At 40.4% G+C, this 137676-nt stretch overlaps 21 protein-coding genes, 2 long non-coding RNA genes and 5 other non-coding genes across 36 annotated transcripts; 10 read left to right on the top strand and 18 right to left on the bottom strand.

Annotated features, from left to right (window-relative positions):
* Positions 1 to 21342: 21342 nt before the first annotated feature.
* On the top strand, positions 21343 to 22706 carry LOC128257597 (fumarylacetoacetate hydrolase domain-containing protein 2). The gene has a single exon (XM_052988670.1). It carries the CDS (start codon positions 21531 to 21533, stop codon positions 22560 to 22562), a length of 1032 nt encoding a protein of 343 aa, XP_052844630.1. The 5' UTR covers positions 21343 to 21530; the 3' UTR covers positions 22563 to 22706.
* A 1821-nt stretch (positions 22707 to 24527) lies between these two features.
* LOC128257610 (ATP synthase subunit b, mitochondrial) lies at positions 24528 to 25054 on the top strand. Its single transcript, XM_052988686.1, has 2 exons — positions 24528 to 24645; positions 24731 to 25054. The coding sequence occupies exons 1-2, from the start codon at positions 24630 to 24632 to the stop codon at positions 24973 to 24975; spliced, it is 261 nt and encodes an 86-aa protein (XP_052844646.1). The 5' UTR covers positions 24528 to 24629; the 3' UTR covers positions 24976 to 25054.
* A 6024-nt stretch (positions 25055 to 31078) lies between these two features.
* Positions 31079 to 101232, bottom strand: LOC128257598 (protein-S-isoprenylcysteine O-methyltransferase). 2 transcript variants are annotated; one of them, XR_008267883.1, is made up of 4 exons: positions 100769 to 101231; positions 100336 to 100707; positions 99732 to 100090; positions 31079 to 31090 (listed from the first exon to the last, which is right to left on the bottom strand). XR_008267883.1 is itself a non-coding variant. In XM_052988671.1 (3 exons), exons 1-3 carry the CDS (start codon positions 101012 to 101014, stop codon positions 99803 to 99805), a joined length of 906 nt encoding a protein of 301 aa, XP_052844631.1. In that variant the 5' UTR covers positions 101015 to 101232; the 3' UTR covers positions 99611 to 99802. The 2 variants fall into 2 exon arrangements, 1 of the variants encoding a protein (XP_052844631.1); XM_052988671.1 differs by lacking the exon at positions 31079 to 31090 and having other exon boundaries at positions 99611 to 100090; positions 100769 to 101232.
* On the top strand, positions 31741 to 34172 carry LOC128257613 (uncharacterized). The gene is made up of 3 exons (XR_008267886.1): positions 31741 to 32802; positions 32863 to 33097; positions 33366 to 34172. It is a non-coding gene; the product is annotated as an uncharacterized LOC128257613 (long non-coding RNA).
* On the bottom strand, positions 48006 to 51725 carry LOC128257603 (uncharacterized). 2 transcript variants are annotated; one of them, XR_008267884.1, is made up of 4 exons: positions 51296 to 51725; positions 50831 to 51234; positions 49834 to 50774; positions 48006 to 49794 (listed from the first exon to the last, which is right to left on the bottom strand). XR_008267884.1 is itself a non-coding variant. In XM_052988676.1 (3 exons), exons 1-3 carry the CDS (start codon positions 51458 to 51460, stop codon positions 50594 to 50596), a joined length of 750 nt encoding a protein of 249 aa, XP_052844636.1. In that variant the 5' UTR covers positions 51461 to 51725; the 3' UTR covers positions 49821 to 50593. The 2 variants fall into 2 exon arrangements, 1 of the variants encoding a protein (XP_052844636.1); XM_052988676.1 differs by lacking the exon at positions 48006 to 49794 and having other exon boundaries at positions 49821 to 50774.
* On the bottom strand, positions 51758 to 65060 carry LOC128257604 (uncharacterized). Its single transcript, XM_052988678.1, has 6 exons — positions 64310 to 65060; positions 63254 to 63907; positions 62202 to 62688; positions 52517 to 53184; positions 52030 to 52454; positions 51758 to 51961 (listed from the first exon to the last, which is right to left on the bottom strand). The coding sequence occupies exons 4-6, from the start codon at positions 52661 to 52663 to the stop codon at positions 51790 to 51792; spliced, it is 744 nt and encodes a 247-aa protein (XP_052844638.1). The 5' UTR covers positions 52664 to 53184; positions 62202 to 62688; positions 63254 to 63907; positions 64310 to 65060; the 3' UTR covers positions 51758 to 51789.
* On the top strand, positions 53078 to 54408 carry LOC128257605 (uncharacterized). 2 transcript variants are annotated; one of them, XM_052988679.1, is made up of 4 exons: positions 53078 to 53191; positions 53243 to 53362; positions 53599 to 53888; positions 53984 to 54408. In XM_052988679.1, exons 1-4 carry the CDS (start codon positions 53090 to 53092, stop codon positions 54129 to 54131), a joined length of 660 nt encoding a protein of 219 aa, XP_052844639.1. In that variant the 5' UTR covers positions 53078 to 53089; the 3' UTR covers positions 54132 to 54408. The 2 variants fall into 2 exon arrangements, with proteins under 2 accessions (XP_052844639.1, XP_052844640.1); XM_052988680.1 differs by having other exon boundaries at positions 53940 to 54071.
* Positions 68685 to 69226, bottom strand: LOC128257609 (uncharacterized). The gene is made up of 2 exons (XM_052988685.1): positions 69041 to 69226; positions 68685 to 68981 (listed from the first exon to the last, which is right to left on the bottom strand). Exons 1-2 carry the CDS (start codon positions 69129 to 69131, stop codon positions 68764 to 68766), a joined length of 309 nt encoding a protein of 102 aa, XP_052844645.1. The 5' UTR covers positions 69132 to 69226; the 3' UTR covers positions 68685 to 68763.
* LOC128257599 (syntaxin-12) lies at positions 69316 to 71578 on the bottom strand. Of its 2 annotated transcripts, none has more exons than XM_052988672.1 (3): positions 71431 to 71578; positions 70438 to 71136; positions 69316 to 69977 (listed from the first exon to the last, which is right to left on the bottom strand). In XM_052988672.1, the coding sequence occupies exons 2-3, from the start codon at positions 71132 to 71134 to the stop codon at positions 69799 to 69801; spliced, it is 876 nt and encodes a 291-aa protein (XP_052844632.1). In that variant the 5' UTR covers positions 71135 to 71136; positions 71431 to 71578; the 3' UTR covers positions 69316 to 69798. The 2 variants fall into 2 exon arrangements, with proteins under 2 accessions (XP_052844632.1, XP_052844633.1); XM_052988673.1 differs by having other exon boundaries at positions 71420 to 71538.
* LOC128257601 (40S ribosomal protein S4) lies at positions 72428 to 74715 on the bottom strand. Its single transcript, XM_052988674.1, has 6 exons — positions 74599 to 74715; positions 74355 to 74387; positions 73974 to 74232; positions 73812 to 73909; positions 72996 to 73167; positions 72428 to 72761 (listed from the first exon to the last, which is right to left on the bottom strand). The coding sequence occupies exons 2-6, from the start codon at positions 74355 to 74357 to the stop codon at positions 72508 to 72510; spliced, it is 786 nt and encodes a 261-aa protein (XP_052844634.1). The 5' UTR covers positions 74358 to 74387; positions 74599 to 74715; the 3' UTR covers positions 72428 to 72507.
* On the bottom strand, positions 72815 to 72960 carry LOC128258028 (small nucleolar RNA psi28S-3327). Its single transcript, XR_008267933.1, has one exon. It is a non-coding gene; the product is annotated as a small nucleolar RNA psi28S-3327 (small nucleolar RNA).
* On the bottom strand, positions 73228 to 73369 carry LOC128258027 (small nucleolar RNA psi28S-3327). Its single transcript, XR_008267932.1, has one exon. It is a non-coding gene; the product is annotated as a small nucleolar RNA psi28S-3327 (small nucleolar RNA).
* Positions 73425 to 73567, bottom strand: LOC128258026 (small nucleolar RNA psi28S-3327). Its single transcript, XR_008267931.1, has one exon. It is a non-coding gene; the product is annotated as a small nucleolar RNA psi28S-3327 (small nucleolar RNA).
* On the bottom strand, positions 75709 to 79841 carry LOC128257593 (serine/arginine repetitive matrix protein 1). Its single transcript, XM_052988664.1, has 4 exons — positions 79402 to 79841; positions 78032 to 79266; positions 77355 to 77968; positions 75709 to 77281 (listed from the first exon to the last, which is right to left on the bottom strand). Exons 1-4 carry the CDS (start codon positions 79411 to 79413, stop codon positions 76251 to 76253), a joined length of 2892 nt encoding a protein of 963 aa, XP_052844624.1. The 5' UTR covers positions 79414 to 79841; the 3' UTR covers positions 75709 to 76250.
* Positions 80405 to 89189, bottom strand: LOC128257602 (uncharacterized). The gene is made up of 5 exons (XM_052988675.1): positions 88816 to 89189; positions 81983 to 82170; positions 81737 to 81894; positions 81446 to 81629; positions 80405 to 81015 (listed from the first exon to the last, which is right to left on the bottom strand). The coding sequence occupies exons 1-5, from the start codon at positions 88849 to 88851 to the stop codon at positions 80832 to 80834; spliced, it is 750 nt and encodes a 249-aa protein (XP_052844635.1). The 5' UTR covers positions 88852 to 89189; the 3' UTR covers positions 80405 to 80831.
* On the top strand, positions 88949 to 89797 carry LOC128257612 (uncharacterized). The gene is made up of 2 exons (XR_008267885.1): positions 88949 to 89084; positions 89144 to 89797. It is a non-coding gene; the product is annotated as an uncharacterized LOC128257612 (long non-coding RNA).
* On the top strand, positions 91712 to 93501 carry LOC128257595 (zinc finger MYND domain-containing protein 10 homolog). The gene is given in 5 exon segments (XM_052988667.1): positions 91712 to 92558; positions 92618 to 92807; positions 92864 to 93163; positions 93165 to 93307; positions 93364 to 93501. Coding segments are annotated over 5 exon segments (1356 nt in total). The 5' UTR covers positions 91712 to 91887; the 3' UTR covers positions 93416 to 93501.
* On the bottom strand, positions 93477 to 94954 carry LOC128257607 (40S ribosomal protein S12). The gene is given in 4 exon segments (XM_052988682.1): positions 93477 to 93800; positions 93802 to 93874; positions 94473 to 94607; positions 94815 to 94954. Coding segments are annotated over 4 exon segments (420 nt in total). The 5' UTR covers positions 94832 to 94954; the 3' UTR covers positions 93477 to 93605.
* LOC128258029 (small nucleolar RNA U18) lies at positions 93952 to 94023 on the bottom strand. The gene has a single exon (XR_008267934.1). It is a non-coding gene; the product is annotated as a small nucleolar RNA U18 (small nucleolar RNA).
* LOC128258025 (small nucleolar RNA U18) lies at positions 94689 to 94759 on the bottom strand. Its single transcript, XR_008267930.1, has one exon. It is a non-coding gene; the product is annotated as a small nucleolar RNA U18 (small nucleolar RNA).
* Positions 95612 to 99006, top strand: LOC128257596 (uncharacterized). 2 transcript variants are annotated; one of them, XM_052988669.1, is made up of 3 exons: positions 95612 to 95861; positions 97146 to 97629; positions 98096 to 99006. In XM_052988669.1, the coding sequence occupies exons 1-3, from the start codon at positions 95845 to 95847 to the stop codon at positions 98630 to 98632; spliced, it is 1038 nt and encodes a 345-aa protein (XP_052844629.1). In that variant the 5' UTR covers positions 95612 to 95844; the 3' UTR covers positions 98633 to 99006. The 2 variants fall into 2 exon arrangements, with proteins under 2 accessions (XP_052844629.1, XP_052844628.1); XM_052988668.1 differs by lacking the exon at positions 95612 to 95861 and adding an exon at positions 96897 to 97068.
* A 213-nt stretch (positions 101233 to 101445) lies between the features above and the next one.
* On the top strand, positions 101446 to 102193 carry LOC128257606 (39S ribosomal protein L20, mitochondrial). The gene is made up of 3 exons (XM_052988681.1): positions 101446 to 101657; positions 101721 to 101929; positions 101985 to 102193. Exons 1-3 carry the CDS (start codon positions 101571 to 101573, stop codon positions 102139 to 102141), a joined length of 453 nt encoding a protein of 150 aa, XP_052844641.1. The 5' UTR covers positions 101446 to 101570; the 3' UTR covers positions 102142 to 102193.
* A 383-nt stretch (positions 102194 to 102576) lies between these two features.
* LOC128257608 (10 kDa heat shock protein, mitochondrial) lies at positions 102577 to 103478 on the bottom strand. The gene is made up of 3 exons (XM_052988683.1): positions 103321 to 103478; positions 102969 to 103130; positions 102577 to 102898 (listed from the first exon to the last, which is right to left on the bottom strand). The coding sequence occupies exons 1-3, from the start codon at positions 103321 to 103323 to the stop codon at positions 102752 to 102754; spliced, it is 312 nt and encodes a 103-aa protein (XP_052844643.1). The 5' UTR covers positions 103324 to 103478; the 3' UTR covers positions 102577 to 102751.
* A 513-nt stretch (positions 103479 to 103991) lies between these two features.
* On the top strand, positions 103992 to 107409 carry LOC128257498 (MICAL-like protein 1). Its single transcript, XM_052988535.1, is given in 4 exon segments — positions 103992 to 104257; positions 104322 to 106359; positions 106361 to 107176; positions 107178 to 107409. Coding segments are annotated over 4 exon segments (3009 nt in total). The 5' UTR covers positions 103992 to 104210; the 3' UTR covers positions 107286 to 107409.
* Positions 107410 to 107754: 345 nt separating this feature from the next.
* On the top strand, positions 107755 to 110226 carry LOC128257360 (cullin homolog 1). Its single transcript, XM_052988346.1, has 3 exons — positions 107755 to 107948; positions 108031 to 109666; positions 109715 to 110226. The coding sequence occupies exons 2-3, from the start codon at positions 108038 to 108040 to the stop codon at positions 110087 to 110089; spliced, it is 2004 nt and encodes a 667-aa protein (XP_052844306.1). The 5' UTR covers positions 107755 to 107948; positions 108031 to 108037; the 3' UTR covers positions 110090 to 110226.
* On the bottom strand, positions 110215 to 113174 carry LOC128257361 (protein Exd1 homolog). Of its 4 annotated transcripts, none has more exons than XM_052988351.1 (3): positions 112158 to 112298; positions 110943 to 111187; positions 110215 to 110663 (listed from the first exon to the last, which is right to left on the bottom strand). In XM_052988351.1, exons 1-3 carry the CDS (start codon positions 112158 to 112160, stop codon positions 110279 to 110281), a joined length of 633 nt encoding a protein of 210 aa, XP_052844311.1. In that variant the 5' UTR covers positions 112161 to 112298; the 3' UTR covers positions 110215 to 110278. The 4 variants fall into 4 exon arrangements, with proteins under 4 accessions (XP_052844311.1, XP_052844308.1, XP_052844307.1 ...); XM_052988348.1 differs by lacking the exon at positions 112158 to 112298 and adding an exon at positions 111245 to 111530 and having other exon boundaries at positions 110222 to 110663; XM_052988347.1 differs by lacking the exon at positions 110215 to 110663 and adding an exon at positions 113127 to 113174 and having other exon boundaries at positions 111051 to 111187; positions 112158 to 113052.
* An 11170-nt stretch (positions 113175 to 124344) lies between these two features.
* On the bottom strand, positions 124345 to 126715 carry LOC128257359 (P protein). The gene is given in 2 exon segments (XM_052988345.1): positions 124345 to 124669; positions 124671 to 126715. Coding segments are annotated over 2 exon segments (2097 nt in total). The 5' UTR covers positions 126672 to 126715; the 3' UTR covers positions 124345 to 124573.
* Positions 126716 to 134319: 7604 nt separating this feature from the next.
* LOC128257348 (adenosine 3'-phospho 5'-phosphosulfate transporter 2-like) lies at positions 134320 to 135670 on the bottom strand. The gene is given in 2 exon segments (XM_052988326.1): positions 134320 to 135352; positions 135354 to 135670. Coding segments are annotated over 2 exon segments (1209 nt in total). The 5' UTR covers positions 135662 to 135670; the 3' UTR covers positions 134320 to 134451.
* Positions 135671 to 137676: the final 2006 nt, after the last annotated feature.

Raw genomic sequence — 137676 nt, 5'->3', positions numbered from 1 at the left:
CGTCTTGTGGCAAATCTATGAGATACGCATATCGCATTCGACTTATCTAGCGGGAGCAACCCGATATGGCTGCCATCTCGCCATCCAGTGGACAGTGGACAATGGACAGGAGACAGAAGCCGGTGGATAGTGACCAGGGTCTTGAGTCCAGAGTCTAGAGTCCAGGGCGTGGATCGCTGCCCCATGCGTGATAAATGCCTCAGATAAATGCGTGTCGCAGTTGGGCACAGACAACCAGACAACGCGGAGACACATGTTGCATGCGCCTATTTTGCATGCCAGCCAAGCAAACACTGAGAGAAACTGAACAACAAATTTGTGGAAAATACTTTCCCATCAGACAGTGAAAGAAAAATAAAGAACAAAGGTTGTTTTAAATAATGTTTTCTAACTGTTTACAAAAAAAAAAGGTTCTGCTAAAAACTTGACAATTACTGAAAATTGAAGATACATTTTTATGTGCATATTAACGATAGGCAGTTAATTCATTTTGGAATTTAAGCTTTAACTTCAAATAGCTTATTTTGATGAATAACACAGATTGGATAGTCTATTTTGTTTGGAATAATAGCTTTAATTACATTTTGTATGATAACGCCTTTTTAAAATTGCTTTAAAACTTGGATCAAAACTTATTTATATATCTTAAACTATTCTATATTATATTTTCAGTGCACCGATCACCGCGCAAATTCATCTTGCTGCAGGAGCAACAGCCACTGCCACTGCCACAGACTGGACATGGACATGGACACATGTTAGTGGAGAGTTCACAGCTACTAACCAATGCCAAGATCCATTGCGTGATCACTCCCTGTCCGGGGAAAAAGCAGAGACATAGACTCACTCGAGCCGAGTGCAGCTCGTTTTAAATTACCAAAGCTTTGTGCGTCTATCATTTTGGTCGTGGCATGCCACATTCGTTGTCTGGGCAAAATCCATCTCCAAGATTGATTATAATCGGTAGTCAAAGTGTCCAAGACTGCTGGTGGCTATTTATGGCCCAGGCAAATTATAATTTATGAAGTCTGGACTGTCGGTTGGCTTGCACTTCGGCATGTCTCCATAGACTTGTGAGATACATAAGATACACATGCTGGCCGGTGCACAGATCATCGGGCATTTCACATTTGTATTTTGACAGCATGTTAACGTCATTTATTAATTGAAAGCCAGCCCTTGAGGTAATTATTTGGGCCAGCCGCTCTCCTGCGGTCAAAGATTTCGTTCGAAAATCCATGTTCAACTGGCGCCTCACATTTTCATTTCACTGGAATTGCCCCAAAAGGTTTCCCCAATAAACCTCGAAACCCCCAGCAAGTTTACCTAATCGTTTTGGAAATCTAAGTTGCCTCATCTCCCTGTGTCTCTGATTCTTGTGAGTCACAGTTCGGGGGAAATCTTAAGTGTGGGCTATGGATGCACAGATGGAGATTTTGAACGATTCGATATGGGCGGAACTTTGCTGGAAAGAAAGTGAGTTCTTCAACCTGTCAGAGATGAGTTAACCATCCAGATCTTATGCAAAGTGGTTAGCATTAAAGATCATCTATCTGTATTTACCAGGGTTTCAATTACAAATCGAATGAGTTTGGGCAGAATTTATGGAGGTGAATCTTAAAATGGAGGAAATAGACCACTGTTGATATATGAAACTTTCTGTGAAATCAATTTGTAGGGAAATTAGGAAAAGAGGTAAATTGGAAGAGGTTACAAATTAATGCTGATATAACTTAATTTTTAAATTGTGTTTAAACATTTTTGGTGGAAAGGAAAATTAGTTTAATTTAATACATATTTGTAAAGATTTTGTGATTTTAAAAATTGATTCAATTAGTTTCCTTAATTTAAGCGTCTGCCATAGGCAAAAAGCTAATTTTATGCAAATAAATCGTTACCCCAAATGTAATTATTAATTATGTATGTGGCAAGATAATCAATAGTCAAATTACATGTGAATTGAATTCATGGAATGGTTTCTTCAGATATATTTGTCAGATTTCAATGAAATAACTTGCCAAAGTTCTTGCAGAAAATGATGATTTAATAAATCAAGCTATTCAGATTTCCTTCCTCATTTTGAAGCTTAGCTTTAACCCCTTGACCGCCTTTTCGTCCCTTCAAACGGGTGTCAAGTGGCATTAGGCAAGTCAAGCCTGGTTCCAGTCGTAAGAGCGAACCCTTTTGGTTAATCAGCTACGCAGCGGTGCAAAAATACCCAAAGCCCAAACCAGATTCAGATTCATATTCGGACAGAGATGCGGACTAGGGACCCAGTGAACAACATCCTCGGCAGAAGTAGCAACAGCGCCAGCGATGCGTGTGCAAACACCCAGAACCAGAACCCCGGGGGCAACAGCAGCATAAAAGTATCTTCAAGGTACACATACTGCGACTGAGGGGGGACGTTGCAGGGAAAGGGCATTCGGGCAGGTGTGTTTCTCACGCAGCCAACGGGGCAGGCAACGTTTTTAGTCCAGGTTTTGGTTTCGGTTTCGAAGTGTGGCAGTGTGTGGCAGTATTTTCCCTTTTCTACCGACCTCCCGCCGAACAACTCCTCTTGACCAGCGCCACACATTCGCTTGGCTGGCTTTAACATTTAGAAGTGGCAACGTGAGTTGATCGTGATTGGGCACAAATACGTAAGTCTACGTTGTAGTTCATGTTTATGAATTTTTAAAAATATTTTATATTAATTATATATATATATTTTTTTATAAATATTTGTATTTTCTCTGATACAAAAAACCTACAAACTTTTAAAAAATATGAAATTTTATTTAATTCTTACTAAATTAACGTTAAACATTCAAATGGCCAAAAACACGTTTAGAAATCACACTTATTTTAAGAAAGAGTTGACATTTATGGGCCTTTAAATTTGCCTTCAAGACTGTGGCTCATTATATCGAGAATAAAAGTATAAGTAAAATATTGATAAATATGTAAATCTTAACTTAACCTTGCAATCAGATAGCCACACAAAACAAAGTCTCTCACGACAATTATAGATAGTCATCGAGGGGTTTATAAAACCATCTCTAATCAGAACCGCAGCTTCATCTAGGACTGCCCCACTCTGGTAGTCGTTTCCACTTATTTCGCTGTAGCTGTTGCTGTTGCCAGTGATTCGGAAATGCGTTCTCTGCGGATTCTGCCATTATTTGTTCCCCCGGGAGCCCTTCCTCTTTAGCATCGGCTGTCCAACATTTGATAGCATAAATCAAATGGACGAGAGGTACAGAGAAAGGGAGATTGAAAATAATTATGGGTGCTGGGGTTAAAAATTTGCACGTGGTATTAATTTGGGGGCCTCCTCGGCCTTGTGTCTGTGTTTTAAATCGTAGCAAAAATGGTTTGCAACTTGCAATTATTTGCCGACTCTCCGCATTGCAACTTTGTCTGCGGTCTGGTTGTTGTGGCCTCCTCAACCTTTTGTGGCCTTATCATTTAATACGCATCTGGAAAGCGTTTCTTCTGCAGCGCCTTTTCGCACACAATTTCCAGGCACTTCTTTAATTGCAGTTCTCGGCTATCAACTAAACAGGATACAAATGGCTCCCGCTCCGGCTTTGAGTGACTCTGATTATGGCCTCGCATTTGTATCTCTCCTTTTGTCTGCCTAAAACGTATCTTTAAGTTCATTTTTCTGCAACGAGGGGCTGGTCTAGGTGGAAATTGTTTTCGCTGTGTGTTTTAAGGCTGTGAAGAAGATAAATTTTGTGGGTTTGTTTGTTTGGCAAAAGTGGTGGTAGAACTTAACTTACAGGCGTTGCATAAATTTCTATTCAGATCGCTCGATTGGTAGCTGTTGACTATTAATTGCAGTCGGATAATCTACTCACCCCTTCAGCGAATCAAAAACGCATTTAAATTAAGCCTGCATTCCGCAACGAATCCATTTTAACCGCAAAACTCATTTGCGCCTTAATTAAATAATAATGAGTGAATCGCATCACAGTCGCTCAACAATAAATAAATCAATCCATGACTTGCAGCAACTCCTCCACTCTCCAAAAATTTTGATCGATCAAAACCAAACACTTCGTTTCCCTGAAACGGGTTGGGCCTAAGGGAAAAAACAAAAAATGTCCCCCAAAATAAATTACAACTTATTTTGATTTTTATTATAATCAATGACAATGCGAAGGGAGAAGAAAAGAACCATGGAACCGAAAGGTACAACCCAGTTGGGTTTCCTTAGAACAGAAAGCCATCCAAGGCAAGTGAAAATTTATGTGGCCCAAGAAGGAAAACCAGAGAAACCCAAAATCAAACTATCTCGAGAGCATTTATCTTTCATTAGAAAATTAAAATCTCAGTGTGTGCGCACACAATCAATGACCACAAATCTTTACTTGGTTCTGTTCGGATTTCAATGGACCAGTCACTAGTGTGTTTGGAGGTATAGTTTCGAGGGGAGATTTCAGCTGCATCCCAGGGACATAAAACCCAATTTTATGTTCTCCCGAGAATCGGAGGCTGGTCGCGGACACTGTCCTGCCATCCTTGCTGTAGGTCGGCCTGGTAAATTAAAATGTTATCATCACAACTTAATCGTCACCATAAAAGCTGACTGCTGCACTGACCAGCTCGTAAGCAACTCGATTCGCTGGCCCTTCTTATCTCAGTTGAAATTTGTTAATTGCCGCGCACTTCAAGTACTTAGTGTATCTTTTTGGGTCCTCAGTCTCATCTGGCTTTCGGCCGTTTCTCGTCTCTTTTTTCTGGCTTAATGTCCGTTGTAAATTACTTTTAAATGTTTTAGGTGTAATAAAGTTGTTCGCCTGCCATTGCGTAATGAGTTATTCTAAAGTAGTTTGTGTTTTATTTTTCTTCTTTTTTTTGGTGTGTGGCACATTTTTTCCTCGTGTTTGTTGGTGCCCCCCACCATTTGTAATCTCTGGCCAGGCATCGTTCTTGGGACAGAAGTTTTAATTAATTTTTGAGCTGCTTCTTCTGGGCCGCAATTTAGAAAGGCTAATGGGTACCAAAGTGCCAAGATCATGATGAGACAATTTGCTTGGGGACACGATGGTGAAATTGTTGCCTAATTGGTTGGGGAAGACAGCTTCATGAGGTATTGAAATAAAATTAGGTTGAATAGCCTTGTAATTAAAAGAAAGTTAAAAGGAAGAAAAAAAATGATAAAAATATTTAGCAAATTTTTTGTGTTAATTCTTAAAATTAAAATTGTCTCACCTCACATTCTAAATTTAAACTAAACAAAAGTTATTGTGTATCTTTATTTCTTACTATATTGAAAAATCTAAATGCAATAATTCGACTTATGTTTAGACACTATCTAGTCTGTTTAAGCAATCTTTATATTCCAAATGGACTTTCGACTGACAACTCAATCCAAAAAGGCCCATCAAATAAGTCCGATATGGAAGCACCCGAAGGCCAACTAATCAGCCATAATAACAAAATAAATCATAAGCCCATGATGGGGACCAAGAACAGGAGAAAAAGCTGTCAGAAGTGGTAGGAAAAAACATTCAGGAAAGTTCAAAGCGCCGAGACGACAATCAGAGCCAGGATATGCATAGATAATAAATGTATCATGCACATGTTTGCAGCCATATAGTAGTAAACTAGCAGCTAGCTGGGAAGTGCTGACAGTTGGGCGACGGAATAAGGGACGTGTGGGGTGGAAAATCCAGTGAGGCAGAGGCAAGTCCCTGTCGAAGCACTAAATTATGACTAGGTAAGCAGGCGCTGACAATTCAATGCAAGGAAATATTACGCTGCCTGGCACACATGCATCTATATCTAGATCTTCTGTAGCCGTAACTGCAGAGCCATGTAAAATTTATGCAGCAAAACTGAAAACGAAACGAAACCGAATGCACCGGGGTATAATCCTGGAGACGCAACGACAAGGGCGACAGGAAAAGATGATGTCATAATAAATTGTTATTTATGAGAGGAGTGCTGACAGTTGAAGCTCGCTGGCTTAAGCTCGAAAATACCGGGTCCGCGATTAATTATATCAATGCTGTAAAAATACCTGAACGATCTGTCATCTGTTTTAGTTTTCGTATCTGTTTTTTTTTTTTTTTTCGGGGGCCCTTGACTTGCTTCCTGTCGAGTTTTATGCTTGAATGCCTGGGAATAGACAGTCGGACAGCAGAATGGCTGGAATAGTTGGGATGGTTAGTCAGCCTGTCTTAACGACCTGACAAATAGATAAAATGCAGTCACAGTTTTGTTCTTGACAGATCGGTTGGCTGTTCTTAGCTGACAATCGAATTATTTATAAAGAAATTCCAAGGGGGTTCCATCTTAATTAATATATACATTTTGATACAACACAACCAGTGACTTTTTTTTTTTGAGATTCCCAAAGGGAAATGTCTCAATCAGCAGTTTTACTCTTGACAACCAAACAGGAAATTGAACAATTTCATGGCCCATGCCTCCTGTAAGTTCTATTCAATGAAACAATAAATTTTAAGTGGGTTTAATTAAAAATTACATTTTAATTCAACAAAACGGCAGCCAAACCTTTTCCTCTTTGAGGGAAATTATGAAAGTTTCTTTCGACTAGCCCTCATTGAAGCATGACAAGCATTTGACAATGGCAGAAAGTATCTGTCAGATACTCAACGGCGCATGCTGCAGCTCATTAACGCCTGGGTCTCGGCGACGAAGCGCAACGGGCAGAACTGCACCGGAAATCAATTTGGAACCCCCCTCTATATATAGAAAGTACCACTTTAATTTTGTCAAAAATTATGAGTTTTATTTTGGGAGCTCAAACAAAGAGGTAAAGAGTTGGTGGGAGGTGGGGCATTCAAGACTGCGTGCTTTGACAATTATTTATGGGTTCAAAAATAGGAATTAAAGTGGAATTGAAATTGCTTTAGAAATGCAATCAAATTAAATTAAAATCAAGTGATGGGAAGTAAATGGTACAAAATAAGGGGGACAAGGACCTACCGCAGAATGTTTAAGAGGACATTGAAAAAGGTCAAGATGATGAGGATAAAGGCACTTCGATTTAGTTGTCTCCCTGGAATTGTACCCCTTATAAAGAAGGTTTATATGTTAAAAAAAAAACGATAAGAAAACATCATAAAATAGTTGCTATACTTATTTGTAAATTGCTGTTTCGCTCTAGGGAAACAATTCTGAATAAAAATAATGATTTATGTTTTTTCTTAAAGTTGGTTAATATGAGATTAAATTATGAATGCATGTTGAATCACACATATAATTTCATTTAATTTTATATTATTTTATTAATATATTAACAAAATTCAAATAAAGACAATAATAGGTATCCTTCAGTCCAAACCACCCTAGTTTCAGCTTGTTTCACGTATTGTTTGCTTTAGAGAACAAAAGCTAAAATTGAAAATTGTTAAGATATCGAGAGAGAACGAAGGAGATTGAGCCACTTTCTTTCTATACCATTCGGTGGCCTTTTTTCCTGGTTTACTTTCCTTTTCTTGGCCTCGTTTCTCCCCCCCCGCAGCAAACAATGGTCGAAACTGGACAGGACGCCAATAAATAAGCGCAGGAGGTTTGCCGGACAATGGGAATGCGACTTTTTCCCATTCGCCAGGCATTTGTTTGCTTGCTTGAAAATGGTTTTAATTGTTGTTCCCCCTGTATATATTTTTATTTTCATTGTACTTTTTCGTGGCTCCTTATTGTTGGCCAAATATAATAAGATAGCAGTGCGTCATTCGCTTCTGTTTGTCTGTTTGCGTTTGTTTTGGTTTTCGGTTTTTGGCTAAAAGTAAATTAAGTGCCAATGTTAATGGCAGTTATGGCCTGGCATCTGGCTTTGGGATCTGCCAACAAAAGCCTGGCCATTTGGGTGTCTTAATGTTGCAGTAATAATGGCTAAAAGTGTGTGTGCATTGAGATAGTAGCTTGAGATTTATAGCTGCTCAGCTCCGCTTTCTTTTCCTTCAGTTTTTGTGCTCCCATTTTTGGCAACCAGAGTGAAATGTGTGGTCCAAGAATGGTCTCCAGGGCCATACAAATGTACTCAGTTATCCTGGCATGAGGGAGCTACTAAATGGACCACTGGTAAGAGACATTTTTGAGGAATTACTGGGAAAGCAATGACAAAACAATTAGTTGATGTTTTGGAGAAATTTATAATGGATTTAAAAACAATTAAGTATTAAAATGGTAAAGCCTATTAAATAAGCTCCAATTACAAATCTTGATTACCCATAAAGATGTGTGATTTGGCCATTCAATTTTAAAGCTCTTTCTGTTTTTTAAACAGACAGATTTTAATTGTTATTGCTGTTTGAGAAAAGTCATTTAATCACTCAAATGTATCCTAAATATAAACTTTACACAAACGCCATTATCTTAATCGCCCGGCCATAGCTATAGTTTATTTATAGCTAAACAGTAAAAGAAGCAGGAAAAACCATTTAATAAGTGATTTAAGTAAGAAATCATAAACATTAACTGCATGTCTTTAAGCCACTACAAAACAGGCCATAAAAGGGCAAGCAGACCAGAGACCAAAAGATACTCTTGCCAGCAGCCGGCAAGCCAGCAATCCAGCAAACCAGCAAACACCGACGCCAGACGAATTCGATTAAAGTTAAGCCATAACAAGCCGGAGACGAGCTGAGGCGACTCCCAGGGTTCCCAAGCTCAGCCAGCCACAAATAATATAACAATTTAAATAACAAGCCATGGCCAAGACTCCTAGTCAGCCGGGCAGCAAACACCAGGCGCGTTAGTTAGATAGATTGATCTACATGTACACGACAACACAGAGTTGGGAGTCTATAGTTTTGGGTTTGGAGTCTGGGGTCTGAACTCCGGAACGACTCCTTACTGACTTTGTGGACTATGGTGCCATTCTATCCTGGACGAAACAAAACGATACGATACGAAACGAAACGAAACGAAGCGAACCTGGCTGCTGGTTACATGGCACACCAAGCTGGCTTTGGCCAAGAGCATGTCAAAACAAAATAACATCTTTAGCGCGCAAACATGACAAAACATCAGAATTCCAGCAGATTAACGTCAATTTTAATTGCATTCACTTAGAGCAGGCTCAAGTCTATGAGAAGCACAGCCAAGCAGCTGGAAATATGCATACAAGAAAAAAGAAAAGAAAACAAACATGGGATTAAGTCTGGTTAGCTGAGCCATGGAATACCCTGACTACAGAATAACTAACATGTTACATATGCAACAGAAAGCATATGGATTTTATTAACAAAATTCTCTCAAACAAAAAAAAATATCCTAATTTTTTCAGTTAATGTTCGAAAACTCCCACAAAATATGAAAAAAAAATGTATTTTTAAATAAGAAATTTTCACACAACCAGATGGCAAATATACGTGGTATTTTGCTTAGACTATTTTTTAAATAAGAGTAATAGCCTAAATCTTTGTAAAGCTATAAAAACTATTTTATTTTTTTTTATTATTATTAATTGTAGAAAATTCCAATGTTAATATTGTACTTAAAGCATTTATTTTTATTCAATTTAATTAGGTTTCTAAGCATTAAAGGGTTAACTAAATATGTTCGCTGTAGAGAAAATTGTTAAAAATGTCCAGTGCAAATAAGTAGAGTTTACAATTTTAAGGAATTTAATAAGGAAATGGGAATTTTAAGGAGTGGACTTTCCAATCAAGTAACAGCATTAAACTTATTTTAATCTTCACTTAAACTCCGATGAATACATAGTACCCCGTGGCAAAAGTGTAGCCATAAATACACAAGGAGCATTCCGCACACAACAAAAAGGGCTCCTCCAGGTGGCAGGGAGCCGGCAGCCGGGAAGGTAAACAAAGTTCCACAAGGTTGTGATTAACATGCGATAAAAAATGACCGGGCTGAGCGAAGACTCCAGACCTGGTCGACCTGGTCAGCTTTGGCTTACGTGTTTGCATTAGGCCAGAACTCAGAACTCAGGAACCGAGAACAGGGAACCGAGAAGCGAAAACTCAAACCCAATCCCCAGCAGCAGCAGCAGAAGCTCTCGAGCACTTTTGAGCCATTTGGAGAGCAGAAAAGTTAAGTGTCTGGCTGTCACATGCGATTTGCACCTGCCGGATGAGCAATGGCGCAGGTGGGGGAGCGCGAGGGATTTGCGTGGATTATTTATCATCTGAGCCACATCAGAGGAGGACCGTACCAGGCTACGTTTTAAGCAGGTTCCACTGCCGATGCTCGTACTCCGCCTTCATGCGAAGCATCGAGATGCACGTTGCAAGATTCGCTTTTCATTCGTTTTTTTTTTTCGTCTTTTCCTTTTTTTTAGGGGTGTAATCAGGGCCTGGCAAACATTTGCCCAGAGACGTTCATAAATTTTAATATTTTAATTTGACTTAAGCAGATGAACACATAAAGGTGGCCATTAAGCGCTGCATTTTGTATGCCTTGGCCAAACATGGCCAAAGGGCCAAAGACCGAAATGCAATTTCTTGAAAAGCGTCGTTCCAGTTTCCAGCATGTCGTCGTGTTTTCGAGTTACCACAAAACGGTTTACATTTCCTGTGCATTTTCTGCTTTGATTTTAGGAAAATTAACAACAGCTCAAACAGAGCCCAGCGACCGACCCATCCAAGTAACCAGCAACTCGCAAACCAACAACTAGCCAGCCAGGCGAGTCAACAACATGGCCCAAAACGAATCGGCGTCATCATCGCCGGCATACTCGAACAGCAGAAGCCGCAGCCGTAGTTAAAGCAGCAACACCAGCGAGAACAAGGTATGCTGAGGTAGGGAATGTGGCACCTCAAATACCCTAACTTGTTTGTATTATTTGGCTTCAGTTCAAAATTTAATTTAAAATTCTCGACATTCGATTTTTTTATATTTTTGAATTAATTTTTTTAAAAAATATAGTTAGTGCAATATTACATATAATACCAAAATATAAAATAACATGCATGATTGTATTGGTAAACATTTCCTTTAAAATAATTCTTAAGAATTATATAAACCAAGCAGTTATTTAAAATACAGCTTGAGTTAGCATCATATACATATAACACTTTGTATACCTTAATTAAACCTTCGAAAATTTGGTGTTCTTTTTATTACACTTAAATAGAACGTTTCTCTGAAATTCTAACCACAGGTTTAAACTTACATTAGTATACAAAAAAAATAGATAAAATAATTTGATAAATTTCAGCTATTTCAGCCATATAAAATATATAGATCAAATTACAATTGTAAGTGGTCAGAACAGTTAGAACTGCTCTCCGTGTGATTTTGCTCGCTTACCCGAGGGAAAGGGCATTGACAAACAGCGTGCAGTCATTTGGATTGCAGCATGGCATGTTGTTTGCTTCGCTGGTCTCATTTGGTCCTCTCTTAGCCCCAGGTAGCCCCCCCTAAGCCCCACTAATCCCCCATTAACCAGGCCCACCCCCTTTTTGCCAACTTTCGGCTATGATGCGACCAACTGGCATGGCACGCTGACTTGGCTTTGGCCACGCTTGTTTGGTTTGGTTTGGCTGGGCTCTCGGCTTGGACGCTGCTGCTAAACAGGTTAAAATGTCGTTCAAAATGTCAAGTCAACACTTTGATGTTGTCCGTGTGTCCGTGTCACTGTCCGTTGCTTGGCATGGTGGTTCTACTGTATTGCTACGGTTGCCGCAATGCTGCTGCAATGTTGCTTGCTGCTTTGTTTGCGTGTGATCTGCGCTTTATTTATGCAACATTCAGCACACGACGAAACATGCAACCGAAGCCGAAAATGTTAAGTGCTTAGATGAGATGGAGCAAGTAGGCTCTGCCTAGAAACCGACAATCGGAGAATCGAAGGGAACGGCGAGACGTCGTGGTTTAGCTGGCCATGTTGTCGACGTCGTTGTCGTCCATCGATTGTTGTTCTAATGCAGGAAGAGAAGAAGGTTTTTGGTAATGAAACGGTAGCGGTTAATGTGGGAATGGGGTCGACAATACGGGAAGGCCACGATTACGGAATTGGGAAAGGAAGTTGGGCACAACCACTTCAGGCGATTCCCAGCATTTGCAAAATGAGCCCTCTGAGGTTTAGTGTGCATTAAAAAGGCAATTATAAAAATTTATGATCTCATTCAGAAATTTAACATAAAGAACTATGAATAAATACTTAATTCAAAACCTTTATATGTTACAATTCCATAAGATTCTGATTGAGTTGTAAAACATCTTTTAATACCAAGCTCACCAAAGTCATATGTAAAGAATATTCCTTTTTTTATTGCTAAAAATATACTTTTAATATTCCATAATTTGTTATTTATCCTAGCACTAAAAACATTGTTTGCCGTTCCCCACGTTGTGCGCCAAATGTTGAAACGCTCCTGTTGCCGTCCAAATTTTTGCCAAAAGGCTGTTGCTAAAGCCGGAGCTAAAGTTGTTGCAATTCTGAGAATATTTTACGCTTGTTGAGGCTGACGACACAACATTGAAGCCACCGCCAACGAAGACGACTACGACGACGACGACGACAACCGACTGACTCTGGACTGGGATGGCGATGGCGATGGCGATGGCGATGACTCTGTGTCGGCGAGTATCTGTGAGTGCCTGATGCTCCCACTTCTTCTTACAGATGCTGAAGCTCCGGGCACAAGTCCAAGAAGACTACTAGGGTTTCGTGTTTTGTTTTCTTTGCACTCGAGTTGTATCACATCAATGGCCATTGTGTACGTCAACTTTGATGTTTCGGCTAAAGTTTTGAAGTGTGAGGTTTTAGACGTTCTTATTGCACTTCCCGACTCGGAGTCGCATTTGTGGAGGGATTCAGAGCCGGAGTCCGAGAGCGTCCAACTACCGCCTCACCTTGACAGGTGAAGAATGCCAAAAAGAGGGAAAGAAACAACATTTCAAGTGCCACAGTTGCCGGGCCACTTGAAAATCAACTCAAGCCTTTTAGGAGGAAAAATCGACATGGCAGGAGTCGGCCGCAGAGTCAAAGTCAGAGTTGCAGTCGAAATTATGGGCAGAATCGTGGCCGACGGACCTGCCTACATTCGCCCGATTTCGTATTTATTTTTGTTGGCACACAACACACACATTTCCATTGAAATTTCTGTTCTAATTGAGTAAGAAGTGTGTGCGGTGAGGTTGCAGTTTTCCCTTCAACAACTGTTGCGGCCCGGTTTGCCTGACGGCTTTAATTGGATTTTCATACCTGCTCCAAGCGGCCCCTCTGCGCCCCTATTCACCCATCTATGTTTGATTGGTGTTTGTATAATGAACTTGCAATATTCTGGATATCTTGGATCGGTTTGGTTTCAGCTTCGGGTTCGGGTTCGGGGCACCCAGCAGCTGGTTATTTTGTAATTGTGTTGGACTTGTTGGGATGCTTTAAATGTAACGCGTGAAATTTAACACACAACGTCATCGCCATCGATTCCCCATTTCATCTTTGAGAAAATAAAAGTTCTCTCTTTTCCTCGATCCCATCCGTTGTTTATTTAATTTATGTTATTATTACCTGATTAAGTATGAAATTCTATGGGGGAGTGTTGGTTTTTCGTCTGTTATGTCTTCAAAAATTGATTAGGACCAGAAAAAATAACAACTGATTGAACTCTCGCACACTCCCCCTGACAATGTAATTACGTGTGGAATTTTCAGCTCAGCAACAAAGTTTATTTCCATAGCGATAATAATGGGTTAGGTTGGGAAAAGGGTTGGTAGTAGGAGGCAGTTCGAGTTGTTATAGTTATGTCAACAGGAAAGATGAGTTAATGGAATGTAATTATTAAATGGGTTCGAATCCAATTTATCCAGGAAGGGGAGGTCTATGTGGAAATTTTAAAATTTAAATTAAGGGGGAACATTGGAAGATATTTAAAAAGACTTAAATTACCCTTTTCTCGTCATATCAAAAATAACAACATTTAACAAGTGATTCAAAAATGTAAATCAATCTGAAGCTATTTCAGGCGCAGACCAAACTTTTAGAAAGCATTTTAGGCTTCTAATTAACACAATAGGAGAAAAAAAACTTCCTTCATATAATTGCTATAAAAAACTGTTAGGCAAAGTAATAAAGAGTGGTTGGCCCTCCATCTCTGTTGCCATTTTTCACGAGTCTAATAAACAGAAAACAAAATTAATCATATCTAGAGCATGGAATGCCTGGAACTGCTCCTAATGAGCAAGTCGGGTGAGGAAAGTGCAACAGTTTTTAATGGTTCTTCTAGCTCGTAAAATGTGCCAAGTGGCCGAGGCATTTATGAGCCGCAGGAAAAACAAACGTTCGTAGAAAAAAAAAAACACGAACTTATGTACGTACTACGTACACTGACGGAAATTAAATTGTGGCAATAATTAAAACACCTGTTTTAATTAGATAGAAATGCACGGGGGGGACCAGAGTTTAGTTCTCTGGGAATGGAATGGAGAAGAACTGAGCTCATAGGTGCGACCCTGACCAGCGGCGACAACAAGTTGTTGAAAGTTCTCTCCTTCCATCTGGAAATTAATGACTTCGCGGCAGCGGCTTCTTCAAAAGTTCTTTGAGAATAGCGAACAACTTTATCACAGCCGTGGAAAACAGCTGGAAGCCGGAAAATGTTAAGGTCCCGCTATCTGAGGTTTTCCACCGAATGCTCTGGCCATTGTTCTTCGTTTGGCTAACCTTTGACTGCCAGTCACCAGATATGACAAAACATCATAAGGATCATGCATAGGGGCACACACCCCTAAGCCCCTTAATCCTTTTCTCTCCTTTTTTCACTTGAACGATCAATATCGTGAGGAACAAAAGAGTGTTTCTATCTAAGGTGATCTATCTGAAGATGTAAAATATGATTTTGATGTCTTTCTTAGACTCTCAAAAGATGTGGGTAAGTCTTTGCCTTTCTGAAGATGGGTGGTTTTTAGTTAAAGATCTAAGATCTTAGGATATTTCCCTAAATGACGACTAGCTCTTGAAGTTCACACAAACCGGGATAATTTTTAGATTGATGCTGAAACTTAGATGTATCATATTAAATCTATTAGATTGGCATGAATCATTGCTAAAATCATAATTTATTTGACACCAAGATTGATGGTCTTATCACCGAAAATGTTGATAAGTAAAGTATATCCTTCAAAATGATTCTGATAAATATTAAGATGTAAATGTTATTTTTTTAGAATTTCATAAAATCCATACAACCTAAGAAACTGTAAATTGTCAACGTTTGCTTGTAAATCCAACCACTTCCTACTGTCTTGGCTTTGTGAATCCACCTTAAATTCCAAAGCCACAGACCTTTCGCCAGAACTTCACTCCCTGAGGAGGAGATAATACCAGTACCAGTACCCTTTGAGTCTAAGCCACAGATATGCCAAAACATGATCATCGAAGATGGATGCGAGGAATCAACTGCAGCACACACCCCTCGTTCTAATCCTTTTGGGCTTGACTTGGGCGCTGCCCTCGCTGTACGCTCCTGGGATATCCTGGTATATCCTGTGTTATCCTGGCACTGACTAACAATGAGAGCTGCATTCCTTTTCTTCTACTTCAAATGAAGTGCATTCATCCGGTAGCAATCCTTTTTTTGTCCTCTCTCTTCTATTTCCTCATCGTTTTCGCATTGCTGCCACTGTCTTGTGCATCATTTCACTTGAATTTGCGTTGACATCCTGTCAGACAGACAGACCGACCGACAGACAGACAGACAGCTCGTCTATATAATAACGAGCGGTTGTCTGACATATCCTTTAACCGTGATTAAAAACGCAAAGTAAATGAAAATGTTTGGTGCTTACGCCTCCTTAGCACACCTTGAAAACGGCTAAACAAAGCAAGGTATAAAGCAAAAAAGAATACGGATCGTCCCCAGACAACACGAACTTGAAACCTGGGAGTTGTCGCAGGACAATAGAGCAAAGTCTTTCTATGCCCCACGACTCCATGCCCCAGCCATATATGCAGCACTTAAAAAATCCAAGAGATTTTCCCACTTAGTGATAAAGTTCCTGCCGTTTGCTGAATGGCTTTTGTCCTAGGACCTAGGACATTCCCTTCATTTCGTTTTTTTTTTTTGTTTTTTTTTTTCTTTTTGTAGCTCCCCATTTAAAACACTCGTCTCAAAATAAGCCTACGGCGGCAATCGGGGAGCACATCATGTACTCCTCCAGTACATCCTTGCAATTTCATGCTCAAACGGAGTCGTTAAATCATTTTCTGAAATTGAGTCGAGAATTTGTTGCCGTTGTTTGTGGCAATGACATTGGAGAGCCACACACATGTTGTGTGCTGTGTGGCACGTCTAGCTGTAAACGGAAGTACTTACTGGGTCTCTAGCTAACATTAAATTAAAATATGTTCGCTACACATTTCATTCTTATTCCTTCCTATTCTTTAATTAAAACCAAAATGTTTTTTCCCCCAGTCACTTTACTTTGTTTTTTTTTTCCTTTTGATGTGGGGCGTTAAATGCACTTTGTATGTGATTTCACGGTTTTATGGCTGGCTTCTTCTGCGTTTCTCCTTGAAGGGAACTGAACTAATGGCGGCATGGAGCACATGGGAGATGTGTACCCCAGGTACCCTTGACATTGGCCCAGCCTACTTGGAGGTCATCGCAGGCAATCTGAAACGTGGGCAGCCGCAGGACTCGCGACTGAAGGAAGGAAATCGAGATTGGCTATGCCTGGGCAGGTGCTGGATTTTCTAACATGCTAGATAAGTCTAAGCACATTGTAAATCCAACAAAAATTATAGTTGTTACAGAGCGATCAATTATCATATTTTTTTTAAAGACTTATTTCCTACAAATTATTGTTATTATTATGTGAACTGGTTACAATTAAAGCAATTTTAAATAAAGTAAAAATTAACTAACATAAAATCAAACTAAATTCGAATTAGATTAATTATGAGGTCTTTAAATTCTAGTTAAATTTTGTTTTATTTTTTTAATGATTGAAAATATAAAAAACTTCAAAGAATGCAATAATAAAAATGTTAAATCATTTATAAAGAAATTATGATAAGCAAAGAAATATGTACATATAATATATGTATTTCCCATATGTCAAAATTATTTTTCCAAGAACACCTTATAATGTGCGCCAAGCTTTCAACACTTTACAGCCTACATCGCTATCTGGAAATTCTGAGAGCTGCCTTTGGGATAAGAATACTCAAAATATGGGTCACCACATCGCAAACACACTTTAATGTCCTGCCAGCCAAATTTTCAACTTTAAGCATCACATAAAGCACTTTCGGACAAACAACAAAAAGCCGTAAAAAGGGAAAATAACATGCAGAACAAGGTCAGCAGAGGAGCTGAGACTCGAATTTGGGAACCCAGGGCCAAAAACCCAAGCACCAGTATAAGCCAAACCCGTGGACCGATGGCCAATATATCACATACCGCCTACAATTTAAACTGCCAAAAAAATGAAATGCAAACTGGGCGAACGAAGAGAAATGGCAAACATTTATATAAATAACACCATCGACTCCAATTAAAGCAGTTTGCTGGACGATCTGAGTGGTGAGGGTAAATGTACTTTGTACGGATTGTGAGGGGACTGTGGAAGCTGCTGCGTTGTCTGTGCGTGATAAAAACCACAAAAACGAATTTTTGTTTATGTGTGAGCCAGTGTCTGTGCAATAAAAATGCAAAACAAAAGCGTTCAAATATGTTTGTGTTTTATTTTCTTTTTTTTGTTTTTTTGCGACTGCCAAGGGCTGCCTGCGTGGGCGTGGCACTTGCAGTGCTAAGAGGGGCGGGGGGTTGTAAGGACGCAGGATCTGGGACAACCAAACCACTTCCAAATGTCATTTGCAGGCGAAGCAATGACGTACCGATGAGAAAACGCAGAGCGGGGACTACAGGAACAGTGAATCGGACAGAGCTAAAGTTCTTTAAAGATTACTGTCCGAAGTGGAGTTACACTCTAATGGAATTTTTGAATAATTAACATAAATCAATTAGAACTTTTTTAGTTGCGCTCATTAGAAGAAGAGAAAATAAAGACATTAAATCCAAATTTTAAAAAGACAACAAAATTGCCGTTGATGGTTTCTTATTTTGCTTAATTTTGGTATTTTATTAATTCTTTGCAGTTCTTAATTGCACTCCAAAAGTTAAAGTCTAAAATTCTTAACAATGGAAGGAACCCTATTTTGCATCAAGTTTTCCCCCAACGATTTCATTATCTTTTCACTACAATCACATACTCCACATACCCAACTTCCTTGCAGGGCTATATGCAAAACGCTGAACACAGCCATAGCGGCCAACAAGAAATGTTGCAGCAACATTTGGCAGCAAGTGGCGGGCGAGTCGAGGAAATAATAATTTATGCATGCGTTGTGGTGGCTCGATGGTGATGTTGGTAGGGGGTGATGGGGTGAGGGGTTTTGAGGGGCTATGAGGGGCTATGAGGGGCAGCGGGGACTGCACCCCAGAAACCGCAAAATGTTTCTCCTGGTTGTTGCAGTTGTTGGCGGCGCGCAAAAAGTGAATCTGAGCTGCAGGCGCTGATGCTTTTGCTGCAACCGGAAAACGGAAATTGTGGCCAGTTTCCCCTTGCCCCCCTGCGAATCCATCCTCCATCCAGATAACCACACAGCTCCCACCGCTCTCCAGCGCTCAAGGATTTATGATCGGGCCGCCGTTTAAGTCGCGCCAATCTGCCGACACTTCCTTCATTTTAATACACTCCTTCGCTGGCGGTTTTTGTCGCATACGAAAATCGACCCACAAAAATGAAACCAATTTGCAATTAAATGCTTTCTATTTGCAAATTAACCAGGCCTTTGTTGCCAAAAAAAAACACCGTCAACTACGCCCAACTGATGCCAACCACTGTTCTATTGAAAATAAAGTGAATGCGGGTTTGCAGAATGCATAATGCGGTTCTAAACCTGAGGAGTTTTGAAGATTTAAAGTATTTCAAATAATTAATATATATTTATATATATTAATATATATAAATTTAGATATAAGTTTCTTACTAATAAGCAAAGCTTATACATTGTGTTTTTTTATTTAATAAAATTTTTAGTGACAAGTACAAAAAATTAATGAACTAATTTTTAATTCTGTAGCAGATATAAAAAGAAACAAATTAATTAAAACAATTTAAGACTGACAAAATGACATTTGTAGGAGACAGTTGTTTCAAAAAATATTGTCTAATCTGCCAATCAATGACTTATGTTTTACGCAAATCGAAGTCACTGCCAACAAACAAATATATCTGGAAGCAGTCCACAGCCCTATTATTTTTTTTAAGAATACTCATGCAACACACACTTTTTGACAACCGGAAAAACTGTACCCCCATATTCGAAAATTTAGGGCCCGCACAAAGCCGTCGCCAAAAAAGAAAACCCTTCGAAAATTACAGAAAAATTGGAAACGAAAATCAAGCATATGAATTTAATTGCCTAAACAATTCTAATCAAGCTGTGCGGCCATCACAGGCCATCAAAAGGACACAAAAGGACGAAAATTGCTGATTGCATTTAATAAAAATATAATGTTGCCGCAATCGAACTGAACGTTGAACCACGAATATCCACCACCGATCTGTCCGAACAAAAAAAAAAATTGAGACTATGTATGGGAGGAAATGGCAATCGAATGGGCATCAAAATGGAATCAAATCGAGGCACAAAAGAATGCGAAACGCAAAATTCACGACGACAATGCGAACTAAATTTCTGTCATAGAAAGCATGAAAAGGAGCAGCAGCAGTCAGAGTGGCAGGAAAATTGACATATTGACAGCCAGACAAAAGGTCCACCCCAAAAAGATGGGTGGTGTGTTGGGTGGTGGGGGGAGGTGGAGATCGGTGGAAGGCCGTGTGATGCCGCACTGCAGTTTGATGGCGGCGTCGAAAATAAACAAACATTGCGACAGCAATAAAATATCAAAACAAGCCAATAGCAATGGGATTGGTGGTGGAGGCGGGGGCGGGGCGGTACGACTGCGGCTTAATTGAGGCAACAGAAGGCCGTAGAAAAATCCAATCAAAACGCAATGAAAACAAGGATCGTGGAGGGGGCACAACCTCCCATTGTCCCAGGCAGCTGTAAGCCTCAACTCGGTGTGTTGATGTTATCCTGGCAAATAATCAAACTGGCATACAGACACAAAAACACACCAAACAAGCCAACAAGGACCTTGTCAAGTAGACATGTAAGCGATACAGATGGAGATAGTGGCCTCGATATAGACCAGGACAATTGCGGCACACGAATCCTGGCGGAATCCTCTTAAGGCTGATGTTCCCAGTTGCAGTTGCATTTGCCATCCAGTCAACTAAATTCAGTGGAGCGTGCGGCAGCCACCCCTGATGAAAGTGCCCCTGACCTAATCCAATTTCAGGCACAACAGATAAGTCCTGTTTTTGTTTTCGCTTACCACTGCGCCGAAGTGCTGGCATTATTAAAACCGAGAAAAGAAAACACAAACACCCGATAAGTATTTATTTAAATTGAATTTTCCACTTAGGACTAGTAGTTGACGATCTAGATGAAAGATTATTGCAAAAGTTAACCATTGCATTGTTTTATCTTATGATATTCCCTTACATTTAAAACTCAATCATTTTTAATATTTAGGCAATATAACAAGACTTTGGTTGACTGAGTTTTAGGTCATGGTTTGTTTTCCACCTTTAAACTCCATTTCTGGCGCCATGAAAACCACTAAGCCCCCGTCAAAGCCCCTAAGCTATTAATAAAGACATCTACCCCCTTTCCATATCCAAGAATAATGCCTTCCTCCTCTCAACTAATTTTATGGTTCGCCCATCAAAGCAGGGCCATGAACACCCCAGCACTGAACTACAACAGGCCAATCAAACCTCATGACCTCCGCCTCTCATAAAAGCCGCCAAATGTTTGGCGTATAAAAACAAATAAGACAAAGCACACATAAACCACGCCCCCAACGCCCCCAAGATGATCAACACAGAGAAATTTGTTAGCGTGTTATGTAAATTGCACACAAGAGGAAAAATAGGCCTGGATGGATACATTATGTAAATAAAAGAAATAATAAGCTCACACGGATACAGAAGCAAAGGCCAAAACGAATTGTGAGCATGTAATGTTTATTATTTTCATGATGCGTTGATGACATTTGAAGTTGGAGTCCTGTTTCTTTAAGGATGTGTCGATAGAAACTGACATCTTGGTCGCTTTAAATTTTATTTTGTAATAAACATTTGTCATTTAAAGTTACATTGCTTACTATTTAATTTTAATAAGTTGTGAACAGTTATAAAATAAGGTTTTATTATTAACAAAAGTAAACCTTAAAAGTCAAACTTAATATTGTTCGCTGTTTAATTTATTGTGAACAAATTATAAGAAAATTACAGATACAAATATCAGTAGGCTGCACCCAGAATTTAATAAAACTTCAAATACTGGCGAATATTCAGGGCACCAGTTAACACTTATATGTTTTGTACAAAGATCTCATAACATACATAGGTATTTTATATTTAAGTGGCCAAAAGCTCAAAATTACTAAATAGAAGTTTCTACCTAAATTTTTACCAATAACTTGAATAAATCCATTTAATCAAGTTATTATCAGAAAATGAGAATTTCGATGCACATCCCACGCACCTTTTTTCCCAAGTGGTGTATTCCACGTGCAGATCGTCGGCCGCAGAAGAGCGTGCAGCTCCATATTTTCCGGCAGCTACAGACGAACCACCCAACCACCGCCCTGGTGGCCATCAAGCCAACAGTTGAACAGGTGCTTCCGAAATGCAGATTTATGCAGTATCGCCGAGGCAATGAGCACCTGAAGCGATTGGGCATGGTTTCCGAGGACGGCGGCAAGATGGTTGAGTTGTCCAGCATCACCTGTGCCGCGCCCAACATGATGGACTTCATCCATCAGCGGTACTGCATGGACAATCTGCTGGACAGTGTGCAGTTCATGACGATCGAGGATGTGGAAGCCGTGGATCTTCGCCTGCTGCCACCCATTGATTCGCCCGGCAAGATCATCGGCATCGACTGCAACTATGTGGACAACTGTGACGAGCAGCACATCTCCATACCCAGGGAGCCCCGCTTCCATGTCATGTTCGCCACCTCGATCACCGGAGCTCTGGACAACATCAAGGCGCACAGTTTGGCCAGGCACATCGACTACGGCTGCCAGTTGGCCGTGGTCATGGGCAAAAAGTGCCGGGAAGTGGCGCCCAAGGAGGCACTGAATCATGTCTTTGGGTTCATGGTGGTTCAGAACATAGTGGCACGGGACCGGAACGCCCTCTTTGGGGGTCACTCGATGGACACCTTCCTACCCTTGGGTCCAACGATTGTGCACCGGTGTCATGTGCCTGACGTAAACAACCTGTGGATCAAAACGCTCGTCAACGGGGAGGAACGCCAGACGGGCAACACCCGGAACATGATATTCAAGGTCGACTTCCTCATTCACCGCCTATCCCAGTACCTAACCCTCTGTCCGGGCGACATCATCCTGACGGGCACACCCGCCGGATCAGGTGCCTATCGCCAGCCGTTGTGCTTTCTCAAGCCCGGCGATCTCATCGAGAGCGAAATTCAAAATTTAGGCAGAATGTGCAATAAAGTCGTAAGTCCGTATTCCTAAAACCACGTTTTTTATGGGTGAACGTATAAGTCCGGAAAAATACTTATGAATGTTAAATCGCACATTCAATTTTTTGCCTACATGCTTATGAAGGTATACATCCACATCTTAAGGAACGTTGTTGTTATAAATACTGCTCATGAACACCAAATAGTAAGGGTGCACTGATAATAAATGGAATGGAATTTCAATTTTTTCATTTATTTTTATTTAAATCAAATATAAAATCATAATGTTAATTACAATGCATATTAAATAGAATTATTAAATATTCAAAAATTTAAGCCAAATCAAAAAACAACAAATATTTCCTAAGCTGAGATAAATATTTTAGAAACATGAGAAATTAAATCGCTTATTAAAGAAAAATCTATTGGAATAGTTTTGTTTTCTTTTATTCAGCATCGAACCAAATTGTAATTTTTTGATTTGCAAATAAAATGTCATTACTCTGCATACAAAATGTTCTCAACGAGAGAAATCATTTAAAATCTTATAAAAATCACACATGGCCCCGAACTTGCCAGAAATTCCGACATCCCCATTATTGGCCAATAAATTTGTGATGATGCCAAGCCAAGCAAGAAGGCAGATAACCATGTCACAAGGCAGAGAAGCTTCTGCCGGAATCCTAATATGCAACGCGGTAGTGATGGGAGTAAGAGAATCATTTTGTAATATAATTTGTTTTGCCACAAAGATTGGGGGTGTTGGCTACACTTTTATGATACGCCCTAGCATAATCAACATTATCCTCAGAGAGTCACAAGCCGCAAACAGGGCGCCTACAAAAGGCTACAGAGGCTGGAGTCTGGAGGCTGGAGACTGGAGGCTGGAGGACTTCCCGCTGCGAAAGCCACGGCGCATTATCATCTCATTGCACAGGACTTAATCCTGCGGCAAGTTATTAAAGCGTAACGCGTTTCGCTCTTGTCCTTTTGCCAAAGTCCCGCTTCTGCGCCTGGGATCCTTGGATCCGGGGCTCCCCTTTTATTGTTCGCGCTGCGCTTAACTTGTTTCGCATTGAAACAGGACTAAGGGGAAAGGAGTCCTGGCTGGCGACTGGGTCGGTGGGCGATGCCGCCTTAATGCTAAATGATCCAATATCCTGTTTCCTGCATTTGTGCTTGGCAGCAGCGTTAAAAGGTCCTTTGTGGCCTCCGCTCAGCCTCCGTTCGCCATTATTTGCCTTGGCCAACTTAAAGATGTTTTTTCTCCCTAAGCGCCAACTTCTCCTCTCAGTTATTTGCTTAGCCAAAAGGAAGATTTCCATCTTTCCATCGGCGGAAAAGGTGACGGGGAAGGGGGCCACATAATTTTGTATCTTTTCTTTGCGCACGGCAACTTAAATAGCTGAATGTAAAGTTTTTAATTATGCAACTCAACGCTGACGATGTCGCATTGTGTGCCAAGTGCGCCTTCCCCCCTCTCTTCCCGTTTATGCCAACTAGTGAGCTGGCCAAAAACTTAAAATACACATAATTAGCCATAGTACTGAGTTTAGTTTTATTTTCTGACCGTTTGTTCAGCGACAAAAATTCGCCACCCTCTCGCTCATTGTGTGCAATGTGTATCTTTGGGATATCTTTTGGGCTTAGTTCGCTTTCTCTTCATTTTTGGTCCAAAAACTAGGCCAGTTTCCTTCCGAAAGTTTTTGTTTAGTTTGGCATGGATGACGTTAACAAAGGACTGGACTAATTAAAGGAAAATATTAATTGTTGTATAGCAGCTAAATTGGGAAAGAAATTATATATTTTTAAATATTCTTGCAAGCCATTCAACATTAAAACATTTTTATCGAAACATTTTTATTCTAGTTTATAAATTTTTGTTAATTTTATTTTATGGTAGCATTATTACAGCCAAATCAAATTATTAATTTATTTTTTCTTTGTTATTCTTAGCTTTATTGCACTTACTCAAAAATGTACTTTATAAAGGTTTTAGTAGATCTGGTAATCATTTCCTTAGGTATCATTTGTATACCCATAATTCTACTATTGACACATTACTTACTAGCAATTTCAAAGCAGCTTACTAAAAAAATTCGTTTAAAATTTTTGGAAAATGTTCACGAGATCAGGTAATCGAGTAGTCAAAAGATACTACAAGTAAAAAACATTAAAAATAAATAACTATAAATTTAACTGAGGATCTTCCATTTACAGCCCTGCGTCCTTTGACCATTGCCACTTTCCGTTCGATTTCCACTCATTCCGCCAGAGGAGGTATCAAACTTCAAGGGTATGGACATCATGGCAAGGCTCCTCTGAGCCTCCTGTCCGAGGAGTGGGTCAGAGGACCCCTTGGCGTCGGCATGTTGACCTATTTGTGCTCCGAGGACTTCTGCGCCATGAGGTTCGAGCACAGCGGCAAAGAGGATAAAGCCAATGGAAGCAAGAAGTCCAACTAATCAATTACATTTTTGTGTATTTTACTTAATGGGGAAACAGAAATGATACTTTGTTTAATAAAATTTCAAAATGTCGCTGTGTAAACAGCTTTTTTTTTGTTTGACTGCAAATTGAAATAAAAAAAAATTTTGAATATAACATCGAGAGAAAGTTAATCGACTTCTTTTTTGCAAGGATTTAGCTAACAAATATTTTATAATTAAATTATTTGCTGGATTGATTAATTATAGTTGAAAAGTATAAAATAGAGTACCAACTTTACGTTTTATTATTTAAAATCAAAATTTTTCCATCCCAAAAAATAGAGTACAATGGCAAAACTAAATTTGTACCTTAGTTTCTTAACTATTACCAATGTCTTGCTTTTCTGTCACATTCCTCAAAGAGTTTGTGCTCAAGTTGTCATACCCCGAAAATAACACCGCCTTCGGGTTTCACAAAAAATTGGGAGAAGTAGATCGTCTTGCATGCCCGCCACATTTTATCCCAGGCTTGATATCGCCGTCCGAAGCCCACTTTTTAGATGAAAGCTTGGCGCGGGATGGGGGGGGACATGCACATAAAATGTTACATGTCGTAATATTCACCACAAGCAACGCCAATGCCAACGACAGAAAAGAAACAACCCGAAGTCAAAACATGCCAGGGAACATGACATTGAAAGCTGTTGCCAAACAAAATAAACAAAATAAGGGAACCGACCAGGCAGAGGCGGCAACAATGAACAAATGCCAATGAGAGCAAAAAGAAAACAAATTTTCCTCTCGCTTTTCGTCTGGCACGACATAATCTTTTTAACCATTTTGTATGGGGGCTGAAGGGCACTGTGTGGATATGACACATATCCCGGCTGAAGTCAGTGCCGAAGTATGCAGAAATTTGTTTTGTTTTTCGACTCCTTTTTTTGCTGCTTTGTTATACATAATCCTTGAGAGGTGTGACATTTGTATGTATAAGTTTCAACTTTGATCCGCAAAGGATAACCCTCGGGTGGCCAAAGCCAATTGCCAGGCTCGAAATCTAAATAAACACACACACACACACACACAGGAACAAAAAGCAAACGAGTCCACGTTTCGTGTGCTCGAGATCTGTGGCAGAACTCCTCGAGTTCCAGTTCCAGTCCCAGACCTCGAACTCCTCCACACTTAAGTTGTCAAAATCAGCACAAGATTCCTGCACGTGTGTATGGGAGGAAAATGTTATTTTCTTTTCATTTAACTGTCATGTACTTTGCATACACAAAAGCCAGCTCCTGTCGGTGCCAAATTGAATGCCCCTAAAGAGAAATGCTCCCTGCTTTGTTTACTGTGCACTTTCTTGCGTAGGTGTTGTGACATTTGACCGCCGCCGTCTGCCAAACATGAAAAGAAAACTCAGCTTGTTTTTATTCTCTTTTTAGGGGACATTAATCACACCTTTTTGGGTATTCAAATGAACAAATTGACAATGCGAAATTGAATTTTTGGCATGAAAAAAGCACTGTATTTGTCAAAGAAAATTTAATTTCAAGAAGTTTGTGGGAGTGGTCATTTGACCATCTTGTTAAATTTGTACAAAAATATGTTTAAGGTTTGGAGAAAAAATACTAAGAAACAAATTTGCAAAAAAATTTCTATTTTTACTAAAAAGATAATTCTTAAGGGACAAAAAACTCTTTTTAAATTGTTAAGAACCCTGTTAAAATATGTCATTGAAAGCCACACTTTGTTATCAATTTTCCAACTGACTCCTGCTGATCTCATCTTGATATGAATAACTTTTAAAAGTGTCTAAGTGATCTCTAATGGATTTAGGCACACGCAGTCTCCCTCTGTGAAAGCCATTAAATTAAATAAAATTTCACATAGCAACCTAAGCCCATCGCGTGCCTTTTTTCTATAACCCGAACCCTGGATAACGAAGGTTCTAGGGAAATCCTCTAACGCCCGATAATTATGTTGAATATTTCCTGCGATAATTGCTTGATTTGCACAATGTGTGTTGATGTTTTCATAATGGATGCTTTCGGGGCATAAATTACAAGTTGCAAAGGGGAAGGACAGCTCTTTCTATGGCTGGCATGTGGTGAACGAATGTTGCATACAGCCCGGAGTCGAGTGGCAGATTGATAAGAGTCGTGGATGGAAAGAGGGACAGAGAGGCTGCAGGGGGAGAATTAACACATTTGCGTTCGATCGGGATAATGATGATGCTGGGGTGCTTACCATAACCATAACCCTAAGCTGGGACCAGGGTGGTTTTTCACCCCCCGTCCCCTTTCGAATTTTCCTTAGGGTGTGCCAAACAGTAGCAGCTGCCGTTGCGCAGTTATGGAAAACCCATTTCCCTCAACGCATGCGTCAATCTAGATTTATGTTCCGATGCACTTTAATAATTTTCAGTAGTTATGTCCCTTTGTTTCCCGCATCGACTGAAAAGTCCAGTTTGTTTTTCCATTTTCAAGTGCATCAAGTACGCAATGCATTGATCCTGTCAATTTTAGAGCATTCGCAATTATTTCCATTTAAGGAATTTCCCAATAACAGATCGTAATCATGCTACCTTATGAGGGTGGACTGTCCTGCAATGTCAGCTGGCCAGTTTGCGTTCAATGAGCCAGCTCCATTTCGATTTGTCCAGCATTTCCTGTACATAAATAGGTTCAATTCTGTCCCTTAATGTGTGTCAAAGAGATTACAGTCTTTATGGACTGCAATAATTTGGGAAACTGATGTGCAAAGAGTCGGGTTTCAACTACTATGGGAAAATAACATTAAAACAAACAAGAAGTTATCCCATTTAAACAAATGGCAAGTGAATTAATGAGCTCATCAAAAATAAGTTTTAAAATATTTCACAGAAAAAAAACCATTCAAATTTATGCAAATACATCATAAAATAAATTTAAATTACGAATTTGTTTAATTTATTTATTTCTTTTTTTTTGAGTTGGAAACACAGTTTTGATGGGCAGTAATAATTGGCCAGGGTATAGCTGCTATGTGAAAATACCCTTTAAAAAAATAATAACATTTAAATAAATTGCATGTGAAATATGCAACGTGTTTGACAGAGCTAAATAATTAAAATAAATTAAATTATAGGTTTCGCTCATAAAACTTTAGTTGTTCAATAAAATATTTTAGAAAGATAAAAGCTTTTCAAATTTATGCAGCTACATTAAAAATAAGTTAAAACCATAAATTTGTCAGATTTGTTATTTCTGCTTTACTGGGTCTCAGTACCACACACAACGCGTTCAAAATCACAGACCTGTTAAAACCAAACACTTCAACACGCCAAGCCATTGCAGCCAGTTGAGTGCAACTAAGTCCATTTAATCAGTAATTAACTCCAGTCAACAAATCAAAGTAAAGCTGACCGAGTGATTTCAATTTTAATTGCCTTAACCCTTCATCATTCGCACCAGAAGAGCCCTCGGTAAACTGAGATGGTAGGAAAAAATGGTGCTAAGACCTAAGCTTACTTAATGTGACCACTTTGAGCGGTGTCGACGGCAGCGAGAGTTGCCTACTTAGCGGACATCGGGGAATACTATATATATATACATATATATATCGCGGCGGAAAGGGAGTGACAGTGATAGGAGGACTACTCCGTAATCGGCTTAAAGCAATAAATTGTTCATGGCCCGGCTGCAGTTTCTCCTCCTCTCTGAAAGTTTAACAAAATGGCCAACAAAATGCAGCGTTTTTGTCATTCTTTTTATACTTCCTTTGGTTCTCCTATTTTGGTTTATTTTTTTAACACAATTTACCACAATGATTAATCACCCGAAGGGAGGCGTTTTCCCTTCCATCCTGTTGGTAATATAATATTTGTCATAGTTCATAATTTAGATATTTTCACATCCAGAGGGGTTGAACAATGGCAAAGCGAAAAAAAGGAAATAATAAAATGTTGCAGTCTGGTAAAAAACATCAACTGCATATGTTGCACATACAGTTCAAGTGCAGTTGAGAAGGTTTTTTTTTTGTTTGAGGGTGGGAATGGTGGGCTGAGGGGTTGAGTTTGTTTGTGTACAGTTGAGGGGTGACCACGATGATATGTCCTGGTATATTTGCCCAGTATCACTATCGATGTATCGAGGTCTTTTTTGTTTGCCCAGAGGGTTGATTCATTGCGGAACTGTCGCACTCACAGTTGTGCAGGTCAAGTAAGTAGGTGTTTCCCGGAGAATTTGTGGTTGCATTGAGCTTGGTTAACCAAAAGGGTTGGGGTACCACCGATTTGATCAAGTGAGGGAAGAAAATTGAGCACAGAAGGATAAGTAGAACGGAATTAAAAAGGAGTCAGGATTTACGTTACAGATAAATACAGACATTTGTTCAAAGCAAGTTGTTTGCACAACTGTTTTTCATAAGCCAATCATCTATGAAAAACAGAGTGGGAATATCCTTTTTCACAATGTTCATGTTAAAAGCATATAATGTAAATAATTTTTAAAAAATATTACAATCCCTTTGTTAAAATGTATGTTTTGAAACCATGAGTTCAGTCAATTTATTTGTTTCTTAATGTTTTTAAACATTTTAAGCGATAAACTGGAGTTTATAAAGTATTCTTAATATTTTGTCATTTTAGTAGAATCTCTACTCTTAATTCCTCGAGAAATTTTTAGCTGGTGCATTATTTAGATAATTTAATAAAAATGAATTGACAGTTAAATAATTTCAGATAATTGAGTTACAAAGTGTTCTAATAAGAAAAATTAAGTGTTTAAATTAATGCAAAGTAATCTTAATTGCAAAAAAGTATATATAAGAGGCAAAGTCATACAGTTTTCTTCATCAGAAACAAATATATTTGGGTAAGACTTATGATTTGATAGTGGAACTCGCATTACCCCACTACAAACCAAATCCCATTTCCCGAAAGTCATCGCATTGCATTCGACCGTTGCCAATTAAAATGCACCAAAGGTGATTTTCGCACCTGGAGATGGGGAATCGTAGAAGTCATCGAGGATGCAGGTTTGGCCCGATAGCAAGCCACACACAAAGCCAATTTCTTAGACAAAAGCAGAAATTTGCTTGGCAAGGATAATAGGTGGATAATTTATTGGCCATCGACCAGCATTGAGTATCGAATGGATGCATGTTGGATGACAACTGCAAAACTGCAGCCAGATTGCCCAGATAGAGGAACGTATGCGAGGATGCGGGCTAAACTGCTATGTGAGATGGCCTGGGATGATGGGATGGAAAGCCAAACAAACGGACAAAGGACGAGTGTTTAGAGTAAACACAAAGGCGACCATAATACAATCATAATTGCATTTTTACAACAACCCGGGGAGAATGTGCCGGATTGCGAACTCCCAACTTCGGATATTGACAGTTCACACCAAGGACATGCATTGAGTCCTGAGCACCCAAGCACAAACACATGAACCAAGGCGAAATTAAATTTTTATCTAATATAAACTCGCAGCAGGCACTGGTCCTTTTTTGGTCTGTTGTTCCTCCATCCCTTTTTTTTGCTCAAGGACGTTCCAGGAAACGACACACACAGGCGCACACACACGCTGTCAGTTTTCACACCAATTCCCGGAGGATGCACACACAGTCCTGGTCGGTGTCCTTCGGTGGAACATTAATTTGACTTATCCCCGGGACAACTGAACAGCAGCAAGGACACGCACTCGGTTGGAAAAGTGCAATTAACGTCAAACAATGGCGACTTTTGTCAGCTCTGGAGACACACGCGAGTGGCCAAGGATACACAGACCATTAGCCACGATCCAGGATCCAAGTCCAAGGACCTTGTGCATAATTAGCCGGCACTCCGAATGGGTTGCATGTCCTTCGGGTGCAAGTCAAGGTCCAGTTGCACAATGCCGGGTACACACAGGGCGCGGCAACCTTGAGTCATAATTGAGGTCCTGCCTGCAGGATAATGAATGCTGCAGCACTCCGCTTGACTTGCTCGTGTTTTTCGCCAACCACGCGCCGCGCATGCGCAGAATCGAGCCCTAAGGCGAAAGCAAGGCGTGCGCTGATAATAAACTCATTTAACTTATCCCCAAGGTCAGCTGAAGGTCCTGGCAGGTCCCCGAATATCCTTAATGGTAGCCCATTAAGTACAAATTGAGCCGTAGTACGTTTTTTCCTAAACGTTAAAAGCCTGCCGAGTTCTGGGATCCATTAAGCAGTATCTCGCAGATAAAGATATTCATTGAGTGACAATCGAAGGACATATAGGACAGATGAGGCCACCTTTAAAATATTGTAGTTTTATTACAGTCATTATACATTTTGCCCACGTGCTATTGAAAGCGTTACAGATTTCTAGGAAAATCTTTGAATTTGTTTAGTCAGAGATTATTGTGAATATAGAGAAACTTTTTCACACGCTTACATTTTTCCTCGTAACAAGCCATCACACCTTCTAAATGTGGAAAACATTTTAAATACATAAAATTTGAAAAATCTACCTATTCTTTGGTTTAATTTTAAAGAGATAAATAGAAATAAGGCTTCAGAAATAATTTCATTTCCCGTTTATTGAACGTTGTTTAAAACAGATTATAAGGGTATTATTTTTTTTGTAAATAACTTTTCCGTGCTTTTAAATTACTAATTTTTAGTCTCAATCAATTAAATAAACAAAATTTATATCAAAGCTAGAATTTTGCTGAAAAGCCTCAATCAATAATGATTTTTAGCGATATTTCACTAATTTCAAAAATAATATTTGATCAAATGATAGGTATCAACAGGAAAAGCTGAGTTTTTTTGAAAAGTAAGACTAGGGAATCATGTCTTAACCAAAACTCCTTCCTGCTAAACGAAAATCATGAAGTTCTTCTGTCAATTACCATGCCATTACCGCAAGTCCCGAGTCGTGAAATGCATCCTCGCCAGTGGCCCACGGAATCACATGGGAGACCGATCTTGAGCCTCGAACTTGAGTCGAGAAGTGCACTTATGTCAATGCCGCATTAAATAACTAAATCAAGCTCAAACATGGGCTCCTCAGCGAGCTTGTCCCACCAAGATGCAGTGGCACTGGGCAGTGGAATGGGGCGGCATGGCATACCCTATAGGGCGACAAACATCGAAGGCTGCGGCAGCAAATAACCATAATGGTGTTTATCCACAAGTTCATTTCGCTGTTTAAAAATGCCTCCGAATTCAGCCCCGACACAATAAACAAGCCAACTGGATGCGAGATGCCAGTTGCGAGATGCCATCGGCCGCGGCGCCCCAAACATTTCGGTGTGTTGTGAGTGTTTTTCTTTTTTTTATTCCATTTGCTGCGCTGGACCCTCTGGGGCATAGACGTCGATGACTCTGGATCCGATGGATGGACGAGTGGATGGATGGATGGGACCGATGGTGGGATGGGATTGGATGGGATGGGGCAGATTGGACCACTCCAGTCCAGTATAAACGCGGTAGCCACTCACGAGTATCGCCATCGAAGTGCATTGCGCTGTTATTTTAACGATTATGCTGATGAGCAGCGATGGCCAGCGATGGCGACGCGGGCGATGATCCATCAGAGTTCTGGACATGGAAATGCAATTTGTGTAATTTATGCCGATGCTCAGCGAACGCAACCAGATACCCAATGTGTGTGCCTCCGATTAGCCAGGCGATCCGCCAGATACAAAATGTTCGGCTATCAGAGATTCAAAGAGCCACATCCAGAGCTACGGCCAAAACCACTTGACTACCACGTTCGGACTCCACCTGAATGCGATCCCCGCTTTTGATTTATGATTTCAACAACACACAAAATTAAAAGCCTTTCGGGTTTAGCCTTTCTGGGATGCTGTCTGTGTGTCTGGGCCTGACCTGCAGCAAATGTTGTCATCGGTAGATGGCCCAAACTGCCATCATCAATTAATAAAATTCCTCTAATTCCTCTTCTTTTAGGAGTTCGTCCATCCAGAGGGCACATCAATCAGCTTATCATATCACTCGGGCTGAGTAGACAGTTTAAATGTCAATTAGAGGTAGGGCTAGTCTAGCTGCGGATCATTAAATATAAATTATGAGGGTCTTGAACTGGTCCGAAGCTATAAGCCAGTAAGACGGTAGCTGGTAGCTGGCTGCCCAAAGGCAGAGACAACTTTTCGGAAAATCTCCGGGAGAATCAATCAGAATTATGGTAAGTAGTCTGACGGGTTACCTGCAGAGAAATTTCTCCTCTATGCACCATCAAACTCTTTTCCCACAAAGGAAAAATATATCCCCAAAATGGTAATCGATTCGATATTATATCATAGTAAAACGAGTCTGTCTTCGGTGGCAATTTAAATATATCCAAATCCCCTTTTACAGATCATACATATTTTAAACAAATTACAAATTTTATCAAAAACGACATAATTTATATTATATTATAATTTATTTATTTATTTACTTTTAACTTGTAGGAAAAAATAATATGAAATTGGAAACGTAAAAATTGGCAAAAGTATCCACATATGTATATTTTGTGTGCTATGACACGTAACTTGGAGTGGCCTTTCGTCCCATCGCAGAGCGGAATTTACAATTTGGCAATATTTTTGCTTTATGAGTGCATCAACGATACATGCGGGCAGGAAGGACCTTCGACTGAGTTGTGTTGACTCGGCGACAAATCGCTGCCAACTCGAGCGTCCCGGCCAAAAAGCAAATCAGAGCAGTAAAATCTCAACTGCAGCGAAGAGTGAGCGAGGGCAGGCAATAGCATTTCATTGACGTTAATAAATGACCGGAAGGACATTGTATGGCATGCCATGGCGTGGCAATAAACAAACAAAAGCTGAAAAGAAGGACTGGCCAGAGGAGCTCTGACCTGTTCGCCACTGTCCTGTTCAGTTTTCGAATCCTATAGTCCTGTAGTCCTGGAGTCATGCTCATGGACCAGGTCCTGTTGCATTTTTGGCCAGCCGGAAGTTTACTGCAGCGTCTGGCACCCTTTTCTCCTTTTCTGTTTGTTGTTCACTCCCGGATTGTTCCTTTTTTGTTGCCTTTTGCCGCTGCTAAAATTTCATTTCGTTACGAATTTTTCACAAGATGGTCGGTGGAAGGAAGACAAGCAGATGCTTCTTAGGTGTGGGAACCAAAATCGCCTTTTCTTGGCTGGCAAAAATCAATCGCAGTTAGTCGGAAGTACTTGCGCACTTTGCGCTGAACATTTTGCACAGTGATTAATTGCCTTCCTTGTTAGTGCGAGGATACAGTAAGAAGGAAATGAGTTTCGGCAAAGGATCTAAAGGAACTGCTACACCAAACGGTGTGGGAAGATTTTAAAGCTTGTTTAAATTAAATTGAATATTCTCCATGTAAAGATAGCTTTGTATTCGTAAGCAGTTTAAACTTACTTGATTGGTTTTTGTAAGTAAATCAAGTTTATCAACTGAGCAGTTTACACACTCCTAAAAAAATCCTTGATTTTAAGGCAATTTAATTAGCTTACATTACTTAAACTAAAAATAGCCATAAATGTATCAGGCCATTTGGGCTTATGTCTAAAACTTTTTCATAGAATCAAGGAATTCTGTTTTTTGAGTGTGGTAAAGAAATCTGCTCTTAGAGACTATGCACAAGTAAAATCAAGATAATATAAATAGGTAGCTGAAATCAACATTATGAACTCAAATACAAAATATATATGAAGTGAAATTGAAAAAAAAGGATAAAAAACATCAAAAAGCAGTACAAACATATGTAGATAGTATCCATTGGCTACGGAATTATTAGCCTTACAATCGATTGCATCTATGTAAACATTAATTTAACTTAAGAATGACCTACAGATGCCTTAAATGTCATATGACAATTCCAAAAGCATAGATAACCCAATTACAATCATTCTGTAAGACAATTTGTAACTCGTAGCGCAAATTGTTGCCACAACCTACGCCACGCCAATCAAGTTTCAATCGAGCTGCAGAGGAAGCTCTATAAATTCCGGCTGGCCAATGTCAAGGCAGCTGGGCATCAGGAAAGGTGGTAAGGCGGGAGGGTGGCAGCAGCACATCCTGTTAATGGCAACAAACTACGTAATAATAATTGTCAATTGCCAACACGTACGATGATTACACATGTTCCAAAACGGCCAGCTGCAGACTTTGGACTCCAGACTCTCTTTGCTTGCCCGTTGGCCGTTGGCTGTTGGCTGCTGTGGAAGCCATTTAACGTAATATGGGTAATATGTGAGACAGGCCCCTAAGTAGCCTTAAGGCCGGGATAACACAGGGCATTACAGGGACACCGACACAGACAACAACGACACCGACAACGGCAACGACAACGACACCGACCAAAAGGAGAGGAGTTTCCCGTTCGCAGAACACCCGGTAATCCCCAATTAAATTTTATTCTAAAGCAATTTGCCAAAATAGTTTTCCTTTCGGCAGGAAGATAAGCAAACAGCTCGCCGCTCCCCATTCAATATTTTCCTTTGCGCATTGTGGGTTATTGTAAAAATTGTCATGGGCGCGCTACCCGTAAATAGCCTCGTAAACATGAGGATTAGCCTTTGTGTTCCACCGTCGGACTTGGCCTTCCTTGAGTCCTGGCCAAAAGTGTCACTCACTCGAAAGACAAATATTGCCTTTGGCCCAAGGGAAGCGGATATGTCGCAAGATTTTCCAATGGCCAGGATACCAACAATGCATCCACATATCCTGGCCCGAATCCCTATGTGTCGCTCACAATTGTATGCATGACATTGATGGTCCTCCGAACTGAAATCCAATTGCACAGCTGCTCCGCCCAAGTAAATATGAAACAAATGCACAATTTCTGACTTTGGCTAGGTGTTCTGCCATCACAGAAGAGTTCCCCGGAGACATGGCTGCAGAAAAATTGTCATGAAATTGGCCAACAATGAGCAAAGAATGCCCCTGTCATCTAAAGGAATCCAATTGTAGTTATGCGACATTCGATCGAGGTTCGATTTCCATCACAGGTAGTCAATAGGTGATTCCCATCCGGTAGCATTGTGTCACGGCTCTAATAAGCGCATCTAATGTTTTGCGGAAGATCTATGCGGTGAGGATGACACAGGAAGTTGGCCGAGACAAATTCTAAGGAAGTCGCTGGGAATGCAATATATACCCCATGGAAACATTAGAAATGGATTTTTTTTGTGTAAAGAATTGGATTCCGTTTTGATTTATAGCCTATTACAGCTTCTGTTGCACTCTTTCTAGAAACTGATAAAATTATGTTTTCAAGGCACCAATAACTTATAAGTTATTAGATAACTTATAATTACAGTCACTATAGGTTATTAGCATATTCCTTACCAATAACAAAATAGCCAAAATAGTGAATACATCTCTTTAATTCGATGATGGGCTTGTTTATTATTTGAGATTTTATTAAAACCAGATTAAAACCTAACCACAATTGTTAGACCTTCACCTAGACCCTTTAATCGGGCACACTTAACAGCTCGGCAATCATCTCGAGGAGATCCCATTTGACAGCCACTCATCGGAGTGAGCAAAATTGTAACAATGAAGGAAAAAATCACTGCAATTATGTGAAACGATTTTCCGAAGAGCAACAATTATGTGGGGACCAGCAAAGCGATGAAACCTGTTTGCGAGTCATACTTTGCTTTAATTAATACATTTCTGGGAGGGGAAGGGCAAGGCCAAGATCCAACAGTGTATCACGATGATGATGATGATGATGGCCAGGCGACAGGTAAGCGAAAGATATCCGAACCCGCTACCTTTAAGGATAAGACACGCCTCGCAATCCCTAGTTGATGTCCGTTATTAAAGAGGGCAAAGGGAAAACTGGTTTTAATGCAGGTCCAGAGCGCACGCAAGCGATTACGGAAATTATGGGGTCAGAGCCAGGACAATGCGTGAAGGCATTTCCTCCCGGTCCCGGTCCCAATTCTGATCCTGATCCTTATCAACTGGGCTCCTGACGTGTGCAGGTGCATTTCCACCGAATGGGAAAGTGTTTTCCCCGCGCTCCCCTCCTTGGTGCTATAATTAAAATTGCCAAAATAGTTCACGATTGCAGCTCGGTGGCAAGCTGAAAAATATTTCCGCCAAGCGAGCTAATCAGCCGATAGCCAGGTCAACAGCTACTGGACTACTGCCAAGCTGATTGCACTTTCAAAAATGGATTTTTTCAAAAGAAAAACTATTTAAAATAAACTTAAGTCAATACAAAAGGTTTATAGATTATAAACTATGTATAACAACTTATTTATTTATTTTAAAGAAAATAGGTTTTTAATAAAGTTACAAGTCTTCAGTTAAAAAAGAAATAAGTAAGAATCATATTTTTTTTTCTTAATGGTGATGTATTTATTTTCCAAAATATTACAACTAATTTTTAAATTAATGTCATTTTAATTTCAGACCCAAAAAAGAGTGCATGGTGCAGTGTTAATCCACAAACAAAAGCCTAATTCTCAGGCGTTTCAAAAAATATATCTATTTTATATAAATTTTCCATTTAGGTATATATACTACATGCTTTTTCTGTCCACCTATTTTTAAAAATATTTAAAATATATATTATAATTTATGTTATTTTTGAATAAGGAGTTTAAGAAGCTTACTCAAAACTTGATAATGCTGTTAAAGTGCTTGGTGTATGCATTTTAAAATCGATTTTAATAGGTATTACATTAACAGTGAATACTCAATTTTTTTAGTTTGGGTATCGAATTGGGCTGCGACGTGGCACACATATTTCACTATCCACAGGTCACAAGGGTTTTTTTTTTTGGTCCAGAGCAGCAGTCCCAATCCGCATACGAATCCGACTCCGAATTTAAGAATCCAAGCGACTATTCCGCTGATAACGGCATGAATAATGTGTCGGTGCACTGCTGCATTTGTCTCTGCCAACGGCAGCTTGGTTTCAACTTGGTTTCGACTTGGCTCGAATTCGGTTTGGACTTGGCTTGGATGCTGGCCAAGACACATGCGGGTCATTGGCTCACAGAACCTAAGAGGGGCTTTGTTTTGGGTTGCTTTGCTTTTAATTAAAAGAAACTTTGGCTTAGATAAGGCCGCGTAGATAGGCCCCCAAATGAAGTAGAGTGCCCGATTGACATTATCGGCGTTCTTTTTTTTTTTTTTGGGTGGAGAATATTTAATAAACGTTATCATTGAAATACGAGCATGGTCCAATCCGAAAAGTTTAATTTCCACCGGCAGGGGACATTATTAATGTGATTCTTGATAGTCCGAACAGGTTGTTCTATCAGCCGCTAAACATGAGCTTTCCAAATAAAGTTTATTTGGCAGCGGTTGGCCTGGAGATTGAATGGTAGCACTGCTGTCGGCGAGTGAAAACATGTGCAGTTATTATTTTTAGGCTATTTAGACCCTTTGATAGACGAGTGGTAACGTGGGATATTGGCAACTAAACCGTTTTTATTTTATTGAGTTTTCTAGAAAAGTTTTGAAGTTGTTTTAACCAAATGTTTTTAATAACTATGATTTTCAGTATTTCAAATTATAATTATTATATCTTGTTGCTTAATTATGACTAAATATTTTTAATAAAGCAAACCAAATAATTGCCAACCATAATTAAATTAAAAATCATTCCCATCAAAATCGTATTTCCCTAAATTTCATTCAGTAAACATACATACACCGCCCTTAAATTGATTAAAAATCAGCTGCAAACTCCATTTGCCTTATTGAATCACTTCTAAGGGCCTGCTAATTACAAGTTTTCTATTTTTCAGACAACACCCACAGCTCAAAAAAAACCCAATCCTGGAAACAATTGCGAAAAATAGAAACGTAGAACTCAATGCCGAAAAGAGTTTCACCTGCTGAGATGGACAAAGTGTATGGGCTGCAATTAAACTAATTGAGTGCCTGAATCTGAAATTCAAATCACAAGAAACGCATCTTTCGGCAATCATTTTTGATGGATGATGATCCCCGACGAACGGCTGCAATGTCAAAGGATTTCCAACGAGAGGCAGACTAATGCCCACAAACATATATCAAAAAAACAAATATCGGCCCGTTCGGGCTGTCTGAAAAAGGAGAAGGAGTAGGAGAAGGCCAGGAACAAAGGCAGGAACAGACGAGGAAATCCAGGTGCATTTACAAATTTGACGCCGCTGGCTTTCAGCTAAAACCAAAAACGGCCGAGTGCGAAGAATGAACACAGAGTGAAAAGAAGATGCACAATGCCAGATAAATGCCACGGTGTGAGCGATGATGATGTTGGTCGGTCGACCACGACTGCGGTTCCATAATGCAGAATGCACCTTGTCGGTTCGCCTGGTCCACAGCCAACCAAGCAAAGAACCAGAGAACCAAAAACCAGGCCCAGAACCCAGTGCCCAGTACCCAAAACCAGTCCAGTACCAGTACCAGGCTAATGATTTCAAATGCTAATCGAGGCAGACGGGGCACGCGTTTTATACCTGCCTCATCGCCGAAAAGGTTGAAGAGATACCCAGATACCGATACAGTTGCCGGTCGATTCCCCCGAAAGGATGCAGGTGGAAACAGATTTTCGGGCCAGCTCACATGAAATAAAAAAAGGGTATTTTGTTTGTCTAAAGGCGTGTGTGGCTGCGAGTTAAGGGCGCCGCTAGTCCTGACCATATATCGACTTCTTCACGTTGTACCCCTATCAGAATTGGTTCGAACCGCGATGGGGAAAGACAGATAAGATTGCGGGCTAAAACATTCATAGAAAAAACTGACCTCATATGAACTTTGTTTAAATTTCGCAGCTGACTCGTATGGAAAGTGCAAGCAATGAAACAGCTTAAATTTTAGCCATTTAAAATTTAAAAAAATAATTTTTTTGACTTTGAATACTAAATTCTCTGAATACTTTCTTTACTTAAGCACCTACCCATATACAGTACACAATTGCCTCTCTACCTTCTCAGTTAAGTAAATAAAATCGATTTATTATTTCTGCAATAAAATCACGATTAACCAAAAAAAAAAGAATTTCTTCGACTTTGTATACTCCTAATTCTCTCGATGCTTTCAGAACTTTGGCACTTACTCATAGACAGTCGACAATTGCCCTTCTAGCCATTTTGATCACTAATTGTCTGACACTCGGCGCTTTGCCGAACCGAAGTTGACTTTTCAATTGCAGCTTTCTTTGGCCGTTTCGAATGTCGTTTGTGTGAATTTATGCATAAAATATGAATATGTCTGGGCGAAAAGTTTATTGAAAACGTGTCTCTTTGGTACCCACAGCTATAGCTCGCACCCAGACGGCTTTTCACTTCGACTGCTCTCCCCTTGAGTCCTGCATGCGTTATAAATCACGCAAAAGTTTCGCAGAAAGCGAACTTTACGCAGCACTAGCAGAAGTTTCATGTCATCAAGTTTGGCAAGCCACGCCCACCCACACTCGCCCCCGCCTTTAGTGTTGGCGAAGGAAGGGCAAATACTTTTAACTTAAATTTTTAACTTCTCACTGGCGGCGAAGCGATCATAGTTCAATGAGCAAATTGCACGTTGATTTGTTAGACTTGAATGCTGCCGACGACTTCTTCATTCGGCGTTCTTCGAATTTGCCTGCTTTTCGGTTTGCTTCAGAAAGTTCCATTTCGGGGGTCCTTCTTTGTGCCCTGTGATTAATGAGCTGAAGCCGACGAAAAAATTTTTTAAAAATTTACCTTGAGCCGGAGCTGGAGCATAAAACGCAGCTCAGAAACTTTGAACTTTTCGCTTTTGGCCTGGGACTTTTTGCACACCGGCCAAAAGTTATTAAAATCAACGAAGCAGGATCCTTGGTTCTTGGACGTATAATTAAGCCCTCCTCGCAAGAAGTTCAATACCAAATCAAAGTTAATCGGCCTTGTCTGCGATTGAGCCGAAAGAAAAACGTTGATGGCTTGCGTGACAAATGTCATTTGACTTTGAATTCCTTCAAATGCCCCCAAATCGAGTCTAAACTTTGGATTTCGGTGCCCTAATGGGGCAGGCTATAATTTTCCAGCACGCATTCCCCTCTCATCCCACAGTCCCTATAATCGCCGGTGAGAAGTACACAGCCAACTGACAATTGTTGGTAATTATGGGTTGCGCACAAACAAGACGAAATAAACCAAATCAAATACCATTTCATGGCATTTAAATGTAATTGGAGTTGGATTCGCCTCCCGAGAACAGTGATTAGCTGCTCCACTTGGTGTCCGAATGGGTTGTTGGTGAAAAAAAAATGGCAGACCATTTAGATTGGCATGCAGAACAGTTACCCGGTTTTGACTTAGATCCATCATAACAAAGGAGAATCGTTAACCTAGTCTAAGCTTCAAGGTTGAGCTTGGAAAAATATTATTTCTTTGACAAGCAAATGTTTTAAAATATTTATATATATAATTTTGAGCTTATTTCTTTTCTTTATTTAATAATATTAAAAAGCAAATAAGAAAAACTTTAAAATTCAAGCTATATAAATTAATAAAGTGTTTTATACTTAATTTAAGAAAAAGTATTTTAGTTGTTATATACTCAAATGCCTGTATGAGTCATTTTATTTTCCTTTTATTAGATAGCTTGTACATATTTCCCAGAACAAACACCGATAGCTTTTTTACAACATAGGGTAATCTGGGCCTTTAGTCTTCCTAGGAAGTCGGGTTTTCTTTGGGAAGCTCCCGATTGGATTACAATTTAACGACTTTTCTCCCAACATAAACCAACATCAACACAGCTACAACAGATCGTATAATAGAAATGAAAACTTTGAATGAAAGCCAAGCTGCGCCACAAATATTTAGACTGCCGGACAGAGATCTTTGATTTTTCATAGCTCTTATCTATATGGGTTTTTTCGTCCGCTCGAAAGCCGGAAACTATAGAGTGCACATTTCAGGCGCACGCATAATTTAGGCGTAGAGAACTCGTACAAACTCGTAACATTCCGAGACAGAGTGGTGCCCTCCGCCCGCCTGCTTAGCATTTAAATGGTGGCCACATTTCCGCCCCAGGAGGGAAAGCCAAGGCCTTGGGCAAACAACAATCGTCGAGTGCGATCCGTTGAGTGCCAAAGAGTTGAACTTATTAACATTTAATTCGAAATCAAAGTAGTGCTGACTTGGCCCCGGGCCAAACTCATTACGGATGCGAGTGCACTTCGATCCTGACCGGGTTGGGTTGGAAAATACTTTGTCTTTGTCTTTGTCGGCCGGCGGAAGGTGACAAAAGTGTTGCCTTGCATTTGGCAGGTGACCAGGTAGTAGTTGGCTCCCCAAAGGCACTCCTTCATTAGCATTTCCAATGGGTTTGGTTCGGTTCGGTTCGGTTGGGTTCTTTCTTTCCTGCAGCTAATGAAATTTAAACAGGCTTAGCCCAAACCCCAGCGGGTTCAATAGGTCGTCAGAATGTCTAGGGTTGGGCTGGCTTTCTCAGTTTTTGGTTTTTCGGGCTCCCGCTGACAGTCTTTTATGGATCTTATGCAAATGCCGCACGGGTCGCAACAAAGGAATTATTTAATTTACACTCCGCAGCCAACTTCTCAGTCACTTTGCTTGATTCGCATTATAATTTACACGCATGTTAGGGCGCTCGTCTTCTTTGGATTTGTGGTTTTTACATAAACGACAACATAAATATCATTCTTTGGCCCATTGGGTAGAGGGAACTCCTTTGTTTGCCCGCCTAACAATGGGGGAAATTTGTTATTTGGCTGCGAAGAAGAGAAGTTGTGAAAAATTGTTATTGATTTGGTAGGTGAGCTTTGTCTGAGCCCGATCTTTACGATCGTTTCGGGTAATGGTCTTAGAAACTTGCTTTAAAGTAGCTTTAGCAACTAACACCTCAAGTTATTAAATTCCATGAAATGATCGCTAGAATTTCCCCCCCCCATCCAAAACACACACACACACCTCACGCATTTCCACAGAATTTCATTTCATTTTGAATGTTCAGCTGTTGGACTTCTCACCAAACAAAAGTTGGCTTAAATGAGGTTGGTTGGGGACCCCGAGGACCTCCGGCTATCATCAGCTGCCGCTGCCTGATGTCGTCGTCCTGTGACACATCAAAATAATCCTCGACAGCTTAATTATGAACGCTCCTCTCCGCTGTCCCTGTGTGAGTGCCTGTGTGCCAAACAATAACCCACGAGCAAACACATCCTTTCTCTCATTATATCCGACGTACGCAGATCCACCGCAGTTTATTTATTTTTTTTTTTTTTTTTGTGTCTGAACCCAACGGAATGAAAGGATTTATGCGCAAAATGCCACCCGCAAGTGCCCGGAACAGCCATTCTGCGGAACCGAAAAAAATTCCAAGTGCTGGATATTATGAATTTTCACAACGCTCGGCTGAGTGGCTTAAACGTCCTGGTAATTATTTGCCGCCGGGCCCCCACACATTGGGACCCGACAAAAAAACCAAAAACAAAAAAAAATGCCTTAAATGACGGCCGCAACTTTTTTAATGAGAAAAATTACCGCTTGAAGAATGAGCGCATAACGCAAGCCCCAACCAGAAAATAAAAGGAAAATAATTCTTATCATTTTTGGACTGTCAAATATCACACCACGAAGTAACCGCAAAGCAACCGCGGGCCCAATGAACTAACACCTCGCCGCGCATCCTCTTATCTGCAACAAAAAAAAAAAAACAAATTGTTGGGATCAGAGGACTAGCAGCATCCTTATCACGGGCCGCGCTTATAAATAAATATACATTTAAGCCGAATCCGGCGACATCTGCATACGGCCTTTGTTGAGTAGGTGTTGTTGGACAAATGTTTGCCAAAGATTTACGCCGCCGGGCGGAAGTTTTCCTTCTTGGAGCTGGTGCTACATGCTAAACGCTCCTTTCCAGCTAATCCCAAGTGTGATAATTTTCAGTGTGTGACATTGACATTGAGGGAGATAAGTTTCGAGTAACATATGTCGGTAATGATTGCGCCGAGGCTGATGGATGTCGCGATGACGGGAAACCCAACCTCCGCGACGAGCTATGATAATGAGCTGGAGAAGTTGCCGCATCTAATGTCGGTTGGTATGGCTTACCACCTCACATTATGGGGCCAGATAGCCAAAGTTTTATTGGTGGGAGTCGGATTGCTAAAGGAGCTGGATGAGACCTGCCTTGAATCAGCTATGAGCTAGTTTTGGTTCAGTATCAATGACAAACTACTTGGATGGAATTAAAGTTTCTTAGGAGCACTTTCCTTTCATTCTGAATCCTGGCCAATTTATCTCATTCTTAACAAAGCATAAGAATGAAGAGATTTACCAAGAACTTTGACTGGAAAATTAAAAAAATAATAAATACGTTTTAAGTATGATATAAGGTATGTATATTATCTATCTGATCAAATATAAATTTTAAAAAACTAAGATTTTCTTTCATGGGATTTTTATCGATATTTATTTTAATACATTGCCAGTATATGGGGAATACTTTACTTAAACATCAAGATCCTTCTCTTTGAATTAAATCATTTATAGCAATTAATTTTAATTAATAAAATATACCATTCCAGAGTTGCAGATTTCGGAATCAAACAATTTATCAAACAGGAAGCAGTGCATAAATTACCAGCTATCTGTAGATTTTTCCATTGTTTACCATTCAGCAGGCAAAATAAATGTATTAGGAAATATTTCCCAGGCCCAAACGCTAAAAAGACGTTAATAATCGACAAAGGCGCATAAACTTCTGATCCCATTCGTTACGCAATCCTCAAAGGCCGGACTGATGGCGGCGTTATCACCTTTTAGGGACAATCAACCCAGGAGGTCCTGCGGCAGGACTCTTCCCCGCTCCTTCGTGGGCTCGTTAAAATTTCATTCGTTTGCCCTTTCATTAGCGAGGCTGTGATAATTTTACCCAGAACAAAAACCGGAGAGACTCCCAAAGGGAAATCGAAGAATGGGCTAGAGTCGGCGAATGGAACTGATCGCATCTGATCTGGTTTAAATATTACGGTGGCTGTCGGCAGTTCAAAGGATCCGCGGTCCATCGGGCGAGAGAGAGGCGCTGCCCTGCAACACATTTTGATTAAGCATGAAGTCGTGTCTCGGCCGTGGGTCTGTGGTTCTAGGCCTATTCCCTTTTGTTTTTTCCGCATTAAAATTCTTAATTTATTTCAGCCAGCACCGGGCGCGATGATGAGCATCGGTCGAACTTGAGCAAACAGAACTCAAGTGCAGGCCGCGCATTAGGCACAGTCATTCTCACCGCCCTGCATTCCCTTTATTCCATCCATCGAAAACCATTCCCCGAATCATCCTCACACTGTCTATTCGTGAATCTCCTGCGGCACTAAAAAAAAATAAGGGATATCTTAGTCTTCAAATAAGAAAATCAAATTCCCATTTTAAATAATTTTAAAATATGTTTTTATTTTTTTATCTTGGAATTTCTCATCCAAACCTAAGAACTTTTCAAATCGGGATGTTTTTATAAATTGGATTTCATAAAAATACTTTTATTATAATTTAGTCAAATGTTAAAGTTTTTTTCGAATAAAAAAAAGGTTTTATTGCAACGATTGGCCCAAAAATATTTTGCCCCTGCTTACATACATTAAATGCATTTTCTAATAATTAACTGTCTCAAAAAGAAAACTCTAGTTTGGGCGAAAAACTAAGTTTCCTTATTCATACTTTCTATATTTATATTGTTAAGTAACTTAAAACATTTTTCTCAGTTTAGAGAGCTCTATATTACAGGAGACGGGTGTGAAGTGCGGCACATTTAACGCTCAAAGGTATGTATGGGCCCGATGCGTGAAGTGGGCGTGGCGGCGCCCTCTTTGCAACTGCAGCACTTGATTGTGCAATAAAATTGGAAGAGCAGGCAAGGGCATTGCAAATTGCTCGACACCCCGCCCTTGAGTTTTCCCGGCCACAGCTGTGGGCCATTCGCCACGCTTTTCCATTTCGATTATTTATTTATGTTCATGTCGCGATGCGGTTTTTGGATTTTGGGAAGGTGCCAAGTCATCGACGATCGCTCAATTTGCTAAGCATCTGACGCCATATGGCGCCAAGGCACAGTTCCGCTCTTAATAAGACAATAACAGATTTCTTGTAAATTATGCCAACGAGGGTGGCAGCGCGAATGAAAAATGAGTGGTTAAGGTGGCAATATGGGGTTTGTGTGCAGGAGTCTTCCAGGAAAGTCTTTCGATTTAATTAAAAGACACCACCCCAAAAAGGAAGTCTAAAGTAATATCAAAGGAAAACACAACCAGAATGCATAGCCATGAAAAGCTGCACGATGAAAGGCCCAGACATATGTTTGCCCAAGGCGTACACAAAGAAAATTTGCTATTTTATATTTAAAACTAACAATTGAGAATATTAAGGTAAGCTAAAAAAATTATTTGCCACTCAGTGGTACTCGCATTGTATTTAAGCTAAACAACTTAAGTTACCAATAACGTAAAGTTTACTTTTATTATATTATAAGTTAAGAAATGCTGTTACTATTTTCTTATTTTGCTTTGAAAATGTTTTATTTCGTCTCTAAATTTTGTAGATTCCAACAAATTTATTGAGCACAAAATGTTTTCAGAATCTTTTTCAGGGTCTTTCAGGATTAACCTTGCTTTATTTTCATTTAAGTTTAGGCTGGCATTTTTCCCCCTGTGCAGAAAAGTGCACAGATGACGTAGGACTCAGATAGAAAGGATGCGAAGCAAACTGAATGCCAATGACAAATTTATGTATAAACTTTAGCGCTAAAGTGCCACTAACTAACCTCTTCACACACACCCACCCACCCAGCATTAGATAAAAGGCGAGTGCAATGGCACGGCGCTTTATGAAGGAATCCAAAGGATCTATGAATAGATGCACCTGAGCCTGCGGATGAGGATGAGTATGAGGATGAGTGTGGTTGAGGCCTGAGCACTCACAATGAGCGCTCACCCGTTGATTGCTATCAAAAGAGTGGCCTTCCGAAAGATAGAAGCCGGAAGATGGGGTCTCCGAAAAGGGGTCCAAAGGGGCCTTGTTCCGAGAGTGGGTGCCAAGCTTCTGACAATGTCAATGTGCTGCGGCTGCTGCGCAGCTTTTAATGATTTATTTGAGAAAATTTACACGTGAGCGCCGTAGAAAAGCTGGATAGAATGGGGTTTCGCGGAAAACAAACACTGCCACAGACGCCGGCAAACAGAAGATGAATGCATATGGAACCCGTATGGAACCGGAGCATGGGTGGCGAAAGGGGGGCAACCCCGAAACATATGGTAACGGATGGGGTTGGGGGGGGGGGGGGGGGGGGGGGGGGGGTGGCAGGACATCCTGGTGAATTAAGTTGCCAGACCATGAAATGCTTTGGCACGTACGTAGCGCCAATTCAGCGAAGCTTTTTGCATAAACAAAAGACAGGGGCGGAGGCGAGGGGCGCTGAGGTTGGGCCCTACTCCCTGGCTGTCTTCCCTCCTTCATCGCACATTTTCCCCAGCCTTCGTTCGCTTTTTGTATGTTATTTCTGTTACAATTCGCGGATTTTTTTCATATACCTTTAACGATTTATCATGCGAAAATTGTCTGGGGCCAAAGCCACGCTCACTTTGCATATGCCAAGCCACAGATATGCACAGTGGGCAAAATAATTTGAGCAACAATACTAATACAAGTTATGTACTAAATATCGATAAAAAATAAACTACAGGTTTAAGTTAAAAAAGGTTTTCTGAAGACATCATTCGATTTTTGTTCTAAATCCATTTATTTATTTGTTTGTTGAAAATATGATAATATACCTTTTTTTAAAAAATTACAAAATAAGATAAAATAATTAAATAATTGTAAAGTATATATATCCTTGAATTATTATACTTACTTTTTAAAGTAGGTCAAAATAAAACAAAATAATTGAATAATTGTTATCAATAAGTTTAATAATAAGGAATCAGTTAAAAAGCAAAACATTTAAAATTTATCATCAAAACTAAAACTGGCCTTAAACAACTTATCCTTAAATGTTAATACAAATTTAATAATGGTGCTAAATAAACATAATCTGCTAAATGTAGATAAATAAAAGATCTTTACCCAATCATGATATCTAAACCTAACAAATCCGACATATTTCACTGCCCCAAATTTTATTTCAAGCATATATTATATAATATTTGCCACCCCTTTTATGGCCTGTTCCATTGTGCAAGCGTTTACTATTATTGTTTTACCACCTGCGGGTGTTTTTTTCTCCCAGAGTCTCGCTCTCCTTTGGCACTACGTAAATTTAGTCACGTTGTTTAAATAATAAACTGCAGTTCACACACACGCCCCCGCAAAAACACACTCATCCCCAGACGGCATTATGCGAAAGCAAAGAAAAATACACATATATCTGGGAGTCGGAATCAGAGACAATGGCCAGAGTTATGATGACAATGTGCATACGTCATGGTGGTGCTGGGGGAGTAGCCAAAAGGGCTCCATCCCACGGTTTGATTTGGTTTATTGCGCCCCAAACCAACTGAAACTGATGCCACATAGATACAGCTCAATCAGCAGAACTGTGTTTTTTTTTCTTTTTTGGATGCGATGGGAACAGGTGGAGAATGGGGGGAAGAAAAGAAATAAGCACAATTAATTATTGTCTATCGCTAAACAAATATCTGGGCGTTTTAATTAGCATGAAATATACGAAATCTGCGATAAGATCTGTGTAATTTTATGGGGCCCTCTGGGGGGACTTGGTATCCGTACCCGTTAAACTCGAGTAGCGATATAGATCGAGTGGAAATGCCATCAAAAGTCATTTCGAATTGAGCGATAAAGCAACGTAAAAACCCGTTGATGGGAAATTAATGGCTGGCTGTGGGTTAGTTAGTGCCGCAGGGGTCGGGGTCACCCCGGTGGCCACCCCCCATTTGGGAAGCCATAGCTGACATAGTTGGCATTTGCAGTCGGTGAATTTGCATACGCAGCGCCCTCCTCCAGGTATGAGCACAACAATTTGTTACATTGTTTTTACCAACTTAGTTGTGGACCAAGAATTATTACGCAGCATAAATTCCAGACCATGGTAACCCACTTTTCAGCCCGGAGGCAGCAGCAAAAGGGTTACCAAAAATAGCAATCCCAGCCATATAAAGCCAGCAGAATAAAGGATGGGTTAGCAGCATCCTCCTCACATAAGGCCATAAAATAGTTGTCGCTTGCTGGCTGTCTGACTGTCTGCCTGGCTGGCTTACTGGCTGGCTGGTTTTTCTGGCATCGGATAAGCATCTGGCCCCCGCTCCTCGGAGTTGGCCTCTGATTACTTCGTTAAGTCGCATGTTCCTACAAATTGTTTCCAAAGAAAGGCAATGAAAATGAAAATTATTGTCCCTACCCCCCGCCACCCAACTGAAAATGTGGGGATCCGTAGGGGTTAAGGGTAATCACAACAGAACATGAAAATTGTGAAAGGTGCATCTCGCCTCTAGTTTATGTTTGGATGCCCATGATCCCGATCTCAGTCTGACTCCTGTCAAAATATATTCCAACTCTTATCGGGACTTTGTCATCGCAGACAGTGGAGGCACTTGTCTGGGAACTGGTGCTTCGTTAGAGAAAGTCCCCTCGACTCGACTACTAATTTTTAGTAGCTTTGTTTTTGATTGTGTATACATTTTGTCAAAGCTAATTAGTACGTAAGGGCATTAACTATGCAGCTCCGCCAGTGATGAATATATGACTGAGCCCAACTGAGGAACCCCGAATGTGAGTGTGAAATGCATATTTTCGTCTTTCTTTTCGGGTTTCCTCAAGTCATTATGACATTGGCATTAGCATAATACGCGTATTATGCGTATTAATTACAGCGCAGACATTTGCATTTAAACGCCTATTTGTACCAGGTACCATGGAGAAAAACACGAGGCGATCCCAAGACGGTGGTGGGTCTGGGTCTGGGTCTGCATCTGGGTATGGGTAATGGGTATGGGTCCCAAAACATTCCCCGGTAGCCAAAGCTCGGGCTGTAATTATTGAATTAGAAGACAATAGGCCTTAAAGACGGGAGATGCGTACGCTTTGATAGCTGGAGAGGAGAAAAGACCACCCGAGCGTGGAGGAATATCCGAAGATGATGATGAGGCCAGGACAGGAGAACAAAAAGAGTTATTATGTGGATATTTGCATAAATTTTACGCCCTTGCCGATGAAATCAACCGGAGAGGAAGTGCCAAAGGCCACCACCGTTCTCAGAGCCGAGAAAGCCCCTATACGGAAACTGACAATCAACTAATTTTACTACATAATAAGTTTGGGAAATAGGAATAAAAACAATATTCAAAAAACTAAAAAAAAAGTTCCTATAGAAGTTAAGATTAAAAAACTAATTAATAGCCGAGTGAAATCTTATTTCCATTTGAGTTTTGAACAAAGATTACCAAGAATAATTTTAATTTGAAATTTGTTTATAGGTAATATATTATACCTACACTCAGAAAACTAAATTCCTTGATTTTGGGAAAAATTGCTTAGGTTTTATGAATAATTGCCTTAAATTTGAGCCTTCCATACAACATTTAAGGAAATTGTTGCTAAGATTAAGTCAATGTTCCTAAAATCAAGGAGTGTATTTTAAATTTAATTTTAACTTATTACTTAAATGTTTTCCAAGCAAGTGTGTGCATTCCAGTACCAAAACCCCTTAATAATTAATTTATATATATCAATATCACAATTTAAAGGCTTCACCAAGCTGCCGCTTCAGCCCAACATGCTAAGGAACTCGCTGCCCAGATGATGCACATCACTGAAGTGCTCCAGCAGGGATGTGGGACACCTCGGATACACCTGATCGCAATCGCTACCAGCTGCTCCCAATCGCTCGGCCTGCAGGTAATCGTTGTCCGAGTGTTCCGACAGCGGATCCACCGAACTAGACGGTCTGAAAGGTTGGGGAAGAGGGTTACAATGGAGCCGATCCCACGACCATAAACTCACGTGAGCAGGATGTGAAGCACTTCGCCCAGCAAACCATTTCGATCGTCGAAGGGAGCCGTCGCACTTTCGCAGATGCTCTTCAGAACGCAAACCCTTCCATTTAGCTTCATGCGAATGGCCAAAGCCGTAAAAGCCTCGTAGACCGACCAGCGATAACTGCCCCAAGCCTGGAGATCCTCCTCCAGGATATTTGGATCCAAGCCCAGTTTTTGTTCAGACATCTGCATCACCTTATCGAAGATTGTGGCATTCTGCGGCAGCCTTCGGGCTGAGATTTTATGCACATCCTTGGTCCTTAACTGCTTGACGGAGTATGGCAAGTAATAGTGAGCCTTTAAGACATAACCCGTTACCACAGACTCTACTTTGAGGTCTTCCACTGGTACACCAAAGCCTACGATCATCTGGAAAATATTAGTTTATAATCTAATGTGTATTTAGTAAGTTTAATTAACCTTAACTTACCTGTATTCGAGTAGGATTGGCTCTAGGATAAATCAAGGGCAGCCATCTAGCTTTTCGCACTAAAATATCACTCTCACTATGATTATACTGTGTTAAATTAGAAGCGTGAATTCCAAAAACATAAATAAAACTTATAGCTAAAACTGCTGATGAGAGAACGTTCATGATAAAGTCCTTAAAAATCTATTTAATACACAATAACCTCGCGTCTCAAAAGAAGACTGATGACTAAATTAGCAAACGACAAAATGATTTCACTTAAGTATCGTACGGAATCGAACTTCTTACTTTCTTCGATTAGGAAACCGAAAGTGTCATTAGCTGCAGGCAATATGGCACAATTCAGTCACGATCAGAATTGGGTCCATTATTTCAACTGACTAAAGTTCACGTTTTGTTAATTAACACTCAGTTTTTTTTCTTTTTGGAAACCCCGTTTGCCACAAAGAACACTGAGCAAAGTTTTGGTATCATTTAAGTCTTTTTTTATTTGCTCAGAATAAGATCTTGTCCAGATTGTGATGGAGTTCGCTGAAGTGTTGCAGTAGACTCAGTCGACACTCCTTGAAGACGCGATCACAACCAGCCCCTGATTGTCCCACCTTTTCGGCATAGTAATACTCGTTATCCGCATGTTCTGATAACTTGTCCACTGAGGTGGAGGGTCTGTAGAATTGGGTTTATAAATTCATAAATTGATAAACGTTTTAAAGGGGTTTGAGTTTAAGACTTACGTTAGTAATATGTGCAAAAGATCCGCAAAGAGACCATTTGTGTAATGAAATGGCTCCTCGGCCGCCTCGCAAATGCTCTTCAGCACACAAATCCTGCCCTGGTATCCCAGACGATCGGCCAATCCCTCCAGTCCCTTGTAGACTGTCCAGCGATAGCTACTTAAAACCTTATTGGTCCTGGTCAGCAGCTTCCTGGTGTTCTTGCCCAGTTCATCCACTCCCACAAGGAAGTTCTCGAACATGGGTTTCCTCTGCCTTCTGGCTCCAGTGATTCCAGGCGTGGCCACTTGGGTGAGGGGCAGTGCTGTGGGTGTCCTCAGCTCATCCGGTTCGGTGGGCAGCCAGTACTCCACCTTCAAGACATAGCCGGTGGTAACCGCCTCATAGTTGAGATCCTCCAGCGGAATACCTATGCCGCCAATGAACTGGGGCGACGAATTTAGGGGTTTAGAGTTAGGAATTCTTCTTTGGAATTCTAGTAATTTACCATAACTCTGGTGGGTGATGTGGTGGGGTATATAAGCCAGGGAATGGGAGCTCTCTTGCTCCTCTGATGCTTGGACAGACTGCCCAGGGTGGCCAGCCCCTGGGCGAGCAGGCAAGTAACCACTATAATTACTATACGTAGTTTCATTTCTTTGTTTTTTATTTTATTTTTTATCTACGCCCGAGCGAATCTCAGTGCGTGTTTATGCCAGCTCAGGCCTTAAGCTACTAATCCATGTTCTTGGCGTTCTTTTTCTGGCTCACGAACATTTCATTTTGGAATTCTCAATAAAAACGGCTTCATCAATCGATCCAAGATGACTTTCTCGCCCGAGAATGTTACACATTCTAGCAATTAGCACCTGTCGGGATAGACAACGGCGATCGGTTGAAGACGGGGTCAAGTGGTAACCGTGTAAATCTTGCACATTCCGGTTTTCTTTTCTTAGCCGCGGCAGTACCGTAAGCCACTTCTCACCCATTTATTAGCGGATTTGCCAATTCTGACGCCCATTGTTGGGGCAACATGCAACTTTTGCAAAGTGCATTTAGTTGGCTTAGAGCTTGGCCTAAGATGGTTGCCTTTCGCTGGGAATTTTACTTGGGTGTGGTCTTGGTTTTGGGTCTTGGTCTGGCACACTGCTTTCTGGTCTTTCCACGTCAGGGATCCTTTGGTGTGAGTAAGGGAAGCCTTTAAAGGTTCAATTATTCTTTAAAAATGTTTTAGTTACTGGCTGCCGTGGCCATTCCTTTGGAACTGGGGCCCAAAAATGTCTACATGGCCTTCAACTTTGAGTCCAACTATGCTTTGCCATCCAATGATTCCTATAATCAGTGGATTGATAGGGTAAGTTGGAATATTTATTTAGTCCTCATCTTATATAAATAAGTTCAATTTTGAATCTACTTTTTATTTAAATATTCATAACATCATTTTTGAACAGTACCAGTATTGATTATTTAACATTATTTTATATTAATAAAAAAGGAAATTAGATAGGTAATTGCACCATTATTTATTAATTAAAGCACACAATGTTTTGCTTTTCTTTACTAAATGTTAATAATTGAAGCTTCTTTCAGTGGGACTTGGATGATCACTTTATGGGCGTTGGCGGTAATGTCACACCTATAAATGCCCGTCAGGATGGAGGAGAGTTTCCAGAGGACGAGGACAATGAGGTGAAGCGTCGCTCGGTGGGATCTCCACCTCTCTTTCGACGCCACGACTTCTATCGCAGTGTTATTAACTTCCTGACCCATTATGGATTCAATGGATCTGCCTGCCTGCTGCGAACTATTTGCGAGGTCAGCGAATCGCCTCTGGATGCCCAAAACGGACTGGTTGGCAGCCTGTTTCAGATTCTATTCATGTGAGTCCTCCTTCGCCCCGCCCCTTAATCCGAAAACTGATTTCCTCTAAGGGGTTGCCACTAATTATGGCATCCTTTCCCCGATTTCCATGCAGGCCGACGGCGAGTGCCGCGGAGCGGGAACTGCAGCACGTGGATGGCCTTTACGAGGCCTCCGATGCGGGCACGCATGGCCCGGGCTGCTCCGATTACGTGGCCCACTGCCAACACAGTGCTCTGGACCTGATAAGCATTGTGTTCTGAATAATTATGATGCGGAAAATTTAAATCTCTAACTGAGCCAAAATCTGTCCTTAGTCCTGCTTCTTTAAGTACAACGTTCAAGTAATTTGTTGGAATTTTATATATATCACAAATTAAATGCATTACACCGCTTAAATGTCTTAAAAAACTTTTAAATAAGTTTTACGTATTCTATTCTTTAAAATGCTAAGTGGTTCTTAAAGGTTTTTGTAAAAACGTACAAAACTGTGGGAAAAAAGAAATTAAACACAAAAAAATGTAATTGCTTTGATTAATATTAAATTTATATTTAGGTACATATCCAACTTTATTAAAAAAATACTAAAATAACATTGTTATTTTTGGTTCTTTACTTTACTTTATAATAACACATTAAATAATATAAATATTAATTATTAATATAGAGTGAATAAGTTATAAGGCTAAAATACAATAAAACTTTATAATTTATTCGCTCTTTATTATTATTTCCAATATTTATAATATTAAATTTTGAATATTATTTAATATTTTTGGTCAGTGGGAGATATATTGTATATTACGTTGTAAACCACATGCAGGTTTGATTTAAAGGATATGTGTTTATTCCAACCAGCTTTAAGTGCCTCGAAATTCCTCAAGTCACCTCCTGCTGCGCCGTGAAATGTTTTAATTTCGCTAAAAGAGCTTAAAGACGACGACGCAATGTGGTGGCAACAAAGCAGATGATGATGGCAAAAAAAAAAAACAGGAGTCCTAAGCTAGCCGCATGGATCTGGTTTGGATTTTGGCCTGCTTAGGGGTTTTTCAGATGGGTTTACCTCACGTCGGACATGTGATGATGGCCCTGCTTTATGTTTTCGAGTTCGAGCTCTTTCTTTCGCTGTTTGTTGGCTCTTTGATCGCTTTTTCCGCTTCTTTTGTGCAAATGAAGTCGCCCCTGCTCCGCATCCTTTGTCTGAGTGTATTTTGCGGTCTCCTTCATTTCGGCGGCCTGTCAACAATGCCATAGAGGAGTCTCCTTTTCCGTTGTTCTGAGTGTTTTTTGTTTGTTTGTTTGTTATTTCTTTGATTCGATTTGCCGCCTTTAAGGAGCCCCGAAAGAGTCCTGGCGATGGTGAGAGCGAATTACGCCTTCTTTGATTTTGCCAAGCCATTGAAATCATAATTAGAAGACAAATGATTCCTCTGTTCTTCTCGAGATCCCTTAACAATGGCCAGGCATCGAAGCTGAAGTGCTTATGTACGCCACAGTTTGAGAAAGGTTTACGAAAAACACACAGAAACTTGAGTACTAATAAGCTTAGGCGATGTGTGGAAAGAGTTGAATTTGGTGTACAAAAGGGATCGAGAGCGGGGTAGATTCAGTCCCAAAACTATTTTTGGCAAAGAATCCTTTAATTGTTTGTATAAATATAATTTTTTCATTACCTATCCTTTTATTTTTCTTTTTATTGATTTTTTACCCAGACTATAATTTTTTTTTTGTATATTGTATATTAGTTATATTCTTAGATTTCCCAAAATATACCTTGCATTCTTTCCCCTGTTTTATAGTACATTTTTAAGTTCACAAGATCCTTTACAGCCCTTAACAACATATCGTATTCTAAGCACCTATCTCAAATGACTTAGAATAACATCCATCAACTGTAATCCATCTTTTCCTCCTTAAATATCTCTCCTCTCAAATCTACATTGTCCTCCACTGACCTTTCATATCTCCTTCTCGTACTATATATCTCACTTGTGGGATCATAAAAGACAACCATCAAATGTGATCCATCTCCTCTAGATTCCGATGTTTTTATGACTTTTTCTGCCGCTTATTTCGTCACTTCAACATGGCTGGATGTCTAAGTTGTCTCCTTTGATTAACGGCCAGCCTGAGATGTCAATTTATTTTTGTGTTCTGTTTTTAAACTTGGCATTGACACTGGCCATATAACATTTTAATGGGGTGCGGGCAGGTGTGCTAAGGAGGTTCTCCCCGCGATCCCGTTTCCTGTTGCGGTTTGTGTTCATTTGCCTTTGGGGGCTGGTTCGAATTGATTTGTAATTAGTTGCAGTTGCAGTTGCAGTCAACAATGTGATTATCCCGGGATTTGGCATGGGCCTAACCACAAGGGATGCCGCAAAGGAGCTGGGAGGCGGACTTCGATCTAGGGTTACACAGATGTGCGCAGACACGTCCACATCCCGAGAAGTGGATCCACTTGAGATTGGGATATGCATAAATTAAGTCAATAGCAAAACATTATCCTAGGCAATTGACAGCTCCCTTAGGCGAGTCATCTATCCATGACATATGCGGAATGTCTAAGGGCGTTCTGGTGAGTTGTAAACGCATCTGTGGGCAGGATTTTTGGGCTGTGGACAACCGATCCCCCGCCATGTGTCGGCAACTGTTGGAATCCCTTATAGTATATAGTATCCATAACCGATGACAGTTCTGCGGTGTAAATCATTGTGCGGTAACTGTCACGCATTTTGAGGTTTTCATTTAATAAATTCGAACACTTTGTGTGCTCGCATTTTTTTCCACCCACTAGATGGGTTATTAAATTAGAGTTTAATCCACTTCGCTCACGCGTCTGCGAACATTAATTGAATTCATAAATGAGCAGTTTATATGATATTTATAAATTAACTAATTACCGTATCTTTTGATTGTTTTTTCTGTGTTTTTCTTGCGGTTTTAATTTGTTTTCCACCATCAACAATTGGATTAAATTTATAATACCGAATGGCATTTAAAATAACGCTTTTAATAATGCCAAAGCGCAAAACAATCTGAAATACGAAGTTGCAAAATCGCCTTTGACTGGTTGGATTTTCTGTTTATTTTAATTAACTTAATGAAATGGATTTTTGCTCATTGGGATTATTTAGACGATTTTGTTTTGCTTATATGGTATATTCTTAGGACTAAGATTTAGTTCAAGAGAATTACATTTTTAAAAACCAAGAAAAAATACTGGAAGCAATAACAAATGAAAACCTCTTTATTATATTATACCACAGTATATTTTAAATTTAATATGAACATTTTTACATCCCACACCTTAGTAAAAATATAAATTTTGTACACCTGACTATTGATCTATTGGCTCTGCTGAAATAACGATCAAAGTTTTCCGTGCATGAAGACTTCAATTTTCCCGTTTTTATCAAAATCCCAAATCTTAATTAAGAACTTCTCATGGGGCAATATCTTAAGAAGTTCTCCCATGAATTTCTAGATTAGTTTCAACTGGCTGAACCACGGTATCCTAACCACCATATCAAATTGATGGCGTCTGTAATAAAAACTGAATCATTAACCGATGGCAAAAGGTGTTCCCACAACGTCTTTATCGGGAAACATCAACACCTCAAACGTGCCATCCCCTAACCTCCGTATTAATAAGGCTACCTCATTGTCATCAGTCATAAACACTTTCGGGTCATATGAATAATGTCAAATTGTTTCATTGCACCAACCCCGAGGTGGGTGCATTTAAATGTTGATCGATTGCAGGCGAGAGCTGAAACTAGTTTGACATTAATTGACTGCCAAGTATGCACAAGCGCATGAAATTATGGAAAATCCTATTAAAGTCAACCCATCCTGGCCCAAGTCGCAGCCCCTGGCAAGTTGTGAAAAAATCAACTGGGCCAAAAGTTCATAAATGCTAATGTGCCCCGGAGCCTGACGATGATTGATGGTCGCCTCCGTCCCCATTGGCAAAGGAAAGTTCCGTTTCCCGCCGCACATTTTCCCATTTTGGGGTTTCCTGCTTGCCACAGACTGCGCAAAATTATGCGAAGGATCAATCCTTGATGAACTGTATACATTTCACCTTTGTGCTCTAGGTCCCATTTAAGCCAATTTAATCCCGAGCCGGCTTAGGACATTACGATCTGGGATTAGGCCATGTTGCAACATCTTCTCCCGCGCAGATTCAGTTGTTATGTCCTGGCAAATATTTGAACGGGATTTGTTTGTAGGCGGTGTTCCTCTAATGATCTTTGCAAAATCAGATTTTCCAGTTCCTGGGAAAGTAGGCGGCTCACCCAAATATCCCTTTGTCTGCCTAGTCTTGGCTACGTCCTTATTTTAGGAATTATCCCAGCCGCTGTATTGGTCTGTTTAATTTTGTTAGCAGCACGAGGCGGACTTTTTTGTGTTGGCTTTTTTTTAGACAAAATCACATCAGTTGAGGAAAAAAAATCTATAAGATAATCAACAAATTTACAAAAAAAAAATATAAACTTTTCATATAAAAATATGGTAGTCTATATTTAAATATCAAAAAACAATAAAAGCTCGTAATAGTTAATTTTGAAATTACAGAGTTCCCAATGAAGTCTTTTTGAACTAATAAATTTTATAAATATGAAAACAAAATGGTGTTTGAAATTTTAAACTTTTTGAAGTCTCATTGAAATTGGGAGCAAATTAAAGAATATTAAATGGATTGAATAAACAATCGAAGCAACTAAATATTATAGATACTTATTCCTGTTTTTTCTAGCAACAGCTATTTATTGAATTAACTTTTTTTTTTATGCCTTGGAACTTTAATAAATGTAAATAAACCTAAAATAGCTAGACAGGCTGCTCTAGGCAAATCCAATAGTGCCGAGTCCCCCACGTTTCTAGTACCCTTCTTGCTACCAATTTGCTCCTTGCTTTCCGATGTGTCGGTTGGAGTCCGCATGGCATAATTTTTCACTCACTCGTTTGGTGCGTATCCCAATCTCTGGCTGTCTGCTGTATTTTTTCCTTCATATTTTTTTTCATATGTGTTCGTGTTGATAAATTTGCTTAGATTATTATCCTGGATCCTGACGTGGCGGGCTTTGCTTGCTGTTATCTCCCTGTCGTAATTAGTCTCGAGCTTGTTTGCGCCGCATTTACACAAAATGCTTTTCCAGGCGCCGCACGCACTCACGAAATGGGGGAAAATGGACACGGGACAGGGAGCTCATATCCGGACGGACAATAGGGATGGGCCTGGACTGCCGTACAGGCAAATTGCCCCGGAATATGAATGAGTGAAATTCGTTTTTACAGCGACCGCCGACGCTGCCACACAAATACCTCATGTTCTGATAGATAACCCGAGGAATCGGAGGCCTTAAATTGCTAGATATCTCGGGGAGAAAGCGCAGCTCGTCCCCAAGTCAAACTGGCAACCTTTTAGCATAAATTTCTCCAGGCAGAGAGCACGACAGGAAGTCGTCGCCAAGCGGCAAACGCCAAACGGCAAACGCCTTCGCCAACCGCAATTTCCATTAGCAGCAGTTTCGAGGGTATGGGAACATCATATGTGTGGGCACGGAAGGATGGATGGATGGTTGGTCCCCGAGAACATTTGACATTTTAAGGAGCGCCAAGTGAGTTGGCGAGCAGGCAACAGCTCAGGTAATACAGTATGCCAGGATAAAAGCCCCCAGACGCCGACGTTGTGCCTCGCCCATGGAATATGTCAACTGTTTTTAGCACGCACAATTTGAGGGAAAGCCAAACAAAAAGCAGGGAAAATGCTCTCCAAGGTAACATGAATATATAAGCGATGGACTCGAGCGCTAAAACGCACAGTCGAGAGATTGGCGCAACCTGCTCCAATTCCAATTTCAATTCCCCGGCCCACACCTGTGGGAAGGGCTCGTATTACGAATGCAATGTTCAAATAGAAATTAAATGCCGGGCCAAACCGCATTTTAGACAAATGCCGAGCCGGGAGTGCACACTCGCTGGTATCGGCTTTCAGGACACCGAATTCGGGTTTCAGACAGCATCCCTCGAATGGAGCAGGTAACCTCCAAATCAACCACAACATGTACACCTACTTCCTCCCTGACACCCGAGAAGTTTGCCAACAATTTCAACAAAAAAAAAATACCCGCCACAATGCCAAGGAAGTTGCGGCCTAAACAGGAAAAGAATCGAAAACTCTGTGGAGAGGAAATGCGGCCAGATCGAAGTGATAGATTAAAAGTATGTTAAGTGCCCCTGAAAGGCGATGGTTTAACGATAAGTTTAAGCTGCAGATACGATTTGGCCGAAGCCAAAACGTAAGTTGAGTGAACAAAGCGGCTAAACCGAAACGTTAAGTGAAGATCGATCTACACTTCACAAAATATAATATGATAAATTATCTTTAAGAAGATATATAATACAATAAGTAATATAACTTTGAAACCTTTTAATATAATTATACATTTTACATATAAGACTTTGGCACTCAAATGTAGAAAATTGAATTCCGACATAAAAAAAAAAGAATTTTTTAAAATTGTTTTAATTTATAAAACAAAATGCAATATAGCAAAAATTATTCATTGATTAGACTTGTTATGACTTAAAGATATAACTTTTTGTTTTCACGCTTTGAAAAAGCCTAAAATGTTTTTTTTTAAAAGGGTGTCTTTCAAAGCTAATAATATTTTGTTTCTTAAATTATAATTGTTATAGATATTTATTGTACTTACTGAATATTAAATCAATTAGCTTTTTCGGTAAACAATTATTGCATAAAAAATATGTACTGTCATAAAAGAGAGATTTTATGACCTAAAATTAAAATTTACAAATTTTTAAAATACAAATTTTTTAATTATAAATGCATTACTAATTTGAACCATAATTCTTGAAGACCCTAGTAACCAATATAAATAATTTCCTATTCAGTAGTGTTTTCTTAATGCCCAAACGTTTTTAGTTCTGAGCGGTGTTGATCAGATTGACAAACTGTTCCAAGTATTGCAATTTCCCGAAACAGAAAGAGCTCACAGATCAAACTCCGTTTGCGGTGGACAGTGGACATTAATTACGGCTCAGTAGAGTACCGACAAAAGTCCTTGGGATCCATGTGCGTACCCATGCCGGACCAGCATCGAATGCTTTTCAATAAAAGTTGCCCCAAATGGGTGCCGACAAAGGCCGGCCGAACAATTGGCCAACAAAAGGAGGTCGAAATTACAGCGCACTTTCGATTGCGGAGTGAAAAGTGCCGGCAGTTGGGGTGTTGGCCGATGCATTTGTCATGAGCATTTTGCAAGCGGGCCAAGAGTCGAACATTAGTTTACGCCCTCGATTTCTGGAGCTGTTCCTGCACTTCTTACACCTGGTAATTGCTCCGCAAAAACTACTTGTAATTTTTCTTTAACGAATCTCAAATGACTTTGCTCCGACCTTTGTCCCTGCCGCCTTGCCCATTGTTGACCGGAGTCCTGTGGTTTTGCCTCCCAGCTGCAAGTGTGAGAGTGGTCCTGTGAAAATCAGCTTGCTCTATTAAAACTGCAGCGACATTTATGGCCTTGATCTATACAGAATTCTGGCTTTTTGTTGGTTTACCAATTGGCCCTGGAATTGGTCGTCGATGATTAATGGTGGTCCGTCCTCCACATCGGAAAACCAATTCTGCCAAATTCCTTGTCAGTCTGCGTCTGTTTCTATTGACGCATTGTGACTCTGAAGGCGTTGGGCTCCTTTCTGATCCTTTGTCCTTGGGTCAGCACCTTTTCTTTACACCTTCGAGGCGGCGAACTCTTTGGTTTTCCCTAATTCTCTTGCAATGACCCTCGGATGACTTTGGAATTGTTTGTTTGGCAGCAGCTGAAATTGGCTTACAGTGATCCAAAGAAGAGATCTAAGGAACTATTTTGATTGCACTATTATTGTTTTCAAGGTTCTTTATAAGCATTCTGGATACTCCACATATTCTACAGCCGATGTATTATCCTTTTTACTTTAACAAGTTCAGACTATATATTTGCAGGATTTGTTATACATTTATTTATTTATGTATAATAATATTTAGTATAATGGCTTTCAATGTCTTGTTGGTTGAAATTTTTACCTTTTTCGTTTTAATTTCAGTATAAAACTATTTTGTATCTGTACATCTTTGCTCACATTTTATTTTCCCACAAAATGTATACGTTTCCCTGCCCTACTAAACCTTAATCACAGCCGTTAAGTGTTTTCTTTTAAAACTTTCCTTTTCTTAATGGATTTTCATGTTTAATCCCAACCCCAATATATTTGTTTAGTAATAATTGGCACACTACCCTGTAATAAGTAACTGTTTAAGCACTTACCCTTGGAAGCAGAAGATTAAATATTTTGATGGATTTTCAATAAGCCGCATTCATTCGGGAATCACTTGCCCTGATGACAAGCCTCATTATTCGCCGGGGATCCGCTTTCGCAAAGGGTCCAATTAGAGAGCGCGAGATGAGTTTAAAATTGAATTTAAAAGGCATCAGACTGTTTACCGTAATAATATCGACACATTTATGGGACTCTTTACTCGGCTTGGTACTCCACTCTTGTCCGAAATTCCACTGACTCCCTCGAGGGCCCAAACGAGGTGATCATCGGTCCAGGTGCTATACCTTAATGGGCTTTTGTATTCGGATGACCAAGGCCCGCGGCTGCTTCCTCATCGCATATGTATCTGCTCCTCGCTCGCCGTATTTCCTCCTCCTTCTTGCTTAAGTACATTTTAAACTTGCCGGATTTTTTTATTTTTCCTTTAAGCGTGGACAGATGTTTTTGCATAACTACAATGTGTATACATTTTCGCTGGAATCGAATAAAATAAATCACAATAAAATATATTTTTGTTTGTATTTTAAAATTGAACAGTTTACTAAACGCATTCACCTTATAAGGCAAAGAAATTTGCCAAATTTATTATATCAAATATTTGGCTTGAATGTACTTAATCTTGTAAAATATATATTGTTAAATATTGTATCCTAAATTGAGCAGTACATTGATTAAACAAATAAATAAATAAATAATATGATTTGTAATTGTCGAACATTAAAAATGAAAGACAATTATATAGTCAATACTTCTTTGTCTGGACATTTGACCAAAATAATAAATTTATAAACGGTTAAAATACCTATGCTCTAAAAATGTTATCTTAGGTGTTTAAATTTAATTTTTATTTAATAATATTAATATTATTTTTCAGCTTAATTATATTTTTGGACACGTTCCGCAAGTGATTTTTACAACACAATACAATATTTAATAGCAATGTGTTAGTTTGTAAGCACTCTACGAATTATGGATTTAAGTAAAATATTTTTGAAGCCATTTTCGATGCCATCTCTTCTGTCTGCATCTTTTAACTTACGTTTTTTCTTCTGCTGCTGACTTAAATAAATTTAAAACCTGCTGGTTTTTTCTTACTCCTTGAAAGAAAGGACAGATGTTTCTGGCTTGTGCTTTTTTTCGAGCGCTATGATTCTTTTTTGCCATCCTCCCGCTCTGAGTTAACTGATATTGTGGATGCTTTATTACTGTGGGCTGTGAGCTGAACCTGCAGTCGGTGCCCTTTCCTGCATCTGTTATCCTGACAGCAGGACTCACCTCACCTCACCTCACCCGCACGCTGGGGAGGTAATCGATCTCATGTGGTTTATTTACATCCGTTATTGAAATTCACTTTCCGCTCTTGCTTTTGTTTTATGAATTGGCTTTGTGTACCGCCCCGAATCCCAGCTCGTATTGATGACAATTGCAGTTTTTGGCATGCAGCTGGGCACATTTACATCCGCTTGTTGTGTGCACCTTTTGCCAACAGATTTTTTCGCTTCGTTTTTCCTGGCTGTCTTTTCTCCGTGTTTCGATTTTTTAAGCCTTTGTTTTTTGAGAAATATTCCTTTTTTATTTGCAGCAGGCGGAAGTGATATGCATCCCGGTGTTTTAATATTTCAGTTTGGCGAATAATGTACGCGGCAAATGATTTGGGAAATGATAACTGCATTTTCAATTTGTTCAGCATGGGCTGAAAAAAAGTTAGGATAGGTCGATTAATAAAAACGTTAGGTCTGTTTCAATTCAATTAAATACGATGAATACAAATAAATACACACAGAATTTAATATACTTAAGCAAATAATTTACGAACTAAATTTTGTATACCAGGTCCCTTCTAAAAAATTAAATTATTTAGAAAAATTTTTTCCTGGAAAACCCAATTAATTTTGGTTCGTTAAGCATGGTTAACACTTTGTGTTTATCTGCATAGTTTTTTTTAAATTGTTTTAAAACAGACTTTAAGTACCTCAATACCCCTATATTAAACCAAAAGATAAACATGAATATTTCCAGTAAAAACTAATGTTAGATCTCGATCTCGTTATGGTAATTCCACCGAAATTGCTGTTCTTAACAATGAAGTTCTCACCGCAGTTCCATCTAGCACACCTTTTAGAATGTAAATGTAAGTCATTTAATAACGAAACCATTATGTAATCTTCGTGCGCTCATATGTTTTATGGAGCACATCGGCGAGGATATCAAATTGTATCCACAAGTCCAATTTAATTATAAGCCATGCCACGCAAGGCCCATCAAAGTTCCGATCCGATGCAGGTGCAAATGCAGAACCTTCACTGACCAGTCAACGATCTACAGTCTACAGTCTACAGTCGTCAGCGCGAACCGAGCTCATTTTTGGTTCCACATTATTATTATCCACGCTTCGAGTCCGGTTTTTGGTTGGGAATGCCGCCGCTCTACAATTCATTTGCAAAGCGTATCCAAAAATGCTGATGGGATTATTATATGTTGTTGATCTGGGACTGGGGATATGCGACGCGACTGCAGGTGGAATATCTCAATGCCCGGGCAGGTCTTTATCTTTTTAATGCTGTGGATTGCTTTGAGTTTTTTTTTTTTTTTTTTGTTTCTTTTTTCCCTCCACATTTCGGCTTTAAGCCTTAATTTATGTATTAAAAGTTAGAAATCCGTGTGGACAGGTGAATTTTTCGTTACCTTCCCGGTTTTCTCAAGGCTGCCGTTGCAGTAGTGTATAATTTAGTTTAGGTATTGAAGTTGTTCATTAACAATGCGGTGAGATATTAAAGGAACAGGTATGTATGTGGTATTTATCAAAACCATATAATTGATGGGGAAGTCTGAGCACTGGAGAAGAATCTCAATGAAATCATTTGCCGACGTAAACTACTTTTAATTCTACAATAGACGTGGTTCTAGAAAAAATTTGTATAAGCTTCAGAACTAAAAAATTCATTGTTTCTTAATGAATATTTCACCTTATAAATTCCTAATTTCAGACTTTAATAATATTATTAATTAACATATTTTATCTACTAATAAGAGTATATAATTTATCTCAATATTTCTTTTAAATACAGCTAATATGTATCCTGGTTTAATTTCCAAAAACATCCCCTAATATCTACACTTTTCTGAACCAAAATAATCCCCCTGCGAAAGGTGTAAAAAACCTCTAAGCGAAAAACTTAATGCCCGAAACAAAATAATAGACAAAACCCAGCTCATTGCCATTCATCATAAAAATCAAAATTCGCAAACGGACGGACAGGACATAGAACTCGAAGAATCGGGAAGCAAAGCGTTCGATTGTATGCAAAAACAAAAAAAATAATGAAAATGGAATCGAATGGAATGGGTTTTTATGGTTTGGCCATGGTTTGGTGTGGAATGCCGCAGGTGGCCGCCAGCAGTGGGCCTCCGTCGCTCGCTTTTCAAGTGTTTGCCTTTGCAGTTGGACAAATTTACATGCGCGCCTGGCACACAATGAGTCGGCGGCTGACCTGTCCAAGTAACCAGGTAGCCGTTATCCATGCTCCATGCACTCAAAAAAAAAAAGGAAAAAAATCTAGAGAGACAAACTGTTTAAGGTTCTGTTACCCAAACTTTAAACTACTTAAAATATAAAGCTAACTTAAAGGTACTAAATTGCACCGCTTCCAGAAACTAACAATAATAAAATAAAAAAAATTTTATCAAAAAGGGTGGGGCCAAATCGACCGTCAGGGAATATTGGACCAAAATCTACAATTATGTATACAACAACTTATTAATGCTTTTTAGGGCTACTGTAAATCTAAATGGGAAATTGTTAAATTATTACTTCTTATAATTTTCTATTATTTTTATATAGTTCTGGTTAGCCAATAAATATAAGTTTGTGAAAAATAAATTTTTATATGTATGCAGTTTTTAAAGAATAAATAAATTCTAACAATTCTTACTAGGAATAAAAAAGAAGTTTAATTTTGGAAAGTGTTTTGGTTCTTTAGGTATTGTTAAAAATGCAATTAATACATATACATATTAATGTATGTTTTGTAGTTAAATTAGATTAAAACAGTTGAAAATATTCGCTAAATCCAAACAACATTTAGAAGTAAGCCATTCTAAATTTTTCGTCTCTATTAACAATTTCTTAAATCTTAAAATAAAACTTATTTTTGAGTGTATAGCTGCAGGTTCATGCAGCAGCTACCTGGAATGTCCGACAGTGGAACACACGTCGCTATTCAAATAGGTCGCCGACCAGCTGAAGGCAGCCGGCAAATGCAAACGCAAGGGCAAACAGAAACGCATCATTTAAATGATGGAAAATGCAAAAAGGATGCTGGGCCGTGTGATTTCCGCTCTGGACACTGCTTTTAATCCTTTGTGAGTGCGGGAGTCCGTGAAAGGTGTCCGCTCCTTTTGTTCGGTATATATTTTAATTAAATGGACTGAGTTAAGCCCCGTGGGCAGGGGAAATGATATGTAGAATGGATGAGTGCAGAGGCAAATCAATCAATTCCTGCCAAATGCGGTCAAAATGCAATGCTCAATTGAATAAGCCATAAAAGAAATGCCAACGAGGGAACAAAAAACAATTACTTTGATGTGGGCAACACAGATTCCAGTGCTGGCTTAAAGTTTAAATGGTTGTGTTTTTAAAAGCTTTTTGATTGGTATAAATTTTCAAGTGTCTCTCTGCTATTCCCAATTTGTTCTCTAATTGGAGAGTGCGAAGAGATTGACTGTTAATCAAGTGAAACGTTGGGCTAAAAGCCCCAAAAAGTACTTTTAAGAAGACATGTTAGCATTACGGATACTCTGAGAAACCAAAAAAAAATCCTTTTAAGATTCCATTTATCATACATTTTTGCAAAACATTTGCATGATTTATATTTTTATATCATTTAATGCTACTGTTTGATATTTGTAAAAAAAACAGCTTTTATTTTGTGTAGTTTTATTAACACAACCATAAAATTGAAAAGAAAATTTTCTTGGAAACGCAAAAATGTAGTATACTTTTAGGCAACATTGGATTTTTTAAACTTAATTTTGTATTGCATACTTTTAAAAAACTTTTTAGGTGATTGTTAATTGACAGTATTTAAAGCCATATATTTTAATCATGTTTTTACCAAGATGTAAGCTTCTATAAAAATTAAAATATTTTTAACAACATTCAACATTTCTCCAAGATAACCTTTATGACATAGTCAATACTCTTCAATATTTGAAAGTGTGCAAGGATAGGTGTCAAAAACTTCGGAAAGCCTGTTATCAACTGCTTCTTTTCAATGCTAAAACTGCATATCCGAAAAGGTCGACCTCCCCAATTGCAGGTTGAGTGCAAAATTTCATTTGCATGCTGGGAGCACTTCAATTCTGGTGCTAAACTAAAAACGCAAAACGCTCAAAAAACGACTAACGAGCACCTGTCACCTGTTTCTCAGGTGAGTGGGCGGTGGGCGGGGCTTATTTGCATGGGATTGAAAAGCGCGGAATCAAAGTGTTTGATATGAAAAACAAAAGAGAAAAAACAAGCAATTGGCTGTGGATTTTTACCGGCTGCATGTGAGTGCGGGATGTTGGCTAATTAAAAGCGCATCAAAAGCAGGCAGAATTTGCATAGCAAACGAAACGAAACGTTGCGAAAATTAAATAGAAATTGTTAGTTGCACTTTTTCATTTTCACTTCGTCAAAGCTGCCAATGCCAAAAAAGTTTGTCATGAATAGCTGTCGTTAAAGGAGCGGAATTACGGAATTCTTGGCAGAAGGAGCCGCAGCGAATCGCCCAATAAATGTCAGCGGAACAAACTTTGTTGGCCAACTATTTTTATAATTAAACAAACTGATTGTGATAAGTAGGAACATGAAGGCCAAAGTTATTGCAAGAGCGGGACTAAAGGTCCGGTCATAAATTGGGCAAACGTCAAAGTTAGGACTAGTTGTTCAACAAGCCCTTGAGACAAGGCAAGAACAAATTCGAGGCAAGCAACAAGAAAACTTAATGATGTTAAATACTTTTCACAATTTGCATAGAACTGGAAGGAGTATTTTAATTTTCCGTTCATAGTTTGTCCTTAAAATATTTATATTTAGATATTCTCATTCATTGGATTGTACAAACAAGAACAAGGTGGATAAATCTTACTAACGTCGACTATTAAATGTAGACGTAATTTGGCTATCAATGAGGTATTAAATATTAAAATTGTTGATTCTTAAGAACTAAAATTTATAAAACTGTTATAGTTTTCGTTCTATAGCCATTAGATAAATAAATTATATTTGGGGAATCCTAACTTCAAAATAAGCGACATTATCTAACCTATTAAATGCTTGTAGTTTAGATACGTTATACTTCACTTAAGGCACTTGGTTATCAATAAAGTATTGAAAACTAAAACAAGGCTGTTCTATAGATTTGTTGATCTTTTGATTAGGTATTATTACAGTAAACTGACCTTAGACAGACATTAAGATAGTCTCCTTTGTTTGAGTTGTTTAATTTGGTTGTGTTATATGCAGGTCATTTGGTTATCAACAAGTAATGAAGGGCTAAAACTAGGTTATTCCGTGGACTTGGCGGTACTGGCCGCCGCAGCAGCCTTCGCCTGGGAGGCGTGGTGCTTGGCCACCGCCTCCTGCGCCTTGCTCAACTGAATGTATCCTTCGTGGGCGCGGGAGCGGAGTTCGCTCTCCACGCTTTTGTTGACCGACTTCGAGATGACGGACTTGATCTTCTGGGTCTCATTGAACTTGGCCTTTTTCGCCTGAATGGGGGCATCTTTTGAACGAAATGCATAAGTTAGTTATAGATCGACAGGACAACTTGTTGATGCTCACTAGAACGCCGGGTGAAAGCAGCCTGTTTCTGCTTTTTCTGTTTCTGAACAGCTGCAGGCAGCTTTGCCTTCTTGAATTTTCCCTGGGGCATCTTTACCGTGCCTTTATTTATCAGAAAAAACTGGGAAAATATATAATTCCGCAGCACGTTGTTTTGGTTTTCTGGTTTAGTGTGACCCTAAGCCGATAACTTCTATCGATTGCGTACCTATCGGTTTTAGGGAGCTGCCAACCTTTTGGATTCGTGACTTGGCGCCATTTTCAAAAAAAATTCATTTGGTTTGTTCGGTTTATCTTTATTTTCGATTGCTGGCTCACTTATTTTGTAACTTGAATTATTTAACATATATTTTGAGGAATTCCTGAAATCAATTTCAGAAATCCCTTTTACGCTTGCTTTAAACTAAACACAAAAATTTCACATTTAATGCAAAACTTAAATTGTTCGCGATAATCGTTTTAACAAGAAATCATTAAGATTTAAAAGCGCTGAATATTGTTTATATGCAAGTTAAGTGGGATTCAGTATCCTATTTACGTATGTATATATATATTTATAAATATGGTATTTGTTTATTTTTTTTGTTAGCTTTTCCTCTACAATCTTGTTGTCTTTGCTCACTTTGTGATTAAACAGAGTTTTCAACGATCGAATATTTTGTTTCTTATAAAAATCGTTTTACAAAATTCTATGCGTATGTGGGTGTGTGTGTGTGTATGTTTGCGTGTGTTTGAATGTGGGTATACAAATAAAACAATTAACTGTTCAGTTTGGCAACGATAACGCCAGTCACGATTAAACCTATTATCACAGCAATCACCAGGAGTATCAAGATCTTGCGCCGGTAGCTCTGGCGACTCCTGGCCGCCTTTTCCAGCTGCGAGGTGCCATCCTCTACGTTGGCGGCCGTCTGCTCAATACTGTTCTCAATGAAATCTACCGAAAGATAGGGAAGTTGTTTAGAAAAATCAGTTAATTTAGAATTACAAATATCACTTAACTAAAGGAATAAAAGCTATTACTCATTTATATGTTTTTTCAAAGGATAAATAAATAGTTTAGCAAATATTCCTTATCAACTTCTCCTTATTTTTGTAACAATCGAATTAATTATTAAGCGGTTACAGTTCAAAAAAATTCAATAGTATTATACACAGGAAACAAAATTTAGTAATGACAATAATATGATAAGGGTAGTGACACATTAGTTGAAAAATGATACGGATTTTTATTACAATTTAATAACAATCTCAATAACTTTTTAATAAAAAACGAAACCCCGTTTAGATTCTTGTTGCCTGCAACAAGAAAATCGTAACATGAGAACCCTAATTACGGATTGTGGTTTGATAATTTATGGTTTCTTGGTTCCACATCTTATTGGAGGTCTACTCACCCATCTGCTGGCCCTGATCATGAACCAATCCACTCAGCCGGGTCATGATCTGGTTGACATCGATGATGTCCGACTCGATCTGCTCGACCTGTCGCCGCCGCTCGTCGAGGATGTCGTGCTCCTGCTGGAGATGTGCCTGCTCCAAACGCTGCTGCTGAAGCAGCTCGGCGCGGGCGTTGGGCTCCCCATCCTGGTCGGCAAACTGCTGGGCCTGCTGAAGGGTCTGCCGCATGGCCGACGAGATGCGACGCTGCAGATTGGAGTACTTCTCGACCACGCCGTGGAACTCCCTTGTGAGCTTCTCCAGCTGCAGCTTCTGCTGGCGATCGCCATGCCGCACGACAGCCTGCAGCCTCTGCAGATCCTGGCTGGTGGTCTGCACCCGGGCATTGCACTTGGTGTTGATTGTGTGCACTTTCTCCCGCAGATTGGGCAGCTCCTTGGGCGTGCCTATCAGCTTGAGTTGCTTCTCCAGCTGCTTGGTGCTGCTGTGGATCGCAGTGATGTTGTGGCCAATGTCCTCGCTGAGGGACATAAATTCCGTGGGACTGAAGCCGGAGGATCCGCCAGCGGCTGCGAAACTCACTTCGGGCGTGGACTCCGCCATGGCTCCATAGTCCCGATGGGGGCCACCGCCACCGCCTCCTCCTCCTGCTCCACCCCCTCCTCCTGCTGGGTTGTTCAAGGCCTGAGACATATCTGTAAGTTCATATCTCTGTGAATTCTGAGTTCAAAGCACGGGGCTTGAAAAATAGGCCGACATTTAATACCACTTCTCGAGCAAACAGACAAATCCCTACAAATGATTCATTGTTGTTGTTATCAACATATGATGTTTGCCTGTGTCGGTGAGTGTCGGTGTATCGGTGTGTCACCGCATCGGTGTGTTGGTGGGGCAACATTTACGTGTTTTCTCCTTCGCATATGATTTGCTTTCGGGGGCGGGGGTTCTTATAGGGCTTCTGCCTGAAACCTGGATTACCTGGTACTTACTTCAAAGCGAGTTCTTTTCCGTGGACGCACAATGTCAGCGCACAAAGCCTTTCACCACAAAAAATACAATGATAATTCTGCAGCAGCAGCAGCAGCGCTAGAGATGGAACAGTTTCGATGGCATCATCGGTTAGGATGTGCAAAACATCGATATTTTCTTTGTTATTGAAAATATTAGAGCCGAGGTGGTTATTATTATTCCCCTTCAACTTCGAAGAACTTAACTCAGCCCGGATAACGCATGGCATGATAGTTTTTCCAAAACTTGAATAATAAATTCATTTCTATACGCTTTTAAATATTATTCAATAGAAAACAAGCTAAAAATGATGTTGAAGGGCGGTTTTATCGGGCTATCGATGATTAGGCGCCAACTTCAGCCCCAGTACACCACATGGGGGTTAAATTGAACAACTGGATTAAATTAGGCTCTTTTTATAAATTTAACTTTTAACACAACCTAACGTTTTACTTTTGTGTAATATACAAAATATTTAGTAAAATAGTATTGCAAAAAAAATTGAGAAATTTAAGTTAACCTTCAAATACTGGCAAATATTAAAGAAACACAAAAAAATCCTTTTTTTTCACTAATATCTACATATTTTTATAACATTATCAACAATTTCCGTTGAATTTAATCTATTTAACGTCCACATTCTGGGACCATATTGCCATATTTGAAACCTCGTGGCGGCTGTAACCGATTTATGTATGACACATGGAAATCGCATTCATTGGTTTTGTTTATCACTTTAGATACTTGAACTCAATTTCACATAAATTTAAAATTAAACTTGGAATCCACATGGGGGATTAATTGTCCTACACAAATTCACATATAAACTGAGAGTCACAAAATCTTTACCTAATATATTATTATTATAGTGTCACTTTAAGCATTTCCTCAAAGAAGTTACCAGAACTAAACTTTTATCCACTCAAATGTTACCTTTTAAAACTTAGTCCCAGTGATGTGGAAAGGAAAACACATTCGTTACGTTCTTGGCTTGTAATTCCGTAGCTTAACGTACAGAGTGTTATGCTAAAAGGTAAAAATCCTTAAACTCCTGGTTCTTAGTGGGTCTTGGCGGCCAGACGCTTGTCGCGCTCCTCCGAGATGCTCAGCTTGACACCCTTGCCCTTGGGCAGGGAAATGTAGGGCTTGTTGCCCTTGCCAATGATGAACACGTTGGTCAAACGAGTGGCGAACACATGGCCCTGGGAGTCCTTAATGTGCACAATGTCGAAGGATCCGGGGTGACGCTCGCGGTTGACAACGGTGCCGACACGTCCCAAATTCCTGCCTCCGGTGATCATGCAGAGGTTGCCTGGGGATCAAAAGTAATTTGGTTAGTTGCAAATCAATTGGAATCTTTTAGGCAACTGTCATTGCACGTAAAAGTTACTGAAACGTCTGTGTAATGCCGAATCAGAGACCGTCGTGACAAAAATTGCTATTGGCTTCTTTTGTATTTGAACCACGCAACTTTGATATGAACATTTTGTGGTCTTCGAAACAGCCAAGTGTATTCGTTTGTGGGTATAGGTAGTCTTCTGCTTACCGGAATCGAACTTGATGTAGTCGGTGATCTTGCCAGAGGCAATGTCCACCTGCACGGTGTCGTTGGCGTGGATCAGGGGATCCGGGTAGCGGATGGTGCGGCCGTCGTGTGTGACCAGGAATGGAACTCCCTTGGCGCCCAGCTGGTTCTTCTTGACCTTGCACAGCTTGTACTGCAAAAGTACAAAAGAATAACAAATGTTAGTTTTTACTTGAATTTGGGTATCATTTATATTTGTAATTGCACGTAAAAGTTACTGAAGTGACTGAAATGCCGAAACCAGTGACCGTCGTAACAAAAATTGCTTTGGGCTTCGTTTTGAACCAAATAACACATGGCATAATGTGAAAAACGGTCTTCGACCAAGCCAACACATATGTATTCTCCGGTTATCACTATTCCTTAACTATTATTTACTATAAAGATTCACTTTGTAATTGCACGTAAAAGTTACTGAATTGACTGTGTTCTATCAAATCAGAGACCGTCGTATCAAAAATTGCTTTGGGCTTCGTTTTGAACCAATTGACGCACTATCAGAAACGCAAAACGGTCTTCGACAAAGCCCTTTCAGATTTAAATAACTTTACAATATATTGCATGGATAACTATAAGCTTATTTACGGGATTTAGTCTTGATCTTTCAACGGGTTTAAGTTACAGCTTATTAAAAAAATCGCAGATACAAAATGGTTAAATCAAAGCTCACTTGTAAAACTAGTACGTTTAAACCATAGGTCTTACTGAATTGGATATGCTCAAAGTGAAAACCGGAAGCACTAGGTGTTACTTTACTCGGAGGGATTGATAACTAACCTTGGCCTCCTCGGCGGAGATGCGATGGATGGTGAAGCGTCCCTTCACGTCGTAGACCAGACGGAAGAACTCACCGGTCTTTTCGAGGGTGATGACATCTAAAAAGGGTTAAGAGGAGAGCATTAGCGTGACAGATCCCAGGAAATCCTGCAGAGAACTCACCCATGAAGCCAGCGGGGTAGGTGGGGTCGGTGCGGACCTTTCCGTCGACCTTCACCAATCGCTGCATGACGATCTTGGTGACCTCGGCACCGTTGAGGGCGTACTTCAAGCGGTTTCTCAAGAAGATCAGCAGGGGCAGCGACTCGCGCAGCTTGTGTGGGCCGGTCGAGGGACGCGGGGCGAAGACTCCTCCCAGCTTGTCCAACATCCATGCCTTGGGAGCGGCTAAGCGCTTCAAATGCTTCTTGGGGCCACGCGCCTGCAAATTAAGTTGGTTTTAGTTGTGTGCGTTCTCCCTTCCACTGAATCACAAGATTCTCGTAGCAGAAAAGCCAAACGTTCAGCAATTGCACTGGAAAACCTTTCGCTCGAGAAACTCACCATGTTTGATTCACTTTATTGTACGGGCGATCACTGCAAATGGAAGAATCAAACTTTTAGATTTATGTAAACATTCGGGGCGCCACCGCAAAAAGCCGCATCAGTTAACAGGAAAATCTCCAATAATTGGCCTTCAAATAACGCCACTGATGTTTTTTCCATTTAGTCCGTGGCCCGTTTCCATCGGCATCGCACAATAACAAACGCCGATGGTCATAATATAATATGATGAAAATACACGTACCGTCCGTCAAGAAATACAACAGGAAAAGGAAGTGTTTTTCAAAGAGGTGGTAAAAATGCCAACATCGGAGCCATCGATGGTTTTAAAGTATCGTGCTTACCGATGTTTACCCATCTCTATCGATTATTGAGTCAGTTGGGGTATTCCTTAAACGTTGGAATCCCTGAATTGCAGAAATTCGGTCAGCTGTTCCATACAAATTCAACTGGCTGAATTTTAGATGTGCGTCAAACTAGCATCGGTGACTTATTGCCTAGTCCCACAGAGCACCATCAACTATATCTTTCAGAGATGATCCGTAAGGTTTTTCCTGGCCAAAAATTTACCGCTTTTCCTTGACGGTGAACTTAACGTTCATATAGGGTATTTCCACAGAGATCCATCCACCTTCCACCATCCATAAGGTTTTGCCGTTCCAAAAACTTCCCAGTTAGTCCGCCGCTAAAATTTATGCGATAGTTAGCCGATGTTTTTGCGGTGCAACCCTTTTTCGACGCAGTACACGCAGTAACGTTTTTAGAAAGAATACTGGAAAAGACCAATTGTTGACGATATTTCGTCATTGCCCCCACTAGAAATTTGATATTTATAGGCAAGGAAAACTCAATTTTTGATTGCTTTCGAAAAAAAAGTTTGTTTTCATAAAGATGAAAAATAAAAACAAGCGCAGCCCCAACAAGAGTTACTTCTGGTCCTATGGGAAGAATAAATCGCACATATACGGGAATTTTAGATCTTCTCGATAAACTGTGACTTAGGTAAATCACGTAAATATAACTAGGCAACCAACCAATGAACCGAGAACATATACATATTAAATATTGTTTGGGCTTTCTAAGCAATTTAATGGGGCAGATAGTCGCAAATGCAACTGTTTACAGGTCAAATTTAATTTCAAATTCAGAAAGCCAGCCTCTGCTCTCCTTACAATTCCAGAAAACAGTTCAAAGAGAGGAATACCCCAACTCCATCTTAAGTTTGTAAATCGTGTTGACTGGTCACACCAAAAAAAAATACAACATTTAGCACGGCTGCATTGTTCGCCAATAATCGAAGAAAAAAACGCATTAGTTATCGAACTTTGAAAATATCAGTTCTATTTTTTGGTAATTTTACAATTGTGTTTATTTTCTCTTTAGTTAATGCCCCTCAAACACACAATTCGCGCTTTAGGCATTATTAATTACATTCTGTAAAACCTACTTATAAATTAAACTGCGGCAACAATACAATTTGCCAAACGAATTTACGCTTGTTTATGTGTCCTTGCTTTGTTTTATGTTTTGAAATTATGCATTTAAAACCACTGGGGGCTAAATAGTTATAATGGTTAATTCAGATTTTCATTATTTTTTTGTACATAATACAAACTGTATTCATTCGCTTAATGTTGGCTCGCTAATTTAGTCGCTACTGTTTTTTTTTGTATAGGCGAAATAACTTAACGTTATGTGAAATACATTTTAAGAAATACAATGTATGCAATTAATGAATGTTTAGTTGGTTTAAATGTATATTTCTATTTTAATGGCTACGTACGTCTGTCTGTGAGGGCGAGCGATTCACAATGGGGGGATGAGTAGTGGAGGGTCAATGTGTTGGGAGTGGATTTGGTTGGGGCAATCATACTCGCACAAAGTCTCTAGTGTCGTTCAGTCCAGCTTCTTCATGGATTTGAGGGCTCGTTCCCGCAGCTGCTTCTCGAGGTCCTCGTTGATGACGCCCGGACCGGAAGCGCCCGCCAGCAGTAGCGGCATTTTGCCTGTGTTACCGTTTCGCTTGGCAGCCGCTCCAGAGGCTGGTTGCTCCTCATCGTCACTGCTGCCCTGGGAACTGCTGTCCGCCCGCGACTTGCCGCCACTGGCCTTCCGCTTGTGCTTCTTATGCTTCTTGCTCTTCTTGCTGTGCTTCTTGTGTTTCTTATGCTTCTTGCGCTTGGAGGAGGCCTCTGAATCGCTGTCGCTGGAGTCGACCGCCTTCTTGGCCTTCTTGCGCTTCTTCTTGGGCAAATGCTCGTCCTCGGAGTCGCTGTTCCCGTTGCCGGCCTCCCCACCCTCGTCCCGTCGCGTCTTCTTGTGACTACGCTTGCGGCTGCTCGTGGACGCCTCGTCGCCGCTGGACGTGGCCCCTCGCTTGTGCTTCTTGTCCGCACGCCGCTTGTCCTTATCCTTCTCCTTTTCCCGCTCCTTTTCCTTCTCCTTGAGGGCCGCCGCCGCCTCCTTCTCCTTTTCCTTCTGCAGCTGCAGCTTCTTCTTGAGCCGCTCATCCCCGCTCGAGTTGTCCTCGTCGTCGCTCTGTTCGCTGCTGCTTGAGCTCTCCGAGCTGCGTCGCGCCTTTTCCTTCGCCTTGCCCTTGGCCGCCTCCACATTGGGCTGGCGCTTCTTGCGGCGAGGCTGCTCCTCGCTGTCATCACTGTCCGCACTGCTGTCCGAGCTGCTGCTCTGGCTCTGGTCGCGGGATTTCTTTGGTGCCGCCGCCGTCGCCGCCGCCTTGGCTGCGAGCCGCTCGTGAGGCTTAAGGAACGGAGAGGGCGTGCGGGACAGGCTGGCGTAGCCAGTGCGCACGACCGGAGGAGCCTCGTCCAACACTATGATGGTTTCTGGCTTGGCTTTGCGCTGCTGCTCTTCGCGGCAGAGATCGATGGTGTTTACTGGCGGGCCAGTGAACTCAACAGAGGATCGTCCTGAAACAATAAAAAAGAGGGTAAACTTGTTTTAGTACCCGTTTTAAGGGTGCCCTTCTTCTTTATCACTCACCAACTGGGCTCTCCCGCTTGCGACTTCGCCGCGGACTAGAGCGACTGCGGCTTCTCTGGCGACTCTGGCTGCGACTGCGGCTGCGTCCGCGCTTCTCCGGCGGACTGGGGCTGCGCTGTCGCTGCTGGCGTCCACCTGCCGGTTCCACCGAGCTGCCTGACGACGAACGGCGATTCCTGGCAGGTGGCGGATTGTCCCACCGATTCATATGACCGCCACCGGGCGAACTGCGCCTCTCCCTCGAGTTGGGACGGCGATCTCGAGAGTTTCGACGCTGCTGGGGCGAGGAGAAACGACGTCCCGGTCCCGGATGCGGCGAGAAGTGCTTGCGGAAGGGCTGACCCTGCTGCATGGGCGACTGGCGGTGATCGCGATTATAGCGATTCTGCTGCGGCGACTGGCGTCTGTCGAAGCGTCCCATTCCGCCGCCACCGCCACCGCGTCCTCCGCCGCCAGGACTGTGCCTGGCCTGCCAGTGGATACGGCCGCCACCGCGGAAGTTGGGCGATCCTCCGCGGTGCTGCCACATCTGGCGATGCCCGCCACCGCGTCCGCCACCACGACCTCCGCCTCTGAAGTTCATCATGGGCGAGCGACGACGATTGTTGAAGTTTCTTAAAGTGACGGGTGGAAATAATTAGTTTTAAGTAAGCAATCAAGAGTAAAAACCTACTAACCGTCTTGGAGAACGAGAGTACCGCATGGGCGAGCGGGAAAGTCGTCGAGATCTAGAGCGGCGCCGCGAATTGGATCGCTGGAAGCGATTCCCACCGCCTCCGCCTCCATTATCCTGCCGCATTGGACTGCGTCCTCTTGGCGAGAAGCGCCTGCCGCCGCGACGACCGCCTCCTCCGCCGCCAAACTGTCTGCCCCGATCATTGCCGCGCTCCATGGAACTGGCCGAATCTCCCCGGTTGTTGCGATACTGCCGTTTGTTCTGCACACTGTTCTTGTTGCGTCGATGCTCAAAGTTATCCTGATTGCGCTCCGGCGACAGCGAGATGCTGCTGGAGCGTCCACGCCGGCGACTGCGTCGCGAGGAGCTGCGGGAACGCGACCGCTTGGGGCTTCCCGAACGGGAGCGGCTGCGCGGCGACCGGGAGCGAGACCGCGAACGCGACTTGCCCTTGGACGCCGCCGCCGGATGAGGCGACTTGTCCGCCGAATGGCGGCCATTGACAGTCTTGGCGGGTGCGGGCTCCACCGAGCCCGCCTTCTTGCCGGAGGCTCGGGAGCGGGAACGCTGGGGAGAACGCGAACGGGGTCGCCGGCTGGAGCGGCGCTCCCTGGAGGCGGGCCGGGCGGCCGAGGAGGAGCCACGCTTCCGGATTCGGGCCGCAGCATTGGCGGCCGCTTCTCGAGCGGCACTGGGCACCGAACCGTTGTTGTTGGCCGGCTTCACCGAGCGGGATCGTGATCTCGACTTGGATTTGGAGCGGTCACGCTGCCGATCTCGCCTAGAGCTGGCGCGCTGGGAGCGGGAACGCGAGCGGGAGCGCGATCTGTCCCGCTGCCGCTGCTCCTCCTCCCGCTTGAGTATCTCGTCCTTCTTCTGCTGGATGAACTCTGCCGGAATCCCCGAATCACTCTCCTGGGCGGACAGCAGCAAGGCCCACAGCTCGCCCATGAACTGGCGGGCATTCCTGCCGTTTAGGAAACCCGTCATGTTGATCTGCATCTTCTTCGGGCACGGGTACTTCTCCTCCTCCAGCTGATTGTATACAAACTCCACGACAACATCATCCTCGATGTGCAGGATGTCGGTGATCTTCTTGCTAATCCAGGGACGCAGTACGTCTAGTTTCACCTTGGACATGTCCACCCGCTTATTCAGGCAGTCGCCGAACTTCATTTGCTTCATCAGCTTCTTCTCCTTGTCGCTGAACCGGGTGTCCTGCTGCTGGTTGGTGCCCTGTTGGTTTTTTGGGGGGAAAAAAAACGGGATATTTTGCAGGATGTGCCAAGAAAAAAAAAAACAGAAGGAATATGTAGTGAGGAAAACCATTTATCGATTGGTTTTAGCGGGGGGCTGCTCCGTTTGGCTTACCGTGAACATCATTTTGTGTGAGATTTATTTGTCTCCTGCGGGAATTTCGGATGCACTGCCGCCAATTTGTGGCCCGTATTTTTAGGCCAAGCACATTTGTTTATTGCGAGGCACGAAATTCAATAAAAATTCAATATAAATATATGTAACCCGGCACCACGCAAGTCGATTACACACACACTCGCGCAGCGTCTTTTCGCCGTCTGTGTATGTGTGATGGCCGGGGATGCGGATGCTTTTTTGCCAATTAAAACGATATCTGCAGTGTATGTTGTCGCGGTAATCAGTCTCTTGCACCTGTCACCGTCGTTGAACACCTTTTAAGACACCTTATTGCGCCAGTTTCCCTGCACTTTTTCTTCGCAAAATAAAAAATATCTTCGTGAAAACGGTCTGCGCCAGCGATGGCAGCAGCGGCCCAATTCACGAGTAATCGGCACGAGCGCGAAACTATCGAGTGCATGTATCGGTGCTGGTCTGGCAACGCCGAGCCATAGTTGCACATTGGGTGGCATCACTCTTATTGCTTTTGAATGCAATTTTACAACTTAAATTTGTGCTTATTGGATAAATGGAAAACTTAGATATTACACTTATAGAATTCTGTCCTAATTAAAAATGTTTTGTTTTCCTTAATAACCAACCCAATGTTTTCATAAATTCAGTTGGCAGAAAGTTTGCTGTAATTTTAAATTGTTACTCACATTTCTTAGATTTTGAAAAGTTGTGGCTGTGCTTTGTTTGGTATAGAAGTTACAAATATCTAAATAGGTGGCCATTTTGTAAACGGTTTAACATTCCTTAATTGAGTAAATAATTGTAAAATTCCGTAAGACAAATTTATTAAAAGCAAATTGAAGAGCAATTGAAACTACATCAATGACAATGAAATGCCGGATAAGTAGTTTTTAAGAATATATGTTTGTAAAAATAAATTGTTAACATAAAAAGTTAAAAAAATAATAATAACACAATTCCCAATACCTTCAATAAAACAAATCCATTCACATTTCGAAACGAATGCTTTTATTTTGCATTTTCAAATGCCGTAATTAGGGGTTCTAATAAATACACACTACAAATGCACGGAGGCATTAATTCAATTTTGTTTAAATTTAGTCTTAACATTAGGATTTGATTATTTTTCGAGCAAAATTGCATTTCAATTTTATACAGCTGACAGGGATGAAAGGAGAATGAGAGATGGGGAAAACATTAAATAACATTGCAAAATTGATTTCGCTACAAAAAATAATTCCTCTTTTTAAGTACACATTAATTTAGCCAGCCAGCCAGTTCAGACCAGCTCCGTTCCGTTCCGTTCCGTTCCGTTCTGTTCCGTTCCGCTCCGACCCAAAACTCGCTCAGTTCTTTTGGTTGCTGTTGGTGTTGGTGTTCCTGGTGGTTACCGCCTCCTCCTCCTGCTCCCCCTAAGGTATCATATTGGGCTCCTGGGCGGCGCCCGTCGAGTACTTGGGCTTGCAGACGCATCCGCTCTCCACCAGCACGTAATCCTGGCCAGTCAGCGTCACCGGGCCGAGGGGAATGACCAGGAACAGGTAGGGCACATAGGTTTGCGTACACTCGCCCCGGACCACATCGCACTCAGAAGATCTGGAAGAGATTAGCAAATTTTCCACTTGAAAACATTTTCCCAATATAATATTAAGCTTAAAAAAGTTTGTTTAAGTTTATGTTCTATATTACAATACAAAGCTAACTTTAAATAACCTATGTTATATTATTATTAAACAAAAAAATCAACAAATTAAATTTCAAGTTTACGATTGATACCAAAATAGATACTAAAATATGTATATTTTTTGTGAGAAAACAATGATATACTTATAAATATTTTATTTATGTTTGCACATTAATGAAAGTGATAAAAAGTAGATCTTAGTAAGATTGGTAAACGTTTTAAAAGTTTGTGGCCATTGTTATTGGATAAATATTAAAAAATTATTTATTTAATTATTTATTTATTATGCCCTTTTTGTAGAAAATTTATTAAGTGATCTCTCGGTTCCTGGCGTCTACTTACTCGCACACTTCGAAGACCACCTGCTGGAGGAGATCGGGGAACTTCTGGACGATGGTCACCGGCTGTCCGGAGGTCAGGCTGACCCCGTACATGGGCGCTGTGGTGTTGTAGCGGGTTTTACAGAGTCGCGCCGGCGTCTCACTTTTGCACTGCTGCGCCGGGGTGGCGTTCTTCAGCGATCGACCTGCGATGAGATGAGATGAGATGGGATCAGGTGAGATCAATCAATCAATCATCGAATCATCGAATCATCAGTCAATCAATCAATCAGTGATGCGGTGACCGACTTACCATAGCGACTGCTTCCGACGGCCTCGTTATTCACCTCGTCGTAGGCCCTCAGCAGAGCACTGGTGGTTATGGCGGGGTCCAGTGTGCTGGGCAATTTGCTCTGGCGGCCACGTCGCGAGTTTCCGTTCCAGTTGGAGAATGTGCGCGCCACGGCCGCGCTGCAGAGATTCCAATTAGGGGGTTACGGGCGTTAGAAAAGAAAGTTACTAACCACTGACCACTAAACACCCCTGCCCCCTGACTCACCTTGGATATGGCGCATTATTGGGCCCCAGGCAGTCCAGTGAATCCGTCAGCGCATCGCCGGATAGGTACTTCAGGCCACGCCCACCGCTGCAGCGACTGGGGGGCGCATCGTCGCTACTATAACTTGGCCACAATGCCGCATTTGCGCAGGTGAGTGCGATGCTGATGACGCAGAGAGCCGTTAGGTGCTGCAAGATACGAATCATACGAAAATATGGGTTATCAAACGGTCAGGAAAGATTGTGTACAATTCTAATGGAGTTAGATTAAGAGGATACCTTAAACTTAATTAAAGACTTATGTTGCTCAAATTTATTTAAGATAAGGCAAATGTTTTTCTATTTTTTAATGAATATGTTAAACAAAAATATAAGAACTGAGAAATTTTACAAAAGATCAACACTTTTTGTTTAATTTGGCTGTATGGAATATCAATACTGCAAATATAAATATGTATAAACAACAAGGCTGGAGCTCCATCCTATCAAACTTTTAAATTTAGGAATACGTTTTTATGAAATATAATAATAAATAAATATTTTCCTTGTTAATGTTTCAATAAATTGGACCAACTTTATTTGAAAAGTAAAGACACTGGAATAAAAACAGTCAGACGAAGGAAATAAACACTCCAACATCAAATGACACATCCAGAAAATGACTCAATATCGATATAAAAGTGAATAGTTAGCTTGTCGTCATTTTCTTTTCCACTTTCTATATCATTTCGAATACATTTCACGAACAAATAACAAAATTGACTTTTGAGTCCGAGTCATAAAAGATTATGTAACTGGAATAATTTCAATTAAACGTAGCACAGACTACCATTTAAAATATGTTTAACTTTCGACTTGTGACAAGCAAATTGAAATACAAGATAATATAAGAAAAGAATTATTTTAAATTTTTTGAATTGAATCCAACGATTTTTCAGGACTTATAACTACTTTTCGACTTGACCATAAGTCGTAACGGTCCTAGAAATCTATATGTTGTATGGTCTTTGTTACTATCATATCTTTAGGCCCGTGGTCGAGGGAAGTGCTGTGTCATGCAGAAAAGCCAACTGGACTGGTCTGTACTGGTGTTCCGTAAGAGTTGTAACGTTTTTTATGGCCTGTCGTTGAACCGCTGACCCTGACCATGGCCCCTGGTACTTGTCTAGCATCTGGCTGTGGCCGGGGACTCCACTGGGTTCTGGGAAAAGGCTTAAAAGTACGCCAATGGAGACGAGAGTTACTAGGGTTTGGAGCCGATGAAAAGTTTCTAATTTCACATACGTACCTACATACTTGACCCGCTTAGACCCGAAATCCATAAACAAATTAATTAAGCTCATAAATAACCATATCGCGGGGCATCGCACGTGAAAGTAAAAACGGAGAAGAAACCCACATTGAGTAGAAATGTTTATACACACAGCATTTCTCAGCTGGCTGGCATGCAAAGCTGACTCTGACTTCTAATATGGTCTGAACTTTTTATTGCCTCTTCTTGCGGTTTTTATTTAGCCGCTCGCATGTATTTTCTTTCACTTTCTCCGTGCAGATTTGGCTGCTGATCAAGTGCTCGCCAAGCCAAAAAAAAACCCGTTTCGATTGAATTAAAATTGCAGCACAAATCTGCCAACTTTTTTTTTTTATTTTCAACTTACTATTTGACTTTCTGCTGAGAAAACCGCTGCACGTACGGACATGCGAGGCGATAATCGCAGCGTTTCTTGCAGCCTTTTGTCCAACTGCCAATGGCAAATACCGCAAATATTTCTTAATTGATATAAATATTTTCTTTCTGCTATTATTGTTCGGTTCGCACATTTGGTAAGTTTGTTAGCCAACTTTCTTTTCAGTTAGACATTTGACAACAAAAAAAGAAGGAAAATAATACGATGGGGCCATAATGGTCATTGCGTGTGCGCTGTGCTGGTGGGAAAAAACGAAAGCGAAATTCTATTATTTAATTCTTTTCACATTCATTACACGAATTTAATGAGTCTGGTGGGAGCGGGCTAAGGCCGGTACACACGTGCAGACCAGACCAGTATTCCGAGCTTGATAGTGCAACGATGGCCACTCTCACCGTGCCTTTTGTCGAATTCTTTTGTGGCTCATTAAACGCGCTTTTCTCGGCATTGTCATTTCATTTCGTTGTTGGTCTGGATGGTCCGACTTTCCGTTTTTATGACTCTTCAGCAATTTCGTTTAATAAATGCTCGCTGTGCGGTGCTGTCCCCTCCTAATTCGACTTTAAAGCAGACGGGACGGACCCCTGGGACCCAGAGAAGCCATTGCCATTTGAACCTGTCACAAGACGTATTTCTACCTGGTAATTGCCGTCTTGATTGGGCCTTCGTCGCCTCATTAAGCCACTTTCTTAGGTCTGCGAGGGTTCATTCAAGTGTTTGCGGCATGACTGTACCGAATGCAAATAATTTCGAATAATTGGGCTTTTGGAAATCGGCAATTCACGCATTAATCAAAAACCCATTGACAATACGTTGACAATTTCAGTTTGCCCCATCATTAGGCTTACATAACAAAAAACAACAACAAAGTTGCACTTGATTTGTCTATGCTTTGCTTTTCTAATGCTTTGCTCGCGAGCAAAAGAGAACGCGAAACTAAGCCGGGCTATATAGAATTAGAGATGGGAACGTGCTTACATATTGTAAGATTGGAAAAATGCAGAAATAATAAAAAAAAACAATTAAAGTCATAGTTAAAACCTGACTTATTTTGGTTGTATTTCCTTACACGTCCGGGAGCAATATATAAATCAAACATACATACAAACGTCACTTTGTATATTAACCGCTTTTTTGCTATATGAGATATCCATATTTTATTTTTATTTATTTTTAAAATCGACAAATATTAACCATTCCAAAACTTTTTTATCGGATTATAGTAAGCTTTTATTTTGATTTTTTAAATTTTTTGTTGGTAATGAATGTAAGCACGACTATCGTGTTCGAATCACGAATTAAAGCCCGGCTTGGGCTCATCTCTATAAAGAACCGAAGACAGAGAGACAGAGCAACAACAGCAACAAACGGCAAAAAGAGACAAAGCGACGAGCAAAACTGTCAAGAGCAGCGGATTCGTTGGTGGATCAGGTGCCGTTATAACGAGGTTAACGACCTACATCTCCTTCTCTTTCCATCTCTATTCCTCTCTCTTCTTCCCACTGGCATAAACAAACATTGGCGTTTAATAACAAATGAAATTATATTCTAACAGCTCAGCTGCACGGGTGAAAATTGGAAAAATCGGGAAAGCATGGCAAAGTCGACAGATTATTGACAGCTCACAAATAGTCAACAGTGACTGTGACTTTGACTTCGAATTCGATTGCGACCGTTGCACGCGATCATTTTACACAGAAAAAAAATGTAAGAGACATGTTGATATTTTTTAAACATTTTTAACCAGATTTGATGATTAAAAAATTGCATAAATTCAGTAAAAATGTGTATCTTTTTTATCAGACAGAACATAAAAAAGATACAATAATATACAAAATTCATCTGTATCTGGTCCACATCGAACAGATTATTTTACCTGTGTGGGAACTGGTTTCTTGATAAGCGTAGCCCACAGCCCCGGGAATTCCCCTCAGCCAACGTGAACCCCCCTCTTTGACACATTCTCAATGGATGTCAGTGATAATGCATTGTGATTGAATCGAATCGAGAGAGAATTGTGCTTGGCCATTGGCTTTGCTTGACTGACACAATTTCCCAAAGGCTTTTGTTCGACGATTGTGGATCAGTTGGTCAGGAAAAGCCGATGAAAAGCAAAGTCCAATTGTTTGGGAGAGGCTGTCAACACGTTGTGTGCGCCGAAGTGCTGGTAAAAATAGATGGTGAATAGAGTTTCGGTTAAAAATCATACAGAATTACTGACAATTTGTTATTTTGGATCTAAATTGCTCATACCTTTGGATTGTTTTAACTTTTTTCAAAAGGCTAATTGTGTGTGAAGACCTAAGAAATTTAAATATATCTCTTTTAACTAAGTTTATTCCGAAACTGTTTAAAATTTGACTCATTAAAAACTCTTCCAAATATAGAAAACCCATCACATAGTAGTCAAATGATCAATTATTCGTATAAAAATGATTTTAAAGTTTGAAATCAACCCAGTATCCCTTTTCTAGTAAAATATAATCATGATTTAGAGATACAAGAAATAATTGTATATTCTTCTGAAAAATATTTTCATTTTTATTTCCAAGGCAAAATGGCATCTCACGTTTTAATCAACAGTTGTTTATCGGTTCAGAATATGCTACCTATTGTCACCTCTGTACCCTGCTGTTTCTATTTATCGATCAATTACATATCGACAAAAGAACAGTTTGTGTATGCAACGCAACTCTGGAGATGTTTTCTGTTCCTAGTTCTCAGCACCGTTGCGCACTAGACCGTTGTTTTGCGTTGGATTTTCCATTATTTTCCTCGTTCCGCGACAAACAACAAAGCTCGATGCCGTGATAACCCCGAAGCGACAAAACTTTCAATGGGTTTTTTTCCCCCAGAAAGAAGCAGAAGCAGCCGCCGCTATGCAGATCACGTTTTCCCAGACCCAGACCCATACCCAGACCACAAGAAGCTAGAGCGAGACAAGTGCAATGGACCTGGCTTATTTCGCCTCCGGGCTATTTCGCCGCCCCTTTCACTCCCCCGCATTTTTTCCGTCGACGACAGCGGCGCTTTCATTTTTGGACTGCTTCGACCATTGTCCAGATGGTGGGATCCAAATCCGAATACGAATCCGAATCGAATCCAAAGAATCCGTGGAAACGGGGCTAAGAGTCGGGCTGAGCTGACCAAAACTAGAACCGAGGTATTGTAATGACAATGGAGATCGAGTCTTTGAGACTTTGAGACCTGCCTGCAGCGCAACACTTTTACTCATTACGCTCTCGGTTTTTTATGCCATGGATCTAGATACATACATATCTGGGCAGAAGTTTCACTAGATAATTTGCATCATTATTTTCGGGGCAGGCCAGCCAAGTACGGTTACTTTTTGGCGCTACATTAAAGCCGGCAATTAACACAAATGTATGACAATCTACCAATCAGAATGGGAACGTAGATCTCGGAAATATTTGACCCAGAACACCGTTGTGCTTAACAGTTTATAACTCCGTTTTGCAAATAGTTATAACGCACCCACTTTAAGGTTCGTCAACCAGCCCAACAACAGCAAAAATGCCAGAACGCGAGAATCTTGAATGGGAATATTCTACCTGTAGGGCAGACTCACCGACAGACGGCCGCAGCCCATAAAAATCTAAGTATGAATATGTTTAGCCCACTTTTTATAAAATTTGTATTTCGCTTTGGCCCACGGCACGCTTGGCACTCGAGCATTTAGGCGACGCTTTGAGAATCCGCTTTGAATCATCGCTCCACAGAGAAAAACAATTGGGTAGTTTCGAAATCGATTAAATATTTTAAAATGAACCAGATGATCATGAATATTTGAAAGCATTTAAAAGCAGAATAGATCACAAAACAAAAATCAGAACCTATATACAAAACGCTTATATTGATCTTAACTCCAGATGACCACCAACTATTAGAATCAATTCATTTTGAACAGTAAGTACTACTATTCAGAAATAAGTACCAGCTTTCCTTAATCGATGTAAATTTTAATTTTAAAATTGCACTTATGAAAAGTGCCTTAAAATCATTTCTAATTATTAATGGGATAGTAAAGTTTTCTGATTTGCTACTGGTAATTAATATATTGTGTTGCTTAGGGCGTTTAGTACTTAGACCAAATTGATCTTAATTTTTCAGTGTAGATTACCGGTTAAGATGTTTAAATTTCAGAGATATGCTGGACAAGCAGAGAAAACAAGCGAATGAATCGGATTGCCGAAAGAAATCCAAAACTCCATTCAAGGGAAATCGTTGACTAAGCGTGGGCGTGTTTTTGCTTTCTCGCTAGCCGCTTGATTAACATTTTCATGAGTCCCGAAGTCGGTCAAGTTCACAGGGGTTTCTTTGGTTCGCAAGGGCTCGGGGCCCAGAGTTTTGGGGTCTTAAAACCTATGGCACATAAAAATCCAGCAATTCCCGCAGGAATGCAGCTGTGCCCAATCGCAGGGTCAGATCTCCAGCCGCATTCCTCGACTCGACCCCCTGACAGGGCCATATATCACTTGTAACCGCTCTCTAAGCCACACTAAAATGCTGTTGCCAATTCGAGTGCCAGAGCCTAGACGTGAGCCGACTGACAAACCATCTGGGTATCTATATACATTTCTGGGGTGGAACGCCAGCCTAGTAAAAGTTATTTGGCCAATACAAATTCATTATAAATTCGTCAAGACCGGCCAAAAAGAAAGTCCAAGAAAGGTGCTAATTCATGCCAGCGGATCGGCCGTTCGGGCCGCGAAGAAATGGGTCGAAGTGGGCAAAACGGCAGAGCTCCCAGAGCCCATCCTATCCTATCGTATCCCAGACCAGACCAGACGAGACCAGACCAGACCAACCCGACATAACCCAACCCAACCCAACCCAACCCATGCCATTATTCCACGCCAGGCACTTAGTGGACCACCGAAGGTGTTGCCTTTACTTTGCGCTGCATGTGTATATAGCCATATTATGTGTGTTCTTTATGCCATACTGGTTTCCACAAGGAAGACGAGAACAATGCCAAGTTCAGGCAAAATACAAAAAAACAGAAAAATAAAATAAAAAACAAAATACAAAAAAGAGAGAAGTGTAAGAGATCTTGCAGCTGCCTCTCCTTGTGGGCGCTACGGCTTTAGTGTCTTTATTTTTTGTGCTTATTGGGGTCACTTACTTTGACAGAACTTCTACTTAAGCACCGGTATTCCATTTTGTAGCTGCGTGTGTTGGCTGGCTGGATGGTCGGATGGTTGGATGGTTGGATGGTTGATTGCTGGGTTATTGGCTGTACTTGATACTTGGTACTTGGTGGGCACTTGAGGTGTTCTGACGAACAATGATGTACCTATGTCTCGTATATCGTATATATCGTGCCTTCTGTTCCGACTTCTGCGACTTGTCCGATTCGAATTGGCTTTTCACTACACTTCACGAGAACGATGAGTATAACACACTAAGTCGCTGATTTCACTGGCCGCCCCTTTATCAAAATCTCTTTGGAGGTAACGCGCGTCTGACAACCGAACAACTCGAGCGCTCAACCTGAACTGACGGACCAGGCAACGTTTACCATTCCTTAACAACTTGGTGTGTCGCTGCTGTTAATGGGATCTTCGGCAATATCGCACTCGTAACCTGTTGCCGTCGTGCCAAGTGTTGCTGCTGCAGATGTTGCCGCTGTTGCTGTTGCTGTTGCTGATGTCGCTGTTGTCGCCGTTGCTGCCGTCGATGTTGCTGCTGCAGAATGCTTTGACCGCTGGCATTGTGGGTGCCGATCTGGATACATGTGAATGCTCCTCAAAAAACAATCGATGCAAAAGCAAGCCACACACATCAGACAGTAGCACAGGCAAACGAACAACACAAATCCAACTAGAACTGACAGGATTATAGTCAACAGTAAATTCATTCTGTGCTAAACAGATCACTTTAAATTTCACTCTGACAAGTGCTGACATTAGCTTTGCCCCGCAGACACCAACAATTATCACGCCGATCGCAGAATTTAGGTTAGGTGAAAATTATACCTGTGTAGGAAAAACAATACACATAAATCTTTACATGGGTTTTGCGTTACAATACATCGACCATTTAAAGGACTTCTTAATACTTTTATGCGATTTCTGCAATAAAACAATTTGGCCTCGTTTACCAGAGCACAATGGGTTTCTAAAAATTATATTATAGAATTCAATCTCCAGATTTTTATATCCGTTCACTTAGAAAAGTTATCAAAGATGCTGACATTATGAAATTTTATACATTTCCAAAATGTTATTATACATATGAGATTTTGCATACTTTCATTGGACATTTTGTTTGGTTTTATTAGTTTCGCAAATATGATTTATATTAAAGCCCTCTCAGTTCCAAAACCAACAATCTCCAAACAAATTCTATAAGCAATTTTTGTTTAAACAATTGCGTATTTATGTTCGTGGAATATTGATCAGTACCTTCTGAAATAAAGTGTATAATGCTTGCGAAAGGAGGTATGACTCTGAATTGATTTCTTTAGACTTTTTTACAAAAGGATTTATTTTGTAAATAATTAAATTAATTAATTGATAATAATAACAACTAAAATTAACATTTATTTTCATAAAATTGTGTGCATTTTTGTTATTTCCAGACACAGGATGGGCGAAAAGATAGATGTAACTTATTTATTTAATTAATGCTAATATCTGTAAATGCCGTGATTCAATTATGATAATACTGTCGGAAGAGGGTTTCACCTTCAAACGAATCTGAAAGCATCACAAACTGATTTATCGGCTGCAAGGGCTTCCGTTAATTGGTTATCGATTAATAGCATTACGCAATCGCGTATTCTGTAAATGTTCGACTCTCCGTCTATTTCTCCGTGTCTGACAATTAAAAAGCGCTTTTCATTTTCTTTTGGGAAAGTTATCAGGCTATATTAGTTGCAATTCGCCATGGTTATTATCGAAAAATGAAGAAAACGCCGAAAGGCCACACAAAAACTTTCATAGTGGTTGTAACTTTTCCCCTTCGTCCCGAGGCGACATTTGAAGTCAATTGTCGTCGCGTCGTGCAGAAAAAGTGCTCGACTGGTGTGTATAAATAAACTTAATTTAATAGTAACAATTGAAACAAGCGCAGTGCCACAATAAAGCGAAAGAAACATTGAGAGCGAACCCCCTTCCCCACCACATTTCTTTCGGAATGACACGTCACGCATGCGCTGTGTCAACGCAACTTTTCAGCGAAAGTGACTGAACGAGTTACAATTGTCCACGGCCAACGCTCCAAACGCTCCAAACTGCCTTTATCAGCGGCAGAGGCCCACAATTCACTGGCCTGCCGTAATAGTTGCCAAAATAAATGAAAACAAAATGCCGCCAGTCTGCCAGAAGAAACTACATTTTCTAAACCTTTCTATTGCAATTGTTCAGGATCGATAACTAAAAAAAATTACAACAAAATGATTACATGTTTGCCGAAAAAACATTTGCCAAACACAGCACGGTAACTAATTTTTGAATTAAGACATCCTTATATAAAAACTTATAGTTTTTGCTAACACGATAACTATGTACATACAAAACAAATAAAAATATTTAATTTCTGGTAAATTAACAAAGAAAATGTTGGTTTATTTTAAATTATTGCACACTTGGGCTCGTTTGTTAGTGCTTCATCGTAAGCCTAAAATTGTGGTTTATCTATATAATAGCTGTTCCCGAGAAAACAGACCTTAGAATTGAAAACTGGTTTTATTTTGGGTAATATTTTTCTTTATTTCCTTTTTTAAAGTTATTTGTACTATTAACTTTCATAATTTTGAAATTATATGCTTAAGCTTTAAGATTTGAATACTACGAAAACAATTTTTAATGTAGGTGCCTACGTACATATTTTCTTTTTTAAATAAAGCGTGAAATGCATTTAAGATTTCGGGCATTCAAATGTAACTTTTTTGGCATGTTTTGTAAAGACAATAATTTATCTATAAACTAATGGCTTAATATTTATAATTATATTTTTTCATTACTTTTGTTTGGGCCATTAATTTATTTTCTTTGCAACCCCTAAAAGTATTCTTTCATGTAATCAGCAATATAAACATTTTAAACCACATTTGAGGATCTTAGCAACCGCTGCCTGTCATGGCAACTTAAATTGTTTACTTAGCCACCTGTCCCCAACTTAAACAAAAAACCAAACTTGAAAAAAACGTGTTTTGAAAAGTGCTAAGAAAATCAATTATTAACAGGCGAAAATGGTGAACTTTGTGTATCCGGAGGAGATGTATCTGTTTGTGGAGAGCATTCGTCCGTTTGAGGTGCGTGATGTGGGCAGCAGCAAGTGGCTGGAGGTGCACGAGATGATCATCAAGTTGAGCCAGCAGGCGACCCTGGAGCTGGCCGAGCATCGCGAGGAGGAGGTCAAGGAGTTCCTCATCTCACGCGACAAGCTCCGCCTGCTGATCCACGAGGCGTATTGCGTGACCTTGTGGAAGACCCAGGTGCTGCCGCATCTCCTGGAGATCGATCCCAATCCACAGGCCACTTTCCTCATCTACACGGTGCTCTACCACGAGGCTGCTTTGGTGTCCCTCCTCGATGTTTGCCTCTACCATCCCAGTGGCTGTGAGACGCTGCAGGAATCGGTGCTGGATTTGATTGACTATTGTGCCCAGGCGGTGTCCCAGGTAATTGGCCTGGTCAGCATGGGCTATCACGAGAACGAATCCAAAGTGGACGTGGATGAGGCGGTGCTCACCGAGCTGGAGCGCCAGAAACGCGACTTTATCTATAAGATTGGTCTGCGATGCATCTCTGTGTTGAATTATCTGGCGGATAATGTGGCATTGTTCCACTTGAGCGCAGGCCGTCGCCTGCTGGTCACCCATGACATTCCCTGGCTCATGGTGGATGTCTTGTGTTTCCGGTGAGCATTAGGTTTCTTTGGGCGCTCCTATCCTGATCCTATATTTTGATGACCTTTAGACCCTGGCAAAGGAAGACCAGCAAGGGGCTGCAGAAGTTCATCGACGAGAAGTGGACCAATGTGGATGATGTCGCCAAGATTGTAAAGCCGGAGGCCCAAGCCTGGTTTTGTGTGCGACAGCTTCTCCTAAATGCCCAGGTCATGGAGCACTATACGTTTAACGAGGCACGCTGTAAGCAGTTGAGTAAGGTTAGTTAGGTCCTTTACTTTTCTGCGATCTCCGATTCAATCATTATGCTCTTCAGCTTTTAGGACTGATGCACGAGACCCTGATGGACCAACTGCCACCGCTGATTGAACTAAAGATGTTCCTCAGTCGGATGACGCTAACTGGCAATACGGCCAAGTCGCAGAAAGTGTTGTTGGAGGACATTCCGCAGATCCAGGAGGAGCTGCTGAAGGAGGTGGAGCGATGCGGAGGCTTTTACCAAATAGCCCAGGAACAGGACTCTGTGTTTCTCAACAAAAACAAGGAGGATATCTGCGCTATGGCCAGTCGCCTGAGCAAAGCCTATGGCACGGAGTTACTTTGTGAGCTGGAGCAGAAACTCGGAGGATCTTAAAGCGGAGGAGCCCAAGGAGGAGTCGGGAGCTGGTGGCGATGGAGGAGGGGAGCACAGCTGTGCCTCCTGCCAGAAAAAGGCCAAGAAGAAGTGCGCCAACTGCAAGCAGGTGCACTACTGCTCCCGGTGAGTAAGATTTTATCTCTCATACATCCAATTCATCATGATTCATAATGTTCCAGAGACTGTCAGCTCAAGGATTGGCCACAGCACAAGCTTGTCTGCCCTAAGTAGTATTTATAACCCCGAAACAATTATAACAATAGCTTGTTTAGAATAGAACATTCCAAAAATGTAAAAAGGTCAACTTTCTTTTATTTTCATCTGGATTCAGGTGCAAATACGTTTTATTTTCAATTAGCGATAAGCTTAAAAAAAACTTTCACGTAGTCTCTCATTCAACAGACAGGGTACAGCGTTTAGTTTAGCTGTTCTGCCTGAGATGGTCCTTAACCACGTCCAAAGCGGGTGTCTCCTCACCGAAATCCTTGATCACGACCACGGAGCAGCCGCACACCTTGCGGGGCTTGCCCTCCTTGTCGATCTTGCACAGACCGGACCACTCACCCAGCTTCTTGTGCGAGTCCACGCGGATCAGGGGGATCTGGTGCTCGTTGCACTAGGGCGGTGACCAGCTTCTTGTAGTTGGGCTCGTCGAAGGACTCGGCCAGGATGCACAGGACAGCCTGACGTCTGTTGGATTGGACAAATGGGAAATGATTAGTATATTGTTAGGGGTTGATGGCTAAATGCAGTTTGCCCTGCTGACATTAACTCAGTAATTGGAAGGTTTTTAATCAATGGAAAATTCATAAACACGGACCAATTAATTTCATCATAGACGCATCAGCAAAAGCAAGCTATTTGAGGTGGTACATCACTTCTTGGGTTTTGTATTTTATAAAAAATAAAGTTTATCTACTGGTAATAAATAATAGTTCGATCTTTATGATAATAAACCAATTATGTTCGTAATGACAAGCATAAACTTACAGTTCAGGAATTTTAAACATGTGGTTACCAAACATAATTATTAAAATGAATCAAGAGTTTAACCAGTTATACGCTGTAAAAGGCTTTCAAAAAAAAAAAAATAGGTTAAGTAGAATTTGTACCGGGAATTTCGAAAACGTGGATTTCATGTTTCAAAAGATTGTGACTCTGTGAGACCATCAGATCAACATTTTGGTCTAATTCAATTAATTCAAGTAATTTATAGGTCCCTGCTGATATAACTAAAACGCCAGGAAGTGATTAGACCTCTTAATATCTGGATTATTGAGCTACTCACTTGTCCAGGGCCTTGCAGGCCTGGTGGATGCCATGGACGAGTCCATCGGCGATCAGGGACTTCTTCAGGACCTCCTGCAGGGCGGTGTTAATGTCCATGGCGCCATCCAGAACGGGGGCTGCGGAGGGAACATCACTGCACCAGGAAAAACAAGGTTTATTAGCATAAAATCCTCGCTCACAACACCTCGTAGCTCAAAAAACTAATTTAGCCTTGCTCGTTCAGTAATTGGAGAATTTATAATCAATGGAAATTCATAAACACGGACCAATTAATTTCATCAAGAAGCGGCTTGCAAGCAAGGCATAAATTGCATTTTTCGTCTGTGAAACATCCACTTACACATCAACGTCGGCCATTGTTTTGCGGTTCGGGATGCACTGCACTGGGAAATAAAGTTAAAAATGTAGTATTAGCATTAAAGCACGAGACAAATTATTTTAACACATCTGTACCTTTTGACAACCGGAAAGAAAGAGAACAAAGTAGCGTGGGCCCTGGCGATGTGAGTTTGCAGATATCGATAAGAGCCTTAGAGTCGCAATTACGAACAATCGATAGCTGCTAAGAACAACAACAAGTAGTACCAAAGTTGTACGATATTCTCATAATATATAATCAGGGTATTCCCTGAACACGTACAATTTTTGTTTTATTTTATTTAAATGCCATTTTACTAGTGTGTATCATAGTTCTTTGGTAATTGATAATACAAAATAATTGTATTACCAATATGTATTATTTTTTCGATTTCATTAAATAGTTTATGTATAAATTTTGAGTATGCATCGCTTTCCACAATTCTAACACAGTTCTCGGTTCTTATTTATTTTAATTATTTATTTACACTATTCTATATATTATTTACCTAATCATGACATAGTGAGCCGCAAGCAATGCGAATTAAATAGCTCTACGAAACTAAAAAAGCTGATAAGCCAGATATGAATTAATACAAATGAATAAATAAATGAATTAAAACAGTTTTTCTTTGCAAATACTTTTACCCAAATTACTGAATCGTAGATTTTCGGTCATCTGCACCCTGTTTTTATTACAATAACAATTTTTGCAGTGTATGACGAATAATCCCATTTTTAGTGTGCCCACGCGTTAGTAGAAGAATGCTTGACCTATGGCACCTGGTAACACTGAGATAAACAATCCCAAATTCCCAAACGCCCGCAACTCGCGCTTCCGACTATAACCGCTGTACTAAATTGCCTATAAATATCCGAGACTATATCTGAATTTCCACCGGATAGCGATTTAATCGAGAGTCGAAGGCCGCTCCCTGGAGATTTGAAGTGCAATAACTACAACTTGTTTATGTTTACATAAGAAGGCAGTCGAGGCAGCAGCAACAACAACAATGACGAGCACGCTACAGTAAGTTGTATCTGTAGTGGGGTTTTATTATTAACAAACAAGACGAAAAAACCCAACATGTGCTCCCGATTCTCGCACATGCACACAACTGTGTATATAATTGCCGAAAATTTACAGCTACATGTGAAAATTGTGTGCGCGTGTTTGCTTTCGTTATCTGGAATTAAGATTCTATCTAGACTCTAGATTCTGGGTTGACCCGTAAGATACAACAAAATTGGGGGCAATAGAGCTTTGGGGCTGTGCCGGGCGGCATATGAATGAACTAATATATACATATATATCCGGGCGTTTTTCGGCGCCACAACCTCTCGAATCCCCGAAATATTCGACTGATAAGGAGGGCGAATTCTTGCCAGCAACTACAAATGCAATCGTAAACAAGACCACACTGGCGTCACAAAAATTGATTATGGGTAAATTATTAACTATGGAAAATGTATATTTTTTATTGGTATTCCACAGTTAGATATCAGGTATCAATATCATGTTCCGCAGTAATTCCAAATTGGTCGATCTTATAATATATCCCTTATCTGATTCAATATCCAAATAACATTTAAAATAATAGCTGTCTAGCCCAAATTTAACAATAAAAAAAGGTAAATTACAAAAAATAGGGAGCGTTTTCGGTTCTATAAAGAATCATTATCATATATTCTGGCAAAGGTTTAGCTCTGCCTAATCCACACACATCCCAAATTTCATATCGATTAAAATATATTATGGTGTTAAGAACGATTTTAGTATCCGCACTTATTAAGGTTTGAAAAAGTTGTAAATAAGACCCCATTTAATAATACTTATAATATGAAATAATATCAACATTATTAAAAATGATGGTAATCTAATTATTTCATTAAATTGATGAAACGTTAACCAAAATATAAACCTTCGAAGACATGTTTATGATTATCATATTAAAAAAATGAAAAAATATCCAGAGTTTGTGGGTAATGTTTACCAAAGATACTTAATTTAAAACACTCTCCCAAAACTTCTCTGTGTACCCGGGGCGTATGCTTAATAGTTCGTCGGCTAGTCCTCCTTTCGCGGGGGGTAGGGCTATATCTCTGAGGTTCATCGCCAGCTGATTGCTCTGAAAGCTCTTGCTGTTCTCAAAAGATGAATGGAATCGTCAATTGGGCACATTAGCGTCAGGCCCTCAGGCGAGCAACATGTGCGATCGTATCAGCAGCAACGTTAGGTTCGGCTTTCCTATCTACCTACCCATTGAAATCGAGGAGATAATGCTTATAATTCGTATGATTTACTCTACCGCAGAGAAGGAATCCTGGTGGGATGCGGCAATCCGCTGCTGGACATCTCCGCCGTCGTCCCTCTGGATTTCCTGCAAAGGTATTCGATGAACGAGGACGATGCGATCCTGGCCGAGGACCGTCACATGCCCATTTACGGGGAGCTGGTCGAAGGCTACCGGGCTGAGTTCCTGGCTGGCGGATCCGTGCAGAACTCGCTGAGGATCGCCCAGTGGATCCTGCGGCAGCCCAAGGTGGCTGTCTTCTTCGGATGCGTTGGCGAGGATAGGTACGCCGATATCCTGAAGGAGAAGGCCAGTTCTGCCGGTTTGGATGTCCACTACCAGGTGAAGCGGGACTTGCCCACGGGTACCTGTGCCGTCCTTATCACCGGCACTCATCGATCGCTCTGCGCCAATCTGGCGGCGGCCAACAACTTCACCATCGATCACCTGGAGGAACCCGGCAACAAGGCTCTGGTGGATAACGCCCAGTACTACTATATTTCGGTGAGTTCAGTGCTTCTGTTTTGAGCTACACCGTAGAATCGATGCCGGAAGTAATAACTATACCAGCCAACGGGAAGTAAGTTATAATAGCGATTGCATACAAAAGCGATTAGGTGGTTATTAGCAGCGGGAATTTATGAGTTTCTTGATTGCCAATATATTTGGTTTGCCTGTAAAGATTCCCTAGCATTTTCCTTCTTAACTACTCAAATCAATTAAGTGGACTTGATTAATCTTAAATATGTAAATTATAAAAGTGTTTGTCCTAATATTTTGAAGTACTTCTGTACAGTTAAATATTAAATAATATTAAAGCATGCAAAGTTAAACCAATCTAATGTATGTTTTAACTGTCCTTACTATTCAAATTAATTTTTTCGTTACCTGTATGAAGACTTTTAAATACATTAGTTACTTCAAAAGACATAAAATATATGTTAACCCTCTATCTGTTATTTTTCCGCAGGGCTTCTTCCTCACCGTTAACCCGCCGAGCATCATGCAGGTGGCCGCCACCGCCCACGCCAAGCAGCGACCCTTCCTAATGAACCTCAGCGCACCATTCATATCGCAATTCTACATGGCACCGCTGCTGGCCGTCCTGCCCTACGTGGACATCATCTTTGGCAACGAGGCGGAGGCACAGGCCTTCGCCGAGGCCCAGAACTGGCCCAGCGGGGATCTGCGCGAGATTGGCAAGCGGCTGGTGGCGATGGACAAGCTGAATCCGAAGCGACCCCGCATTGCCATACTCACGCAGGGCTGCGATCCCGTGCTGCTCATCCAGCAGGACTCGGTGCAGGAGTTCCCGGTCACGAAATTGGCGGTGCATGAGATTGTCGATACCAATGGCGCTGGGGATGCATTCGTTGGAGGTTTCCTATCGCAGTTTGTGCAGGGCAAGTCGCTGGACGTCTGCATCCGGTGCGGCAACTATGCGGCCGGGCACATCATCAAGAATCCGGGATGCACATACTCCGGCGAGCCGGAATTCGTCGAGTGAAAACCGGATACGGAAGCTACCGAAACCTTACACACACACACACACACACCCCCTCACACACACACACACACACATACACAAAGACAGAGCAGCGAAAGAGGAAGCAGGCAAAGCGCAGCAAGATTTTGCAATTGTTAATTAAGTAAATGAGAGTGACTAAGACATTTTGTTAAAACACAGATAATTGTTTGTACATATAACCCACACACTCAGACACATACTAAAGCATACACATGTAGAATGACATGAACAAATAGCGAGAGTGAGGCTTGTGTCTTATAGATAGAGCAATATTCGAATTTAAATTGATAATAAAATAAAAGTGACACACACGCGAGCGAAACACAAAAGTCTACAGTTTGCACAACTTGAAATCTTTGTTTTGTCTTCCAGATAAGAGGTGTGAATGATTCAAAAGGAAGTGCATTGCCTCATCTTATCAGATTGTAATTGAAATGATTCAAGAAAAAGTTCGTAACTTATCCTCTTTGTCAGTCAGGTTTCTCAACAGATAATAGTATCTAGCCAGCTTATAAGTGCTAATAATTTCAACATATTTGTAGAAATTATCAGCAAAGATTAAACAAAATGTAGTACAGATAAAGACATTTTTCTGGGTTGCAACTGTCATAAATTTTCAACATATTTGACAACCAAGTGAGAGATGATCTAAGCAAACAGTTTTATAGCACCTGTACACATTTAATAGAAGGCCCAAAGTAAATTCAGAAGAATAATACAGCTGTGTAACAACACCTATTAATGCCAAAAATATTTCATAGATAAGGTTCATCAGCAGATTAGATTATCAGCAACAAACTTTGAGTGGTTTATAATACCGATATTTTATATAGATAAAAATAAATTCTAAATATCAGACAACTTATTTGTCAGTGAAAGCCAGATGCAAATAAACAGCACAGCTAGACCTTGTAACCCATAAGCCCCATAAATAAACAATCCAGAAACATCAGCAGATTAGGTTATCAGCAACATGCTTTGACTAGTTTATGAATACAAAACAACATGCTAAATATTAGAAAAACTTATTCTCGAAAATACAATGTGCTTTTGCAATCTTTTTTTTTTTGGCTATTACCTAAATCTAAAGCAGAACTTTTTGTTTGCCTTGGCGACTTGTTTGTGACATTGAACCCAAGATCCATGGCACTAATCGAGCAGATAGCCCCGGATGAAGGGCAGGCCCGTTGGCACCCGCTTCTGATAGCGCACATAGTCCGACTGGAAGAAGTTGAGCAGGGAGTACTCCTCGACGTAGATGCGATCGTGGAAGAAGAGCCAGCTGACCAGAGTGTAGATGCAGATGCAGATAGGGTTCAGCAGTACGATCTGGGTACCAACGGACCACCAGAACCAGCCTACATATGAGGGGTGACGGCAGTAGGCGTAGATCCCGCTTGTTATTAGTTTGTGATCCGAGTGCTTTTCATTCTGGACCTGCAGGAGATTTATAAATCTTTTTAATGGCATGGTTTTAAAGTGTAAATAGTTTTTGAATCCCTTAAACTTTTAGTTCCTGAATCCCTTAATTATTATTTGCATCGTAATACATCCTAGAAAACCTTTAGAGTTAACAACCTTATAGGCAACACTTCTTTTGGTATAGCTATTCTATTGTGTATTCTAATGTAATATTGTTCGAAAGTCCCCTTATAACCTTTCAACCTTTTTAGGCAACTAACCAAGTGCGTGAAGCTCCGTCCGGCTGTAATGATGGCCGCCTTGCGGACGACTTCGCCAAAGAAGCAGAGGACCACGCCCGCCAGCCAAATGTATCCGAATCTCTTGAACTCCGGCAGAAAGTACACCTCCAGCGAGAACTCGATCCAGCTGGCGGCCGCAGCCAGGCCATAGTGCACCGAGTGGTTCAGCATGAAGGAATCGAGACTGAGAGTGCGCGGATTGGCATAGGCGATTACCAGGAACTCCGAGTAGTGGAAGAAGGACATGAAGCAGCCGTAGACGCCGAATTGCTGCCACTCGGTGGGTGCAAAGCAGATGACCAGCACACTCACGGCCATGGCGAAACCCAGGAAGGAGGCCCTAATGGCCACCTGTGGAGTAGAGATAGTAAATGCCACTGATAAAGCTGAAACACCATGTGCAATGACTCACCTGGTAATCGTGGTTCCGCAGCACAAACCGTATGATCATGTTGATCAGGGCGTAGTAGAGAACAGGACCCCAGAGCACGGCGCCCCACACTTGAGGCACCATTCCGTAAAGGATCTGAGGCACCGAGGGGATCAGGATCAAAGCTGCGGTGATCACAAAGCAGTACAAACTCAGACGCCCTTCGGCACACAGGGATCGGGGTCCTCCAGTGCCGGGGGCGGGAACCCGAGGACTATTTGCACACATGTTTAAAGGATACGGACTCTATTTGTGCTGTAGTGTGCGCCAAAACACGGTTTATTGCAATTTTTTAAAACATTTGCTCGGTTCAATGCGCCGAAATGTAAATAAACCGGCAATCTTTCGATAACGATAGATAGTACAGTGAATGCCCGTTAGAGGAGAGGGTGATAATAAAATATCCACTCACACTAGACCCCCGCACCCTTATGTACCGTTTTGAATATACAATTCGTTTTAGGCAATACCCACTGTTGTTTCAAACGATACTTCTACTTATACTATCGGTATAAACAAATGTTAAATTATAAAATAAATAAATCAATTAACAAATCTTTTAAAAAATATTATTAGCTACATTTGAAGTTTTTTAAAGGGCCTAAAATTTGTATATATTACCTTTTTGTTTATTTAATTTAGTTGACGCCTTATCGATATCTTATCGATAGCCTGATGGCCAGCTGTTAGCGGCGCCGTGCAGGTTATGTAAAATAAAAAGTAAAATTGTTAAGATCAATTAGAAAAGGCAACAAATTGATAAAACTCTTGTGAAGATATAGTCATGGTGTTCCTGAATCTGCCACTTTTGGTCAGAGCCCGTGGTCCCGATGAATTCTGGCGAAAGAGGCGCATTTTCAAACTGGCAGCGGTAATTTTACCAAACTTCCGTCAAAAGAAACAATTATGAATAGTAAATGTTTATATCCTGCAGCATTACAGGAGTCGCACCCGTAATGTCTACTCCTTCGCCATAAGAAGTGTCCACAGGGCGTTGGCCTACGCGACCAAAGGGCGAAAGCTAAAGAAACTAGACATGGCTCAACTTTGGAGCACTCGCGTGGAGGCTGGTTGCCAGCAGTACGGCGTGGGTCTAGAAACCTTCAAGGAGGGCCTGGCTCGATCCGATATTCTGCTTAACAAGTAGGTAGTACCAGGAGATGCCAAATCCTATTTACTTAACTATAATCCCCCCCAGGAAAACCCTCTCCGATCTGGCCATCTGGGAGCCGCGTTCTTTCGAAGCTCTTGTGAAGATATCTAGAGAGCGGGCCGCCGTTGAGGGATTGCCGGACATCAAGCGGAGGTCGGCCTTCAACCAGGTTTACGGCCTGAGCAACCTGAAGTTGGATTAAATAGTCTTAAGTCTGAGTTTAAATATAGATTTTTGTATATTTTAACGAAGAACATGGGGTATTCATTGAGTTTACGTTTTTACTTTCTATCTTTTTAGAGAACTCTACTTTATTTTATCGCTAGAACTATCATTCATTTATTATAATGCAGTTTGGAAAAAGTGCTTATGTCGAATTTGTTTTACCGGCAATTTAAGAAACAGCTGCAGTTTTATAACCACAGTCCTAACTATCCAAAACTTATATTATTTTATGTACGATTGAGATTTATAGTAGATTGTTAAGTCAGCGAATGGGATTATTAAGACTTGTTATAAATATATAGGAATGTAGCAACAACTTATGTCGAATGATAAAATGAAAACCTAGAGTAATTTTATCAGTCAACCCAATTAATATGAAAACCAAAAACAAGAGACTGAGCCTTGGATAACATAACCTTGTACATTTTAACAAGTAACTCGAAGTTTATTGAACGGCGGTCCATGCGCAATGCAAACAAAAATATTGCATCAGCGTTTATTGTAGTTCTGGTTTTGGGTTTGTGTGTTACGTACTAATTGAAAACATAGAATTCATAGAATTGTGAGACGGCTTCCGGACTCGAGATCTACTCCAGTTTGGCCAGGATGTCGGATTCGCGGAAGAGGAACAGCTCCTTCTGGTCACCCTCGAGGTTAACCTTGGTGCCTCCGAATTCGGGGAGCAGCACACGATCGCCCTCCTTCACGCCAATGGGAATGTGACTGCCAGTTGTCTGAATATTTGGGTTATAGATAATTAAATTGGATGATTTCCAAGACAGAGATAATGACTGAAATACTCACGGTATTACGGGTACCAGGGCCAACAGCCAGAACGGTGCCCTCGAGCACTTTGCCCACCGATTTCTCGGGAAGAACAATACCGCCTTTCGTCTTGGTCAGCGCCTCGGCCCTCTGGATCAGGATGCGGTCCAGCATGGGGATGATCTTCTTGATAGCGGCGGACTGAAAGCACAAAATAAGGCCCCCAACAATTAACCCATGTTTCATGTTTCCCTCATTGATTACACAACAGCCCGGCAAAGAGAGAGAGACAGATGGACACCCGAGTTCTGGAAGCTTCCCGAAAAACAGTATCCCAAATGATTTTGATCTCCGTATAACTGGCTTTTTATGTAATGTTCTCTTAACTTACCATTTTTATTTCTTAAATGCAAACTGGAGCGTTTGGGAAAAGTTAAAGAGTGAACTTTTTACTTTACTACACGTGCCGGCGTTACTTCGATAGATGCGGGAGTGCTAATCGTCGGTGTGACCAGACGGCACAAATAAAATCCATCGAAAATTATTTTATTTACTAAACCGGGAAAAAATGCTTAAAAGGTGTAAACTATAAAGTTATAAATTTATAGAACAAAGTATAAGATTCGAGGTTAAAAAAAACTCATTAAAAAGTTTTACTTGAAATTTTAATATTGAAGAAATTTCGATGAACATATAAATATTATGTTATATATATAATATTTACATAAACTTTTAGGAAGTTGAATGAGCATAAAGACTTATAAAGACTTAGCATAAAGACTAACTTAGCTAAGGTACAAGATATTTATTTTGAAACACATCCATCCATTCGGATCAAATATCATTTATGCTTAAACAATGCTCAGTACTCATTCTACAACAAATTTTGTAAAATAGCTATAATTTAAAAAAATTCAAAAATAAATTTCAATAACATTATCTTGAGCACAGATTTACAAATTACAATTATTAGAAATTAGCGGATTTTAAATTGGCGGAATTTTAAAATATTGCTCCCGATATATCAATTTTTCTAATGCAAACTATCGATATACCGATATGCTTCGAACTCCCACCACCAGGCAGTGTTTGTCTTGATTTTTTGAGTCACCGTTTTGCCTTGTTTACATTTAATGTAATTTCTACGAGATTAATCTAAATTAATTTTATTTTCAACTCAAGTGGCATGATGTGCGTTTGTTGCTCACCAAGTTCAACATTCGCTTAAGCTGTTATAGTTTTAGAGTAATTTCCTGATAAGACAACAATTAACACACTAAAATGACGGAACGTCGTGGCACACAGGGCACAAAGGCCCTGGAATACTGGTAAGAATCGAGGTGCGCTAGAGCAAGAGAATGCAGAAATCACGATTTACTTATATATATATAGGTGTCGAGTTATCACCCAAGGATATAATGGAGTTAAGATCGACAATATGACCACTTCGTGGCGAAACGGGCTCGCCTTCTGCGCAATAATACATCACTTTCGACCGGATCTCATAGATTTCGATCAATTGAAACCTGATGATATCTATGACAACAACGACTTGGCCTTTACTACGGCTGAGAAATACTTGGGAATTCCCGCCTTACTGGATGCAGCTGATATGGTTTCGTACGAAGTCCCCGACCGACTATCCATACTAACTTATTTGTCCCAGTTTTACAAGGTGCTCGGCAAGAGTCTCAAAGTTCCGAAGCCGGACGAACCGTTTCCCGACGAAAGTGAGCCGCCACAAAAGATGATGCATATTGTGGGAATGCCACGGCGTGATAAGTGCCAGAAATGTGAGCTTCCGGTTTTTCTGGCTGAACGAGTCCTTGTTGGCAAGCGGGCTTATCATCGCACTTGTCTGAAATGTGCACGATGTGGGTCATTGCTCACACCAGGCAGTTTTTATGAAACCGAGGTCAATAATACATATTGTTGCGAGACTTGCCCCGATGAGGAAAGTGAAACCGAAACAGATATTGTTGAACTAAAGACACCTAGTGTTGATCCTGCTATTGGCATTAAACTTGTGGCAGAAAGTCCTGACCATCTCAACGATCAGAAAAACAATGAAGACCTGGAAGACAATAATAATGAAGCCTCCATAAGTACAACTGAAAAGCCATTAATCAGTGAAACGCCGTCCGTCGTAGATAAGCAAAATGAAGTGGAAGTGAAAGTTGTTGAAGTGGAAAGAACCATAAGTACTGAACAAAATGAAGATGAGAAACCAATAAGATCAACGCAAAGCGAAGATGATGATCTAATGAGTTCTGAACAGAAGGAAGTTGATAGTCCAATAAGTACTGAACAAAATAAAGATCTAACTAATGATCCTGTAAAGCCCGATGTACAAAAGAAACCCAATATTCCTTCACTTCCACTAGATGAAGAAGATGGCGCTCATCTTGAAGAAGTAACCACTTTAGAGAAATTAGATGAACCAGAAGTTACAAGCTCAACGTCAGAATTACTTATTCCAGAATTACCGAAAACACCAATTCCACAAATCAACACTCAAGAAGATAATAAAACTGAACATAATATAAAGTGTAATACTGAAAATGAAATTTTATCAAAAACAGAAAGCTGCTCTAAGCAGGAAGATGATATCGTAAAACAAAAAGATCTCGAGTCTCCCAAGGAGACGATTGAGACAAAAGTAGCTGAAACTCACTATCCAGAGGATTTAAATCCTTTTAAAGATGATGATGAAGATTCAAGTAAGGGTGCTAATCCTTTCGACAGCTCCGACGATGAAGTTGAGCTTCTGAAAAACATTCCAAAAAGAGATAAAGTCGTACCGCCCCGTCCACCTCCACCCAAAATAGGCCAAGCCATATCTAACCCATTAGAGGATCAGCATTCCAGCCCTACACCTTCTCAAGGGAAAAAATTACCGATGCCCACACCTAGAATTTCTATATCAAAACCGCTGACTGCAGCAAAATCGATGACTCATCCGGACCAGAAAAACAATTTCAATATTTCCTCTTCATCATCGGAGCACTTAAACAGCTCGAGATCTTTCGATCGCGGTGCAGATGACCGTGGCTCAAGTATCTCTCTGCCATCTAGTAACGCGCCACGAAAGCCACTACGTGCCTCAGGAGCGACTCCGTTGAAAAGCGAGGACTCGAGTCCAACCACCAGTCTTAGTTCCATTACATCACCTATGCGGAAGAAGCGCCAAGCGCCTCTGCCGCCGAAACAAGTTGACATTGAGAGTGAGCCAGGATTTTCGAAATTATCTGATGAACAAAAGGCTCTGTTGCACAATCAGCACAAGACCCAAAACCAGAGTGATTCCACCCGAAGATTAATACCACTTGACCAGAGCTTGCTCTTTGATGAAACAACCGAATCATCGAGTAACTACGAAGACAGCTTAAACACTTCGAATGCAGATGAAGAGGTGAACATAGTATATCGTCCGCATTTTGGTTCCTCCCGCTCAGACCGAAAACAAAGAGGATCAAAAGACCCCCATCGTTTATAACGACTTTGATAGAAACGTTAGCCCGTTGGGTTACAATAAATCAACGCATGGCAAGTGGAAGCGGAGGAAAGGTCCAGCTCCGGCGGTTCCCATACCACCGCGGAAAGTTTTACAACGGCTTCCGCTGCAAGAGATTCGACATGAGTTTGAAATTATTGCCGTACAACAGCTGGGGCTCGAGAAACAAGGAGTTATCCTGGAGAAAATGATAAGAGATCGATGTGAGCGCTCCTTGGACGCAATGGAAAATACAAACGATGTCACTGGTGCATCAACAAACGATGGTTCCGAGTCAGCAGACTCTCAGATGCAAAACTCCAAGGAAGTAGAGGATCTTATATTGCAACTTTTCGAGCTGGTGAACGAGAAAAACGAATTGTTCCGAAGACAAGCTGAGTTAATGTACCTTCGACGGCAGCACCGTTTGGAACAGGAACAGGCTGACATTGAGCACGAAATTCGAGTATTAATGGGTCAGCCGGAGCACAACAAAACCGACACGGATAAAGCCCATGAAGAAGTATTAATCAATCGCCTGGTCAAGGTTGTTGAGATGCGCAACGAAGTAATAGACAGTCTAGAGACTGACAGGGTTCGCGAGGCGCGAGAAGACATGAGCATTAAGAACCGACTTCACATTTACAATTCTGAGCGCGAAACTGAACCAGAAGTTTTGAAAAGCGCCGATAAGTCATCCAAAAAGCTGTCAAAGAAGGAGCGAAAAAAGCTGAAGGAAGAAAATAAATTGGGCAAAGGGCAAAAAATCTGACCTCGATAAGGATGTCGACGAGTCGGAGCCAACACCACCAGCTTCGGAAAAGGCAAAAAAGAAGCGAAACTTGTTTTTTTTAAAGATGTAAAAAAGTGGGGAACCGTTTTGTATGTGTCGAACAATTATCTTTTATTTTATGTAAATTTATAACTTATTAAGTTTTTCTATTGCCATAGATGAGCGTTTCAATAAATAAACCAGAAATTTACAAATTTCTTTAATGGATTACGGGGTTTTTGTGCCTTTAACAATACGCAACTCTCAAATAGTGAAGTAAAGCTACAAATCAATTTGCAAATATTTGATATTTCATTTCAAAATGATGCAAAATGATAGTTTTTCTGAAATTCCTTATCAATTTGGTCCTAATACTTGGCGTAAAACTTTTATGTGTTCGAATAGAATTATAAATTTTTCATTATTCAACGGTAAAAATAATTTTGTTGACCTGTGAATATCAAATTGATACTAATACGGTTTCTTTTCTGAGTAGAGTTCTAGAGCAACAAAGCTGTGTTTTTTCTAAGTGTACTTCTAATATCGATAGTTTAATGACAAAAAAGTGTCGAAACTTTGACATCTCTAGACTGATAAGAGCTACGATCGATCTCAACAGTGGTATTAATAATCATTGTTAAAGCAATTAATAATAGACAAATTGGTTGCCAGATTACAAAATTTGCATTTCAAAAACAATTAAAACAAATTAAGCCACAGTAGAAGCAGAAACGTTCATTTATTTAAAGCGGGGGTGAGTATATTGAAATTTCCGTGATTCCCCCTAAAAAGGTCACTGTTCTCTTTTCTATACGTATGTACATATGTAAAAACAGATCAGCAATGAATCGCAGGGAAAGATCTGTTGCTCACTTTGAAGGATTGGGGGATCTCTGGCAGAAGGAGTGCAAATATCTGGATCAGATCTTCGAAAAGCGCATTCCATTTAACAGGAAGGAACTTATTAGTTTCCACGACTATGTCTACAATCATTGCACGAGCTTTGTCCACAATTCGAATGTGCGTTCCCAGGATCCCGGAAAGCATCTGTACGAAAACCTAACCAATTACATAAATACCAGGCTCCAGGAAATAGCAGCAGAAATCGAGATCATCACGGATGACGAGCAACTAATCATCAAATACGTTGAGTATTGGGAGCCATTTTGGAAGGCCTGTGAGGAATTGAACCGGGGCTGTCGATACCTCAACCAAAACTGGGTGAAACGGGAGCAGTTCGAGAAGCACGACCATATCCACCACGTCTACCGCATGGCCATGATCCGCTGGAAGGAGGAGGTCTTCAGTCCCATTGACAGGGCCCTGGTCACCGCCATTACCATGATCTTGAGGCAAAGGCCGGGGGAACAAGCCAAATCCCTTGTGTACCAGGTGCTCAAATCCATTGTGGAGCTGTATGCCAACGATGAGAAACAAGCCGTGCCGGTGCCCAACAAACTGAACAACGTTTTCACGGAGGAAGTGGTGGGATTCTACAAGTCGGAGACCCTAGCTGAGTTCCAAAGAATCACCTTATCCGATAATTACTGCGATTTAAAGCAATTTCTCAAATACGCCTGCTTGGCCATGCCAGAAATCAAAGAGGGTGTCCAGTTTAAGGCAATCCTTAAGAGGCACATTGCCCTGCAGCTGGAGAAAGCCATATCGAAGTCATTGGGGGGCAGGGATTACTTGAATGCCTTCATGGCACTGCGCCACAGTCCCTTGGAGCGGGCATTGCGGGATCAGAAGGAACTGGTGGCCGTGATCGATCAGGTGTGCACAGATTCAATCAACGCAATGAACCAGAAAAGGGATCCCATCCTGATTCTTAATGAATATTGCAACGAATTGATGACTAAGAAACAGGAATCCGAGAAGGCATTGATTGAAGAACTTAAACGGATCGTAGAGTTGGTGGAATTCCTCAACGAAAAGGACAAATTCATTCAACAATATTGGAAAGTCCTGAGGACTCGACAAATCAATGAGACATCCACCTGGGACGAAAATGAGTCCACAATGATTTCCCTGCTGACTAAAAAGTTCGGCAATGAAGCCACTTGCAGACTATCGAATCAGTTGGCGGAATTAGCTCGATCCAGGACTGTAAAGGATGGCTTCGAAAAATATTTGGCTAGTAGGAATATCAAGTTTGGATTTGATTTCCGCCTCAAGTGTTTCGAATCCCGAGGTGGCGATGACAATATCAAGCTGATTTTGCCTACGGAACTGCAGCAAGCTGCAAGCGAGTTTTACTCATTTTACTGCCAGCTAAATATAGGTCGAAAGATTGAATTCAACTGCGAACTCTCCTTTGGCGAGATGATCTGTCACTTGAATCATTCAACCCATATCCTTCAGGTAAACACTTTGCAAATGGCGCTTCTGCTGTTGTTTAACCATCACGAGAGATTGACAATCAACGAAATGGCAGATAGGTTGGGCACAAGTACGGAGATCCTGCAGCCGGTGAGTTTGAGTCCTAAACTTGATAGTCATTAATTTAATTTAATTTAGGTACTGGACTTCTGGAAAGCGATTGGATTCCTTATTTCGAGCGGCTTGGCTTTGGAAGTAAACATGAATTTTACAAGCAGAAAGCGCCGTCTTAACTTAAACAAGGTTCCGATTAAAACAAGAAAGATCGAGGATAAAGAAGATTATGAATTGAAAAATAGACGAAAGCATCAAATGGATGCAGCGGTGGTGCGCATAATGAAGAAGTATAAGATCCTGGAACACTCGCAACTGGTTGCACTCGTTATTGACGAGCTAAAAAACTTATTTATACCAAAAATAGGATTTATTAAAGAAAGGATTGAAGTTTTGCTTGATAAGGACACGCCCGATATAGAGCGAACTCAGTCCAGCACCTACAGATACGTTTCCTAAAACCACTGCAACTAATTATTGCTTATAAATATTTATTGCATACTTATGTATAATTTGTTTACAGAAGCCAAAAATTTAAATGATTGTGATTCCTTGACATGTAATTTTGTAATATTTGTAATAGACGAAGAAAATTAAAAAAGCCTTAACTACAGTAAAATAACTTTTATATATAAATTTCCAAAACTTTTAAAAATTATCTGCCGTTTCCTCATTCTCTAACTTGATGCAATTCAGTTCTGTGTGATTATTTTCTAACTTGATGCTGGTCTGTTCCGTGCCTTGAAACTCCGGATCTGGGGTAATGAATTCGATGGAGTCAATCACCTCGGCATGGTGATGCTTTATGTGCTTCTCCAGATGAGCTTCGTTGGAGAAGGCTATAGGACAATAGTCACACAGTCGCTGATGCTGGATGCGCTTTGCGCCGGCCCTCCGGCGGGATAACTTCCATCTTGGAGTGGGCGAGTAATTGTACTCGTAGTTATGTAGGATTCTGCGATTGTTTGTTTTCGCAGGCTTCACCCTCTCCAATTCTGGTATGCTCTCGCCTTTATGCAGCCTAAGGTGTGTTCTGTGGTATAGGTAAAATCATCCATTAATATGTTCCCGAAATGACTCTAAAAGTAATTAGTTTTATACATAAATCTTGATAAAAAACCTTTTTCAATTTATAACAAAATAGTATTTATATACAAATGATTTAACCTTAGTCTTTTTGATAAGATAAATAAAAATAATTTAACTAAAACCGTAGAAAGATTTAGTCAGAAAATGTTTTTTGTTAATTTCACTTCCACAAGTGATTGCTACATAAGAAAAAAATGATATTAATTTTACGACTCGAACTCACTTTAGGTGTACGACCAATAGGGACTTGTAGCGGAACTTCCGGGGGCAAATTTTGCAGGGGTATTTATCGGCATTGATGTCCTTGCAGTCGTGGGTGGGAAACTCTTCGGTTGGAAAAGCTCTGATGCATTTGGAACAGACTTTAGGTGGCCCAGCCAAATGATAGCATATCTCCTCCTCCACCGGATCGGGCTCCTCCAAGGGATACTCTTCCTTAACCGGATTCTCCTGCATCCAGCATAACCACTGCAATATGAAAAGATCGTTATAAATTTAATGGCTAATTCCTGTTTCACAGCCCACCCTCATAGAACTCAGTCTCCGTAAAACTATCTTCTGTTTTAATGGATCTCGAAGATCGGACATCTTCATTATCTATGTTCCTTTCTCTTGTTTCCTCAGGGTCCGGTTCACTTTCTATTGTCTGTTTTCTTGACTTTCTTGAGATTGTTTTCCTGCATTTCCTTCCCATGTTTTAGCTCGACCGGATTTCCTATGTATTGAACATAGATTTCTTTAACATTGTTGGCGTTTTTTGTTTCTTGACTTCCAGCTGATTTGATATTGTTTTTTAGGGTGACCAAATTAGAGACTAGCACTCAAGACAGATCGTCTATCGATATCGCTATATTATATACATTAAAATTTTTTTTAATATATCAAAAACAGGAAATGAATGAAATAAACAACAATTTATAACAAATTTTTTTAATTAAAGAAGTTTTGACCGTTTTTGATATTTTCTATCGCAGCCACATCCATACATATATAACGTTGAAGTGTTTTTTTTAAACATATAGTGATTGCTCCTTGTCAGTTACAATATAATATGTAAATTTCCGATTCTTCCCATGGAAAATATATAATATAGTCGTTTTTTACTAAATAAAATATACATATATAATACTAAACTTATTGACTATTATAAAAAGACCATCAATATAATTTTTAGAAACTTCAAAGAATTTTCCTAATTTTTACTTTATAGGTAGGTGTGCAGTATTGAAAAATTTAAAGAAATAAAAAATATGAGAATAAGTTACAAGTGTGAGTAAAAGAATATTAGTTGATTAGTCTATGGGTCAAGGTGGAAGGAACTTTTACTTTTAAAGACTACCGTGCAAATCCGCTGGCCTGCCAGCATGCAAAAGCAGGGACTTATTTCTATGAGAATCATTTTTTACAAGGCACATTTATGCTCAAGACATCCATATACCATTCTTCAGTAAGTGGTCCATTCACTTGCGACCTCTTCGCTGTTCAAGTTCGTGGTGGTCGATATCCTCGGGCGTGGGAAGAGTGGTTCCCTCAGCGGTCAGTTTGTAGCAGGAATCTATTAGGTGGAACCCAAAGCGACTGCCGGGGCCCATATTTAGAGCCACATCCGAGGACTGAAAGCCCAAGAAGTTCCTGCTGAACTCCATCGACATGCGCTGCACCTGGGCACAAATACTGTTAAAAATCAAGCGATCGTGCATCCTGTGCTGCAGTTGGACCATCCTGGCCAAGTACCTCAGTTGACTCTGGGTCAGTGGCCGTGCCGTGAAGTTCCTCCGCGATTCACTGGCTCCGATCACCTCCTCACATAGGAGGTCCTCCACCGGCAGTCCGAACACGAGGGATATAGCCTCCGGCAAGGAGCACGGCGATTTTTCCTGGCGGGCCAGGCACAAAGCCACAAAGGAGTCGCTAACTCCGGCCAACACAATTCCGTGTTTGTACCGGAAATGATCGGAAACGCGATGGCTATAGTGCACAATTTTTCGGGGCTGATCCGCCTCCAGAATCTTGGCCATTTCCGGAAAAATGGAACCAAGGGCTTTGATGTCCAGGATGTAGGTTTCATTGGCCGTGGCCACAGCCAAAACGGAAGTGGCCTGATGGCGTCCGTAAAAACTAGGCTCTATCATTAAGGATATAGACGGTTGATCCTTGATATCATTCAAAGCCCTATGATAACTTGCATCTGTTTGCTGGATGTAAACAATGCGAGTTAGTTTTTTATCAAGGCTTTCCAGTTCATCGTGGCTGAGTGGGAATCGAATGTTGATTGAAATGGCTTCGAATGCGGAGCAGAAACTATCATTTCCATCGCTGTCGCTCATTGTGACCTTAATATAATTTAATTTACATATATTAATATTTTATAAAGTTACTTTTAATGGCATTTTAATTCGTAAGCTACCTGGTTCTTAAAAAGTTCGCTAAAAAAGGGACAAACTTGTAGAGAAGGAACAAAATCAGATGTGCTTGTGTCGATACTATCGATAAGTATTGTGGGAACACTCGCTAAACATAACGGATAAGAGTGGAGAGTGAACTGGCTAACTCATAGGCTGGCAGCCCTGGTTGGGGGATAGCTCCGATAAGCTTGGAGAGAAACTCCGCTATCACCTTGTAATTAAAACAGTTGATTTAAATAAGATTAACCAAACACTAGAACAAATTTAAAGGACCCAACTTTAGAAGCGCCGCCTTAAAATTTTACAATTTTTAGTTAATATAAATGTAGCCAATGTTAACATAGTAGGTCATCTCAGCTATCTTAATGATAATTTAAACAAAGTGTTCAGGCTACATTTTCAAGTAACTTCTTCAAATTTTTAAGTTTAAATTTATTATTTATTCTGTGAATTTAAATCAACAAAATTTTAGCAAAAGCTTAAAAATTATTTCTCCAAGAATTACATTTTCAAACTGTTCGGTAAATAGGAAAGTATTATACTAAAATTCCACGTTTTAGCTGACATAATAGAACAAAAGTAATATTTACAAAAAAATGTAAGTATGAAGAAGTTTGTGATAAGTGTTTTTTGTTTTTGCATCTGAAATTATTACTGTTTTTATTTGTGTGCAGGGCTACACTGAATACATTACTTTTGAATACAGAATGTAATCTAGAACGGCCCTGAAACTGCCAAACATTAATGTGTGCAATTACTATCGACGGTCTTAAGACTGCTCAGCCAAATTGAATGGAGCTTTGCCCCTCACCTCACCGCATCTTAAGCAGACTGCGAATGGAGCTGGATGGGTTGCTAGGATATTGATTCGCATTTGATTTGACCACAAGTTAATCGGCGACGATGCCCAAGATTTGTGAGGGTCCGATCGATTTGCTAATGGCCAACTCAAGGCGAGCGCCAGACTTGGACTGTCAGCACTGGAAAATGAGACAAATAGGTAAGTGCTTCGCAAATCCGCACCTTTCGCCCCGGCTAATAATGAAATCCGAAGCGATTACACTGCAAAAGGTTAATTGGTTTGTAAGCGCATTGGATGGGTAAAGAAAAAGATGTGAAGGCGATGGAAGTGTGCACACAATACTGGCTCGTAGGTCCAGGCAGCTGACTCAACTTAATTGGCGCACGCGGCGCATACTTAATGCGCTTAGATGCGGGCCAAGCACTCCGTTTTCGCCATTGCCATTTCTATTGCCACGGGCGCTTGTAATTAAATCCCGGCCAAGGCAGCCAACTGCAACATCACAAAATTGAGCCGTTCAAAGGGCAAATCGGGTTTAATTTTAATGCCCTTGCTAAGTAAATTGAGTGTATCAAATACATCGCATTTGCTCATCTTATTTCGCCTGTTGAAATTGCAAATAAATTGAAATTGGGGGGCTTTGATGTAGCCAAATTACTTTTGACTGCGAGATTGGTTTCCATTTGTGAACATCAGAAGAAGGTGCAATTTATAGGTGATTTAAATTATATTTATTTAATATTTGTAGAATAATTGTTTAATATAAATAAATGTATAAAATAATTGAATGTTTGTTTAAAAAGTCAATATGCGTAACCACTTTCGGGTAGAAATACATTATATTTTATAGTTTGTGTTTAGATAGAATAACAAATTTGGATACACATTTTTCAATAAATTTAGTTAACATTTAATTATGCAATATTTAACTTAAGTCTTTTTTATTTCGCTAAATTCCTTTTTCTATCACAGCATCTTCTGTGGTTATATTTTTTGTACATAACATTATGCCTTAGGAAGGACAAAAAGAACACTAACCAACAATAGTTATCAACTAACCATTACAAAAAGAAAGTAAGATGAGACCTTTTCCCTCATAATTAATTTCATAAAGAGCATTTTTCTATCGAGTAATGAGGCAAATATCCAGGACTCAGGTTCAAAGCTCCCTTTTCCTTTAGTTTGCGTTTTGTTTCCGCTCTGCGCATTGTCAATTATTGTTGCATACTTTGTGGCGAACAATGCAAAGTGGTTAATGAGGGGGGCGTTGGGGGTGGTTCCCTGAGCTATGAAGGGATTTTAGGCGCTCTTTTGGGGGGTGTTAGAGGCTAACAAGAAAATCCCTCTACGCCAACACGCGCACACCGTAATTAAGAGACACTCCACTTTATTCCGGGCACCGGGGACGATGGCCCCGGGCCGATGGGAAAACAATGGATGAACACACGCTGGCCCCGAGTTTTCCCCCCTTTCCATGCCCGAAGCTGACCCAATTAGTCGAGCAGGCAGGTCCTTCCATCCTACCATCCTTCCTCCGAATCTTCGATATCCACGCTTTTGGATCTTTCTAGTTGCCAGGCCCGTGGGTTGCCTCGTTAATTAAATTATCACGTGTCAATTAATGTTGCCCGGCCCAGCGAAACGCAGCCGGAAAAACCATTCACTTTGACGTTCGGCAGCGCCACCGGCACACGGTGCGTATGAGCGATGCCTGTCAACTATCAGCTGTCGCAATTTCTCCAAGCGCTGTCGCCACAAAGCAAAAGCAACCAAAATCGAGCACATAAAAACCGTCGCTTAAAAATCCGTTTGATGATTTCTCGTCAAAGTTTATAAGAGTTTTTACAACCAGTTTTGGATAGATTTCAGTCGGAAAGCAGCAATGCGAGATAATCGCGGTTGGATTCGGTTGTAGCCCAACAATCTGCATTTTTGCATTGCCCAAGAAGTGGTTCCAAATAATATTATCCAGCTTTGAATAAAAAAGGAAACCTGTTTTTTTTTTGGTCAATAACCATAACAATAAAACATTTTTTTAGTCAGTGATGTCTTTTCATGAGATTGTTTTTATTATTATAGATTTGATTTCGTAATAAATATAAATTTTCATTTTTGAAACTAATACTAAGATAAACTGCCTCAAATACGAGGAATCTTATGGTCGGTTAAGTCCAACGAAACTATATTTTTGTAGGACATGCCAATTCAATTCCCATTCCCATTCCAGGTTTTCCGTTTTGACTCGCTTAACAGTTAAAGTTTTTCAATTCAACGATTAAAATTCCAACGTTTTTCGGGCGTTTAATTAAACTCTGGCCGAGGCTGGCAAATCAGAGTCTAGCATTTGTTTGGATTTATGCTCAATTTAATTGTGAAAATGCCTTTGGGCTGAACAATTAGCGTTGGTTGTGCGACCACTTGATGATGATTTCTTTGTAATGTTAATCAAAGAAGTGTACATGCCGTTTTAAAGGGAGAACAATAAATGTTTAATCGTGTAAATTACAATTTCCTATTGATTTACTTAATGTGAAATACAAACAAAGTTAAGTAAAGTGGGAATGATACTTAGTTCGATAAAGTGAAACAAAGTCAATCGTTCTATACTTTTGAAGACAAATAGCTATAAATAAAATATTGATCATTTAATGAAACTATACAAAGAATAACGTTTTAGAAACTTTTGGTATTTCTTATAGTTATGCAAGTAGAACATAGGGTAGTTATCTAGTTATTACACGAAAACTAAACATGTTTTCTCCTAAAAACTTTTAATTATTATCAACAATAAAAAAGTTTTTCACAAAATACAAATTCTTACCTTAAATACACAGGCAATAAATAAGGCTTATGCAATTTAGTCCTTTTACCACAATCGATTTGCCATTTATTTAATATGCAGCAAAACAAAATAGCAAAAATAGGGCCTGCAAAAGAGCATATTTCACACCTAACAAGCTTACAAGCTACTATTATTGCTGTTGCAGGCTGGCTGCTTTAATGGGATGGCCGCAAAACCGCAAAATTTGTGTTACATTTGCAGGCCGATGTGTTAGCGAATTGGTATACCCCTTCGCCACTCGCACATGCTGCCATTATTTTTCCGATTTTTTTTGGCAGCCCTTTTCAGTGTAGGTCCTGTGTAGCGGTTGGATTTTTTCCTGTTTAATAGCATACTTCTGGGCGAAGCGCCAACCACCTGTAAAGGATAAAATGCGAGGGGGCTGGGGAGTTGGCATGGGTCTCAGGTGCGAAGTATCAACGACGCGTTATTGTCGCCATTGCAGTTGTCCATAATGGTTTCGGCCATAAGCTCGGCAGCTTGGCTCCCCACAGGACAATTGTCCTGGCCTGCCGGCGGCATAAACATTAACAGGCGTTTTTATCGCCACACCTCCACAGCCAGCGAATTCTGTATGCAATGCTATTTGAATGCTCTTCTGAGGGGAACCACCGCCATTAAAAATACGATTTCGTTTGGTATTGCCCCAATAAGCTCGAATAAAATCTGTTTATGTGATTGGTAAGTCAGATTTTTGAAAAGAAGAATATGTACACATATATATATATATTTTTTTAATATTTTAAATCATTTTATAACCTTTTTTGTAAACGAAGCATTAGAATTAAAACGTTAAATAAAAATTGGTTTAAACAAAATACAATTTATTTTTTAATTTTAAAGCATTTTAAGCTTATAGTTTTTCTTTTTTATTGTTTGTTTTACATTCCAATTCAACAAAACAATCTCTTGCGTTATATAAACTTGTAATAAATAAAGGAATATATGTAGTTATTAGGCTTTTAAAACTGCATCTATTAAGGAAGACTTAATCAGATTAGCAGAGCATGAATGTTCGAGGGCTTTCAATCTATTTATGATAAAGAATCCTGTTGGAAGGCATCATTTTACATTTATGTTGCCCTCAATTTGGATTGTTTGCGTGTGCGTGAAAATATGTTATATCCGTTAGCCTTTTTATAGACGCCATTGTTGGGCATGTATGTCATTATGTGCAATATAAATGCTTAGTAGGGGGAAATTATGATGCAATAACTTTTCACCCCACACGCAGCCACTTACATACATTGAAAATGCCAATCGACTGCCTTACAACAAGGAAAATATATACCTACATACACTTATAAGTGCGTTGGCGCATCCTTTGATCCTTTGAGCAACCAATGCGTATACTCAATTTTTATGGCTTGTCATTTGCTTGCTTCTTTTTTCGTTATTTTCTTCGTTTTTGAAGCCCCACTCGACTTTGTCTGAAGCTGGAAATATGAAAAAGTCGCAGTGGGTCAAGGGGTGTGGAAGAAATGGGTGGGCCTTCCTTTGCCGGAATTTTCGTGCCTGCAATCTCAACATTTGTTTCACCCACTTGGACGAAATTACGTGGCTCGAGCCGCCTCTCCGTCATCTGGCCTACACCACCCACCACCCACCATTTTCCATCAGCTTCTTATTTTTCCCCACTTTTCCCTCCTTTCGGCTGAGCCCTTGTATTGCCTGGATTTTGTGCCTTTCATTTGCGGCTTGGGAATTGTGTGTGTTTTATGCTAACCATAAGATTTTCGTTGCATTTGCTTGACAAACAGGTGGAATCAAGAGGGTCTTACTTTAAGAATCATATAAGCTGCCCTCCAGCGAAATAAATTCCTTTATATTTTATGTATTTTTCTCTAATTTCAGTGTGCTTGAGTGACGTAAGTGTTGTGTTACATAATTTAATTGAATTTAAAATAAATTTTGTATTGTATGTGATTGCTTAATAAAGTTAAGTAAGCAAATATTTGAACTGTGATCAATTTAAGAAAATGTTTATAATGTTTTTTATAAAACGATGACTTTTTGTAAACGTTTACAAATATGAATTACGACAATTGAGACAGACCTACAGTAAGTCAGTTAAAATCAAAATAATTGATTTTTAAAGCTTAAATGTTTTACTTCCATGGCAAGCCCATTTCAATCAGTAAAATTGGGCACTTTCTGCTATTGGCAAACGTTGTACAAGATGCCTAAGCAATTTCACACACATACAACAATAAAAACTGAATTCCGTAAGTTGCCTGGGAAATATGAAAAAATTCTAAAATTCCTTTTGGTGTTTTGGGACCATTTTCTAGTTGGATCAGAATTTAATAAACGAAAACCTAAAATGTCCTTAGACTAGGTTTTTGCTGCCCACACAGACACACTAATCGACTTATCCTTGCTGAGTGTGTGTGTGTGTGTGTGTAAGTTTGACTGGCATCATTCAATTGCTTGAATTGGATCGAAAAATTGAATCCAATGCATAAACATTTTTGTCCCTCGGGGCAGTTTTGAGTTTGTGTTTGAGTTTGAGGGCACTGGACGACAAACGTCTAATCAAATGGAAGGCAATGTGAGGTTTACGAAGGGACAAAGAGGGAAGAGGGTTATTTTATAAGCCGTTGAGCTCTGAAGTGGCCTAGCAATTCCAAGTCCTTTAAGTCCTCACTCTCACCAATAACTTAGCCCAATTGACTTTTGTTCTCCGCCGGGCAACTTAATATTCATGATTTATTTGCTTTTCTTATTTGAGCAGCCCATCAAATGGTCTTTCAGGAGGGCGAAACGTTTAATTCCGTTTTGGCCGTGTAATAATAATTTAAATACATTTAATGCGATGTGCTCAGCCTGCCTCTGTCTCTAGATTTTCCTTGGCCTCATAAAACAATTTGTCATTAATCATTTCTACGACCAGCATAGTCAGTTGAGTGTTGTTTTTTGTGTATTTTTTTCTCGCATAATTTTCACTTTTTTTCTGTGGTAGGAGCATAGGGGTATGTAAGAATATATTCTTAATACGTTTTAAATCGGGAGCATTGACCAATTGTCAAGCGGCGAATTAATGAACATCTCTGTGATTTATGAATATCCTCGGCAGGCATTTAATGATCTTTTTTGAGCGGTCCTTCCAGGGTGATAGCCTATTTGGCATTCATTTCGATTTTCTCCATCGCATTAATCAAAAATGAGAAATAATTTTGTGGTCTATAAAATATGGTGATAATTTAACGACTATCCACCTTTTCAATTTATTATGTTTTTGGTTCAAAATTTTCATCTTCGTACATTCACCAAATAATTGAATTATAATTTAGCACTCCTTTCCATTTTGATGCGCAATTTTAATGGGCATCCACATAAAATATTTCCGGAGAAACACTCAGGAATCCCAGCACAAAGCTCAAAATTTTAATTGCCTCTTTTTGTGAGAAAACCTCAAGCAAATAAACGAAAACGAATAGCTGGCATTTTTCGGGAGCTTGGAGGCGGCATCTTTAAAATACTAAATTTCCCAAATGCCACAATCCGAGATGCGCAATAAAACTAAATGAGCGTGTATCTACGATTAAGTGGAGTGGGCGTAAAGAGCACACTCTGGCATACTTGCAAATCCTGAGCAAATAAACCAAGGATGCCAACAAAGCAAATATTAACAATGCCAATAAAACGGAGCAGCATTCTGTGGAGCGAGCGAGAACGAGTAAGTAATCCTCGAAATAAGTAATCATTATGACCATCAGTAAACAATGTATGCCAGCCTCAGAGAGCTATGTAAAAAATGCAATGGGACTATCAAAATAACAATAACACCAAGGACAACTCGACTGAGATATGGTCATGACCCATCTCCCCCAACTCCTGTGTATTAGTTCGGAAAACTATGTCCGGACTCTGGTGTGCGTGACTAAAGGATATTTGAGTTCGGCACTAAAGATGGCATCGTGATGGGATTGCGGCTAGGGCTAAATTTCAAGATAAATATTTATCATAATTGGAAGAGATTAGTTCAAGTTACAGCAAAAACTTTTGTTTTGGCTTGCAAGTCGAAGTGGTTTTATAGTATTTTATGAATCAAAAGCTATGTACATAACAAACTTTAAAACTTTTTTATACAAAATTAGGCATTTATAAATTTTAATTTATGGTCTTTCCTCAGTGCTTGAAAAAGGTATTAGTGTATTAATATTATGTGTATAAGGTCCAAAAAAGGTAAAAACAGAGTTCTTCAATACATTTTTTTTTGTGTTATGATTTTTACCTGGGTAAGTTTTATGCTACCAAGTACAAATATATATAATCATAAAAATACAAACTTTTATATTATAAATAAACAACATTTTTAGATAATATTTAAAACAAACCAGTCTAACTATTGATGACATTTGTTTATCCCTACGGAGAAGAAAAACATTTAGTGTTCAATGGCCACTATAGGTGAGCAAAATTGATTAGTTGATGTGTTTGATATAATCCTATGTCACTAAGCTTGTCACATCACTGCTTCTTTATGCCCAATTCCAAGCTTACAAACATTCGGACATGCCCGAGACAAGGATAATCACCGTCAGATTTAATGCCATTTTTATGTTGGCCTAAAGGATTTTTAATTGCTGATGTGGTCTTGTGGGCGGACAGGTGAAATACAAATTAGACGAGAATTAACACCAACTCCCGGCGGAGAGTGACAAGTTGGGAAATTGATGATGGCCCTGGGCATTCACCCCAGGTCGAGTTAATTACTTTCGTGTCCTCAAGTCGGGGATTTCTGATTTAATTCATGATTGTCCAGGTAAAAGCCGATTTTCTCGGGCCTTTCATGTGCTAGCTGGGTTAATTCTATGCATTCTTCGGTGTCTTTGTCGCTGCAGATGTAATTAGGGTCGACGTTTGTGCCAGCCATACATAAATCATTGCTGTGGCTGATCCTCAAACATCTGCATAATTACACTTTCAGTTCGTGTTGCAGCAGTGCCATGAGTTCTCTTCTCCTCGCCATTTTATTAAACAGCACTCTCGCTTGCCAACACGCCACATTCATATGCCGCAGCCCGCTGCTGTTGCTTTTCCGCTTTTCCGCTTTTCCGGCTGCGGCAGCTGCAGACAGCCAACTATTAAAGCGCACTTCAGAACAAACCGCCGACGGTCTGTCTGACTATCCTTCTGCATCCTGCGGAGTGCTCAAAATTTCGGCTACGTGCGCGATCTACGTGCAAGCCACACCTGGCCACCAAAAAAAGACTGGGTTCGGAGGCGAGAGACAATAAGAGGCCAAGAGGAACACCGAGAATCCAATGTAATTTAATGTTTTATTTCTACACATCTGGTCGCCCCACACACGTTGCCCGACACGCGATGCCAACGTGACGCTTTCGCGTAACCGAGTAACGAGCTCTTTAATGCTAAACAGAGCTGGCAGGGTGATCATGGAATATTTCATTTGGTTCAGATTTAATTGCCCTTTCCGATTTTATAACTTTATTGAGACAGGCTTTTTAAAACCGACTTTTTGGCTCATGAAAGATATTTATTAAATACCTATTTGAAAAATGTCTAGATCAAATATTTCACTAAATATATTCGGACAAAAGCTAAATTTGTAGGCAATGCTGACTATTTGTCAAAAACACATTGATTCACTTATACAAATAAAAAAAATAGAACTGATAGCTTTTATTTTATAAGTTTTAACACAACTGTGTGCTTGTTAAACTATACTACAGAAGCAATTATTTAAGTTAGCCTTTGCTTAACCATCACTAATAATAATTTAAAATAATGGTCGGCCTTAAAGAGGTAATTAACAAATTACTAATATTTATATTTTTAATTACAATTTTTAAAGTAATATTATATAAATACAAATTGAATAATCGGCTTTAAGTAAATATTATAAATAAATAACCAGTGTGTACTTTTTTTATTAAAATTTTTAAAGTACGATTTTATAAATACAAATTTAATTAGGATTGACATATTTCACCATATGGCAGCAAGCTTATCTAAATTTAAGTGTTAAATTTGCGTCGGTTTAGCTTTTTTTTAATTTTAAGTTAGTTAAGCTGTTATTTTTATTTAATAAACTCATTTCACGCATTCATCTCTGGTCCGGGTAAAAAGTTCCGGCCAAGTGAGGTTGCAGGTTGGAGGCTAGAGGCCAAGTTAAAGTTTTGTCCTCGACGCCTTCATCGAGTGTTTCTACACGCCCTGTACACAATTACGGTAATTAGTGTTACGTTGCCATTGCTTTTTGGCCCGATGGCTGTTGTTGTTGCCACATATTGCTGCTTTGGCTTAATTTTTGTATTTTTATTTTTTGTTATTTTTTTTATGTTTGGTGTGCATCTCACATGCAAAGCCGCTTTCATGTTTGCCATTGGGGAGCAGCAAACATCGAAAAGCCAAAACGCCAACGCAATCAGACATTTCGTTTTATTACATTTCATTTGATATTATTTCAGTCATTTTTTGGGCCGTCGCGTGCTTTCACATATCTGTTGCTGTTTTGATTTACTGATGTTGATTCAAGTCGCGACATCCACATCAAATCAGAGTCAAAATGCAAAGCACGGCACAAGGGTTGCGCTCCGATTGGCTCCTCATCGTGTTGTTTAAATTTGAAAAAATCAAATACTTCGGCTCCGAATTGGAATATTTAATTAGTTGATTTATTGGCGGATTGCATGTGTTGTTGTCTTCGGGCTTGCCCTTGTTTTTTCCTCGCGGCGAAATTGTTATTCGCGTTTTTCCCAAGAATTTCTTTGATTGCCACGAGTGAATTCTTGTTTCAATGTGTACGCGTTGTGTATGGTTGTTATTCAAGTGGCTTTAATTCACTGAATTGTGTGTTTTTCTCAGCTGAAGAACACCAGTAGGTAAGCACATTTAATTTAAGTTCCTCAATTAACTTTATAGGAAAATGTAATTGCTTCCAATTATTTTGCCACATTTAAAATCTCTCCCAGCGCTGATTACTGCAGTCCTTAGAGTCGGATTTATATTTAGCCACAAGGACTCTGGAGACTCTGTAGATGTGGTTAGGTTGTTGCTCCACACATATCTACTCAGTTGTAATCGCAGTTGTTGCCTTTGTTGCTGCCGCTGCTGCTGCGGCTGCTGTTTATGCATATTTAACACCCTTGAGCTATTATTGCGCGATTAAGCGGAAGAATTTAGCCAAGCTACGCATTGTCGTTGCAGCTGGAGTTCTCGGGGTCGTTGCGCACTAATGTATGCTATATTAAATAATACAGTGGGCGAAAAAAGCGAACATTTAAATTCAAGATGGGATTTCGGTGATTTTTTAAAACAATTCATAACTAGTTGACAAAGGTTTGAAATTAGTTTGGACTACTTATAAATAAAATGCATTAATAAGTAAAAATCGTAAGGATCTTGGACTATTTGTGTTGAAAACCAATTTAAGAAACCTGGAAGGTATCGTAAATAAGCATATACTATTTTTTTTATTTTTTTTTAACATCCTAATGATACTCTTTGTATCAGTTGCTCCTAACTTTCTAAACGAACTGGATTATCTATCATAGTTCATTGTTCATCAAACTGAAATAAATATAACAGCTTTTTTAAAGAGAATTGCTTAAGCTAAAATTAAACTTTAATGAGTGACCTTAATAGACACTTACACTTTACACTTTACAAGTATTTTATAGTCCTCACGAGTTGCCAAAATAGTATGTCCAATTAGAAATCGTTACATTCATTCCTTTGACGTAATGGATGACAGCCTTCTTGATAAAACCTTTTTTATAGATGGAATGGACGCAAGTCCCCATCTATCGCAACTCCGAGAGTTAAACCCTGGGAACCTATGTCTTGTGCCAAGTGAAGACCGAGTGTGCCATCAGGAGGTAAACCATGGCCAGCGAAATGGTGGCCAGCACCATGGGGAAGCCGTAGATGTAAGAACTGAATGAACGAGATCCTATAGCCATATTGATGGGCTATCGCCGCTGCGACCACATTGGCCGATGCCCCAATCAGGGTGCCATTACCGCCGAAGCAGACGCCGTAGGACAGGGCCCAGATCAATGGCGACAGCGGCATCTTGATCGCCTCGTTGTGGTGCAGTGCGATGTTCAGCCGCAGGACCATCGTCGTCACCGGGACGTTGCCGACGAAGGCGGCCAGAATGGCGGACAGCCAGAGGATGATCAGGATGCCCACTGTGGTCCGGTGTCGCTCATCGACGCCCATGATCATCCTGACCGTATGCTCGCCCATCCAATGGATGAAGCCCAACTGGTCCACCGCCTCGGTGAGCACAAACAGTGCGGCCAGGAAGAGCAGGGCCGACCACTCGACCTGGTCGAGCACCTCCTGGATGTTGTTCATCTTGGCCAGGATGAGGAGCAGGAAGGCGGCCAGGATGGCCACCCAGCCCAAGGTGGCGCCGGGCATGAAGGGCAGCGAGTGCATCAGGAAGCAGAAGATGACGAAGACCATCGTGAGCATGCACTTGATCAGCAGCGTCTTGTCGCGGATGCGATGATGTGCCTCCAAATGGGCCAAGGTCTCGAAATAGTTATCCGCCGGCCTAATGCACGGTCGCGCCGACTGAAGTTCCCTCAATTGGGTGGCTCGCGTGTTGATTTCCGCACTAATCCGACGCCTGGCAGCCTCCCTTTCCGCCACCAGCTCAATTTGTCGATCCTCCAGCTTAAACAGAGACCTCCTCATAGTCAGGTAGACTACTCCAAAGCCCGCTATCACGGCCAGCAAAACTCCGGGCAGCATGTGCAGCGTGAAGATGGCAAAATCGATGCCATCCTTCTCAACCTCCGGATTGGTGGCGATGATCACGTTGGGCGGATCGCCCACCGGTGTGAGGGTGCCACCGAGATTCGAGTACATGACCACCACGATCAGAACGAGTGGCGTCTGCACTCCAATGGCCTCGCACAATCGAATGGCAATGGGTGCCATGAGGAGCAGCATGGTCACGTTATCCAGAATGCAGGACATGAGGGCGGTAATGGTGCTCAAGAGAATTACCAGCGGCCAGGGATGACCCATCGAGATCCTGTAGGCCAGCACGGCCATCCAGTCGAAGATGCCGGTCTCGGACATTATGGCCACCAGTATCATCATGCCCAGCAGCAGCATCAGGGTCTCGAAGTCGATCCACGAGATGATGTTTTGCAGGGTCGGTCGATTTCCCAGCGCCGTGAGTATAGCTATGCCAGTGGTGGCCATTAGGAGAGCGGCAAATGTGCGGTCCGTCAGCTCAAAGACAATGAGGACGTACAGAGCAATTAGCAGGAGTGCGGCGTAGATCACTCCGTGATTGGTCACCAGGGGACAGATGGAAACCAGCATGAGCAGCGACACTGGCCGATCGTTCTTGCCCTCCAGCGAAATCACGCCCTTGTAATGCCTCTTTTGCTTTGGTGAGACTTGAATGGTTTTGGCCGCTTTCACGAAGGCTTCATCGTCCTTCAGCAGATAGACATTCCACATGGCGGAGCGCTGAAATGTCCTATTCATATTCGAGTCACGCCATTCCACCCGTAGAGCCACCAGTGGGAAATCCCCGTGCCTCGCATGCACATCAATGGGACCCCATAGAGTTATCCTCGTAGCATCGTTCGGAAGTGACACTTTGCGAAGCGCAGTTTCATTGGGCAGCACGGTGACCACCGAGGAGGCATCGGGCTTGGTCGCAATCCGAACCAGAACGTAGGTAAAGAAGCCCCAGATCAGCAGCAGGACACCAATCTTAATGATCTTGAATACGAATCGCCAAAGAGAGAATTCCTCCCGCTCGTCCAGGTAATTCGGTTGAAGTTGGTCAGGCATCCGTAATCTACGGGGAATATTCGATCTGTACGACGATGGCCATGCCCGGGAAACTGCGTCTGGGGGGGCTAAATTTGATGCACGAAAAAAATCACTCACGAATTTCATTTGATAGATAAATCGAAGTAAAACTATAGTAACTTAAGATTTAAAGAAACGTCTATTACAATCACCAAGATAAGAATTATAACAATAGTGTTGGAATCTTTGGAGAAATACTAATTAAATTGCAAATCCGACACTAAAATCTCATTTGTTTTTGACTAGCATAAAGAGTCGAAACTTTTTTAGGATCTTTATAACTATTAAAGGCTTGAAAAAACTCATAAAAATAACCTACATTTTCGCCTTAAAATCTAAAAAAGATCGAAATTTAGTTTTTGCCAAAGGGGAATGGGATGGGATTTCTATCCTAAAAATAAAACAATAAATATTTCGTTCAAATGGTTTATGAAATATTTCAAGTTCAATGGAATAAAAAATGCTTTCTTTATATTATGAACTTTCAAAAAAAAAGATTCTCTTGAAAATAGAAAATTTGGCAATTAGTTTTTATAATATTAGTGTTATTAAATGCTAATAGTTATAAGCTTAAAGTAAGTTTTGCTTAAAAATAATCAAAAATTAAAAAAAATATGCAATATAAGTAAGCTGATTTGCTAAGAGGAGAAAGGGCTTAAAGATTTTATTAGTTGGGAGCTTAACTTAAGAGTTACTGTTTGAGAAATTACATCAGACAAGAGCCAAATTTTTGCCATATTCCTAGTGGGCTTTTTATCCAAAACAAGGGCTAAGCTTAGAGTAACTAAATGATACAATTTTGTATGTATAATTAAACATTTAATTTTTCTTTTGTAAATAGTTTGTTTTACAACTTTTCCACAGTACGCTGTGCTGGTAGGACGTGCTTTGAGCAGAAGTTAAGTGCCGCTTGAGCCTTTTTAAATATAGAAAAACCCCCTATACGGGTGCCCAAGTACCCTCGCATTGCTGCAGACATAATACGCAGCATTGCCAAGCGGCTGGTCCCCCTGCATTCTGCGTCCTGCGTCCTTCCTCCACCTCCCCAAAGGACCATTGTCAACTGACAATGCCGCTGGCAGATGTGTTGATAGTTTCAAGGAGTGTTGAGAGGACAAGGAGGAGCTCCACCAAGGGATTGGTAGGATGGGTGGTTCGGGTTTGCTTGGGCTGTTGCCAGTTGAATGCAAATATTAATAGCGCAAATTTTCTGCCGCACAACAAGGCTGAGAATATGTGCCAGGGCCAAAAGGAGTAACTGTGCGTGTGTGTGTTTGTGTGTGTGTGCGTCTGGGTGTGTGCATTCTCATTTGTTTTTACAATTTTAAACGCATGAAACGCATAAATTTTTCCGACTGACTTTCAGTGTACTTGTTCCGTTTGCTCTCGTTTGTTGCATGCAAATCAAATTTATTTGCCATTTTGTTTGCATTTACTCTCACACTAGCCTGGCATTGGTCTGTTTGTGTTTTTAATTTGAGTGCAGCAAACATTTTCGATTGATTTTGTTTCGTCGGCCTTTTTTTGCCTTTTGATACACATGCACCGTGAGGAGAGCCAATATTTGCTTTATCTCTAGAGAATGGTTGTTTGGGAGCAGGAGTGAAAACTCTATTAAATTGATTCGTGTTTTAATGGAATTGGGATTCGGCGAGTGGGGCATGTTGTCTTAGCCATTAATTGAAAACTGCTGATAGAATAATAAATGCATGGACGGGTTCAGATTAAAGTAAATAAGCAATGTGTTTGAAAACACCAGCGCACATCAGTTACACAATTTGTATTTATTGATTCTTTGCTTCCACAATCCTAAGCACCTTTAACCCTCTTCAATCGTAGCAAATAAAAGCAGTGGGAGTTTTCGTAATTTAATTATGTCCACTCACACTTGACCGCATCACCCACTCCATTTTATTTTCATTCGCTTGAGCTCGGAACAAGGGGAAATATAAGCTTTATTAAAAGAGACCGAGCTGGTCAAGTGCAGAATAATGAAAATGCTTAATAAGGCGTTGGCGAGGAACAAATGTTGGCTTCTCCATAAATTTTAATTAGAGAGACAGGCGGTCGAAAGAGCCAGCATATGGAAGTGAAATGCAATGTTGGACTTTATTAAAATCTTACAATTGAACCAAGTCCCATAAGTTGTCAAAGAAACATTTGGGGCAAGTGCGAAATGTATTATAAAATTTTAATTAACATCAGAAATAGGAATGAAATGTTATGAGCAAATAAGTTTTGCATTCAAAGATAAATATATTTTTTTAATGCTTTGCTTGTGACCCAACCTTTCACAGGTGTGTGAACAAATTTTGTTGAGTGTAATTCATTAGCCGCTTCATTTAATTTCAGTCTAGAGAAGCGCAATCAAATGGAAAGCCGGAGCCACACCTTGACTTGACCTATGGTGTGGTGGTCTGATTAAATTTCGGCCTCCCAATGCGATAATTATGACACCTCAACACACTCACATCCCCCACAAACACACGCTTCCATTCTAGAGTGGACCCTATATATAAAAGATTATACACACAAAACCTAAAAAAGTAAACTTTTAGACCACGTGTCGTATGAGTAATGTGATGTATTAAATGTATAAAACTTATTTCAAGGGTAAATTTAACTGAATAGATAGTGTAAGGTCCACTCTATTGCACACACTCTAAGGACTCTCGCTAAGCTGAGCTAAGCTGAGCTAAGCAAGCTAAGTACTGGGTGGGGTCCCTTGAAATATTGCACAATCAGCGCATTAAATAATTAAGTGCTTAATTAAATAGGAAGCAAGTAATTTTTCCATTGTATTACATTTCTGTGGTCAGTACATGCATACAAATCGGAGCGATTGGCTTGCTTGGATCTGAACGAAAGAGTTATTTGTCTTCATTTATCCATGCCCATCACGTGCTACGCCAAAATTAGTAATGAAAACTAAATGAGAGCGGAGACCACAGAGTTCGACTTGGCCTGTTGCATGCTGGGCATAATTAACTATTCGATTACAAAGGCAATTGTTGCAATTACTTGTTACCGAGTTGATTGCTTAAGAGCAGAAAATGATTAAATGCTGTCTATGCTGTCGATGATGAAATTGTTATATTTAATGAGATTTTTAAGACTTACTGTGAGGGCTTCAATAACTAAATGTTCCCTGTGATAATTTCAGCAAGAAATCATTTTTAAAAGTAAATTGCTTAGATCTGAAAAAGAAACACAATAAATTATAGTATTTCCTAACAAATTTTTTTTTCGGCTTACATACTCAAAATATTATTTTGTATATCATATTTTTAAAATGTATAAATAAAATTCGCCTTGTTTTCTCTTTAAAACAAGCAGCTCTTCCAAAATCCCTTTAATATTAAATTGCCCCAGATAGCTGAACGTAAAAATAGAGATTTCTAATGAATCCATTAACAATCATTAGCTAAAGAACACTCCCATTGCGAATAACTTTGGCAAGCCTTTAGCACATTTACTTCAATTAGTGAGAAGCCAGCATCGCGCTCGCTCTGTCCCTCTCCCCCGGTGCCTCCGTCTCGCTCCCACCCGCCCAGTGGGCATGGACCAGCAGACATCCCAAAACAAGGTCCTTTGGATACAGTTATGTATGTTGTGTAATTACACAAATGCATTTATGTTTCATACTAAGCAAGATATAATGTGCAGACGTTTTGTATTTGTGTAGCCATTCAGACGCAAAACAAAGCAACAAATGCAACGAATGCATGCCGAGATAGGGGAACGGAGAAAGTAGAAAGGGGTAAATGAGGGAAAGTAAAAGTAGAAAAGCAAATGCATACTATACATACAGAAAAATTGCTAACAAATGTGTGTTTGTGCCAGCATTTCAGCAGTTTAAGAGCTATTCAAGCACAATGTTGATTTAGAATAGACTTAATATTACCTCATAAGTTCAGTAATTTATTTATATTAAAAAACCGAAGTTGGTCTTAAAAGAAAACCAATAATTTAAGGCATTTTAAACTATAATCTAGAAAAGCTAAAATAACAATAGTGAATTGAATTCAAATTTATTAAACAACTAATGGACTTAAAAGATTAAATATAAAGTATGTTTTACTTAAATTTACAATTTATCCAATAAAAAGTCTATTTAATATTAAATCAATAAAATATATATATGAAATTATCTAAAAACCAGATAAATAAATTAAATTGAGATTTGAAAAGCATATAATACGATTGTAAGATTGTTTTTTGTCTTATTAGAAGTTAAATCAATTTGTAATTTCTGAGGGTCCAGCATACTCATTTTGCCATATTAAATCAATGGGTAGTGGGCATACAAACATAATCAGTGGCATTTCATTTGGCTGCATCAGCACAAAGCGAGTCCCGGCTCAGACTTAATTAAAATTTCATTGTGTGGCCCGCTTTGGCTGTTTCTGTTATTTCTCCGTTGTTGCGTATTTTTGTGCTCGCTCGCCTTGTGTCTAAATCCCATTCAGATTTCACCCTTCGTTTGCCGTAGCTATTGTTTTGGCAGAAATGCGTTTTAACTTGGCCCATGGCATTCGCAATTTTGCACGCGTGCGATATTGTTGAGGGGCAACACTTGAGACGGCGTTGACAAAAGTCAAGCTGCTAACCTTGCCAAGAGGAGTCGACATTTGTGCATTTGGAAACACAGACTTTCGCTTTCCACATCCAATTGTCTTTTGTGCGGTAATTAGCAGCAGCAGCAGCAGCAGCAGCAGCAGCAGCAGCAGCAGCAGCAGCAGAAACTGCAGGAAAGTGGGCTACAATAATTTGCATGGCCAACAGAGAGAGGACCTCGAATACTGGCTGGTAATTGCCGCTTTTCGGGGCTAGACGAAACGACTTGGGCCACTAATTTGCCAAATTGCTCAAATAATTGGCCAGCATGATGTGTTTCATTTTAAATTAAACGTCACCGCCACCAGGCCAACATAGAACCGCAGTATTCCAACCACTGGCCAACTGCAATTGGCAGCAGTTTTGAGTGCCCTTCCCTTTTTGGTTTTCTGTTCATACTTTGGGCCGAGAAGAGTCCTTTGAAAAAGTGAGGCCATACAAAAAAGGTGAGAGTGTTCAAATCAATGACAAAAATGAGCCAGAACTAATATTATTGCTTTTGTTCTTAAAGCTTTATATTTATATGTATACTTGAAGGTTTTAAATAAGATTTGCATGTCTATAATTGTAAAGCATTAGCGGAATTTCCAGACTCCATCTACTTAAACTCTGAAATACATGCTTGGAACATGAAAATCATTATTATTACTCCACCTAACTAGAATTTTTTTTAAATTACAATTTTGTATCATAAAATAACTGGCGAGCCATAACAATTAACAAACGAAGTGCCCTACTCTACCAAAAGGGTGTTCATAGTTTTAGTGCTTTTTTAAGGGAAAAATTTCGTTTTTCCGTTCAGTTTTTTTAACTCGCTTTACTGCTTTGTGGCTTACTTTTTGTTGGGTATTTTCACCCTTTACTTTGCTTGCACACATAATTTGACCAATTAAGCGCGTTTATGGGTAAAAATTAACAACGCCGGCAGTTAAATTGCCTTTGGACTTAAAGGGAAACCCCATAAAAAGCGGACATAGCGTATGTTCCGCCATAAAATCAATAACAAATAATATAATGCAAATGGGAAAAACTCGCCGAAAGGATGAGTGGAATTTTTATGCCTTGAACGACGTCATCGATGTAGACATAAATTCCTCGAGCTTTTATGGCCAGTTGATTTGGTTGTTTTTTTCCAGCCTATCTCGTGTCTTTTTGCGTTAACGGCGTTATAAGTAATCATTTATCATCGATTGCCAACATGTGTTTGGCCTCGAGTGGATCCGTTAACGATGAAGTGAACCACCATGATGGAGCATATTTCTGTTCACTTCCAATTAAGGCCATCGATTTCGATGCGATTTCGATTGAAGTTAGGACGCGAGAACAAAAATATACTCATTAAAATTTCGTTCAATTCGGACTCCTGCCGAACTTCTATATTTATCTGTCCCCCAGCGATAAAGCAGCTAGCTAAACTTTCTCGATTTGACAAACTACACGACTAACGCCCACTGGAATCGATCAGACAAAAATGATTGATTGACATATCATATCGTTCCGGCACCAACAACAACAACTGCCCTGACAGCCGGATGAGTGCGAATTTGAAAAGCGCATTGAGAACAAAGTACAGGCGAATCGTCAACCAATTAGCCTCACAAAGCCGATGAAGTTTTCCAGGATTTTGTGAGTTCGTGGTTGGGTTATTGACTCATGTCATTGGTGCTCTCATTTCTAGAGGCACTCGCAGTCACCCTCCAAATAGTACACATAATTTGCACTCGCAGTCGGATGATTTAAGTGCTTGTGGTTCACTGAACAGAATGCTAATTTCAGTCGGCAGCAAACAAATATTTCCCTAGAAGACCAACATGAGTTCTCTATTTAGATTTTAGCTTCATAAAATACACACGAACAAAATGTACATCAAATACATTAAAGCCACATCTTTTATGGTTTTGAGTGGTACATTTTTACTTGTAAACAAATTTCTATATTTTGTTGTATAATAAAATTATAATTTGTACAGCAGGGAAATACTTTTGAAAATATCAAGGGAAAAGATATTAAAGAGCATAAATTAATTTTTTAGACATACACTAATTTTTTCTGATTATAAGGATTTTATATAAATTAAATTGTCAAAAGAGGATTTAATATATTTTCTTATTTTTTTTTTTAGGTGTGAATGCATATTTATTGCTCGACTTTGGAAACCAACTTTTTCATCAGAGAATACTTGAAACATATTTTACTAGCGTTAAATGGATTCCGTTTGACTTGCCTGGAATTTTCCATATCGAAAACTGAAAAGGCCATTGCCAAACTCATTCGGATTTTCTTTTGCACTTTGAATTTCTCACTAGAAGACCACATTTTGATCTCAGTCTCACATAAAAGTTGCACGCATTCCGCATAACTATTGGCAAGAGAGATATTTTTGAGCATTTCTCATGTTCGTCTCATTGTGGCCAAATTGAATTTTGCGGCCAACTTGGGTTGGGCCTTTGTCTGAAAGCTTTTGTGGTCAAATTGATATGTCAGTGACCTGGACCCATATCAAAATAAAGTTCGACACGCGTCGCTGGCCAATTTGGCAGCCAAGTTAAAGATGACTAATACGTTTTGGAAATAAAGTAAAAATGCTGCCGGGATTATTAACAATTTGCCAGGCTTAGCTTGACTTAGCCTCGTTTGGTCCAACTTAATTAGCAATTCATTTAGCTTCAGCTGCAACCCTTTTCTGATGTTCTCTAATCCAAAAACCTTACAGATTTCTCTTCTTTCACTTAATGCCAAATCTTCAGTGTCCTTGAAGCCAAATAAAAGCAGTCAAAGAGGAGAACAAAAAATTAACTTGTGGGCTGGCTAAAAAGTTTAAATTGAAGTACTTGGGCACAGTTAAAAACTTTTCTACCAAATTGTTCGCCAGTTACGTTTTCCCCAACAAATATTACAACAAAATGATTGCAAAATGTCCTCGATTTTTGGGTCCAATTTTCATTTGGCTTCTGCTGATTTCAGTTTCTTTTGGCTCCAGAACAAAAAGCTTGACAACTTTGTGCCAGTTCAAAGTGCATAATAAAAAGCATGAAACTTAATATTTACTTGGATAATTTTCGACTCATTTGACTGCTACTTGCATTTGTTTCCATATTCTGATCTTAGTTATCTTAGACAGCCCCAATTGTTAAAAATCAAAGGCAAAATACTTAAAATTAATACAAAATATTTGGACTTACAACGTTTTTTTTTTTAACAGTGCACATCATTTGCATTATAATTTTTTACGGAGTTACTAAGCATATAATTAAGTAAGTTTCTTACAGAAAACGTTTGTTCCAGTTCGACTAAAATGTAGATCATGTTTTTGGAATTTGCCTAAACTTCGATGCGAAATTCGCGACTCGGTGCCGCCTTGGCTCCGACTCGATTTAATCCTTGCCGGATGTCGGACCAAAGTCAGCTTGTTCCTTTTGCTGTATGCGTTGAGGTAGATGCCCAGGACAACAATAAGGCCAGACCAAAGATACTGCAATGTAAACGGCTTGCTGAAGAGCACAAAGGAAAAGACTATGGTCACAGCCTTGCGAGCGGTGGTCACTGTGGCAGCCATAGGAGCCCCACTGCTCCCCACCAGGGCCAGCACAAACTGGATGCCCAGGTAGCCAGAGAGGCTGATCAGGAACGCATAGCCGAAGGTCTCCACAGGGTACTCCAAGCAGAAGGCAAGGCCGCCAAAGAAGTCGCCGGTAACGAGCATAATCACAAAGAGATACACGAATCCCAGGCCGTGGGAGTAGAGGGCCACCTCGCTGCTGGACGCCTTGTGCTCCCGCACGGCCTTCTCCTGGACACTTTCGTTGGCCGCATCGCAGAGCAGCGCTCCCGAGATCATGGCCACGCCCAGCAGGCTAAAATTGGGCGTCATTTGGGAGTCGGCCAGCGTGAACCAGGCCAATCCGATGCACATGCAGGTGGCCGCCGTAAAGTGCAGCAGTCCGTAGCGCTCGCCTTGGTTGAGGGTGCTGTCCTCGAGGAGGGGCACAAGTTTGCAGCACTTGAAGATCACCTGGTTGGGGTAGTTCAGGCTGCCCAGGCTGGAGTTGGACAGACCCATGGTGCCCAGGGTGAGGGCAGCCAGAAGCAGGTGCGTTCTCATGGGAATGCAACGTGGCTCCGGACTCAATGCTGCAAAAGAATCCATCGCTCATCCGGTAGCCCTCTAGCCGGCGTTCCACCAGGCCGAAGACGATGTGGTACCCGAACTGGATGAGGGTGAGGAACCATCCGTAGGGTCTGAATCCTTCCATGGTGAAGATGAGCTCCTGCAGGTAGCCGTACAGGATGTGCAGGATAAAGACGCCCGCGCAGTTCAGCAGGAATGGGCTGGTGCGATTGAAAAAGGTGAGGTCGAGGCACAGGATTCGCAGTTTCGCTGGAGATTCCGACGAACAGGATTTCTGCTGCGAAGGCGGACCACCATTGGTGGTGACAATGCTCCCTGTACTATCTGCCATTCGACTGCCCATCGGCCCACGAATGTGTATCTTGAGTTTATGTGACGGCGACGGAGTAAATTAATGCCACGCTGTCTAGAAATGGATTTGTCATGCCCCCTTGGATGCTGCATAAATTACAACCAGGCGTGAAGATTATTTTGAAGTGAGAACTGCGCTGGCTAAGAGTACTATTTCGGTTCTTTGACCACAGAAAAATCATAAAAAATGCAACAAAAATTAATAATCTAATGGTTGTTTTATCCAAATTTAATCAACCCAGTAAATTTTAACCCTTCTGAATTTAGTTTGACTTAAGTCGAACAAATCCAGTTAAATTCAGTTAGCAGGCATAACTTTTTTCTACGCGCTGTTAACCTTGCCGAGTTGTGAACACTATTAACAGCCTTCGAAAGGTCAAAAATTTCAGGGATTAACTGCAGAGTTTTTGCCTTCTCTCAATTAATTAAAAATGCATTTCAATTCCAGCCCTGACCTGGCCCTGACTGGCTGAAAGTAGCATCGTAGCATCGGGATTGTGGGAAGTAAACTGTGAAATTAAAGCGAATCCTTGACGGACGGATGCTGATGCCGGTTAACCCTTGAGCATCCGGCCAAGGCGTTAACAAGCTGTAATTAATCAAGCGCCGAAGTCTGCCAGCGTAAAAGATAATGGAATGGTCTGCTTTCTTTAAAGTCAGCCAAGTGAAAGTGAAGAAAAAATAAGGAAAGGATTCTAGATAATTTCTCGAAAAGTTAAAAATAGTTTATAATTTATGGAAACCTTTAGCAAGGAAAATAAATGAAATGGTTATAAAAATTGAAAAAAAATAAACTAACTAACTATATTAAGCAGTTTAAAAACAATAAACATGTTACTTTAACCATAAACTCTGTTTCTTTATAAAATAGCAACCATTTGTATTTTATAAAGAAGATTGGCAATATTTTTGTCTAACTGCAGCTAAAGTTTTAGCGATTCCATCTTTTATTTAATGCAATCTTTATGGTGTCCGCTTTAACTGGACCCTAAACCCCCAGATCCGTTGGCTGCGTTAGTTGTACCGCTCTGGCTGGGTAAACAAACGACAATGCTTCACGTCAACACGAATGTAGTTTGCGCCTCAGCACTAAACAAATTTTATTTGCTCACACACATCGAGATGCGAAACTTTTTGCCAAGCCCCGGGGCTATGGAAAAAGTGGTGCAGTGGTTTGGATGGGGAAAAACTGCATGTTTGCGATTTTCATCGTCTACAAGTTTATTCAGCACTGGTATCAGTCTCCTCGGACCCCGCATTTTCCCGGGCAGCCGTGCTCCAGATCTCAATGGAGCATCAGAGTGGGAAAACCGGCTGTGTCTGCTGGCATCCGGGCATACTTAAGTCAAATAGTCGAACTGTCAAGCAGCATGTCGATATATGCTTTAGCGTTGACTTGGCTCTCTTACTTTAATGATTTTATCTGTCAGTCCTGTCTGATGGGGCGTATGCGCAATTTTTGCACTTCGATTGAAATAAATCGAGGCTCTCGAGCAACTCACATGTGCAGTTTGGGACGCTCTCACATCCTCGTTATTTATTTATTAAATTTTTGCGATACTCTCGCCGGCAAGCCAATTGACATTTCACATTTATTACCCACTTGTTTCCCGCCGTTTTATGGCAAAATAAAATTCGTATAAGCATCCCGAAATACGACCATTTTGGCCGCAACCACGCAAAGCATACGTTTATGAATAGCAAAAATTATTCACGGGCTTTCCAGCTCTATATCTGAATCAAGAGATGTGGCAGAGAATTTCGGAGTGCATTTGAAAAAGCTTTGCATTTTGTGGAATCCTGCTAATTGGATAAAATCCATTAATTTTGTTTGCCATATGCAAGAAAAATAGTTTTGGCTTTTATAAAAATAAGTGAATGTTGTTGTTTTTAAAATAGCCAGCAATTATAACTAGTTAAGTTGCCTTTTTATTTATTATAAAAATTTTTTAAAACAATTTAAAGGAAATTATAAAAATTGTTTAAAAATTAGGC

Source organism: Drosophila gunungcola (genome assembly GCF_025200985.1).
Source record: "Drosophila gunungcola strain Sukarami chromosome 3L unlocalized genomic scaffold, Dgunungcola_SK_2 000002F, whole genome shotgun sequence".
Taxonomy (NCBI): domain Eukaryota; kingdom Metazoa; phylum Arthropoda; class Insecta; order Diptera; family Drosophilidae; genus Drosophila; species Drosophila gunungcola.
This window is presented reverse-complemented; position numbering and strand designations above follow the sequence as displayed.

Excerpts from the sequence above, each read along its gene's own strand:
- LOC128257598 (XM_052988671.1), bottom strand. The coding sequence starts at position 101,014 with ATGTGTGCAAATAGTCCTCGGGTTCCCGCCCCCGGCACTGGAGGACCC. Across the intron at positions 100,708-100,768 it reads TGCGGAACCACGATTACCAG|GTGGCCATTAGGGCCTCCTT; the intron begins GTGAGTCATTGC and ends TCTACTCCACAG. Across the intron at positions 100,091-100,335 it reads GACGGAGCTTCACGCACTTG|GTCCAGAATGAAAAGCACTC; the intron begins GTTAGTTGCCTA and ends AATCTCCTGCAG.
- LOC128257360 (XM_052988346.1), top strand. The coding sequence starts at position 108,038 with ATGAATCGCAGGGAAAGATCTGTTGCTCACTTTGAAGGATTGGGGGAT. Across the intron at positions 109,667-109,714 it reads GTACGGAGATCCTGCAGCCG|GTACTGGACTTCTGGAAAGC; the intron begins GTGAGTTTGAGT and ends AATTTAATTTAG.
- LOC128257593 (XM_052988664.1), bottom strand. Across the intron at positions 77,969-78,031 it reads TACTCTCGTTCTCCAAGACG|AAACTTCAACAATCGTCGTC; the intron begins GTTAGTAGGTTT and ends CGTCACTTTAAG. Across the intron at positions 77,282-77,354 it reads CAAGCGGGAGAGCCCAGTTG|GACGATCCTCTGTTGAGTTC; the intron begins GTGAGTGATAAA and ends TTATTGTTTCAG.
- LOC128257599 (XM_052988672.1), bottom strand. The coding sequence starts at position 71,134 with ATGTCTCAGGCCTTGAACAACCCAGCAGGAGGAGGGGGTGGAGCAGGA. Across the intron at positions 69,978-70,437 it reads TGATCAGGGCCAGCAGATGG|ATTTCATTGAGAACAGTATT; the intron begins GTGAGTAGACCT and ends ATCTTTCGGTAG.
- LOC128257608 (XM_052988683.1), bottom strand. Across the intron at positions 102,899-102,968 it reads GCCCTGGTACCCGTAATACC|ACAACTGGCAGTCACATTCC; the intron begins GTGAGTATTTCA and ends CCAAATATTCAG.
- LOC128257609 (XM_052988685.1), bottom strand. The coding sequence starts at position 69,131 with ATGCCCCAGGGAAAATTCAAGAAGGCAAAGCTGCCTGCAGCTGTTCAG. Across the intron at positions 68,982-69,040 it reads TGCTTTCACCCGGCGTTCTA|ATGCCCCCATTCAGGCGAAA; the intron begins GTGAGCATCAAC and ends TTCGTTCAAAAG.
- LOC128257602 (XM_052988675.1), bottom strand. The coding sequence starts at position 88,851 with ATGGAATACCGGTGCTTAAGTAGAAGTTCTGTCAAA. Across the intron at positions 81,630-81,736 it reads CGTCGGAAGCAGTCGCTATG|GTCGATCGCTGAAGAACGCC; the intron begins GTAAGTCGGTCA and ends ATCTCATCGCAG. Across the intron at positions 81,016-81,445 it reads GTGGTCTTCGAAGTGTGCGA|ATCTTCTGAGTGCGATGTGG; the intron begins GTAAGTAGACGC and ends AATCTCTTCCAG.
- LOC128257601 (XM_052988674.1), bottom strand. Across the intron at positions 73,910-73,973 it reads CTACCCCGCTGGCTTCATGG|ATGTCATCACCCTCGAAAAG; the intron begins GTGAGTTCTCTG and ends AACCCTTTTTAG. Across the intron at positions 73,168-73,811 it reads TCTCCGCCGAGGAGGCCAAG|TACAAGCTGTGCAAGGTCAA; the intron begins GTTAGTTATCAA and ends GTACTTTTGCAG.
- LOC128257606 (XM_052988681.1), top strand. The coding sequence starts at position 101,571 with ATGGTGTTCCTGAATCTGCCACTTTTGGTCAGAGCCCGTGGTCCCGAT. Across the intron at positions 101,658-101,720 it reads GCATTTTCAAACTGGCAGCG|CATTACAGGAGTCGCACCCG; the intron begins GTAATTTTACCA and ends TATATCCTGCAG. Across the intron at positions 101,930-101,984 it reads TCCGATATTCTGCTTAACAA|GAAAACCCTCTCCGATCTGG; the intron begins GTAGGTAGTACC and ends AATCCCCCCCAG.
- LOC128257605 (XM_052988679.1), top strand. The coding sequence starts at position 53,090 with ATGGTTGCCTTTCGCTGGGAATTTTACTTGGGTGTGGTCTTGGTTTTG. Across the intron at positions 53,192-53,242 it reads CACGTCAGGGATCCTTTGGT|TTACTGGCTGCCGTGGCCAT; the intron begins GTGAGTAAGGGA and ends AAAATGTTTTAG. Across the intron at positions 53,889-53,983 it reads CTGTTTCAGATTCTATTCAT|GCCGACGGCGAGTGCCGCGG; the intron begins GTGAGTCCTCCT and ends ATTTCCATGCAG.
- LOC128257596 (XM_052988668.1), top strand. The coding sequence starts at position 97,040 with ATGTGCGATCGTATCAGCAGCAACGTTAG. Across the intron at positions 97,069-97,145 it reads CGTATCAGCAGCAACGTTAG|AGAAGGAATCCTGGTGGGAT; the intron begins GTTCGGCTTTCC and ends ACTCTACCGCAG. Across the intron at positions 97,630-98,095 it reads CCCAGTACTACTATATTTCG|GGCTTCTTCCTCACCGTTAA; the intron begins GTGAGTTCAGTG and ends ATTTTTCCGCAG.
- LOC128257597 (XM_052988670.1), top strand. The coding sequence starts at position 21,531 with ATGAGAATTTCGATGCACATCCCACGCACCTTTTTTCCCAAGTGGTGT.
- LOC128257603 (XM_052988676.1), bottom strand. The coding sequence starts at position 51,460 with ATGAACGTTCTCTCATCAGCAGTTTTAGCTATAAGTTTTATTTATGTT. Across the intron at positions 51,235-51,295 it reads CCAATCCTACTCGAATACAG|ATGATCGTAGGCTTTGGTGT; the intron begins GTAAGTTAAGGT and ends AATATTTTCCAG. Across the intron at positions 50,775-50,830 it reads GTGCTTCACATCCTGCTCAC|ACCGTCTAGTTCGGTGGATC; the intron begins GTGAGTTTATGG and ends CCAACCTTTCAG.
- LOC128257604 (XM_052988678.1), bottom strand. The coding sequence starts at position 52,663 with ATGAAACTACGTATAGTAATTATAGTGGTTACTTGCCTGCTCGCCCAG. Across the intron at positions 52,455-52,516 it reads CATCACCCACCAGAGTTATG|TTCATTGGCGGCATAGGTAT; the intron begins GTAAATTACTAG and ends TCGTCGCCCCAG. Across the intron at positions 51,962-52,029 it reads CTTTTGCACATATTACTAAC|ACCCTCCACCTCAGTGGACA; the intron begins GTAAGTCTTAAA and ends CCAATTCTACAG.
- LOC128257361 (XM_052988347.1), bottom strand. The coding sequence starts at position 113,046 with ATGAGCGACAGCGATGGAAATGATAGTTTCTGCTCCGCATTCGAAGCC.